This window comes from Taudactylus pleione, unplaced genomic scaffold (genome assembly GCF_031769625.1).
Source record: "Taudactylus pleione unplaced genomic scaffold, aTauple2 ptg000016l, whole genome shotgun sequence".
Classification (NCBI taxonomy): domain Eukaryota; kingdom Metazoa; phylum Chordata; class Amphibia; order Anura; family Myobatrachidae; genus Taudactylus; species Taudactylus pleione.
The window spans coordinates 33,256,658-33,400,836 of NW_028284418.1; the positions used below are offsets into that span (position 1 = coordinate 33,256,658).

At 45.2% G+C, this 144,179-nt stretch overlaps 1 protein-coding gene across 2 annotated transcripts; it reads left to right on the forward strand.

Moving 5' to 3' along the window:
- The first annotated feature begins 4,492 nt into the window (after positions 1–4,492).
- NOLC1 (nucleolar and coiled-body phosphoprotein 1) lies at positions 4,493–72,161 on the forward strand. 2 transcript variants are annotated; one of them, XM_088475612.1, is made up of 19 exons: positions 4,493–4,882; positions 7,916–7,971; positions 11,073–11,194; positions 12,134–12,252; positions 14,371–14,488; positions 14,856–14,941; positions 15,817–15,970; positions 16,482–16,619; positions 16,980–17,060; positions 25,285–25,422; positions 25,520–25,651; positions 25,956–26,090; positions 26,227–26,361; positions 26,520–26,654; positions 26,797–26,916; positions 46,285–46,770; positions 65,814–65,911; positions 70,992–71,081; positions 71,761–72,161. In XM_088475612.1, exons 1-19 carry the CDS (start codon positions 4,769–4,771, stop codon positions 71,917–71,919), a joined length of 2,616 nt encoding a protein of 871 aa, XP_088331738.1. In that variant the 5' UTR covers positions 4,493–4,768; the 3' UTR covers positions 71,920–72,161. The 2 variants fall into 2 exon arrangements, with proteins under 2 accessions (XP_088331738.1, XP_088331739.1); XM_088475613.1 differs by having other exon boundaries at positions 4,494–4,882; positions 46,285–46,758.
- Positions 72,162–144,179: the final 72,018 nt, after the last annotated feature.

Below are 144,179 nucleotides of genomic sequence, written 5' to 3' on the forward strand. Positions count from 1 at the left end.
CAGATACACAACAGTGTCATTAAGGAAGGCTTGCTCTGGTTGGGCCCTGTTCTGTTAAATTCCAGCCAGCCCTTCACTCCATGCCGGTGATAGAGTTTATCATACTTCCGGTTGTTCCAGTCTCCTGATTCCCAGTCAAGTTCCTGAGCCAGTTTACTTTGTTTGTCTCCTGCCGTTTGTATCATCCAGGCGGCACAATCTACATTCCACCTGCTCGTGTTGCTCGTGTCATCTAGGCGGCACGGTGTGCTTCTTCCTCCTGAAGCGTCAGTCTAGCCCGGTGGCTTGTGTCAATCCGGCGACATCGGCCACAATCCAACATTCCGAGTGTGCAATCTAGAGCGCCATCGCCAGTGTCATCCCGGCGGCACTGGTGCAACTTAGCGCCCCCAGTGCGCAACCCTGCGCACCGTCGCCAGTGTCATCCCTGCAGCACTGGTAGCTACTCTGCGTCCTCTGTGCGCAAGCCAGCGCACCGTCGCCAGAGTCATCCCGGCGACCCTGGTAGCAGCTCAGCATCTCCAGTGCGCATTCTGGCACACCACCGCCACTGTCAACCCGGCGACATTGGTAGCAGCGCTACGTCCATGGGCTTCCACCATCTAAGATTCAACAGCCCAAAGGCTGCATCTAACCCTGGGGCCCCAGGTCACAACTTGCAAAGGCAAATCAGCCCTTGAGGCTGCTTCACCAGCCCAAAGGCTGTATCTTGCTCTAGGCCCTCAGGCCACTACCAGCCAAGGCAAACCAACCATCAAGGATGCCTCATCAGCCCAAAGGCTGCATCTTGCTCCAGGCCCGCAGGCCACTACCAGCAAAGGCAAACCAGCCCTCAAGGCTGCTTCACCAGCCCAACGGCTGCATCTTACTCCAGGTCCTAGGACCACTGCCTGCCAAGGCAAACCAGCCCTCAAGGCTGCTTCAACAGCTCAAAGACTGTCTCTCACCCTTAGCCTCTGGGCTACAAATAATCCATGCAAATCAGCCCTCAAGGCTGTTCACAAATTAGGTCAGACCAAGACTAACCCTGTGCACTTAACAGTTTCCATGCAGACTTTGTATGCATCTCAACCGCGAAACATGGTGAGCGCAGGCGCTGCATTATATGTCCAAAGTCGGTATGTGCATCTGCATGCTGCATCTTGTGCGAACGGAGACTAGGGTGAAATGGGCGATTCTGGGCGGCAAATTTCAAAACACAGGTAGGGACTATTATGGATGAGAGAAGTGTTCGGTGTGGTGCAATATCCACTTCACCCTCCCAATGTATACTTCACAGCACTCCCCCAACACCTTCAATGTCCACCTCACATCGTACACCCCTTTAATAACCACATCACAGCACTCCCCCCTCCAATGTTTACCTCACAGCACCTATCCCCCGCCCCTCCAATGTTTACCTCACAGCACCTATCCCCCGCGCCTCCAATGTTTACCTCACAGCACCTATCCCCCGCGCCTCCAATGTTTACCTCACAGCACCTATCCCCCGCGCCTCCAATGTTTACCTCACAGCACCTATCCCCCGCCCCTCCAATGTTTACCTCACAGCACTTCTCCAGCTCCTTTAATGTTCACCTCAAAGCACACCCCCTTTAATTTCCATCTCACAGCACTCCCTACCTGTAAATGCAGAGCACAGTTGCAGGTAGTCCTAAATTACTAAAATTGTACCAGCCCAGGTGACAGATGGCAGCCTGGCTTGATACATCAACCCCACGGTAAAATTATAAGGCTTCTTTGAACACATACACTTCAATGTCATTTAGCTATTGGTTTCAGTATGTATGAAAAATACACAAACTACCATAACAGTGCACATGGGTAAACAAACATACTGGTATATTGTACTTCACTGTATTGCAGATGCTAATGTATGACTGTATGGCACGGTCTCCTATGCCGTACATAACATTGCATTGATACTGCACGCTTACATGAATAAGGCTTGCCATGAGTGCCTGTTTGCCTTTATTTGTTGTATTTTAAAAGATGAATGGGAGTCACCATTGCTTAACAGAGGACCACATTTCGTCTATTTCATGGCTTGGTGTGCAATTTAAACTGCATTTACACACTGGACTATATTTTGTTAGCACCCTTTACAGTACTACAGGAGCATTATAAGGGGGCACTACTAAAGGGGCATTATATGGGGGCACTACTACAGGGGCACTACTATTTGATTTCCTTCCTTTCAAATCAAAGGGGTAACGTCAGCGTATCTAAATATATTTTGGGGTAAAGGTAAAAAAGTTCCATGACCCCTGGTCTAGGGGAAGGTTAGGGTCAGGCACACCCAGGGGGGGAAGCTACGGTTAGGCACCCTTAAGAGAGCGTTAGGGTTGGGGGGGGGGGGGGGGAAGAGGGTTGGGGATAGTCTGCTTACCTCCCTCTTCATCTGCTGGCCTTCTGGCATCGGTGTTTCATCCGCCGGGCATAACATACTGATTTCCCCTTTACCACGTTATTTGTTGATACAACATGGATGGAACTCTGGGCCTGATTCAGAGCCAGACGCTCTGACAGAGCACTCGCTCTGAATCAGGGCCGGCCTTCTTGTTTTTTAGAGCTGCCTCCTGGCCGCTTGCATAGCTGTGTGTGACCACCCACAGCTATAGCGAGCGGCCAGGAAGATGGTCGCGATGGTCAAGACCATTGGGCTTGCGACGAGACCCTTGTGGTAGGGTTTCGTGGCCGCTAGCCCCAGAGAGATTTCGGCTCTCACAGAGCCGAAATGTCAGTGGGGCCGCCCCCAAACAGAGGCGTTCACATGGGAACGCCTCCGTTTGGGCAGCCACTCCCCCGGTCTGCCCACCAAAGGGGGCGTGCTGTCACTCAACATCGACAGCACGCCCCCCTTGGTACGAGACCCGGAGCGACGGTTTGCCCGTCGCTATGCAGGTCTCGCGCATGCGCATGACGGAGCCGGCTCCGTCATGCGCACTGGGCCACCATCGACCCGCTTGCGAGCGCATAGCGCTCACGAGCGGGTCTGAATCAGGCCCTCTTTCCCCCCCTACAAAAATAAGATTGGGACGGTGCTCTCACCTAGGTGCTTGTAAAAAAAAAAAAAGAAACTGTAAAACCACCAAAAACTTGCTCAGGGGTATGGTACTTCAGGTGCAATTGAAAAAAAAATGAAGGACCACTTTGCTCTCAACCCCCGGGACCAAAAGGTCCCTTATGGAGAAAGGATCTTCAGAACCCCCCTATGCCACAAGGTTTGGGGAGAAATCACTTTTCACTGGGATACATTATGACTTTACTTTGGGATCAAAAACTTCAGAGCATCCAAAGGAATATTTGAAGGTACAGGAGGGGAGGATGGGAAACTCAGGGTCACAACCCGTGTACTCCTAGAGATTGGGGACAGGAATACATAATTGCAACCAAACCCCTCAATCCATGAAAATACACAAAAATGGTGCCATGACAAACAGTGGAAAAAAATAAATGAGGTTGGAGGACCAAAGTGGTCTACTCACTATGGGAGGGATAGGCTATACACTCCTAGGACAAAACTACACTTAATAATAGCCAAAAGGATGACATTTTAAACTGTATTTACCATGTCATTTTTAGATACAGCAGTGATGGAACTTTTTCTCCTCATGTAATAATATAATCTTTGCAAGTGAACTTTTGACTTACCTAAAGATATCTATTATTAGGGAAATAAAAAGGGAGGAGGGGCTGTGTGTCATTTTAAAGGCACCTTAGTCACCTTTTTCAACCTGTGTGTCCCTTTTCATTTCTGGTTTAATGATCAAATATTATCACCAACCAAAACAAAACACACAATATTTATGTAAGTCAAAGGCCGCTCTTTTATCACTCTACTTTGCCAAATATGTACAAAACGCACATTTGTGCCTCTCTTTCAAACAAGGAAGTTACACTTTATGTATTGCATGGAGAGCAGACGTAATCACCAAAGAGCTATGGAAATAAAAGTATAAGATGCATATATTCGTCTTTATACTAGGCCAAATACTTGTTACAAATGGGGCAACAGCTCTAACCATTAACCACTTGCCTGGTACGGTCGTATCAGATACGACTGCACCATGCTGGGCTTTCCCTGACATGGTCGTATCTGATACGACCCGTCAGAAATGCCCACTTGGCGGCTGTGAGAAGCTAATTTTCCTGTAGCCGCCTACATCAGAGGGACCCCCTCTGCAAGCATGGCTGCCTCTCCAGCATTCCCCGATCACTGCTGGGCACCGTCGGCAACACCTCCCCCGTACACTGCCATTGAAGCACCAGCCACGGCTCATGTAGCCGCAGCTGTTGCTGTGACCCGATCACTGTGGCCAGCAGTGATCAGGCAGCCTGCCCCAGCTGCGGCTCTGGTAGCCGCAGCTGCTGCAGTGTAGGTGATCACTGTGTGGAGAATATGTATGTGTATATATTGCAGAGCCTCTGATTAGGGATGGCAACCGCACTTCCACTCTCACCTCACGTCATTTCCAGATCCTTACAATGAAGGCAAATAAACTCAATCTTAGCATAGTCCCTCCAACTAGGATCTAGCACCACCGATAGCCCCTGACAGGCAGCATGAAGATTCCATCTTGCTACACCCAGACTCCTTCCTTCCTAGTTATACAACGGTGTCAGGGCTCCAGGCCTCATTCCAGGGACGTCATAGCTATGCGACAGCCAGCAGCACCTAGTGGACTTGTCCCTTTCCCTCCACCACGTGATTGGCGCCGGAAGCAGCTGCAGCAGCGTGTCTGAGTCTGAGGCCGGAGCTGGCAGCATGGCGGAGCAGCAGCGTGTAGTACCCAGCGACCTCTTCCCGCTTGTTCTCCGCTTCCTGCGGGATAACCAGTTCACCAACGCAGCCAAGGAATTCATCAAGGCCACAGGAGGGGTGAGCGACATTGGGGCATTTGGCCGGGCAGACGGGCTGCCCCCATGTATGGGGTTCTGTGTAGTCTGCGGCTTTAGAGCTGTGGTGGAACTATAAGTCTCAGCATGCCGCGCAACGCAATTCTGGCACTTCCACAGTAGCTGAGAGCCATAGGTTTCCTGTGTTCTACACACTGATCGGGCTGTTGGGAATAATAGCGTGCTGGTAGAACATACAACTACATCACTATACTGTTTAATGATGTTCATCATTCCTTCATATTCAAACACATTTACCCTTTAACATAGACGTTCAATAAGTACTAAATATAATTGCACAGTACATTACATAGTAATTATCGTCAGCTGAATGAAAACACTGACTTTTTTTTTTTTTTTACACATTTTCTCTTAGATGATAATGGCTGTTATGATGCACATTTGTGTCCTGTGTAGTAGGAAATGTATATTTGTGTGAAGTGTTACAGGTGCTAACCTATACCCACACTTACCCCAATCCCTCTCTCCCGTGAACAATAAATTAACTAAAAGCTTAATGTGCCTACACACTTACTGATATTTTACCTGATCCGCCAGATTCCAATGCATCAGAACGACAGATCGTGTAAAATCTGCCCAAATCGTGAGTCTCCACTCACGATGCTGGTCGCAAATCGCATCGTCAGATCTGCCGTGCTTAGGGCAGGCAGATCTGGCAATCTGGGACACAATGCAGTGGAAAAAAAGTCCCAGATGCACGATGGATCGTTTGAAGATGGACCAAATCGTGTGCAGAGCTGCCGGGGAGGAGTTTCAAGGGAAATTGGACACATAGTCTGTGCGCAGATCGATAAGTGTGTAGGCACCTTAAGAGCAGAAAGCTTATTTGTGTAAAATGTCTTGTCACATATCGGTTATATACACCCTGTTATAGTGGTTCATTTTCCCACTGTTTACAAGTAGTAAAAATCTTTGAAAGCTGTTCTTGCTGCAGGGAATGGTTACATGGGAATTACCATTTGCCATTTTGCTGATATCAGTGAGTTATATCAGTAGCTGGCTAATGATGCATTTCTGGGGACACTGGGGGTTTATATACCTTTTATTCTTGGGCCCAAGTACTGCTGTATGAAGTGGTACTAGGCAAATATATTTTAGTGTAACTATATGTGCTGAAAATAACTAAAGCTGGGTACACACTAAACGTTGTGTGTACCCAGTGATCCTACGTGTGACCCCCTGCCAACGGGCCAACATATTGGGCTAGCAGTACACATTAGACGATCCAGTGCCCGACCGCCTGATATGTCGGCCCCTGCCGCATCCTGCTGCCTATGGGGTCGTCGGTTGCATGTAGGGCCGACCTGACGATACGACTGACAACCCCAGCACCGCCCGATTTGTCATTACGGTCTGTCGGGAATCGGCAAATCGGCTAAAATATCGTCTAGTGTGTACCCAGCTTAAGAAAGCAATGGAAAAGTGTATTTTGTTTGCCATTTTTTCTTAGTATTCTAATATGTTGTGCGATGAGGACCACATCTGTTGAAAATAGAACACACGGGTTGTCGTATCAAGAGGTGTAGAGTGGGGAACTTGTCCATTGAGCTTCCACCTATCATTTTAATGAATGTACTTGATAAATGTTACCTTGATGCTGAGTAGTTGCTATGTGCAACTTCTCTACTGGTTCACTTCTCTCTTCACTGCTTTATACATAACCCCATAATGTTTTAACTCTTTAAGCTAAGAGTTGTACTGTAGTTCAGAACTGGCTGCTCACCAAAAGGTAATGAGTTGTCTGTTCTTGAAGGGGCAAACACCCTTTGGTTATGAAGAGGATAATTGGCTCTTGACATTTACAATATATTTACTCTACTCTAAAGAGAATTGTTCACTTTTTTTTTTTTTTTTTAAAAACATCTCTATCACATTATAATCATCATTTGTTTACTATGATCTCAGGTGAGTTGATCCTTCCATTTTGTGTGCTGGTATATTTAATGTTGTATATAATTTATTCTTGTACACAGTAGAAGTAGCAGGTACAAATCATTATACTTCCACTATTCCCTTTGCTGTAAACATGGGGAATATTGCAAACTTCTGAGCTTTGTGTGAGTTTGGCTATGAAAGAAATCTTCCCCTTTCATGTACCCATCAACCTTTTAAGGTAGTGAGATCAGGGGGTTCTTGCACTTGGGAAATGAAGATTGACTGCCTCGGATGGTTCTTTCTTGGGTAGGTTGAACAATCACGTGACGTGGATCTAATCATTCAGTGCCTTTTATATTACAAATGTTTCAGTCACCCGTATATGTCATGCCCGAACTGCATCACTATTTGCTATTCCCTATTTTGTACCATGTACTTCCGCCCCACTGTATACTATGATGGTGTGCTATACCTCCACTGAAGTGCATCATTCATGGGCAGGATGTACCTCACGTGGATCTATTCACACAGGGTATATTATACTGCCACACACGTCAGTTTTCCCATATATGCTTTGGGTCCTTGTAGGGTTTATCACATTGCAACCTTCGTAGTGCGCCCACCATGGCTGCCTCACCTGGTACACTTGTGGATGGGACGAAAAATACATGGACCTGACTATTATGGCGGGACCGTACTTCTAGCAAATATAACGCTGCAACCACCCATTTTGTGTAATTTCTTCTAGGGGTAACCTATTCCACCCAGGGTAACCCTACGTAGTGCGCTCAAGACGGCTGCCTCATCTGGTACCATTCGTGAGTGGAATATATAACCTATGGAAGTTATTTCCCAAAATGTCTGCACCCACCCTGCAATATGCTTATTGTGCTCTCTAGGTTTCCGCTGATTTTATATATGTGTGGTTTTCTATTCTTTGCTGTACCAAATCCTTGTACAATGTACCATGCTTTCTGATGTCTGTAAAGCGACTTTGAGTCCTACGGGAGAAAAGCGCTATATAAATAAAATTATTATTGTTATGCTGTGTAGCATATTGATTTGTAACTGCTTCTAGTTGGCATTGTACAATATAACATACTGTTATCTATTCTAACAGAAAGATCAGGACTCCGGCCCAGCTTCTCTTTTGGATGTATACGGAGATTGGTTGAAGTGAGTGAGAATATTTATGCTCTCATCCTAGTGCATGCAACTTTTGTTTGCATATCATGTTTAAGCATTTAAGGGGTTGTAGCATACAATGTTGAAAATAAACTATTCTAATGTGTGGTCCAGTTGATTGAGTTTATATATGCCCTTCCAACACCCCTTCCATTTTGGGGTTTTTCAACTCTGGGTCCTCTACCTTGTCATTTTTTGAAGATTCCCTCACTCGTGGATGGGGATGTTAACCTATTTTGTGGATTATTAATTTTCCAATCTATTGCCTCAGACATAAATTCTCAAAGCATCAGCTCTTAGGGTGCGATTCAAATGTTTTCACCTGCGACTGACACTAATGGGCACCCGACAGAGCAATTCAGTTGCTTCATTCGGGCGCATAGTAGCGAGTGGACACATTTCTGCTCTCACCCTCCTGAGGTGGCGAGCAGAGATGTGAGAAGTCTGTGGTTTGTGCGCGCTAGCCCAGACTTTAGACTGGTTAAGCTGTTTTATGCTGCTAAACCTGGTCTTATTGGGCGCAACAAAACAATAGAGTTGTTCCAACTGGTATCCATTAATTTGGTGCTAAAAACAATTGAATCGCCTCCTTGGAGGTAAATGAGGGCTAGAGTTGAAACACTGGTGTAATACTGCTTACGGGAGAGATCGACAAATCCCGGTCGCCATGGCGACTAAGAATTTAGTTCTGGCGACCGGGAAGACGTCTCTTCCATAGTAACGCGCAGCGGCGGCAGCCGGAGCTCACTCGTGAGCTCCAGAGTCCGGCTCCCCCCACGGGCACTATGGGAGAGGCGTCATGACGTCTCTCCCATAGTTCCGAAGAGCGGCAGATGGCAGCGGACGCAAGATCGTGGCCTAAAGTAAGTTTTTTTTTTTTTTTTTTTTTTTTTGTGTGTGTGCGCGGCACACTTAGAGGGGGCTTAATACTGGGGGCACTATTAGAGGGGTCTTAGTACTGGGGGCACTAATACAGGGGCTTACTACTGGGGGCACTATCACAGGGGGCTTACTACAGGGGGCTCACTACGGTGGGCACTATGACAGGGGAAAATGACTCTAAAGAATATAGTATAAAGGGTGCTGTCGTGTGTCAATTTTCCAAGTAGCTGCTGGAGAGGAGGTAGTCAACCTCTTGCAAAACAGTACAAACAATAAGCAGTGCTAATGATAAACTATATACACAATATACTAATATGAAATAATGAATTATATAAATATAAAATATCAAATGAACAATAAAAACCTGCTCCTATGCAGTGAAACGCGTTGGTGGCTTCTTACCCTTTTTATTGGCACCTGTCACTTTGGACATCAGCACTTTACTTTCTATTGGTGCACCGTGCTTTGGACTTGGGACTTCTCTGTGCAATATCTCCAGTGCCGGGTATTTGTGTTGGAACATTGCTGACTGTTATACCACCACTAATTAAGGATCCTCATTAATCTCGATACAAGCCGGTAATATACTCACAATACAACTGTATTTCTTGACACTTTTGAATGACTCTCTGCCCGGTGCATACCATTCTTTTATGCTTGAAGTATCCAGTGCCTACAGGGCTTATAAGACTTGTGCCTTTCAGATTGCTTTGTTTTATCCATCTAATGATGTTTTACACCAATAATTGACATTCTTATTGTTTTTTTTTACTCTGTACTGGGTTTCTATTGTTCATTTGATATTTTATATTTCTATATTTCATTATTTCATATTATTAAATTGTGTATATTAGCGCTGCTTATTGTTCCTTTGCACTATTACAGGGGGCTTACTACTGGGGGCACTATTACAGGGGGCTTACTACTAGGTTGAGGGGCACTGAAAGGGCATGTGTGTTGTCTATACAAGCTTTCATATATTTTGGTAATGGACGATGGTCTGGCTCCTAAACTTTTAAGATGGCTTCTAGATTTTACAAAAAATTGTCGAACCCTGGCTTACGGTGTTTCTCTTTTTCATTAATACGTGCTTACTATTTTGTTCATGGTCCAGAAAAACTTTTGCTATCGGCGCTAACAATAATATACTACAAATCTATATATGTGTGCAGCAAATAAAACAAAGGGGATTTTGTCATGATTTGATCAAAGCATTTAAGCCTGCAGTATAGCAAAAGTTTTTCTGTTTTGTATACATTTATGGCATTAATATTGCCATGTTGCTGGTACCATGTATGATATGGGTAAAACCGATGGCTGTCATATTTCTTTTTTGTTTTAAAATTTTGCCTTGTGCTATCATGGCAGCTTTCAATTAAGGCTATAAGAGGCCTAGTTGGGTGTGGCTAACAGCCAGCCCCTGTATAGATGTGTCCCTCTGTATCTGGGAGGTGAGTACATTTAACTACAATGTAATGATGTGCTAGGCATATATGCTAGTGTTAGGGACCTGCAGAAAAATGGGGTCCCTTGATGCTGGGCTGCAGGCTTAGATGCTTTGATCAAATCATGACAAAATTCCCTTTGTTTTATTTGCTGCACACATATATAGATTATTATTGTATATTATTGTGTAGCGCCGATAGCAAAAGTTTTTCTGTTTCAGAAACACACTCTAATTGTAAGTCTTCAAAAATTGTTTTCCTGTATGAAAAATAACACTGTTGTATTTATACCGGCAAGTCTTTATGGGGGTGATACAATTCAGCGCAATGCTGAGTAGTCCCGGGGAAAAGCACCCGGAGCTATTCAATTGACCGCTCTATTAAGTCTGACTACAGGATTTCTGCTCACACCCACCTGAGGTGCGAGCAGAACTCAGACTCAAGTGCTGGCTGCAATGCTGTTTTCCGGCTTAGCACGGCGCTAACAGCCTCGCGATCGTCACTTTAGTCGCAGAATGCCAGTTACCGCGATCAAACAAGCAGCTAAGGCTTGGTAACCAGCATTCTCCAACTTAAGTGGTTCTAGTCGACTTAATAGGGCTATCAACTGTATAGCTCCAGGAACTCCTTCCTGGGGATATTCAACATCATGCTGAATTGAATCGCCCCAAAATGTGGTACTGAGAAATGGCTAAGTTTTTATAAATAAGAGGATAAATATTATTAAGGGTGCAAAATGTTTCCATTACGGAATATTAATTTCAGGTCACCAGATTCAAAGAAAAGGAAACATCTCATCAATGGTCTTCCTGCTAAGAAGTCTGCAGCGGTATCCAGTAGTGATGACAGTTCGAGCGAAGATGATGAGCCACCTGCTAAAAAACAAGGTAAGACAGCTACTAGGGTAAAATGCTGTCTCTCAGGAAAAGGTAATATTTTATAAATAAAAAAAAGTACATTCAAAAGATGTCGTTTGATATTGGGGATCCTAGAATGCATGATATCCGTTATGGCATGGGTTCATAGGACTGAAATTCACTGGGTGGAGCATTGATATTTGATGCTTGTTTTTATTATATGAAAAGCAAATAGGACACCAGCTCAGTAAAACTCCAGAATTTATAGTGAACTTAGACAAACACTAAACTTTAGGCTTTAAATTAAGGAAAAATGATCTACTCCTCAAATTAAAGTGAAGTATACATTTTGTACAAGTGAGTTTCGTTTGAAAACTCAACAGTATTTTAGACAAACTCAATAGTTTTGTTTTTTATTGAGAAGGGAGTAAATAAGTAGTTTCCAAATTGAACCCCTGTCGTTTTACAGTCACCTGTCCTTCAGCTAGTATGGTTGGCAATGTCCTCTGCCTCGTTATCATATTACATAGTGCTCCGCACAGGACATGCAGTCATTCACCTCAGTCTCAGTGGATCTGGCAGTTTACTTGTGCTACCACACACCTACCAGGGTGCACTTTTTTTTTTTTTCTGTCTGTAACTAACCTACCTGTATGTATTTGAACTGTGGAAGAAAACCTGGATGGCCAGAGCAGTGCACATACAGATAGTATCTTTGTCAGAATTAAACTCATGGCAGCCTCCTACTAAAAAAAAAAAAAAAAAAAAGGAAACCATGCTAATCTATATGCCATAATGCTACAAATGTAAAAGTGCCTGTCAGCCTCACACATTTTATTTTGGTCCATTCTTTGAGAATCCGTTTGACATACATACCAGTATGTTTCTGTTCCGTAGAGGTAAACTAACAAACATGGGAAGACCTGCAAACTGATTTTGTGTTGCTGTTTTTTTGTGGTCTCCTTTTAGCAATTTCAGCCATCAAAAAACCAATAGTCAAAGCTCCACCTCCGAAGAAAGCCAAAAGCAGCAGTGAGGACTCCAGTGATGATTCGGACTCTGAAGAGGAAACAAAGAAAGCACCTCCTGTAAGAGCATTTACACTCAGATTTCATAGGGCTGACATATTTAAAACAAATCTGGAATTATTTTTGCCATTGGTCCACCTAAGAAAGTATGCGGGTGGTGAGCACCACATGCATACTGCTTCCTGGTTTCACTATCCCAGCTTGTGACCAGTTGTGTCTCCATTCCGCAAGGTGGTCGAAATTTACGTAGAGGTTACTCTTCCTTGAGTAAACTAAGTGGGCTTATCTTGCCACTCCAGGGGTATAAGAATTCCCTTCTGAAAGTCAGTAATGGGATGTTACTCCTCCCACTGCGTTATGGGCGGGTAACTTGCTGCAACCACCAGGTTTCTATACCAGCACCTGGAACAGCTTGTTCCAAAAGGCTCCTACAACAGCACCTGTAACTGCTACTCCAAAGCTCCTACCAGCATCACCTGGAAGCACTTACAGGTATGTGTGGTTACTCTGCTGCAACACCACCTGGTTAGTGACTCTTAATTCCACAATACCCATTTCCTATGGACCAGTTCTGTGCTTTGTAGCAGGTAGTAGGCTTCGGCTTGGAGACACTGGGCTCAACTGCAGGACAGCTGGAGAATAGATAAGTGATTGGTGCTTATCTGTAGTCATAGCATACAAGCAGATGCAGGTGTTTATTTAGCTCTAGTAAATATCCTGAAAAGGACAGTTCTGGAAGTTAAAGGTACCAAGTACACACACAGCATACAGGTGTTACACCGGGATGTAGTCTGGAAGCCGACGGTCTAAATGCCGACCACCATCTTCCAGACTCTAATCCGGGCGTGGTACTAATGACAGGCGTCGGAAACGCGACGCCTGTCATTAACCATACGCCGAAAGACCGTCGCCCGGCATACCGAATGAAGGTGAGCCAGGTGCGGACAGCCGGGGTGGGGGGGGGCTTAGGGCTTCCGGGGGAACTTCGTGCTAGACACCCCCCTCCCCCTGGGAGGGTTAGGTTTAGGCAGCGGTAAAGGGGGGTGGTGGTTAGGTTTAGGCACACCTAAGGGAGGGTTAGGGGGTAGAATTAGGTTAATGATACTTACCTTAGGGACGATCGGGATCTTCACCCTTGCCGGCCGGCGGTAATACCTACTACACTCGTTACACCTATTCACCACCTTACGTGCATTTGGGCGCCAGAGGCAGAGTAACCACATCCCCAGACAGCAGTGTCCTTGATGCTGTAGTGAGCCTTCAGAGCTCCATTTTAGCGAATAGCTGACTGCAAGGGCTAGCTCTTCTGGCACCTCATGGGTTAAAATCTGGGGGCTGCCTGCTAAGTACCTTTGGCTGCTCAATGAATGTAGCGGCCAGTCGGGTGGTCTCGTCTAAACCTGGGGGCTTCTGCTACAGCCTCACCTCTGTATCACCAGGATGCAAGGTAAGACCTGTTTTACTTAAATACATTTACTTTAAAATATAGTACAATTTAAATATAAGTATATTTGTGGACAATATATATGATGTGACTGGTGCTTTATTGACCCTAGCACTGCAGACTGGGATCCAGCTTCCCTTTTTGTTTATGTACTCCCCACTGTACTGCAGCTACAATCTACTAACCTAAGTACAGTGCTGCACAGTCGCTCTACTTTTAAATGCTTATTATTACACATACATTGTGCTCTCTGTTGCCAAATAGAGTGCCGCAGTTGCCGGATTAAGCCCAGTGTTGCGTCATACTAAGTCTTCAAGCAAAACGCCTGCTCTTTCAGCATCGGGAGCTAACTATTATCACACTGCAAACACCGGGATTGGCCTTGGGCTGACAGTTATCCATTAAAATTACAGATTTTATTTGTACACATGTGCCGCCCCTCCCCCGCTGCACGGCATTGCGAGTTAAAGAATTTCCCGCCGCGGCCTCAACCATTAACTTGTAGGGTGCCACAGCAGCCGCGTTAGATGTTCTTGGAATAATTCTGGAAGCCATTTGGCATACCGGTTATGCAGTCTACTCCTTTTTTACACAAATTGTGTTTAGGATATGTGTTTGTATAGAATGACAAATTGGTGCGGTTTGGATAGACTTGTCATCTGATACTGTGCTGGTCAGTGACTAGTAATTATATTGGTACATTTAACTAGATTTGTTTTTCTTCTTGTAAATAGAAAAAGGCCACATCCAAACCTAAGGCAGCAAATGCCAAAGTCCCAACTTCAAAAAAAGAAGAGGATGAAGCGCCAAAGAAAAAGCAACCTCCTGCTGCCAAGCTCCCAGCACAGACGTGTAAGAGCTCTTCTGTTCGTCCTTTTATCCATTGTCAGGTCTCTTTTAGACAGTCACGGTCTGTCTGAGTGACAGCTATTATAGATGGAATACGTTCTGATAAGAATTTCCCTTCTAAACAGCAGATTTCTTGAAGGGCACCAGTCATTTGCACCCCTGGCCACCTCTCTGATCAGTCTTATGTCAATGCCTTTAAATTCCCATAGTAAAGTAAAAAGAAATACGTTATTTAACAACTGATCTAATACATTTAATAATATTTAATAATGATCTAATACCCTCTAGCTGCTAAACCTAGCATGAATGTAAAGATCACATATGATGGACTATAAAGCAACTTAATGAATGATGCATTTTCCTTTTCAAGCTGCAGCAAAGATCACACCATCTACGAAGGTAAGGAAGTCTGACAGCAGCAGCAGTGAAGAGTCTGATGACAGCACACCAGCAAAGGTAATGCTCTATATATCTATCCTGTATTACTGCTTTTCTCTTGGGTTCTCTACTGTGAAGTTCACACTTAGCAAAGTAAAGTTTCTGACTGCGATGGGATACAGAGTTAATAGATTCTACCATCCCAGAGCAGCTTTATCTTGTACTTGGAACACATTGGTTAATATGCAGTTGGCTAAAAGGTGTTCTGAAGTAAATGCACTACATATGCCTGAAGTCACCCATAGGCCAGTCACCTGTGTAAACGTATGACTTTCTTACTAGGAAACCACGGCATCATGTAGAGAAGTAGTGATCACTTAGTGTTAAGCTGGGTACACCATACAACAGTGCGACCCAGTGATGCGGTGTGCAATGTGTGCTGTTTACACATTACATGATCTGCCGTGCGACCGTGCAATGTATTGTTACATGCCACATGTAACAGCAAAGTGTCGTTCATTGCATCGTCCCATCTTAGGTGCAGCACAGTAGATGGGAAGATGTGATGGATCGGGCATACACACTATACAATGTGTACTATATATCATTCCAATCCGTGCTTCTACAATCCATTGTGTAGTGTGTACCCAGCTTCACATTGAAGTGAATGGGGTATATTGTTCCCTATTACACCATAACTATTCCTTTGCATAAGCACTGCAGTGTTCTGAAGCACTTGTGTTACCTGGCTCTAATTGTTATCCCGGATCAATAGTGAGTGATATCAGTATAAGCAACCCAGTTGGGCACATATAGAGTTTGATTATAGATAGGTTTGGCCACTAATGTTGGAACGGATGATCCTTACTGCTAGTGTCCCCTTATCACTTTGCATTGTGTAGTGTTCTCTTTGTTTGCTAAAGATGGAACCTGTTTATCCATGTATGCTGCAGGCTACTGCTACAAAAACTCCTCCGGCCAAGTCTCCTGCAGCATCTAAGCCCCCGGTGAAAAAAGCGGTTGGGGGGAAGAAAAGCTCCAGCTGCGATGACTCTTCTGACAGCTCTGAATGTGAAAAACCAGCGGCAAAGAATAAACCAAAGCCAGGTAGGAACTTCGTCCCTTTAGAATTAGTAGTTACTGACAGCCCCTTTCTAATACCACAAGTGCTCTGTGTGGGGGAAAATGTACTAGGCTGATCCTATAGGCCTTCCTTGTTACTTCAATGTTTGGGAGGTTATTGGATAACAAATTACTAAAGTTCATGTTTGTTTTTAATACCAGAAATTGGGCAGTTCCACTGCTTGTATATTATCAGTACCAGTGTAGTGATTTGTGGGAATAGCAAAGTCAATTTAAAGAACCACAGACAAGAATAAAATGGTTGTATCTGAAGGCACTCGAACCCAACCTATTGTACTTTCCTTGTGTATTTACCTCGCAGTCAGTCTTTCTGAGCTGTGATAATTGTCTAACAATACAGTAGCTTTGGTGCATGGCATTGTGGCAAGAAATAAAATCTTCTTTCACCATTTCCCCCTATGCCCAGTTGAGCTTTGTGTTTTGAATTTTTGCTGTTTTGGCAAATTGGCTATAATTTTCTCTCCATGATTGTTAGGCGCGTATAGTGCTGTACCTCCACCCTCAGTGGCAAAGAAGGAAAATGTGAATAAGTCTACTCCTAAGCCAAAAGCAAAGAAGGCGGAGAGTAGCAGTGATGAGGAGGAGGAGGAGGAGGAGCAGCCAGCAAAGAAAGGTGACGGTTTGTGTGAATACTGACGGCTCTTTCTTCGAGGCAGCCTAATTATTGTGAATTAATACATCAGGGTATAGTACAAACGTTGGTTAGATTAACCTCATACTAAGCTATGTACAGAAATGGAACCATCAGTTGCAGGTAGAAGAAAGGTTTCACCTTCCGTATATCTAAGGGTTCTTTACTGTAAGAGCAACTCTGCTGCAGAATTTCTTATAATATGAAGCGGTGACCGCAAATTGACCAGTGAGGACTTTTCATCGACTGTGAGCTTTGATATTAGAGCTGTAATAAAATACTACGTTCAAGTGACTTTAACCCATTCGTATTCACTTGTGATTGTATTGCTTTTCATTGCAGCCAAAATAACACCAGGGAAATCCCCAGCAACAGCCGCCAAGCCTGTGGCTAAGAAAAAGAAAGCGGAGTCCAGTGATTCAGGTAGCAGCAGCATATATGTATCTTGGGGGATGAGATTGGATTAAATTGACAATCCCACCTCCCTTTCCCCTTGGTATTTTCCCATACTTTCACACCCCCTTCTCTGCTGTTTTTTCATCCCCTATGCTCACATAACTAGGTTATTAAACATATGCATGTAATTATGTATGTAAATATGTATGATCACCACGTTTCCATCTGTGTTTTGTCTGTTTTCTATCGCTGCTCTCTATGGCGCTGCAGAACTTTGCTGCTAATATTAATAACCATTCAGCCAGGAGTAATGTTAAGTACGTATGGATCATACTTTGTTCATTTGTGGTTAGAGGCTCCAGATACTTCATTGACACAATTGAATAGTAATTGGTCCAGGCAGTGGTGTAATGAGTGGTACAGTAATCCTCCGTTTAGCGCTGGTAATTTGTTCATGAAAGCTGTGCTAACCAAAAATGTATTTCCCATAAGAATTAATTGAAATTAATTTGTTCCCAAGGTCCTGGAAACTTGTGTGTTCTTTCCACATCTAGTCTAATTACAGCATTTTCACCTCCACTTAACAAAACTGCCAGCATTCACTTCCACTGCTCCCATGCCAAAAATGTTCTCTGGCTATTGCATGTATCCATCCATATTATCAAATGTCTTCACATCTAAAATCTAATCCTGCTGAAGTAGTACAATGACTTCATGCGGGACATGCATACTAAAGCATTTTTAGAAGTACAAAACAGCTATATGTAGGCTTACAATACTATCACTTTTAAACTGGGTCACATGAATTACATAGATTCTGTGGCTGGGTGACTTCAAGGCTGGATTTCACCTGGTTTTGATCAACCACAGAACCTGTGTAATCCATGAGTGTCCCAGTTTAAAGGGATAATATGGTGTCTAGCTACTATATAAGGCAAGTGTTTTATATAGAAGATGTAAGCTCCTTCATATTGGGGGAGCACTGTAGTTTTTCATTTGTTTGCCAATGTTTTGACTCTACAACCCATAGAACTCTTGTGCATAGCAGATAGTGGAACGAAAGTACGATTACAACATTGTAATCGTACAGTCATTCCTCTTTCCCTGCAGTGCCTACACTGAACAATATGTGGCACCCCCCCTCATATCTGAACATGGTTAATCTCTCGTTATCGGCAGATTGACCAGCATATTCAGGCGATGATTGATGAGGAAAACGACCAGCAGGAGCGCGCAGCGCTGGTCGTTTTCGACATTTTCATGCCAGATTAATGAGCGATTGCACGATTACGATGTCGAAATTGTGCAATCGCTCATTAATATCTGCTAGTGGATACCCGGCTTAAGGCAAACAAGCTACCAATCAAACTTTTTCCTATTTTTTATCGAAGTGTACTCAGTTAATTGTCTCAATGTTCTCTGAAATGAAACCGTATAACAAACCATTGGAGACAAAACCGCAATCGTAAAATCTTGTTTTAACAGGATTTGATCAAAATTTTTGGCTCATCAAAGAAGCTAACTTTTGCTGATCTAACCACTGAAAACACTTGTTGCCTTCTTTCTACAATAGAAATCAAATATTGTTCGGGAAGCTCATCCCAATACTGCTGCAGAAGTTCCCCCTAAATGTATTGTACTTGTAGGTTGCTTTGCCTACGCTCCAGTGTCCATTTCATCTCCAACCTGGGATTTAATACTGGACTCTTGTGCTGGCCATTCCCTTATTTCAAACATACTATCTTGTTCTTTTCCTCAAGGGTAGTTCTGACATAACTTGGAGGTGTATTTTGGGTCATTCTCTTGCTGTATAATGGAGCCTTGACCAAATAGGTGTAGATCAGAGGGTATTGTGTGGCGCTGCATAGTGTACTGTGGTAGCCTTTTCTACTTCAGGGTCCATAGGGGGTCCACAGGGTTGACCTTGGGGGGTATAGGTTGGGAACCAAATCCGGGCACCACGCAGTTAAAGCTTTTAGCTCCCAGGATGCACTGGGTCCACTCTCCCTATAACCCCACCCCCAAGCCAGAGGCACCTCAGTTTAAGTTGGTGCCCGGCCGGAGTCGGGTCACCGTTAGCGCAGGGGGAGCTGATTAGCAGCCCCTAAGCTTATTTTATTTTTTTAGGGACAAAGTTTTTTCATGGACTTTGGACTCTTCAGAGCGGCAGCGTCGGACTGTCCATAGGACGTCTAAGCTGCCGCTCCGTCACCCCGCTGGCGCTGAGACGCCAGTACAGATCTGGGGATCTCAGCGGGACCCCAGAGTCTGTACTAGCCGGACTCTGCGGGCGCCCAGGACTGCTGCCGGATCCACGGGGGCAGGTAAGGTCGCGGATCACCGCTTGCGGTGATCCGCGCATTTCAAATGCAGTCCTGTGCCTCCGGTCTCAGGGGACAGACCGGAGGCGCCGGCAGTGGCGGCGGGCCCCCCATACCCCGTGTGTCCACTAGACCACCAGGGACTTAACGATCGGTGCAGGGAGCCGGCGTCCCGGGGGTTAATAGCCGGCCAGGGGAGGCAGCCTTCCCTGTTACAGCGGCTCCTCCCCTCAGCTCAGCGCGCCTTTCAGTATCCATAGTCTGGCGTCGCTGAGCTGCTTCCTCCGCGGGCCACGCTTTCTCTGAGGTCTCCAGCGGCCATTTTATCTCTGTGGTGCAGCAGAAATCTCTCAGGATGGCAGTGAGTCCAGTCCCCCTGCGTACCTCACCATCAGGTCAGTGTACACAGCGCTGTAGCCTTCCCAGACACTGAATCTGGGCAGTTGAATGCAGTGTAATAGTGCAGTATATTATATGACATGTTTATGTATATATGTATATATCTGCATTGTATGTGACTTATGCTAGTGCTGACTGTACTTTATTCTCTCACCTGTCAGTGTATATCTATCCCTTTTCTTTATCTGCCCTAATACAGCTGTACTTAGGGTGGTTCTGAGACCTCACATTTATATACTTGTTAATATTTGTGTGGTTTGTCACATACTGTTGCGTGCAGCACGTTGCCATATTTTAGATGGAACTGTGTGTTGCATACGCTGAAAATGGGTCCCTGCAGCTATTTTTGGCATCAGTCAGGACCAGTATAGTGCTGCTTAATATTTCCGCCAAGATGGGTCAGATATGTCTGACCAGGAGATAGAGCGTTATACTGCACCCATTTTTACTATCCTGCAAGTCATGTGCTGCAGGTGTTAGTGCGGAGGATTTGACTCATAAAGGGTTCTGTATGTGGCGTCATCTGGTGCCGGCCTCTTTCACGACCCCCTTGGGCGGTTTGTTTTCTCGGGATCCTCTCAATTGCGGATCGCCGGGCGGGCCCCATTGTTGTACCTCACTTGGGGTTACTTCACCATACTGCCCTTTTCATCTCAGGGTATCTCGCAGCTTCTTGCACTCTTCCCCTGTGACACAGACTACCGCTCCCTGCAGGGGTTTTTTGCAGTATATGAATTCCCCCTGGTGCCACAATAGTCTGTCATTCCCCTTGCAGGGATTACCACAACAGCCACCCTGGGTGGATGTCGTTTTCTACGAAACGCTAATTGGCGTGGTTGACGCCCTGTGGTTACTTCCCAGTTGGCTCTGCCGTGAACTGGGTACTGTTCGGGGCTCTTTCCCTCTTACACGGGGGGAAGCCTATTTCAGGTATTATTATCCCTGCTTTAGGGCTGGTAGCAGGTCCATTCTGGTTAGAGTGAATGTTGACCTGCACCTGTATCATACACCCTCAGTATTGCGTGCCTTCGGGTTACCTGTTGCTGACTAGCGGGTGGATCGCATAGCGGGACTCTGGCTGTTGCCAGATAGGAGGTGTTACAACAGTGTTTGGCCTCCTGTCCCAAATTCCCTGAGGGTCATCACGAGCCCCTCCTGGGGGGGATGGGCGTGTTACTCGTCTGATTACAGACGTTACTACGCCTCCCATTCCTGCGTGGTCGGATTCTTCGGATCCGTAGGTGGTAACTCTGCCTGAAATCAGTATACTTGCTTTCGGGAGTTGTTACCCATCCTACCATGGCTATAGCATGGTTGGTTAATACTATTGCATATTGGGTTGATGCATTTGTAACGTTTTTTCCCCTCCAACACGTCGGGGGTTCAAATGTATTTGGTCGCTCATGTAATATATGCAGTTGTCATAGGTGGACATGCCTATATTGGATACCAGTCTCCTAACTTTCAGAGTTCCGGCTGCGACTGTATCCTCCGTAATACCCTATGGCTGCGCTCTGAGAATGCAGAGGTGCAGATACCATCTTTAGGGTTGATATTGTTTGGTCCTGACCTTGACAAGATTGTAGTAACATTGGCAGTATTACTAACGACAAGTTTACCGCTTTCAGCTATGCACACTACAAGGCCTCAGACTAAGTCTGTTAAGTCTTTTTTGTCCTCTCGGTCAGCCTAAAGGTCTGTTTCTTCGTAGACTGTCGGCATCTACAAGGGCCGACATATCCAGTACCGAGCAGGCCTGGACTGCCAGCCGATCCTGCTTCTGAACCTACGGATATCTCTTCAGTCTGACGGGACAGGCCTACAACTGGGAGATACCGATTTTCTCAGTTCGCCCGGTATTAGTGTCAAGTTGCCGCGGCTACGTGGGTAGGAGGGTACGCCCTCTTTACAAGGGCCTTACAGATCCAGAAAGCTATGCAGTTGTTGCGGTAAGCGGAGCTAATTGGGCCATCCCCACTATCTCAGTGAGGGACTGGTTGTTCTGTTTTCTTTCTGGTGCGGTGGCTGAATGGTCCTCTTTGGCCTGTTCTCTGTCTCAATTCCCTGAACCAGTTCCTAAAGCTACCTGGGCTCAGGAGGAAATCCCTATGCTCCATCATACGATGTTTGGAACCTGGGGACTTTAGGGTATCACTGGATATACAGGACGCGTGCCTACGGGTACTTACAGAGACCTTTCCTCAGCATGGGCTGAGGTTTGCTGTATCACAGCAACACTTACAATTTTTCGGGCTCTGCCTGTTGGGACTGTCCTCAGCCCCACAGGGGTTTACCAGCGTTTTGGATTTTCTGACAGTTCTTCTGTTCAGTATATCCCAATGCTCCTGTACCTGGACGGCCTCCTGCTCTTAGCGGGATCACCGGGGTACTTTACGGCCAGGTCAGGATGACTGTGGCTTCTTCAGGGTGCAGACGTTTAATCAACGGGGAAAAAGTCCTCCCTGCATCCCTCTCTGGGTATTCTTCATCTAGGATCCCTGCTGGATTCTCAGAATCTGAGAATTCTTCTGGCGTAAGACGGAATCTCCTCTCTTCCATTAGGAGTACATGGTTGTCTGCGCAGTCGACAGATGTCTTTACACTCTGGGATGCATGGTGGAATGGGCTCAGTTCCATTCCAGGCCTTTCCATAATTGGCTCATCTCCAGATGGAATGAGTTTTTTCTGTCGGATAACTGTTCAAACGATGATGCTCTCTCCGGAGGCAAGTCGGTCCCTGTCCGGGTGGCTATGGCCATCTCGTCCAGGGTTTTCTTTGCTAGGGACAGTGTCTGGACCGAATCCTTTTCAGTGCAGTTGGACGTCTGTCGATTCCACCCTGTCAATTAACTTACTCTGGCATAACTCTTGTTTCCCGGTGAACCTGAAAAGGTTCAGTCCGACAGGGTCAGGACAGTGGCTTCCTTTTTAGCAACACTGTTCGTTGGGTGGCAATGACAGGTATGTCACATATTCGGACATAGTCCGAGGGTCTCCTCCCGACCATCTCGGCAGCGTTCATTTCAGGAGCTCTCCATTGGGAAGCGGGAGTCCTCAGCCGTCACGACGTGCATCCCGGGGACTAGTCTCTTCCCCAAGAGAGGTTTCATCTCCTGGTGAGCAGGGGGGGCCCCCCTGAGGTGACCCTCATGGCCTTCTGACTTTATCACACTAGGGTGTTACAGTTCAGCTCTGGGGATTCTGAAGCAAACTTCAGCAACTCTTTGTCGGTGAAGTGGTCCTTCCACTTTGTGTACCTGTGTTCTCCGGTCTCCCTTCTTCCTCGAGGTCTTTGGAAGTGTTTTCAATCGAGACGGAGATGCTTTCCTGCTGGTGGCTCCTGATTGCCCCAGATGTCAGGGGTACTTGGATCTTCGGAGTCTCTACATCGATACTCCATCCCTGATGCTTCACTGCCCGGACCTGTTGTCTCAGGGTCCTTGGTTTTGCCTTGGACCTGGGTCGTTTGTCTTTGACTGTGTCCTTACAGTGGTCTTACGGCTTCCCTGGCTTTGTCATCGTTGGAATGATTAGAGCACATGGATCAGCTTTTGCTGGGACCTACCACAAACTGTGGCAGCCATAAATCTTATGGTATTGTACCTGTCGATACAATCCTCCGGTGTCCAGGATTTCCAGATATTCTGGCATTCCTTCCGGCTGGCTTGGGTTTCACACTTGGCCTGGTCTTCCTGACAGTGCGGATCTCTACACTGTCAGTATGGTTAAGATATGGAATTGCTTCACTCTGGTATCCAGTTCATCCTTTGGAGTGTTTTCTTGATTATGCCTCCATTTGTCCTCCCTAGGGACTCCTTGGGAGTAAGTAGTGGTTCTTCGTTACCTCCGGGGACAGTCAATGGAACCGCTGGTTGTGATAGCCATTACATGGTCTATTGCTTAGGCTCTCTCTTTCTCTCAGGGTGTTTATATCAACCAGGAGAGTGTCTGAATTGGGAGCGTTCTCATGTGGCTCCCTCTTCTGGAGGGCATCATGTCAGGGTGGGAGTTGCTCTCGCCCTGTGTTTCTTCTTAGTGGTTTTCAGGTTCCATATTATTCTGGAACTTATGGTACGGCCATTCTGTCCCCAGTCCTCTCGGCTGGTGTGGCCTCATTGACTGTGGTCTGGCCTCTTTGGATTTATGTGATCCGTTCAGGTTCCTTACGGAAATCGGACTCCTTATTGGTGGTCTGAGATTTCTGGTTTTCACAGGAAAGGATGGCCGGCCTATAACCAAATGTTGACTTGGATGGCCTCGTAGGTCTTCCTCAGGGGCCTACCCATGGGTAGGCCTTCCTGTTGTTGATGCTTGTTTTTTCTCGGGCCATGTGACCCTCGTGTGCGGCTCGCTGTGGCGCCTCGGCTGTTTTGCCTTACTAGGTGGCCACGTGGTCTTCTGTCCACACCTTTTTAAGGTTCTAGGCATTGGTTTCCTTTGCCTCTCAGGATGCTTCCTTTTTGGCGACGGATTCTCCTCTCAGCACAGGAGCGTCCCCACCCTTGGTTGAACTGCTTTGGGACATCCCCAAGGTCAACCCTGTGGACCCCCTATGGACCCTGAAGTAGAAAACAAGAGATATGGTAAGAACTTACCTTTGTTATCTCTGTTTCTACGAAGTCCATAGGGTCCACAGGGCGCCCGCCCTGACGCACCTGGCTTCATATGGGCTGTGTGGCTGGTCACCGGTTTTCCGTCTCCCATTTCGGTGAGTATGGTTATTGAGTGTTCCAGTTTTCTCTCTCTTTTTCTCTCCTCCTCCGGCCTTTGGCTACTTACAAACTGAGGTGCCTCTGGCTTGGGGGTGGGGTTATAGGGAGAGTGGACCCAGTGCATCCTGGGAGCTAAAAGCTTTAACTGCGTGGTGCCCGGATTTGGTTCCCAACCTATACCCCCCAAGGTCAACCCTGTGGACCCTATGGACTTCGTAGAAACAGAGATAACAAAGGTAAGTTCTTACCATATCTCTTGTTTTTGGTGCAGGCTGCCAGTCACTCTGGGCAAAGCTGCCTACTTGAGATCCCGAAAAGAAGCCCCAGACCATCGCACTTTCTCCACCATATTTGACAGTTGCTGTCAGGGGTTTTTTTTTTTTTCTTTTTTAACTGAGCAGGGGCTCGTAAAAGCCTCCACTTCCCAGCTTGTGTCGTGCGGTATTTTGCTATTAAAAGCATTGCCCTCTATCAATTTTGAGCTTAAACACATCATAAATAAGCCCCACACTATGGGAACCATTCTTTCTCTTACTCAGCGGCGCTCAAAAACCCTCAAAATATTGAACATTTTGATTTATTGGTCCATAAGACCTTTTTCCAGTCTTCAGTAGTCTATTGGTGGTGCTTTGTAGCCCAGTCAGGCCTTTTTCATTGCTGCAGCTGTAAGTTACCAGTTCCCTGGCAGTTTACGGCTTACCTTTTGTACCATTTCAGGTTATTCACTGAATTTGAATTGCTTAAATCGCAATAAAAACTGGAAATATGGAGGTCATCTAAAACTTTTAACTGGTAGTGTACGTTCTTATTTTGTCCCAGACTCAAGTGATGAAGAGGTAAAGACGTCTAAGCCAGTAGCAAAAGTAACACCTGGGAAGAATACCTCAGCTCAGAAAACGACACCCGCAAAGAAAGCGGCACAAGCGAAAAAGGAATCCAGTTCCTCTGACAGCTCTGGTGAGTAAAATAATTTTTTTTTTTTTTTTGTAAAGTTGGAAAATTACAAGCAGTTTCGAATGCCTACAGATATAACAGTGTTACTCTATTCACACAGACTCAAGTGACAATGAAGGTAAGAAGACTCCAGCCAAGCCTGCGGCAAAATCTGCACCTGCAAAGACTGCTGTAAAACCAGCCCCTGCAAAACCAGCTGCTGCTAAGGATTCCAGCTCTTCTGACAGCTCCGGTGAGATGGGTATTTTAACTGTTTAGATGACTACTTCAGTCTATGGTGCTAGTTTTTAGAATTGGAGATGTTGCCTATTCTAGAGAACATTTCACTAGCACCTTCTAGAAGATAATAGCTAGAATCTGGTTGCTGTGGTCAACATCTCCACTTCTAAAAACTCTAACTTTAGTAAATTTACCCCTTAATGTCTCTGGACAGTCTAGCATTGTTTTACAGCTGCATTTTGATGGTCTGGAATAGGATAAATAGTTGGATAAAACAGAATATGCCTTAAGTAAAGTATGTTTTATTTCCACCCCAGACTCGAGTGACGATGAAGGTAAGAAGACTCCAGCTAAGCCAGCAGCTAAACCTACACCTGCAAAGGTGGCTGCAAAACCGACCCCTACAAAACCCGTCGCAGCTAAAAAGGCTGCCAGCTCTTCCGACGGCTCCGGTGAGATGGGAAACTAGATGCCAATTTTATGCAGTATGATAGTGTCTCTGGAGAACCTAACATTGTTATGATGCTACATTTTTTATGACAATTAGTTCATGAGTAATGTCTAGTATTTCTATTTTTTTCACCACAGACTCAAGTGAAGATGAAGGTAAGAAGACTCCGGCTAAGCCAGCAGCAAAACCTACACTTGCAAAGGCGGCTGCAAAACCGGCCCCTGCAAAACCTGCTGCAACTAAAAAGGCTGCCAGCTCTTCCGATAGCTCCGGTGAGATGGGAGTCTTAGGAAACTAGATCCAAATTTTTGCATTATGATAGTGTCTGTGGAGAGCCTAACATTGTTATGATGCTTTATTATGTTGGTTGGGACAAATAGTTGGGTTAAATATCTATGTATGCATAAAGCATTACTGTTTGTCACCACAGACTCAAGTGACGATGAAGATAAGAAGGCTCCTGCTAAGCCAGCAGCAAAACCTACACCCGCAAAGGCGGCTGCAAAACCGGCCCCTGCAAAACCCGCTGCAGCTAAAAAGGCTGCCAGCTCTTCTGACAGCTCCGGTAAGATGGGAATTTAAATGCCAAGTTCCGTATAGTCTGCAAGTGCCTGTTTAGTGCACTTTTTACTGCTACATTTTGTTTACTGGCTGTAAACTATTGAGTTATGTCTGTAGACTTATAACATTTGTTTCCTTCACCACAGACTCAAGTGACGATGATGGTAAGAAGACTCCAGCTAAACCAGTTGCAAAAACTACACCTGCAAAGACTGCTGCAAAACCCGCCGCAGCGAAGAAGGCTAACAGCTCTTCTGATGACTCCGGTAAGATGAGTATAGTGCAGTGGTTCCCAAACTTTCTTGAATCGCGACACCCTAGAGCAGTGTTGGCTAACCTTGACACTCCAGTTGTTGTGGAACTATATATCCCAGCATGCCCTGCCACAGTTTTAGCATGCCCTAATAGCAAAACTGTAGCAGTGCATGCTGGGTTATGTAGTTCCATAACAGCTGGAGTGTCAAGGTTAGCCAACACTGCCCTAGAGCATCGGCATTCTTTTCACTGCACCCCTAAGCCAAAAGTTTGTTACTGAGAAATCTAGAAGAAAAAATTAAATTGTGCTTACATGACTGACTTCGGTCCAGATATGTGGTGGGTGGACAGGGTTGCGCTTCTGTTTGTCCACATATTTTATGTTTTTGCCACTTGCACTGACCATAAATTTGATGTGTTGCTGGACTACCAACCTGAGGCACCCTTGGAAGTGTCCCAAGGCTCCCCAGGGTGACACTGCATGGTATAGTGCTGAATCCTAAATTGTGGGCTAATTGTACAGCCCTTTTCATCGAATGTACAGATGTGATAAAGGGAATAGAATACAAACCTTTTGTCTTAAAAAATTAAAAATTTTGTTTAAGTGCACGTCCAGCTTTTGCAGTTGAACGATGAAACCTGTATGGGGCAGAGTATCCATTTTTGGAATTTATGCATGATCTGTTTTACAGTAAAAAGTGTCTTCCTCTACAGATCATGAAACTTAACTTCAATTCACAATGAATGACTCCCATGTCCACTGCAAAATGTTTTTGAGAAATTTTTGTATTGACCTTGAGTATCTTCATACATATTTTTATTGGGTTACCTCTAAGGTACCTTTTTTGATAACCTCCCTGTAATGTAAAACTCCTTCCCTTTGTTAATGAGTGCACCTCACTGGACACTCAAATTCTCCTATATCCTTATATGTTCCCATCTTCAAGTTGTGTAACTACTGATTTGTTGATTATTACATCAAGTTCTTTTATCCACCTTTTCTCCTTCATCCACTAGGGGACACTGGAGTTCAAGACAGTGGGTATAGATGGTGGTAGAGTAGAGCCTGGCACTTTAAATAATTTAGAAGTGTGACTGGCTCCTCCCCCTCTATGCCCCATCAGCCCCAGTTTTTAGAATGTGCCCGAGAGAGCCGGTCACACATCAGGCTGTCTCCAGCCTTTTTCATATTTTTTAATTTTTATTTAACACTGAGGACAGGCAGGCTGCTTGCTGTGGCAGTCTGCCTGCTACGTGGGAGCCGCCGGGAAGGGCACCACACGGCTACTGCAGCCTGTGTCCGGTGACCCTGAGGAGGGGGCACACACAAAGGAGTCACCGGACCCCGAGAAGACCCGCCACTGCTGACACCGGCATGTGTCCGGGTTCCTCTCCGCCCCCTCAGCCCAGCATCCCGGCCGCAGCAGCTGTGAGTATGACCACTGCTCCTGATTAACAGGAGCAGTGGATGTATAGCTGGGCTCAGTGACACTGTCACTGTTAAGAGGGCCCGACTTTCCCCTCCCCCCGCACCACCCTATCCCCGACTTCGGATCTCCAGGTCAAGGGGGTCACCAGGTGCTGTAGTCACGAAGGCGCAAATTACAGCCCCGGTCGTCGCTGGGGCTGCTGGAGCGAAATGGCGCGTCATGCAAGCTAGCGGCGCCTATTATAGTCCGGCTCCCTCCTCACTGCCGCGCTGTGTGCACCACGCGGCTGTCAGCGCTGCTGCATAGGAAAGCTCGTTAGCAGTGCCGATGGCGCTTGCCCTCCTCACAAAGGCTGGCTGCCGTGGCTAATAAGTCCCGCTGTCTTAATCAGCGCACGGACCCGGTGTCGAGACCCACCCTAAACATACACTTATGGCGCGTCCTGCAACAGCGGCGCCATTTGTAAGGGTTCTCCCCCTTATTGCTCCGCAGCAGCACTTGGAGCATAGCCGGCAAGCACAGCGCTGAGTCATTTCACGGGAACAGTGGACATCAGCTGATGCTCTCTCCTCCTGCTTAGCAGGAGAGGTGCTCTTTTAAGATGAGGAGCCAAGTTTTTACTCGTGATCGCTCCCTGTGTCCCGGCGCCTACTCACAGTGATGTATGCAGCGCGGACCAGCGCCTGCAAGAGAGCGCGCTTCCCTCTTAAGGGCAATATAAACTCCCTCTTTATTAAGAGGGGTCCGTTGTGCAGCACAGCGCTGACTCACTCCTGCTCGGGGGAGAAAATGAAAGTATGGGTCCCGCCGCTAGGTGTAGCCGGCTGAGTCCGGGTCTCCTGCCCCTCCCCCCACAATGGGGAGATGTGTATTGAAGCTCCTTTAACTGTAGGTAAGGTAAGTGACAGACGGCTGACTCACTTACAAAAAGCGCTGGAGCTCTCACAGTAGGTACAGCGCCAGTAGCACTGAGGCAGCCTGCATATATTTAACAGGGCAGCTCAGACTGTGTAATGGTTAGCATTACTGCCTCACAGCACTGAGGTCATGGGTTCGTTTCCCACTATGACCCTGTGTGGAGTTTGTATATTCTCCCTGTGCTTGCGTGTGTTTTATAACAGCGTAGCTGTTAGTCTGCTGAGGCGGAGCTTTAATGTATAAGCTTCGGCGCCCTCCACAGCAGTATAGCTCATTGCCCTAACACCTGCTGCTCTGATGGATATGTCTAGCCTTTTGCTGCCCCTCCCTCAACCTTGCGCTTAGCAGGTGCACTATGACTCTGCTTTATGCGGTTCTGTTGAGGGGACAGCTTATGTTAGCCGGGACTCTTCCAGGCTAGCATGGACATTTTGCGCACACAGCGCGGTATAACTTTACCCTAGCGCAGTGTAAGAGTCATCTGTCACTTCTGCAACACATGTATATGTACGTGTTGTGTGTGTGTGTATGTAGATGTATATGTGTGTATGTATGTGTATACCTTTTTTTTTCTACTCTGCTAATCGGGTGGTCTATGGACAAGCCTTATTCCAGAGAGGTTAATTAGCACACTGCGCAAGGATGACAAGCGTTCCAGTGCACGCTTTGGCAGCACATATACAAAAATATTGGAACGATATCTGTGGGTGAGGAGAACTCTCCATTGGGTTGGGTCTCAATCCAGCGTTGGCTGAGGGGGCAGGCCTTGGGTCAGGTCCTCCCGAATCATCCATTCTCAGGAACGAGAATCCCATATTGGGCTTACCATCCCTGTGGCCCAGCATTAGAGGCTGGGACGGCCACTTCTTTAGCTGTGTTAATAGCAACAGCAGGCCTTTATCCCCTGTTTAGATGGGGGGATTGCGCTGTGGATTTTCCCAAGGGACAGGTCTCCCTTTTAATATGTTGGGAAGGCTCTGTTAGAATACAGCTCACTTTTTGGGGACAGTAATCCCTTAAGTTTGTGGATTGTTACTCTTCTGCACACATATATAGCTCAACTGATTAAGGCGAGCACACCAGTAACAGAAGGGTCCCAGGTTCGATACCAGTCTGGGACAGCACGCTGATAAAATATCCTGCCCATTACACCGTAGTAGGCTGATGGCTACACGCGACACTTGAGCAGTCTCCCTGCGTTGAGGTAAGCCACATGTATTTATACTAAGCCCTGCTATAGAACATATACATGCTGGAGTCCTGTGGCTCAGTTCCTTCCATGGCTCTAAATATTGCTCATGTTCTAATTTTAAATATTATCGTCACCTACTAATCTTGTATGTAGGTATGCATATGTGGAGATGTATATATCGCTTCTTATCCTTATAAGGCAGAGGTAGGATCTGTTATCAGTTTTATGTCTGGTACCTAGCATATTTAAAAGAAGGATTCTGCAATTGAAGGCTGGACTCTCCTCATGCAGTAGTTGGTACAATAACTCCGCTTTACACCATCTCTCCCTAAGGATTCGTATGTGGGCGTGTGTACATACCTATATATCCACGGATGGGAAGCCGCCTGGGATCACCAAAGCTGTCAGCTTATCCATATATATGTGTGTATGTATGTGTGTGTATATATATATATATATATATATATATATATATATATATATATATATATATATATATATATATTAATTAAATGGTGGCTCTGTAGACTAGAGTCATGTTCTGCAGCTTACATAGTGATAGACATTGATTTTATTATGAACCCTATACATGACTGGGGCCTTCTTGTATATAAAGATATGTACTTACATCCTCCTGGGGTTCTAGTTCCTTCTTGTCAGTCCCTATCTGTGGCGCCCCCCTTTAGGGTGATCTATGATTATTTCAACTTTGCACTTGGTAGCAAACTTATAAGACACTGAGAATGCAGGAGTCTGACAAGTTAACTTGCTATGTTGGCACTGCTCTTCCTTTCAAAGAGATTGCCTTCTTATGCAACTATGTTTGTCTGTATGTATGGGTGTATATATACTGATATATTCCCATTCCTTGTATGCATATTTTCTAATAATTGGAAAAACTTGTTTTTTAACCCTATTGGGGTTATCACTACAGATATATCCCTTCCTTTCTTGGGATAACTAATGCACTCTGTCTATGTACAGGTACCCTTCTCAGTATAGATTCCAGTACTCCATATTATTGTCTTGTCACATATCTCAATAACATGAGTCTCTAAAGGGCCCCTAGGTACATTCTATCTGTACATAGAGTATCCAGGTTCTATTCCGTAATCAGGGATTCATTTGTTAAATTACATGAAGGCCTAGGGCCGCCCGCCGATATAGGCAGGGTCAGGCCTGGATTGTATTAGATTGATGGGCGTAATACACACTTCTCCATTATAAGTGTTAATGTACTGATACTTAAACTAGTAGACCGTTTTGTGGTATAGGTATAATTTCTATATGGATACACATCCCTAATATAACAAGCTCAGGTATAGAGTCCTGTTGAACGACCTTCCTGCCTCCACTAACATTTTGCTAGTTTATACAGTGTTTTCTACTGCAACATCTCCAGACTGAAGTCCGTGCTGTAGAGCATTGGGTCTTAGCCCACTGAAGCTACTCCCTATACCTGACGGGGCAGGTTGCTGTGAGATGAAAAAGGTCTGACATTCTACATAGCGTCCAGAGGGCTTTTGGCCGCTCACAGGTAAGCGGTCTTACCCCACTAATGCCCAACCTGTCATTGCATAGCCGCTTTCTCCCTTATACACCCTAGCTGCGGTCCTAGCAGCCATCTGCTCTTTTAATCAGTTGGCTCTACACTTTAGAGCTTCCCTGGTGCATAGTTTCATCATTGAGATTCGTGACACTCTTCTACTAGATCTGTTGGGATTATGGACTGAAGCGCTTTGAGGGTCTAGTGCACATCTCTACATTAAAGTGTGACAGTCAATATGTCCTACGCAGGGAGCCTGGTGGATTTCCTGTTCAATCTCTGTGGATGTTTTCATCACATTGACTGATACTTGAGTGGTACCTTCAGGGTTGTCCTAGTGCTCTAGCCTTGCGGTATGGAGTGCTTCCCTATATTGGTAGCTCCCTGGGTGGCTGTTGCATCCGTGCTCTTTAACTACTAGGGTATCCTGGTTGTTTCATACTATGTTCAGGCCAGCTGTTGGTACTGACTACGCACTTCCATCATGTTGGAAGTTGTCTGTTGTTTTGGAGTTTGTGGCTGTGATTTGCTTTTCGGCTGCAGGTGTTCAGTCGCTGTTTTCTACTGTTTTCAGAATGGGTTGTTCTGCTGTCTGACCCTCTGACAGGTATTGTAATCTCAATCCTCTCGAAGCTGCCTCGGCCTCATTCCCAGTGTGATCTCTACTCGTTGGAGACTTCTATGGTCTCTCCCTTCCGCTGGTTTACAACTTTGTAGTAGTTGGACCTCCAGAATGGTTCATGGTGACTGTTCGGCCTTGACTTTTACCTCTCTGCATACTCTGTTAGGAGTCTGTGGACAGGATCAGCTCTGTTTCTGTAGATTGGTATCGTTATACTTGTATCTTTATGACTATGTCCAACAGTGCTGGTATTCTGCTATCTGCGACTGTTGCAGCTTTCTGTTTCCGAATCTGGTACGGTTTTCTCGAGTTTTGTTCTCGGGTTACTGCCCTTCTCATATGGATTCGGGTTGGAGTTCTCTGCTCCCAACAGTCCGGCTTGGCCTGTTTTCAGCTGAGCTTACAGCGTTATGATGCTTCTCATCTGAGGGTGTTTTCTCGCTAGCCGCTTATTCCATTCTATTTACGCTGTAAGTTGTGGAATTTCTGTGTCTGTTCCGCAGGGAGTTCTGATTGTCTCCTGGCTCACGACACTTGATCCTCAGCTCTTGGCGGTCCCTGTTCGGTTGACCAAAGAGTTGGCATGTTCTCTGCGCTTCCCACCCAGGAGGTTGGCTTTGGGACGTCCCCACTGTCTTGAATTCCAGTGTCCCTTAGTGGATGAAGGAGAAAACAGGATTTTGGTTCTTACCGATAAATCCCTTTCTCCGAATTCCACAGGGGACACTGGACGCCCGCCCAGCGCTGCATACCTGCCAGTTGTTTGGTTCCTTCTATGGTTGTGTGACTGCATGATTCCCTGCAGTGGTTTCCTCTGTTCTCCTTCAGTCGGTATTGTTCCGTTCTGTGTTCATCTCCTTCTCCTCGTTTTCCTGTTGTCCTCCGTCTCTTCTTGGGCTCCGTTCTTAAACTGGGGCTGATGGGGCATAGATGGGGAGGAGCCAGTCACACTTCTAAATTATTTAAAGTGCCAGGCTCTACTCTACCACCATCTATACCCACTGTCTTGAACTCCAGTGTCCCCTGTGGAATCGGAGAAAGGGATTTATCGGTAAGTACCAAAATCCTGTTTTTATACATCCCAGGATTTTATTTGCTTAAGAAACTAAACACCATTTTCTCTTAAATCAACTTTGGCAGCCAGTATAATGGGTCGCTTCCTTTCGAGGTTAGGCAGAGAAAGGCAAGATAAACTACCCTCAGATGCTATATAATGCCGCTCTTCCTGTTCCACGGTGTTTGCTGCTGTCTAGGGCATTGTGTTTCTCTTGCAGCAAGGCTAGGGAACACTGTACCACAGATTGTAGGTTAGGGCTGGAGCTGGCACTTAATGAAATGAGTAAACTTGTATTATTGAGAGTTTTAGTACTTGCCATCACCTCACATCAGCAGCCTCAGGCAGCGTTGGTAGAATGTACTACCCTCAATAATACACCAGACCTACATTTCCAGCTGTGGTGCTGGGAAATAGATGTCCTAATGTTGAAATCGAATTGAGAATGATTTATATGAATACTTTGAGGTGGACTGCCGTATACTTGTCATACCACTTGTGGCAAGTGAGGTTTTTATTTTGGATACAAAGTACAATAATTCCATTGGATACATGAGACTAATTTTTTCTTATGCATAATATGTCTTGCATCTGATGCATCAGTGCACAATTGAGCAAATAAGCTGAATTAAATTGTGATTTTGTGTTTTATTCCAGAGACCCCTGATTGGGGGATTCTTTCCTGTTTGGGAAAGTAATATATGGTTCCTATACATAGTCTGATCAACTCTCTGTATTTTTTATAATACTATCTATATTATCAGTATGAGATGGATATCTATCTTTAGGTAGTATATTTATTGGTATTTATGTCTATGTAAATTTATGTATTTTTTCTGACTAGAAGTGCGGGTAATTAAACCGGTTCATTTTTTACGTGTTTGTATTAATGTCCTGACTGGGGTATTTAAGTGCAGTATATTGCCTTTCCTTCCTCAGATAAAACGGCAACAAACCAGACTTACCCAGATTCTTCTCTCTGCACAAAATTTGAGGGACAGAGGAAGTTGGTGCACTGTAGGTCCCATAGACGTTGCAGCTAGCCCAGGTCTGAGTAGAGATGGAGGAATCGGTGTTTTGGCCACGCACTAACTTTTTCCAGTTGCCTGGCAGATGCTTTAGGAAGAACCATGGCCTCTACCTCTTCGTCTAGATGTATTGCTTACATTCTTGCAAGAAAGAGCTCTTCAATTATATATTCCAGATTTTGCAGAAACTTATCACATAGATGCAACCATTCCATACATCAATGACTTTCTGCAGGTTGCTTTTAATAAATGGGCTCAATACAATTACCTGTGATTTACTTGCAGGCGCAAGAAAGTACGCCTATATGCCGCACTTACAGTACTGCTGGATTCATGGATTATTGTTTGCAGCCCCACAGGGCTGCGCGCAAAAGTCCCCGAATGGGCAAGTTCCGATGCCGTTGCTGACGTTACCCGCCTCCCTCGAGTGCGGGGGTGACTTTATTGGATTGAGCCTGATGTCTGGCTAACAGGACTCAGTCTACTTTATGTGCTTGTGGAGTAGGCACCAAGTTCAGATTGCTGCATGAGCTGCTTTGCAAATTTATTTTTTCTGCTAAAGTACATCTGTATTTTGTTTTAGTATTGGGAGTGCTTTAGAAGAAATTATAAAGCTTATCCCAGACCCACATCTGCCTCTGCAGTACAGCCCCTTCTCTCTCTGTTATTGAGAGCGGGTATGCAGCGGTAAACCCCCCCCCCCCCCCCCCCTTCCCTTTCTTGTCCCTGCCGGTAGTTTAAATAATAGGAGCTGGAGGGGATGACACTAGGTGATCTTACACTGTCTGACCCCCACTGTCACAGTCAGTATGCTGGTAGGGGAAGGAGCCTGGTTGGCAGAACCCTCTCTGAGGGAATATACACAGAGGCTGATAGTTATACTAATTAGCCTCCCTGCTGCTTGTTTCTACAGGCAGATATTGATTGCCAAGTGCAGGGATAATAACACTTCTGCTGCTAATGTTTCTGCTGCTGGTTCTGCAGGGAACTGCTTATATCAGCTAGTCTAGTGTTCTTTATTTCATACTGAACACTTTATATACTGTCTTTGTGAAGAGGGTTCAGGGGCTGATATATTTATGCTGTGTGGGGGCTGATGTTCTCTCTCGTCTCCTCCGCCCCCCTCCCCTCCCTTCAGTGGGTTTTTGTTTTCTTAATTTCTGTTTGCCAGTCAGAATTTGGACTTTGCGGTGTCACTCTCATTGTGTTTATGTTCAGCAGAATTTTGGTGTCTGGCTTTTCTTTCTTTATGTATAAAAAAAGTTACAAGTCTAAAGCTGCTGGGGTCTCTGGTGTACTACACCTGTTCCATTTGCCATGCTACATTACCTCAACCCTGTCAGTACCTGGCTGGCTGTTACACAAGTTGCTCTGCCCGGGTCAGTGTGCCTCTGGATGGGGGGCATGCTGGTAAAGTCCATTGTGGACCTAGCTCAAAGGTCAGAATGCACTGAGCCTGCTCCTTCGTCATTTGTAGCTATGTTTTCCTGTGCCGCTTCCTTCCCCGCCCCCCTGTGCGCCCAATCTTTACAGGATCCTCTGGCAGGGGTTCAGGACCTACAAAAGAATGACTGTAATGGCTGCTTCGGTGGAAAGACTTTGAAGAAACACTAGCTAGCAGCTCCCGCAAATGTCAGATGGCTTTGCTGGTATCCTTTCAGGGGGAGTCTGATCCAGACTTGTCTCTGGGGGAGGATGGTGAGGTTCAGAGAGAGTCAGATTTGGTCGATGATGAACAGTGAGGGGAGCGTCTCCCAGTGGACACGATGTGGAAGCTTTTAATTATTTTAATCCAGCAGACCCGATTTACTAGATTGTGACGAATTAGTGGAACCTGTCGTTCCGGTAGTCCAATTCCTTAAAGCCAAAGAAGCAGATTGTCCTTTTGCATTTCTTTTCTCAAGTCAAGTATTTTCTAGAGGAGACATGGCAGAAACCTGACAAGAGGAGCTACCAGGTGCTGCGGAGATTTGTTTCAACATACCCATTTGCACAGGAGAACTTGGGTTTATGGAAAATTGCCAGGCCTGCAAAGCAATAACTATCTGTCCGGGATTCTTCAATCCTGAAGGATGCCTCAGATCGCAAGTGTGAAGTAGCAGTTAAGTCTGTTTTGTTTTGTTTTTTTACTGCTCTGGCATCTTTGCAGCCAGTGCTAGCTGTTGCTTGGGCTAACAAGGCAACAGAAAAATGTACATCACATCTGGATGACGGATTGCAGTTAAAAGCTGCACAATGGAGGTTACAGAGGGGGTAGGCCAGGGCGTGATGGACATTCATGGTCTAAGCATGAGCGAGCGACGAAATATGTGGGACCCTCCACTTAAAAAAAAAAAAAAAAAAAAAAAAAAAAGGGTCCTACCTGTCTATTTCTGGGTCCCATCATAATTTAAGGTTTAGAACTAATATGCCCCTCAGACCTCCCCACATGCCACCACACATCCCCACGTACACCTAGAATGCCCATCTGATACCCCCAATAGCATCAGTTTTGTACATAGAGGTCAGACTGCAGTCCCCATTGACAATAAGGACTGCAGTCTGCTGTGGTAGTTAGCATTCTGAAAGAGATTTCTGTGAAATCTTCTGCATCTTCTTCTGTTCTTACATAGCGGTCATGCATAAAATGATGCATAAACTGTAGTTTCTGCATAATTTCATGAAAAAATGCGAACCAATAAATTTTTTCTTTTAAATGCCAAAAATAGATTTTTCTCTTACTTTAGAACAAAAATGCTCAAGGAATTCTTCGCTTCTAGCTGTGCACTTTTCTGTCCTTTTCTGTGTGAGCTGGATGGGGGGGAGAGGGGCGGCTGTGCTCATGCTGCAGGTTCTTATGGCTCCTTGTCTTGATGGTGGGGAGCTGAGGACATGTGTAAGAAGTGCAGTGTCTGGGACAGTAGTAGGAGGTGGGTAGCCGGTGACAGGAGGATTAGGGAAATCCGACATTATAGGTGGATGGGAGCTGGGGATAGGAGAAGGAGGCTGGGTATTAGATGTGGAGGGGAGCTATGGACAGGAGAAGGGACTGGGTGCCACCGGGTATTAGAGATGGAGAGGAGCCGGAGACTGGAGGAGGCAGCTAGGTATCTGGTATTAGAGGTGGAGGGGAGACTGAGATTAGAAGCAGGATTCCGGGAACTCCTGGGGCCAGGCATGCCGCAGTACTCTCCGTCCTCATTCGCAGCATGTACCTGACTGTCTATTCAGTACTGAGGCTGACCGTGATACTGAATGGCGACTGCTGCACTGTCCTCATAGCAGGCAGGGGAGGAGAGAGGCATAGAGGAGTAGGGCCTCACATCTGCACTGTACATCTGGATTTAATGTACGGACATTGCCTTCTGCAATAGACAGCGCCGCACAGCCCATGCGGATAACAGTGGCTGGCCCAAAGTGCTAAAGTTGGGACCGGCCCAGGGGGCATCTCACCCTGTCCCCCGGCCCAGCCCACCCCTGGCTTCTGCTCCTCCCATGTGAGCCGGGTATCTCCAAACAGCTGGGTGGATGACATTTCGGCCAGCTTCTGAAGGTGTAGACACAGCATCTCAGCCTACTCAGAAGCCAGGGATTAGCCGCAGCCGGTTGTGTACCCGGGTACCCACCCATTCTAGAAAAGTGAGTTTCTGGTGCTAATGTATCAGGTAAAATATGTATAAATATGTGATCACTGTTCTAAGGCCGCTGACAAACAGCCAGTGTGACGGGGGCCTGTCTGCTCAGTTTTCAGGACCAGTGGTAGACTGTTTCCTCAGGTGGATGGGTAGGACATACTGTGGAAAGAGGCTATATTTTTTACTTTACAGGTCCTTCTCTTAGTCGTTTCTTTGCAACTTTTCTTTGGAAGTACAGTGTCAGGTGTCTGGCTCTGCAGTGGGCTATTCAGAGGTTACTGTCAGGTGTTATTGTTCCAGTACCAGAGAAACAAAAAGGCCTGGGCTTTTATTCACAAATGTTCCTCATTCAGAAGCTAAATATATATTTTCGGCCTAGTCTGAATCTAAAATATGAGTACTATGATTCCACATGGAATCCCTTTTGGTCTGTTATCGTCCCAATAGAGGGACGAGTTTCTGGCATCTATAGATGTCAAAGATGCTTACTTGCATATGCCCATTGGGAAGAAAGTAGGATTGTTGGTGCTCATAGTTAAATCTTTTTTCTTTTGATCCATATAGGAGACGCTGTGTTCCCTTCCTTTGCTGTTTATATCTACTACGCTTCTTAGCTCTTTGGCAATGCGTAGTATGCGTAACTGTTTGCTTAGTGAGCTCTCTTTTAGGGCTTTATAAAGTTTGACTTATTCCTGTTATTTCCAATGGTGCTTAAGGGATGTAGAGGGGAGGGGGTTAGTTTACAAACAAGAGTAGGTTAGGTTTAGGCTGCAGGGGGTGGGTGTTAGGTTTAGGGGTAGGGTTAGGTTACTTACTGACGTGTCTTTATCCTAACCCAGTTGGAATGCCGGCGTCAGGATTCTGACCGCCGGGATCCTGAGCGCCGGCATCACGTACCTAACCCCTACAGAGAACCAACCAACACTAGCAGTGGCACGGTCGTATGGATATTTCTACTTCAGGGTCCATAGGGGGTCCACAGGGTTGACCTTGGGGTTATAGCTGGAACAGGATCCATGGGCACCACACAGTTAAGCTTTTAGCTCCCAGGATGCACTTGGGTCCTCCTCTATACCCCGCCCCCGAGCCACAGGCACCTCAGTGTAAGCTGGTGCCCGGCCGGAGTCGGTCACCGCGCAGGGGGGCTGCAGGAGCAGCCCCCAGAAGCTTTTTATTTTAAGTTAAATTTTATTTATTTTTAATCTATTTTTACTACAGATGGCAGCGAAGGGCTGTCTGTACAGACGCCCACGCTGCCGCTCTGATCCCCGACTGGCGCCGCGACGCCAGTACTGATCTGGGGATCGCGGCGGGAGGGCATAGTCCGTACTAGCCGGACTCTGTCTACCTCCCAGGACTGCTGCCGGAGTCGCCGGGGATTCAGGTAAGCCGCGCGTCGCTGGCTAGCGGCGCGCGGAATGCCTTAAATGCAGTCCTTTAGCCTCCGGTCCTGGGGACAGACCGGAGGCTGCTGGCAGTGGCGGCGGGCCCCCCCCATAACCCGTGGGACCACTAGACCACCAGGGATAACCGGCAAGCGGGAAGCCAGCATCCCTGGGGTTATGGCCAGCCAGGGGAGGAAGCCTTCCCTGTCAGCGGCTCCTCCCCTCAGCTCAGCGCGCCTTTCAGCATGCAGTCTGGCGTCGCTGAGCTGCAGCTACTCGGCCACTCCTCCTCTGAGGTCTCCAGCGGCCATTTTCCCACAGTGGCAGCGCAGATCTCAGGGAGCACGCGGACCGGTCCCCCTGTGTACCTCTCCCCTGATTAAGGACAGCGTACACAGCACTATAGCCCTCCCAGACACTGAATCTGGGCAGGTTGATTGTAGTGTAAAGGTGCAGTGAGTATATCTTCCTGCATGGTATGTGACTTTTTGCTAGTGCTGCCTGTCTGTGCTTATTTTCCGCTTACTGTCAGCTTATACCTATCCCTTTACTTCTCCTACAAGCCCTGCAGGTGTGCGGGGGAAGGGCGTTTCTACTGACCTCACTTATATAGATCACGTATTTGTGAGGTCCGTCACATACAGTAGTGTGCTACTCAGTGCCATATTGTGGGCTGTTGTTCAGCACACCGGTGAGTGCGTTTCACTTCTACCCTGGTGCCAGATATATAATATATTCTGTCATGTCAGACGAGGAGGTTGAGCGCTCAGTGGCTCCGGTGTTGGCCTCCTGCGGACGCTGTTCTGCAGGAGTAGATAGGGAGGATTTGTCACAGGATGGCCTGTGTAGTCGATGCCAGGTGGCTCCTGGCCCATCCAGACCTTCTCTGGCGCAGGAACCACCGTGGGCGATGTTTTCTCAAGTGCTGGTGTCTATTGCGGACCGTCTGTCGGTCCCGACTGCTCTCCCTACTAGGGCGGTGCCCCAGCCGACCATCCCCCATTCCCCGGGTGTCCCGCAGTTATTGCGGAGTCCTCCTGGGTCTCAATCAGTTGGTCCCTATGCGGGGTTGCCTATGTATATACAGGCTTCCCCTGTGCCGCAGCAGCCTGTGGTACCTTTTCAGGCCCCTATGGCGACGCCTCCACCATGGGTGGATGTGCTCTCCAACTCCGTGCAAAATTTGGCGGCCGCTTCCTCGGCTTTTCAGTCAATGTTGCAGACTGACATGCCTTCTAGGATTTCTAAACGCCCACTCATGACACGGGCTGCTCAGGTATCGGACTCAGAGGGTTCCTCAGATGATGGGGAGGTCCCTGATGACACTGACTCGGACGCCTCGGTCCAGGAAATGGATACTAAGTCGTCCATTAATGTGCGAGCACTAGTTAGGGTGGTGCGAGCTATTCTTCTTATAGAGGATGAGGCACCGGTTCCTAGGTCGAAGTTTCCTAGTTTCAAAAAAACTAAGGTGGCTTCTGCGGTGTTTCCCCTGTCGGATCAGTTGACGGATCATATGGCGGTAGCTTGGCAGGCGCCCAGTAAGAGATTCCTTCCTCAGAAGCGGTTGGCTTCTAATTACCCCTTCCCTGAGGCACATTGTAAAAAATGGGAAACTCCACCGGCGGTGGATTCCCATGTCACCCGTTTAACTCGGGGCGCCACCTTACCATTACCGTCGATATCCTCGCTGAAGGATCCCACGGACAGGAAAGTTGAGACTTGCTTAAAGTCTATTTACTCCCTCTCCGGGGCGGTGGCCCGACCGTCCATGGCCATTTCCTGGTGGCCAAGGCCATTGAGGGGTGGGCCAATGCATTGGAAGATACCTTCCCGGACGACGCTCCGGATGTCCAGCGGGCGTTGTTGGGACAAATGAGGGACGCCGCTTCTTACATTGGAGAAGCTTCTTTAGATGCTAGTCTGCTGACCTCGCGGGTATCGGCTGCAGCGGTGTCTGCCCGCCGATCCTTATGGTTGCGGTCCTGGAGAGCGGACTCTGATTCAAAGAAAGGTCTGGAGGCCTTACCTTTCAATGGGGAATTACTATTTGGTCCGGACTTGGACAAAATAGTGGACACCCTGGCTAAATCCAAGTCGGCCTTCCTCCCTTCGGCGGCACTGCCTGCTAAGGTTCGGAGTTCGGCTTTTCGTTCCTTTCGGGTTCAGGGTAAGGCGAAAGGTCAGTCCTTCCCGAGACAGTCTGCGAGTAAGACGGCCTCTAAACCCAAGAAGCAAGCCTGGAGTGCTCGGCGCCCTTCTTCCAAGCAGCGGCCTGATGGGACGGGCCTCCCTCTGGGGGACCTCAGAGTGGGAGGCCGACTTCTTCTATTTGCCCAGTGCTGGCACAATACCACCACGGATGCCTGGGTTCGAGAAGTGGTCTCCCAGGGGTACGCCCTGTCTTTTCGGCACAGACCACCCCACCAGTTTTTCTGCACAAGTCCTTCTCAGAACAAGACCAAGGCGTTACAGGTTCAGGAGGCTATAGAGTCCTTGCTGAAAGCAGGGGTCATTGTTCCCGTTCCTCTATCACAACGAGGGACGGGGTATTATTCGTCTCTGTTTCTGGTGCAGAAACCCAATGGTTCTCATCGCCCTATCCTCAACTTGAAGTCTCTGAACAAATTCCTCAGAGTTCCCAAGTTCAGGATGGAAACGTTACGTTCCATCATTCTGGCGATGGAACCGGGGGATTACATGGTGTCCCTGGACATCCAGGACGCCTGCCTCCATGTTCCGATAGCATCTTCACACCAGCGGTATCTGAGGTTCGCTATCCTTCAACACCACTATCAGTTCCGGGCGCTACCCTTTGGTCTCTCCACGGCACCGAGGGTGTTCACGAAGATTATGGCGGTCATGGCCGCACATCTTCGGAACCAGAATGTACGGCTGCTGCCGTACCTGGACGACCTCCTGTTGCTGGCGAGCTCCCCGGAGGTACTGCTTCAACATCTCCACCTGACGATCGCACGGGTGGTTGATAAATTGGAAAAAGTCCTCTCTGATTCCATCACAGCGGATGGTTCATTTGGGAGCCCTGCTGGATTCGCGTCAGCAAAGGATCTTCCTGACTCCGGAGAAGGTCGCCTCACTACAGCTGCGGATACCCAGTTGCCTGAGCCGTTGCCGCCTGTCGGTCCATTCGGCTATGAGAGTTCTGGGGTCCATGGTGTCGACATTCGACATGGTGGAATTTGCCCAGTTCCATTCCCGGCCCCTGCAGGGGCTGATTCTATCAGAATGGAACGGGTTACCTCACCGGATCCGCTCTCAGGTGCTGGTGTTGTCTCCGGACGTTCGGCTATCTTTGGCTTGGTGGCTTCAGACAGCTCATCTGGTCGAGGGGCGCCCATTTTGGATCCCGGACTGGGTCCTGCTCACGACGGATGCCAGTCTCCGGGGTTGGGGGGCAGTGACCGGCTCTTTGTCGCTTCAGGGTCGTTGGTCAGCGGAAGAAGCACTTCTCCCCATCAACATCCTGGAACTGCGGGCAGTATACAAGGCCCTGCAGTCGTCCGGCCCCGCTCTTCACGGAAGGGCGGTACAGGTGCAGTCCGACAACGCCACCACGGTGGCGTATATCAATCACCAAGGCGGAACTCGCAGTCAGGCAGCGATGTCGGAGGTGTCTCGTATCCTGTCTTGGGCGGAGGGTCACATTCCAGCGATCTCGGCGGTCTTCATCCCCGGAGTCCTCAATTGGGAGGCGGACTTCCTCAGCCGTCACGACGTGCATCCCGGGGAATGGTCGCTTCACCCAGAGGTGTTTCAGCTACTCGTGGACAGGTGGGGACTGCCGGAGCTGGACTTGATGGCCTCCCGTCACAATCACAAGTTGCCCGTTTACGGGTCAAGGACAAGAGACGCAGGTGCAAGTCTGGTGGACGCGCTGTCGGTGACATGGACGTTTCACCTGGCGTATCTGTTTCCTCCGATATCCCTGCTTCCTCGGGTTCTGCGGAAATTCAAGCAGGACGGCGGCATGCTCGTGCTGGTAGCTCCGGCGTGGCCCAGACGTCCTTGGTACTCCGATCTGAGGAGTCTCTCCATCGACGCTCCGTACCTTCTTCCTCAACGTCGGGACCTGTTGTCTCAGGGGCCCTGCCTTTACCCGGGTCTGGGTCGGCTGTCTTTGACGGCGTGGCTCTTGAGACAGCCGTCTTGAGGTCTCGGGGCTTCTCCAGTTCGGTTATTGGTACGATGCTCAGGGCACGCAAGCCTGCTTCAGCACGGATTTATCAGTGTGGCACACTTACTTTCAGTGGTGTGAGTCCAGACTTTATGATCCTCAGGTGTTCCGAGTTTCTAGGATCTTGGAATTTCTTCAGTCAGGATTGGATCTCGGCTTACGCCTTGCATCTCTGAAGGTTCATGTGTCCGCCTTGTCCGTGTGGTTTCAACGACGGATTGCAATACTACCAGACGTTCACACCTTTTTCCAAGGTGTTCTCAGGATCCAGCCTCCCTTTGTGCCTCCTGTGGCTCCTTGGGACTTGGCGGTGGTGCTACGGGTCCTGCAGGGTCCTCCGTTTGAGCCTCTTGAGGCGGTGGAGCTCAAGTGGCTGACATTTAAGACGGTTTTTCTCCTGGCAATTGCTTCGGCCAGGAGGGTGTCTGAATTGGGGGCGCTTTCCTGTCGCCCTCCTTTCCTGATTTTTCACCAGGACAGAGCGGTGCTCCGCACTCGTCCTGAGTTTTTGCCCAAAGTGGTCTCGAAGTTCCATATTAATCAGGAACTTGTTGTGCCAGCTTTTCAGTCCCCTGATCATTCAGCTGGTGAGACTTCCTTAGATGTGGTCCGGGCGCTTAGAATTTATGTAGACCGGACGGCTTCGGTTAGGAAGTCTGATTCCTTGTTTATCCTCTTTGGTTTTCACAAGAGGGGTTGGCCTGCCAACAAACAAACGTTAGCCCGTTGGCTTCGTTCCGTTATTTGTGAGGCTTATGCACAGGGGGGCTTACCTGTGCCAGCCTCTGTTAAGGCTCATTCCACTCGTTCTGTGGGTCCCTCTTGGGCTGCTAGACGTGGCGCTTCTGCTGTTCAGCTGTGTAAGGCGGCCACTTGGTCTTCAATTCAAACGTTTTTGAGGTTCTATGCGTTTGACACCTTTGCCTCTCAGGATGCATCCTTTGGGCGCCGGGTACTCCTTTCAGCACAGGAGCGTCCCCGCCCTTAGTTGTACTGCTTTGGGACATCCCCAAGGTCAACCCTGTGGACCCCCTATGGACCCTGAAGTAGAAAACAAGAGATATGGAAAGAACTTACCTTTGTTATCTCTGTTTCTACGAAGTCCATAGGGTCCACAGGGCGCCCGCCCTGACGCACCTGGCTTCAAATGGGCTGTGTGGCTGGTCACCGGTTTTCCGTCTCCTATTGCTGTGAGTATGGTTTCTTGTGTGTTCCAGTCTTCCTTCTCTCTGTTCCATATTCTCCTCCGGCCTAGGCTGCTTACCAACTGAGGTGCCTGTGGCTCGGGGGCGGGGTATAGAGGAGGACCCAAGTGCATCCTGGGAGCTAAAAGCTTAACTGTGTGGTGCCCATGGATCCTGTTCCAGCTATAACCCCAAGGTCAACCCTGTGGACCCTATGGACTTCGTAGAAACAGAGATAACAAAGGTAAGTTCTTACCATATCTCTTGTTATTCTCTACAGTCTTGGCAGTTGGAGACATTAATTGCACATCACTTAAAATTAAATTAGTCACAGATAAGATACTGAACACATTTAGAATATCCAGTCACTATAGTAATGAGCATGAGGAAAATTACCAGCAGTAGGTGAATACAGGCAACAGACAGTTCTTATGTGCTTTGTGTCATCAGACACCATAAAGTTGGGATCCCGGGTATCCCACATCAAGAGTGTGTCCCCTCCGCTGCTGGATGTTTCTCCCCCTCACAGTAACCGGCAGCACACTGTCCTATTCACGCCAATGCGTCTTAACCCTCTATGGGGGTCTTTTTCAAGGCAATGGTCAGTGTGCTGATTAGTAACTCCTCACCTCTTTTGTAGCTGATGTCAACCAATCCTTTTTCTGTTGCCTAACTAATTACAGGTATTCCTCGCTATGTCTACCAATCCCCCGTTGGCATCCCTTAATTATCAAGGTGATATTATAATGGAAGAGCAAAACCTTGAATTGTATTTGCCATTCCTTTTCCTAGAAATGCCCCATGCAGCCCAGAGTTCCCACCCATGTTGAGTGAGGGACTTTTTTTCCGAAACCACATCGGAATTTACTCACTCATGGAAAGAGGAAGAGCTGCATTATATGCCACCTGGGGGTGTATTTTATAGAGCCTGCCTATACTAACCTAAAAGGGAAGTTGGCCATTGCAATGGGTAATTATAGATGACCATAATTGTCGGTTTTTTCCTTCAGCACTGGGAGGGACTGTTATATTTACCCCTACTCGGAAATGTGCTGAAAAAAAAATTACCGTCTCATTCATATAACCCTCCACTCATTATTTCTTTTTATAGTGCCCTGCATTAGAGGTGAATTATTTTTTTCTTTTATTTTTTTCTTGAAGTTCTTAATCACAGTCCAAAATAATTAACAATTAACTTTTTATTGTTGCAGACTCGGACAGTGAAAAAGATAAAAAAGCTGGAAGCAAAATTACTCCAAAACAAATGCCAATGCAAAAAGCCAAAAGTGAAACTTTGAAAAAGACCCCTTCAAAAACTACAACCCCCAAAGCTGCAGCAAAGGCCAGTAGCTCAGACTCGGACAGCTCCAGCGATGAGGATGCAAAAACTACCAAAGTGGTAAAATCTCCCGCAGCTGCTAAGAAACCTGTTCCTGTGAATAAAACAAAGGCCAGTAGTAGCTCTTCATCAGACAGCTCCAGTGATGAAGATGAGAAAGCTAAACAAACCACTGTGAAAAATGGAGGTTCAAAACAGAATAAACCAATCGCTAAAAAGGACGCTTCTGATTCCACAAAGAAAAACACCCCTTCTAATACTCCAAAGGCAGCAAATTCCAAACTGAATGCAGCAGCTAAGAAAGCGGAAGAGAGTTCAGAGGAAAGTTCCTCCAGTGAGGAAGAAGGTAAGGAAAATGGTATGCTTATGGGATCATTTCTTCTTTTTTTTTTATTTTTTATTTAAGGGGCGGGGGGGGGGGGGGGGTTTGGTTATGCTACTGCATCAACAATTAGAGCCCACATTTTCAATATACTGTTTTCATATAAAGTGGAGATCAACATCTGAGCAACCATGCTTTTCCCAGTGCATTGTCTCAATGTTTTGGTACAATGCATCAACAGCCAGACTTATTTTTGATGGTGTTTCTTTGCCAATAGGGAATAACTGAGACATTTAATCTCTGATTAGTCCAGTTTTTATCGCCATCGTAACCAGTAAAGTCAGAGCAAGCAGTGCCTCAGTTGTTTCTTTATCAGGCCACTAAAACTAAAGATTATACAGCGCTATATCCTACCAGCCACTGCGGTCTGTGTAGTTTATTGTAGTGCCAATTGCAGATATATAGTTGTTGTTTTTTTGCGTTTGTATGTGACTTGTGCTAGCTCTGATCTCTACATTCTATACTGTCAGCTTATGCCTTTCCCTTTATTCTTATTTACCCTGACCTACTAAGGTATAGGGGTTCATTGTATCTCACATCTCCTATATATTTGTGAGGGCTGTCACATACTATATAGCACAGTTGCACACTACACTTTGCCATAGTACACATACTGCAGTGTGTTCACTGTACTGTATCATACTGTGTATTCTATTATTCTTGTGGCTATGTCTGGCAGAGGAAAGAATAACAAGCAGGCTAATGCTGCTGCTCCTACTCTGGTATCTTGTAACTCCTGCTCAGCGGGCTTAGCCCCAGAGGACCTCATTCAAGATTTTGCACAGACTCTGGTTCCTCAGCCCTGGTGTCTCCTCTTCAGGACCCATCCTGGGGTTGCCTTTTCTCAGGTACTGACAAAAATTGCAGACCACTTAGCAGTCCCCGTGGTAGCCCCCTCTTTGGGATGACCACAGCGGGTACTCCCTGCAAATTCTTTTCCTCCCCAATGGGTAGACGTACTCTCTACCTCAGCACAGAGCTGTGTTATCTTCCCAGTCCACCCAGTTATCTGATTCTGATATATCATCTGGGGAGGCAGAAGACGCAGCCACTCTGACTCCATCTCAGGAGACGAGGAGCCACCCTCTAAATTAAATATACCTGCTCTTGTGGAGAAAGAGTAAGAACCTGCTCCTCAGAAAAGCAACCACATTTTAAATGACAAAACATAGTTTTACCAGTGTTCCCTCTGATCAGCTATCTGATCACATAAGTGAAGGATGGAATATGCCCGGTAAAAGGTTTCAAATTCCAAAACATTTAAGTTCCTTTTACCCTCTTCCAGCTACTGATTGCACTAAATGGGAAGTTCCCCCAGCAGTGGATTCTCATGTAACACATTTGGTTAAGAATGCCACCTTACCCATCCATATTGCAACCTCCTTGACGGAGACTACAGATGGGCGTATAGAAGCTTGTCACAAATCTATATACTCTTACAGGAGCTATTACTTGTCCTGCTAGGGCTATGGCCTGAGGGGCAAAAGCCATTGAGCGTTGGGCAGAAGCCCTAGAAGAGACATTTACCCCGATGCTTCAAGGGAACAACTATACTGCATATCTCACATTAGAGATGCATCCTCCTACTTGGGAGAAGCTGCTATGGATAAGGCTCTCCTGGCCTCCAGGATATCTGCCACTTCGAGAATGTGGCTCGCCGTATTGTTTGGCTCCTTTCCTGGAAAGCAGACTCTGGTTCAAAAAGGACTCTGGAGTCCCTTCCTTATTCTGCAGCTATCCTATTTGGTCCAGAATTAGATAAAATTGTGACTACTTTGGCAGCTTCCAAGACTGCGTTCTTGCCCTCTACATATAATACAAAGCCTCGGACATCATCCTTTCAGTCCTTTTGCCATCAAGGAAAAGCTAAGGGTCAGTCCTTTCCACGGCAGCAGGCATCAGCCAAGGCCTCCAAGCCTAGGGCCAAGCAAGCCTGGGCTACTAGATGTCCACCTGCCAAGTCTGAGGACAAGCCTACAGCCTGATGTGGGAGGCCGACTTCTTTAATTCGCCCGGTTTTGGCGTCAGACCACATCAGATGGCCTGGGTAAGAGAAGTGGTTTCCTATGGATATGCTCTAGCCTTCCTAAGTTTCTAAGGCGACCCCCAAGGCAGTTATTTTGCATAGAACCTCCATCGGACCCAAGCAAAGGCCCTACTGCTCCAAAAGGCCATTCACTCCTTACTGAATTCAGCAGTAATAATTCCGGTCCCCTCCTCACAGAGGCAAGGGCTGCTCTTCTACCCTTTTCCTGGTTCAGAAGCCCAACGGGTCTCATCGGCCTATCCAATCTCTGAACAAGTTTATCAGGGTGCCCAGGTTTCTTATGGAAACCGTCCGCTCTATTATCCTGGCTATAGAGTCTGGGGATATTATGGTGTCTCTGGGCTTTCAGGACATTTACCTACATGTACCTTTTAGCGCCATCTCATCACCTAATTCTCCGGTTTGCTATCCTACAGCAGCATTATCAATTTCAGGCTCTACCGTTTGGCCTCTCAACGGCCCCTCGGGTCTTTACCAAAATCATGGCGGCCTCCCTTCGTCGTCAAGGGATCAGACTACTCCCGTACTTAGACCACCTCTTGCTGTTGGCTAGCTCCCGAGAGATTCTTCACTGCCATCTGCAGTTGACAATTGCCTTCCTACAAACGCACGGGTGACTGTTCAACTGGAAAAAGTCTTCCCTGACGCCTTCTCAAAGAACGATACATTTAGGGAACCTCTTGGACTCTCTGGTTCAGAGAATCTTTCTAACAGACAATATCTCCTTAATACAACACCGAGTGCGCTGACTGCTCCCTAGTCGCCGAGTGTCAATTCACGAAGCAATGCAGACATTGGGATCAGTGGTGTCCACCTTTGACATGGAGTTTGCTCAGTTTCGGGTCCCTACAACACCTGATCCGCTCCAGGTGGAACGGCCTTACCCCATCTACTTCGGTCCCAGACTATGGGCCTCCCCCGGAGGTTCGTTTGTCCCTAGTCTGATGGCTACAGACATTCCATTTAGAAAAGGGTCGCCCCTTTTGGACCCCGGATTGGGCTCTCCTCACCACAGACTCAAGCCTCCGAGGGTGGGGCGCAGTGACCGGCCAGCACTCCTTCCAGGGCCACTGGACGCCAATCAAGGCAAAGTTACCAATCAGTGTCTATCTACAGAGCTCTCAGTCTGGCTCAGGATATTCTTTAGGGCAGGCCAGTACATGTATAGTCCGACAACGCAGTGGCCTATCTCAATCACCAAGGAGGCACTCTGAGTCGGGCAGTAATGGCAGAAGTGTCCCACACTCTCATATGAACCGAATGCCATCTCTGCGGTATACATCTCGGGAGTTCTCAATTGGGAAGCAGATTTCCCCAGCTATCACGACGTGCATGCAAGATAGTGGTCTCCACATCCAGAAGTCTTCTAGGTTCTAGTGGAGAAATGGGGTCTGCCGGATTTGGATCTCATGGCCTCAAAACAAAAACAAACTTCCAGTATATAGAACCAGAACAAGGGACCCCGAGGCCTTCATGGATGCATTGTCAGTGAAATGGGACCTTCCATTTGGCATACCTCTTTCTCCCAAAATCCTTGCTTCCTCGAGTTTTTCGGAAGTTCAAGGAGGAAGGGGGCACAGTCCTGTTATCTCCGGCTTGGCCCAGACACCATTGGTACTCCGATCTTCAGAATCTCTCCATAGACATTCCTCTACACCTTCCTCTACTTCCTCTACGGGTAGACCTGTTTTCTCAGGGTCTATGTCTACGTCCGGACTTGGCCCATCTGTATTTAACAGCTTGGCTCTTGAGACATGCCTCCTAACGGCTAAAGGCCCCCATACACTGGGCTATAAAGCAGGCAATCCGACTGATTGGTGCGATTTGCCTGCTATATCGCACCGTGTATAGCCCTGATGTCGGGCCGAGTGCGCTCCCGTGGGGTCATACATCGCATACCCTGATCTTTCTGCAGAACCAGAAGATCAGGGGATGCGATGTGCGATCATATGGATTGCTATGCGGGTGAGAGAGCGGGGAGCCGGCATATCAGGCGGTCGGCCACCCGATCGCACCGTGTGCGGACCGACTGATATGTCAGACGACTGATCCCCCCCAGTCACCTCGCACGGTGCCACCACACAGTGTATGGGGGCCATAAGGGATTTTCAAGCTCTGTGGTCCAAACCATGCTCAGGGCATACATATTTCCAATGGTGTGCTCCAAGAAACTGACCACCAAGTTTTTAAGGTGTCTAGAATTCTTGCCTGTCTTTAGGCTGGATTGGATCTAGGCCTCTGCCTAGCATCTCTGAAAGTGCAGGTCTCTGCTTTATTCATCTGGTTCCAGTGCAGATTGGCTCCTCTACCAGATGTTCACACCTTCCTGCACGGTGTTTTCTGTATACAGCCTCTCTGTCCCTACTGTGGCTCCATTGGATTTGGCAGTGGTGCTCCAAGCACTTCAAGAACCTCCATTCGAACCCCTGGACTCAGTTGATGTCAAGTGGCTTACTGCGAAGACTGTTTCTTCTGGCTATAGCATCTGCCCGTAGGGTATCTGATTTAGGGGCGCTTTCATGTCGCTCCCCCTTTTTAATCTTTCATCGGGACAGGGTGGTTCTTAGAACACGCTCTGGCTTCCTTCCTAAGGTGGTCTCTCATTTCCACGTAATGAGGAAATTGTGGTTCCAGCCTTTCAATCACCAGACCTCTCGGCAGGTGAGGGCTCTTTGGATGTTTTCCTTGCTCTAAAGATCTACGTGGACCATACTACTCCATCAGGAAGTCGGACTCCCTCTTCGTCCTATATGGAATCCACAAGAAGGGATGGTCAACTAACAGACTCTGGCCAGATGGATTTGCATGACCATCTCACAGGCTTACACGCAGTCTGGCCTTCCTGTGACTGCTACAGTATCTGCTCATTCTACTCGCTCTGTGGGTCCCTCATGGGCAGCCCAGCAGAACGCCTCAGCTGAACAGCTATGCAGGGCGGCCACCTAGTCGTCTGTCCACACCTTTCTTAGGTTTTATGTCTTTGATACATTTGCCTCTTGGGATGCTTCCTTCGGGTGTAGGGTTCTCCTATCAGCTTAGGAGCGTTCACGCCCTTGAACTGCTGCTTTGGGACATCCCCATTGTCTCCCTGTGGAGCCCTATGGACTCTGAAGAAGAAAAAGGAGAGTTATGGTAAAACTAACCTTTATTAACTCTTTCTTCGAAGTCCACAGGGTCCCCGCCCTGATGCTCGTAGCTTCTATGGGCTTCTTCTCTTGGTCACTTGTTTCCTTCTCTGTGTGAGCGTGTGATTCTTCAGTGTGCCAGTTTTCCTTCTCTGCTCTCCTGCTCCTGCCTTTGGCTTGTTAACAAAACTGAGTTTCCCTCAGGCTGTGGGTGAGGTATAGGGGGAAGTACCTGGGGTTGAAAAGCTTTGCTTTTGGTGTCCTGTCCTCCAAGGTCCCACCTACACCCCATTGTCTCCCTGTGGACCCTATGGACTTCGAAGAAAGAGTGTTAAAGTTAAGTTGTACCATAACTCTCCTTTTGTTAGTAGTAGAGCATGACGCTTCAGACATACAAAATGTGGATGCTTTAATCAAGGCTGGTATCCAATTTCAAGAGAGAGTGTAAGCAGACAAGTTACATTTCCTTCGTCTTATTAATTGTGGAAGACATGTTATCCACAGTGTGGGTGCATCCAGAGCCCAAATTGCAGATATTAAAACACTTAATTTCTCTTTACCTGCTGCCTTCTGCGGACATATCCAAGTGGGGAAACAACCCCTATGGTGGATATTTCAGTCTTTCTACTTCAGGGTCCATAGGGGGTCCACAGGGTTGACCTTGGGGTATAGCTGGATCTGGATCCATGGGCACCACGCAGTTAAAGCTTTAGCTGCTTCCAGGATGCACTTGGGTCCGTCCTCCTCTATACCCCGCCCCCGGCCACAGCACCTCAGTTTGAGTTGGTGCCCGGCCGGAGTCGGGTCACCTGCACAGGGGGGCTGCAGGAGCAGCCCCCAAAAGCTTTCTATTTTTATTTAAAAAAAAAAAAAAAAAAGAGCCTGTTAGATTGTTATTTTAAAACAGTGGCTCTAGTGTGGCAGCGACGGGCTGTCTATGCAGACGCCCACGCTGCCGCTCTCCTTCCCCGCTGGCGCCGCGACGCCAGTACTGCACTGGGGATCGCGGCGGGAGGCCAGAGTCCGTACTAGCCGGACTCTGGGTCCCTCCCTGGACTGCTGCCGGAGTCGCCGGGGACAAAGAAAGCCGCGAGTCGCCAATTAGCGGCGGTTCGCGGGTTTTGCCTGCAGATGCAGTCCTTTGCCCCCGGTCCTAGGGGACAGACCGGGGGCCGCTAGCGGTGGCGGCGGGCTCCCCCTCTGAGGAGGAATAACCCGTGGGACCACTAGACCACCAGGGATATATGGCAAGCGGGATGCCGGCAAGCCCTGGGGTTAATATGCTAGCCAGGGGAGGAAGCCTTCCCTGTTTAGCGGCTCCTCCCCTCAGCTCAGCGCGCCTTTCAGCACGGAGTCTGGCGTCGCTGAGCTGCAGCTACTCGGCCACTCCTCCTCTGAGGTCTCCAGCGGTCATTTTCTCACAGTGGAGCGCAGATCTTCAGGGAGCACGCGGACCGGTCCCCCTGTGTACCTCTCCCCTGATTAAGGACAGCGTACACAGCACTATAGCCCTCCCAGACACTGAATCTGGGCAGGTTGATTGTAGTGTAAAGGTGCAGTGAGTATATCTTCCTGCATGGTATGTGACTTTTTGCTAGTGCTGCCTGTCTGTGCTTATTTTCCGCTTACTGTCAGCTTATACCTATCCCTTTACTTCTCCTACAAGCCCTGCAGGTGTGCGGGGGAAGGGCGTTTCTACTGACCTCACTTATATAGATCACGTATTTGTGAGGTCCGTCACATACAGTAGTGTGCTACTCAGTGCCATATTGTGGGCTGTTGTTCAGCACACCGGTGAGTGCGTTTCACTTCTACCCTGGTGCCAGATATATAATATATTCTGTCATGTCAGACGAGGAGGTTGAGCGCTCAGTGGCTCCGGTGTTGGCCTCCTGTGGACGCTGTTCTGCAGGAGTAGATAGGGAGGATTTGTCACAGGATGGCCTGTGTAGTCGATGCCAGGTGGCTCCTGGCCCATCCAGACCTTCTCTGGCGCAGGAACCACCGTGGGCGATGTTTTCTCAAGTGCTGGTGTCTATTGCGGACCGTCTGTCGGTCCCGACTGCTCTCCCTACTAGGGCGTTGCCCCAGCCGACCATCCCCCATTCCCTGGGTGTCCCGCAGTTATTGCGGAGTCCTCCTGGGTCTCAGTCGGTGGGTCCCTATGCGGGGTTGCCTATGTATATACAGGCTTCCCCTGTGCCGCAGCAGCCTGTGGTACCTTTTCAGGCCCCTATGGTGACTCCTCCACCCTGGGTGGATGTGCTCTCCAACTCCGTGCAAAATTTGGCGGCCGCTTCCTCGGCTTTTCAGTCAATGTTGCAGACTGACATGCCTTCTAGGATTTCAAAACGCCCACTCATGACACGGGCTGCTCAGGTATCGGACTCAGAGGGTTCCTCAGATGATGGGGAGGTCCCTGATGACACTGACTCGGACGCCTCGGTCCAGGAAATGGATACCAAGTCGTCCATTAATGTGCGAGCACTAGTTAGGGCGGTGCGAGCTATTCTTCTTATAGAGGATGAGGCACCGGTTCCTAAGTCGAAGTTTCCTAGTTTAAAAAAAACTAAGGTGGCTTCTGCGGTGTTTCCCCTGTCGGATCAGTTGACGGATCATATGGCGGTAGCTTGGCAGGCGCCCAGTAAGAGATTCCTTCCTCAGAAGCGGTTGGCTTCTAATTACCCCTTCCCTGAGGCACATTGTAAAAAATGGGAAACTCCACCGGCGGTGGATTCCCATGTCACCCGTTTAACTCGGGGCGCCACCTTACCATTACCGTCGATATCCTCGCTGAAGGATCCCACGGACAGGAAAGTTGAGACTTGCTTAAAGTCTATTTACTCCCTCTCCGGGGCGGTGGCCCGACCGTCCATGGCCATCTCCTGGGTGGCCAAGGCCATTGAGGGGTGGGCCAATGCATTGGAAGATACATTCCCGGACGACGCTCCGGATGTCCAGCGGGCGTTGTTGGGACAAATGAGGGACGCTGCTTCTTACATTGGAGAAGCTTCTTTAGATGCTAGTCTGCTGACCTCGCGGGTATCGGCTGCAGCGGTGTCTGCCCGCCGATCCTTATGGTTGCGGTCCTGGAGAGCGGACTCTGATTCAAAGAAAGGTCTGGAGGCCTTACCTTTCAATGGGGAATTACTATTTGGTCCGGACTTGGACAAAATAGTGGACACCCTGGCTAAATCCAAGTCGGCCTTCCTCCCTTCGGCGGCACTGCCTGCTAAGGTTCGGAGTTCGGCTTTTCGTTCCTCTCTGGTTCAGGGTAAGGCGAAAGGTCAGTCCTTCCCGAGACTGTCTGCGAGTAAGACGGCCTCTAAACCCAAGAAGCAAGCCTGGAGTGCTCGGCGCCCTTCTTCCAAGCAGGAAGATAAACCTGCGGCCTGATGGGACGGGCCTCCCTCTGGGGGACCTCGGAGTGGGAGGCCGACTTCTTCTATTTGCCCAGTGCTGGCACAATACCACCACGGATGCCTGGGTTCGAGAAGTGGTCTCCCAGGGGTACGCCCTGTCTTTTCGGCACAGACCACCCCACCAGTTTTTCTGCACAAGTCCTTCTCAGGACAAGACCAAGGCGTTACAGGTTCAGGAGGCTATAGAGTCCTTGCTGAAAGCAGGGGTCATTGTTCCCGTTCCTCTATCACAACGAGGGACGGGGTATTATTCGTCTCTGTTTCTGGTGCAGAAACCCAATGGTTCTCATCGCCCTATCCTCAACTTGAAGTCTCTGAACAAATTCCTCAGAGTTCCCAAGTTCAGGATGGAAACGTTACGTTCCATCATTCTGGCGATGGAACCGGGGGATTACATGGTGTCCCTGGACATCCAGGACGCCTACCTCCATGTTCCGATAGCATCTTCACACCAGCGGTATCTGCGGTTCGCTATCCTTCAACACCACTATCAGTTCCGGGCGCTACCCTTTGGTCTCTCCACGGCACCGAGGGTGTTCACGAAGATTATGGCGGTCATGGCCGCACATCTTCGGAACCAGAATGTACGGCTGCTGCCGTACCTGGACGACCTCCTGTTGCTGGCGAGCTCCCTGGAGGTACTGCTTCAACATCTCCACCTGACGATCGCTTGCCTGCAAGCACACGGGTGGTTGATAAATTGGAAAAAGTCCTCCCTGATTCCATCACAGCGGATGGTTCATTTGGGAGCCCTGCTGGATTCGCGTCAGCAAAGGATCTTCCTGACTCCGGAGAAGGTCGCCTCCCTACAGCTGCGGATACGCAGTTGCCTGAGCCGTTGCCGCCTGTCGGTCCATTCGGCTATGAGAGTTCTGGGGTCCATGGTGTCGACATTCGACATGGTGGAATTTGCCCAGTTCCATTCCCGGCCCCTGCAGGGGCTGATTCTATCAGAATGGAACGGGTTACCTCACCGGATCCGCTCTCAGGTGCTGGTGTTGTCTCCGGACGTTCGGCTATCTTTGGCTTGGTGGCTTCAGACAGCTCATCTGGTCGAGGGGCGCCCATTTTGGATCCCGGACTGGGTCCTGCTCACGACGGATGCCAGTCTCCGGGGTTGGGGGGCAGTGACCGGCTCTTTGTCGCTTCAGGGTCGTTGGTCAGCGGAAGAAGCACTTCTCCCCATCAACATCCTGGAACTGCGGGCAGTATACAAGGCCCTGCAGTCGTCCGGCCCCGCTCTTCACGGAAGGGCGGTACAGGTGCAGTCCGACAACGCCACCACGGTGGCGTATATCAATCACCAAGGCGGAACTCGCAGTCAGGCAGCGATGTCGGAGGTGTCTCGTATCCTGTCTTGGGCGGAGGGTCACATTCCAGCGATCTCGGCGGTCTTCATCCCCGGAGTCCTCAATTGGGAGGCGGACTTCCTCAGCCGTCACGACGTGCATCCCGGGGAATGGTCGCTTCACCCAGAGGTGTTTCAGCTACTCGTGGACAGGTGGGGACTGCCGGAGCTGGACTTGATGGCCTCCCGTCACAATCACAAGTTGCCCGTTTACGGGTCAAGGACAAGAGACGCAGGTGCAAGTCTGGTGGACGCGCTGTCGGTGAAATGGACGTTTCCTCCGATATCCCTGCTTCCTCGGGTTCTGCGGAAATTCAAGCAGGACGGCGGCATGCTCGTGCTGGTAGCTCCGGCGTGGCCCAGACGTCCTTGGTACTCCGATCTCAGAGCCTCTCCATCGACGCTCCGTACCTTCTTCCTCAGCGTCGGGACCTGTTGTCTCAGGGGCCCTGCCTTTACCCGCATCTGGGTCGGCTGTCTTTGACGGCGTGGCTCTTGAGACAGCCGTCTTGAGGTCTCGGGGCTTCTCCAGTTCGGTTATTGGTACCATGCTCAGGGCACGCAAACCTGCTTCAGCACGGATTTATCACAGAGTGTGGCACACTTACTTTCAGTGGTGTGAGTCCAGACATTATGATCCTCAGGTGTTCCGAGTTTCTAGGATCTTGGAATTTCTTCAGTCAGGATTGGATCTCGGCTTACGCCTTGCATCTCTGAAGGTTCATGTGTCCGCCTTGTCCGTGTGGTTTCAACGACGGATTGCAATACTACCGGAGTTCACACCTTTTTTCAAGGTGTTCTCAGGATCCAGCCTCCCTTTGTGCCTCCTGTGGCTCCTTGGGACTTGGCGGTGGTGCTACGGGTCCTGCAGGGTCCTCCATTTGAGCCTCTTGAGGCGGTGGAGCTCAAGTGGCTGACATTTAAGACGGTTTTTCTCCTGGCAATTGCTTCGGCCAGGAGGGTGTCTGAATTGGGGGCGCTTTCCTGTCGCCCTCCTTTCCTGATTTTTCACCAGGACAGAGCGGTGCTCCGCACTCGTCCTGAGTTTTTGCCCAAAGTGGTCTCGAAGTTCCATATTAATCAGGAACTTGTTGTGCCAGCTTTTCAGTCCCCTGATCTTTCAGCTGGTGAGACTTCCTTAGATGTGGTCCGGGCGCTTAGAATTTATGTAGACCGGACGGCTTCGGTTAGGAAGTCTGATTCCTTGTTTATCCTCTTTGGTTTTCACAAGAGGGGTTGGCCTGCCAACAAACAAACGTTAGCCCGTTGGCTTCGTTCCGTTATTTGTGAGGCTTATGCACAGGGGGGCTTACCTGTGCCAGCCTCTGTTAAGGCTCATTCCACTCGTTCTGTGGGTCCCTCTTGGGCTGCTAGACGTGGCGCTTCTGCTGTTCAGCTGTGTAAGGCGGCCACTTGGTCTTCAATTCAAACGTTTTTGAGGTTCTATGCGTTTGACACCTTTGCCCCTCAGGATGCATCCTTTGGGCGCCGGGTACTCCTTTCAGCACAGGAGCGTCCCCGCCCTTAGTTGTACTGCTTTGGGACATCCCCAAGGTCAACCCTGTGGACCCCCTATGGACCCTGAAGTAGAAAACAAGAGATATGGTAAGAACTTACCTTTGTTATCTCTGTTTCTACGAAGTCCATAGGGTCCACAGGGGTGTAGGTGATGTATAGGAAATCCGGGCACTACACAGTTAAATTTTAACTCCCAGGATGCATCGGGTCCACTCTCCCTATACCCCGAGCTAGAGGCACCTCCGTTACCTTGGTGCCCGGCCGGAGTCGGGTCACTGTAAACGCAGGGGGCTGCATAGCAGCTCTTAAACTTTTCCTTTTTTACTAAAAGAGCTCACAGCAGCACAGTCCATAGGACGTCTGCGCTGTCGCTCCGCCACCCCTCCGGCCCACCACCTAAGGACTGATCTGGGGCTATCGGCGGGCGGCTGGGGGTGACACTAGCACGGCTCCCACGCAGACGCAACCTGCAAATCGATTCGGGAGACAAGATAAGTTGCATTGCGGCAGTCAATACCTCCCAGACTCGGAACAGACCGGAGGTCCTGGGGGTGGATGCAGGCTCCAGCCATCGCGCTCCACTGGACCACCAGGGACATAAACAGTGCGGGAACCGGAGTCCCGGCGGTTAATTACCAGGCAGGGAAGGCAGCCTTCCCTGTTTAAGCTGCTCCTCCCCTCAGCGCTACTTTCCTGCGTGGTCTGGCTTCCCTGAGCTGCTCTCCTCTGGACACTTTGGCAGCCACCTCTGCTGCCGTCCAGGCCATGATACAGGGAGAAAAACCCCCTTAAGCTTGCTAAGCGTCATATGCCGTCATCCTCAGTCCACATTCTGAGATTTCATCTGATGACTGAGAAATTGTGGATGCCTCTGAGTCTCTAACTCCTGCGGAGGAGAGTCAGTCTAAGATTAATATTCCTGCTCTGATACGAGCTGTCCATTATGCCTTAGTCATAGCATATTTAGGCAGAGGAGCTGGCCGTTCTTCTATGTTCAAGCAGATAAAGGTTACTTTTGCAGAATTCCTTTATCAGATCAGCTAGTTGATCATATGGCGTCGGCAAGGCAATCGCCTTTCAACGATACTAGCCTCAAAGACGCCTGGCTTACGGTTACCCACTTAGTACAATGTTCCTCCAGAAAAGGGTATCACCTCCTGAGGTGGATTCTCATGTTACACGCTTAATTAAGAGTGCTACATTGCCTATGCCCTCCCTTTCTTTTAGGAGCTGCTTCCCGACCTTCCATGACTATCTCATAGGTGGCCAAAGCTATGGAGCAGTGGGCTGATTCCCTTGAGGACTTTTTCCCTACCGAAGTTTCCAGAAATCAGGTGACACTGGTCGGTAACATCAGAGATGTGGCCGCATATATTGGGGAAGCTGCTCTGGATGTCAGTCTCCTGACTTCCAGAGTCTCTGCTGCTGCTGTGTCGGCTCGCCGTTCCCTGTGGCTGCGCTCTTGGAGGGCGGGTGCTTATTCTAAGAAGGGTTTAGAAAGCTTGCCTTTTAATGGTAAAATCTTGTTTACTCCTGACTTGGACAACATTGTGGACACATTGGCAGCAGCTAAGTCTGCGTTTCTGCCTTCAGCGTCTACTTCTACAAAGCCATGGGCCTCTTCCTTTCGGTCCTTTAGGCCCCAAGGAAAGCCTAAAGGACAATCCTTTCCTAGGCAGTCAGCCCCCAAGACGACTGCCAAGCCCAAGAAGCAGGCCTGGAGTACAAGATGTCCGACTTCCAAGTCAGAGGATAAGCACCCAGCCTGACTGGACGGGCCTCCCCCTGGGGGATCCCAGGGTGGGAGGCCGACTTCTTCAGTTCGCCCAGTGCTGGTGTCAGACCACGAACACTTGGGTAAGAGAAGTGGTCTCCCACGGGTACGCCCTCTTATTTCTCAGAAGGCCTCCCCACCAGTTTTCTGCACGGACTTTCCTTCAGACAGGAACAAGGCCTTGCAGATCCAGAAAGCCATACGGTCCTTGCTCCAAGCAGGGATCATAGTACCGGTCCCGTTACCTCAGAGGGGGACAGGTTATTACTCTACTTTTTCTGCTCCAGAAGCCGAACGGATCCCATGGGCCTATCCTCAATCTCAAATCCCTGAACAAATTCCTCAGGGTACCTTGGTTCAGAATGGAAACCCTACGCTCCATCATACTAGCTGTGGAACTTTGGGAATATATGGTATCGCTGGAGATTCAGGACACGTTATCTCTGGTTTTCTGTACAAAACCAGCATTTCCAGTTTCGGGCTCTGCCTTTTGACTTGTCTACTGCGCCACGGATGTTTACCAAGGTTATGGCTATCATGGCGGCCCATCTGCGGGGCCAGGGTATTCCACTGTTACCATACCTGGACGACCACCTGTTGTTGGCAGGGTCTCCAGAGGTACTCCACCACCATCTGCAGCTAATGATTAACCATCCGTGTGTCTGAAGAACTGAAATCAATTGGAAGAAGTCATCCCTAACTCCATCCCAGAGGATGCTCCATCTGGTAGCCCTGTTGGATTCCTAACAGCAGAGGATCTTTCTGACAGCAGACAAGGTCTCCAATTTTCAGATGCGAATACGCAGATGTCTCTACAGTCGCCGGGTGTCAATCCACTAAGCGATGTAGGTTCTGGGGTCTGGTGTTGACATTCGACATGGTGGAATATGCTCGGTTTCATGCAGGCCTCTGCAGAAACTGATCCTCTCCAGGTGGAACGGATTCCCCCATCAGATAAAGGCACAGGCGATGGTGCTCTCTCCAGTGGTTCATCTGTCCCTGTCTTGGTGGCTACAGACGTTTCATCTAACTAAGGGGCGCCCCTTTTGGATTCCGGACTCTGTGATCCTGTCAATGGATGCCAGTCTCGAGTTGGGACGCAGTAACCGTTCCTCCTCTTCCGGATGTCCGTACCTTCCTACAGGGTGTCCTTCGGATTCAGCCTCCCTTTGTCGCCCCCCGGTGGCTCCTTGGGATTTGGCTGTAGTTCATCGGGCCCTCCCTTTGAAACCCTGGATTCAGTGGATCTCATATGGTTGACGGCAAAGACACCAGGATAGGGCTGTGCTTCGGACTCGCGCTGGTTTCCTTCCTAAGGTTGTTTATAGTTTCCACATTAATGAGGAAATTGTAGTTCTGGCCTTTCAATCTCCAGACCTCAGGTGAGATCACTTTGGATGTGGTCCGTGCCCTCAAGATTTATGTGGACCGTACCAGTTCCCTTCGGAAATCGGACTCCTTATTTGTCCTATATGGATTTCACAAGAAGGGTTGGCCAGCCAATAAACAAACATTGCCAGCCAATAAACAAACATTGCCTAGATGGCTTCGTATGGCTATCTCAGAGGCTTACACTCAGGAGGGCCTTCCTGTTCCGGCTCATTCTACTTGGTCTGTGGGTCCCTCATGGGCAGCTCACTGTGGCTCCTCGACTGTACAGCTGTGTAAGGCGGCCACGTGGTCTTCTGTCCAGACCTTTCTAAGGTTCTATGTATTTGATAACTTTGCCTCTCAGGATGCTTCCTTTTGGGCGCAGGAGTGTCCCCACCCTTAAAAGGACTGCTTTGGGACATCCCCAAGGTCTCCCTGTGGAGAAAATGAGTTATGGTAAGAACTATTGTTAACTCTTTCGTCGAAGTCCATAGAGTCCACAGGGCACCCACCCTGACGCACCTGGCTTCAGATAGGCTTTGATCTGGTCGCCAGTTTTCCGTCTCCTTCTCTGAGAATGTGATCTTGTGTGTTCCAGACTTCCTTCTCTCTTCTCCTCCTCCGGCCTTTGTCTTGTTATGAACTGAGGTGCCTCTGGCTTGGGGGTGGGGTATAGGGAGAGTGCATCTGGTGCATCCTGGGAGTTAAAATTTAACTGCGTAGTGCTCGGATTTCCTATCCATCACCTACACCCCAAGGTCTCCCTGTGGACCCTATGGACTTCGAAGAAAGAAGGTTAACAAGGTAAGTTCTTACCATAACTGTATTTTTTTTTTACCAGTCTCCTCAGTCTTTTCCTGGACCTAGCTCCTCCTTGGGCTCTTCATTTTGCTCCTTTTGGCCATTGGGTAAGTTACAATAAAGAGGAGCTTGGGGACAAACTTCCTCTGCCAGGTGTAGAAAATTGAAGGCACAACAGTTCTGACCTTTCAGTCAGCTGGCTGCAAAACTTTCAGAGAAACTAATTTCATTATGGGTTACCTACCCACGTTCAGATGCCTGGGTCAGGAATACTTTCTCAGTTGGTTACAACATAGAATTTTGGGCCTTCCTCTCCAGAGGTTTTTTTTTTCCACAGGTGGTCTGGTCCTTGCCAAAAGAGACTAGCTTTAAACGAGGCAATAAACAATCTCCTTTTTAGCAGAAGTCATTGTTCCCGTCCTATTGGGACAGAGATCCAAAATGGAATCCCTTCAGTCAGTAATAGCCAGCATGGGAAGCAGAAGAATTCCTGGTATCCATGGACATTTGGATGCTTACTTACACATTCCCGTATGGGAACCGCATCAATCCTACCTTGAATTTGGGATCTGGGATGTCGTTTCCAATTCCAAGCTTTCTTTGGCCTCTCCTCTAGTCCACGTGTCTTTACAAAGATAATGGCAGAGAAGGTGGTTAACCTTTTGGTCATTGGGAGTTTCGATTGTTCCTTACCTCAACGATCTCCTAATAATAAAGGTGCCCTCCTCAGAGACTCTTCTCTCCTATGTACTCCTAACCCATTAGACCCTCATCTCTCACAACTGGGTTATAAAGTTCAAAAAGTACAATCTGATTCTGTCTAGGAGTCTGATATTTCTAGGAATGCTGATCAACACATTCTTATGTAGGATCTTTCTTTCACAGGACAAAATCTTCGCTCTCAGGTTGTTAATACATCTGGTTCTCAAGAAACGAACAATCTGTGCATGTGCCTCCTGGAATAATCTGTCTCTTCATTCAAGGCAGTAGCCAGGATCTGTGGAATTGCTCTCCAAGTGTAACAGGTTTTCCTTCACTCATTTTTAAGGCATTCTTCTCACTCCTCAGGCCCGCCAATTCCTCCTTTGATGGTTGGCCTTTAAATATCTCAGGGTGGGCCGTCCATTTAAGTTATGGGATTGGACGTTGGTCACCATGAATGCCTCGGAGGCTGGGTAGCCGTAGTTCTGTCGTCTCGGTTACAGGGTGTCTGGACTCAACAGGATGCAACGCTCTCCATCAATGTCCTGAAACTTAGGACAATCCTCATGGCACTGTTAGCAGCTCTACAGCTTCTTTGGGGTCATCCTTTAAAAATCCAGTCAGGCACCCATGGTGGTGGCAAATATCACCAAGTGGGCACAAAGAGTCCCTTGGCAATGCAAGAGATGACTTGAATTGTGGGCAGAAAAGCATGTTCCAGTCATAAGTGTGGTGGTTATTCCTGGGGTGCAATCCTGGTGGCTCTTGGCTGCACCAGGCATACTATTCAGACTTTTGGGGTCTTATAATAGAAACCCATGGCCTCTTTAACATAATCCAGATCTGCTACATGAAGGACAATTCGATCATCCATCCTTAACTCTGCTACTTTTGATGGTGTGGCTGTTGATGTTGCGATTTTGAGATATTCCTGAGAAGGTTATTCCAACTATACTTCAGGCTCTCAAGCCGGTCTCAGCCCGACTCTATCATTGCATGTGGAGTGCTTCTATGACTTGGTGTGAGAGAAATTAATTTCCTCCTTCCTTTTGTTTTTCCCGTCTTTTTCTTCAGGTGGGTCTAGATGTTGTCTACATCTGGGATCTCTGAAGGTGCAGGTGTCTGCGCTTTCCATCTTTTTCTACTGCACTTTGCCTTGCTACCAACAATACAGAGGTTTATGCAAGGGGTCCTTCACATGGAGCCCCCGTTCCTTCTTCCTTACGTGGGACCTATAATCTTGTCTTGGCGTTCTTACAATCGGGTTCTTTTGAACCGCTTGACTCATGCGATCTTAAGTACTTGGAGACACCAACTGCCAGAAGGAAGACTGTCTTCTAATGTTAAGTGCCTTGTTGTTCTCCATATATGATAAGTCATTTCACATAAATCAGCCTATTATGGTTCTGAACCTTCCCAGTGAAGATTCTTCTTCTGCTCATTCTGTGGATGTGGTACGAGCTCTTCAGAGTGATGTGACTTGGACTTTACGCACGACAGATAATTTGTCCTCTAAGATGCCCATAAGCGGGGTTGGCCAAGTACGAAGCAAACACTGTCTATAGGTGGCTTCTAACTGTTTTCAACAAGCTTATGTTAATGGCCAACTTGTTCCCTCCAGGACTTTGGCTCTTTCCAGAGGATCGGTGGGCACCTCTCGGGCTTTACGTCATTGGGCCTCTGCTGCTCAGCTGTGTCGGGCTACCGCCTGGACTTCCTACATACCTTTATTAAATTCTACTGGTTTCACACTTGAATCTATGGAGGCTGGTTTTGGGCGCAAGGTCCTTCATGCAGCCACAGTGCACTGCCTCCCATGAGGACTGCTTTAGAATATCCCCAGCGTAACTACAGTGTGCTCCAGTGGATGAAGGAGGAAATAGGTTCTTTGTGCTTGACACTGGACGCCCTTCCTGCGCTGCAGGTTTTCCTTTCTCTCTTTGAGTTATGGTTGTTTGCGGTTTGACTTACCACTTTGCTGTTGGCATATGCTGTCCTTTAGGGAGGGGATTTCTCCTATTCTTTTTCTGTTTCCCTCTCCTCCCTGACCTTGCGTGGGCTTTCTTAAACGTAACTGGGTCAGGTGGGGGAATAGATGGGAGAGGAGCCTGTTTCAAATCTATTCAGATCTAAAGTGCCAGGCTCCACACACCACTCACTATATCCCAGCATAACTCATGGTTATCCCACGGAAAAATCCTGTTTTTTGTTGCAGCTGGTGCCTCGTTGAGACCCATTTGAGCCTCCACTTGGTACAGCAAGGCTTTAGTAAAGTGGTCTGAGCAACTTATAAGACGCCCCTGCTTCCCACTCCTGACCTGTACTGGGCACAGTGATACATAGGAAATGTAATATATGACATAATTTCAGATTGCCTAATGCAGAAATAGAGAGACTAATTAATGAATGTGGTATTTTGCTTAAGGCTTATGGTAAATGTGACCTTTTTAGTTCACTGTATTAATGGTATACAGATGGAGTCTCGCATATATAAAATGCTTGGGACCAGGGGTATTTTGGATATCGAATATTCCGTATTTTGGAATATTTGCATACCATAATGAAATATCTTGGGAATGAGACCCAAAATCTAAACACAGAATGCATTTGTTTTATATACACCTTATATATACAGCCTGCAGGTAATTTTATACAATATTTTCAAGAATTTTGTGGCTCAAACAAAGTTTGTGTACATAAATGAAATTCATTTGTTTCATATACACATTATACACAAAGCCTGAAGGTAATTTTATACAATATTTTTAATAATGTTGTGCTTTAAACAAGGTTTGTGTCCATTGAACCATCAAAAAACAAAGGTTTTACTATCTGTCATGTTCAAAAAATTCCGTATTTCAAAATATTTGGATATGGGAGACTCAACCTGTATACTTTTTGTTTTTTTTAGGTAATTCTGCTAAGCGAAAAAGAGCAGACGGATTAACACCGGAGAATAAGAAGATACAAGTCAAAACCCCAAATACGTTCCCCAAGGCTAACAAGAAGGTGAGAAAATGAGGTTATTTGGAAAGAAGAGTGCCGACCGTCTTTAATGTGAACAGTTGGAGATGAATGTATAATTTTATATTAAAGACTTAATTTTACATTTGTGTTTAGATAAGATGAATAAAATTATTTACACAATGTCATTGTGTTTATTGTTAGACCTATCTTAGAAGAAAGAGATGGAATGACTGGAGTGTTTTTGTTTTTTTTTTTTGGGGGGGGAGGGGGAGCAATCATGGGTATTACAAACTGATCAGACACTGATTTTGTAAGGTGATGAAATTTGTTGGTTTGGTTGAAGATTACCGTTTATAACATTGTGACTGTCATGGGCAATGCATATATGTTTTAAAGCCTATTGGTCAGTGTTTCCCAGCCTCTGTCCTCAAGGCAGATTTAACTGTCCAGGTTTTAGTGATATCCATACTTAAGCACAGATGGTTAAGTCAAAATAACTGAGGTACTAAGTAAGTCACCTGTTTTCAAGTATGGCTATACTTAAAACCTGGACTGTCGGTGTGCCTTGAAGACTTTGGTTGGAAACACTGCTATAGGTAAAGAATACCAAACTGAAATAATAGTTAAGAGTCACTAGGAGCCAGTCTCATGCATATAGGTTGTGAACGGCTACAGTGGCAGCACTACAAGTATCATTGGCTGTATTCCCATAAATAAGGATTCAACACAGACTGGCTGCCTACAATGTGTCTGGTGCTTAAGAAATGCATTGAACAGCGATAGCAACCTCTAACTTTGTTTATGTTCGTAAATGCAGATTGTGCATTAGTAAATGCAGATTGTTTATTTGTTTGTGTCTGCAATTGAATTTTATTTAGAAAACCTTACAATGTAACCTATGGGTTTTAAAATAAACTGTAAATGACATTGCAGCATTATTTTCGCACCTTTACTTTATACATTGTTGCTGTACGCCTGCCAGTTCATGGTTTCAAAAAGGCATTTATTTCCAGAGAATAAATTCTGACTGCGCAAAATGACATAATTGCAAAGTGTGGTGTCTTGTTTGCGTTTTTTTTGTTTTTTTTTAAACAAAATAGCAGATCTGATATGTATATTCTTCTGTTTCATTGTGAGGAAAAAAGACAATGGGCTTACGTTTGTTCACCTTAGAGGTAGGGACTAGTATCTAGGCTGGTACCTCAAGGGTCTGCAAGGTATTCCTTACAGAATGGGCAAATGGTGGCCCCCTACTGACAAGGCTTTCAGGCTGTAGTATGTAAATAACATTCAGATCTGTCCTGCTACATCATCCCACCACGCATGGTGCTAGGCGTGTGCCCGCGAGCAGATACACGCACTGCGTTCGCACCATCGCCGCCAAAGGAATGCATGGTGCAATCGCAGTGCGCGCCGTAGCATATGCTGCTGCGGATAATCGTGCGTTGCCTGCGCACATTTGTAGCGCGTACGGCAAATATGTAGCAGGACACCTCTGTGTCCAGAATGTTGGACCGTCCTCATTCCTGTGTATGATTCTGAAAAAGAAAATGGGATTTTGTACATGGTATCAAATCAGTGTAACTTTTTTTATCTATGGTAATCGCCACAATTCATATGATTTTTGGGGTATCACTGTTAAATTAGTGAATTTGATCGCTTAACAAAGAAAGCTGGATAATGAAGCTTTGCTAGATGGTGAATATATGCATTATACAAATTGGAGAACATTGAATGCTAGAAGGCCTTATAAGTGCAAAAATCTTTCTGGAACTAGTTTGCCAGTAGATGTTCCCCACTAGGAGGCGTTATAACACACTATATGGACACGCATGTTTTGTGAAGGTGAATGAAGATGTATTTCTAACTCTATGGGGCGCATGTTTTTTTTTTTTTTTTTAATCTGGTATTTCTAAATATTAGTAATTGGAGGAAAATAGTTTATTAAATAGCAACATTTATTTATATACTGGTTGTATGGCGTGAAAACTACATTAGGCTCCTAAGGAACTTTTATTGCAACTGTATTTTTGACAGTAGACGTAATCTGTATGTTGGAAGAGCTAGCTATTCACCCACGAGACATGAGCAGTGCTGTTTCTAGTTTAAGAAGATTTAGAGGTTAGCAATTTCATATGTGTTTCTGAAGCATATCTATAGTGTAAGTTGAGGACGTCACTGCTCTAGGTTTTCAATAAATACTTCATAAAAACTAGAGAGAAAATGTATCGTTTGATTCACTTATTTGTTACATTGTGACTTCTGCAGACACTTTCAGGAAATACAGAAATAGCAATACCATGCGCAGTATGGAGTAAACAAATGAAAATGATCAAGACTTTTTCATGTCTGTTACTTGTTCCATTGCTGTGTCTTAACATTCTCCTATTCTATCCAGGCATTATAAGGGGTCTGTTTACTAAGCCTTGGATGGTGATAGTGGACAGAGAATGTACCAGCCAACCAGCTCCTAACTGTCATTTTGTAAACAGGGCCTGTGACATTGCAGTTAGGAGCTGATTGGCTGGTGCTTTATCTCCGTTCACTTTATTTCCATCCAAGGCCTAGTAAATAGACCCTTAAGTATGTCACCTAGGCTTTACAATTGTAGTATTTATCTTGTTTGTGGTATTATTATTACTGTAGTATTGTGTGTGTGTGTGTATATATATATATATATATATATATGTGTGTGTGTGTATGTGTGTGTGTATATGTGTGTGTGTATATGTGTGTGTGTATATGTGTGTGTGTATATGTGTGTGTGTGTATATGTGTGTGTGTATATATGTGTGTATATGTGTGTATATGTGTGTGTATGTGTGTGTATATATATGTGTGTGTGTGTATATATAATAATTAATTTTTTTTTTTTATTTAGTGGACATACAGTACCAGTCAAAAGTTTGGACACACCATCTCATATAATGGTTTTTGTTTAAATTATTTTCAACAGTAGATTAATACTGAAGACCTCAAAACTATGAAAGAACACATATGGATTTATGTTGTAAACAAAGTGTTAAACAGATCAAAATGTTTTATATATTAGATTCCTCAAAGTAGCCCCCTTTTTGCTTTGATGACAGCTTTGCACACTGTTGGCATTCTCTCAATCAGCTTCATGAGGCAGTCTCCTGGATTGGTTTTGAATTAACAGGTGTGCCTTGCCAAGAGTCAATCTATGGAGTTACTTGCGGCCTTAATGTGTTTGAGACCATCAGTTGTGTTGTGCAGAGGTAGGGTTAGTACACAATGGACACCACTATTTGACTACTGTTGTAATCCGTATTATGGTACCAACCACTCAACTCAGTAAAGAGAAACGACAGTCCATCATTACTTTAAGACATGAAGGTCAGTCGATAAAGAAAATTTCAAAAACTTTGAGTGTATCCTCAAGTACAGATGCAAAAACCATCAAACGCTATGATGAAACTGGCTCTCATGAGGACCGCCCCAGGAAAGGAAGACCAAGAGTTACCTCTGCTGCAGAGGAGAAGTTCATTAGTTACCAGCCTCAGAAACCACTAATTAACAGCACCTCAGATTAGAGACCACATAAAGTCTTCACAGAGTTCAAGTAGGAGACAAATCTCAACATCAACTGTTCTGAGGAGACTGCGTGAATCAGGCCTTCATGGTCGTATTGCTGCAAAGAAGCCACTACTGAGGATGAACAACAAGAAGAAGATAATTGTTTGAGCCAAGAAACACAAGGAATGGACATTAGACAAGTGGAAATCTGTTATTTGGTCTGATGAGTCCAAATTTGAGATTTTTGGTTCCAACCGCCGTATCTTTGTGAGATGCAGAGAAGGTGAGCGGATGGTTTCTGCATGTGTGGTTCCCACTATGAAGCGGAGGAGGATTGATGAGGAGGTGTGATGGTGTGGGGGTGCTTTGCTGGTGACACTGTTGGTGATTTATTAAAACGTTCCAGGCACACTTAACCAGCATGGCTACCACAGCATTCTGCAGCACCATGCCATCCCATCTGGTTTACGCTTACTGGGACCATCATTTGTTTTTCAACAAGACAATGACCCCAAACACACCTCCAGGCTATGTAAGGGCTACTTGACAAGGAAGGAAAGTGATGGAGTGCTGCGTCAGATGACCTGGCCTCCTCAATCACCAATTGAGCTGGTTTGGGATGAGTTGGATCGCAGAGTGAAGGAAAAGCAGCCAACAAGTGCTCGGCACCTCTGGGAACTCCTTCAAGACTGTTGGAAAACCATTCCAGGAGACTACCTCATGAAGCTGACTGAGAGAATGCCAAGTGTGTGCAAAGCTGTCATCCAAGCAAAAGGGGACTACTTTGAGGAATCTAAAACATACAACATATTTTGATTTGTTTAACACTTTTTCTTGTTTACAACATAATTCCATATGTGTTCTTTCATAGTTTTGATGTCTTCAGTATTAATCTACTATGTTGAAAATAATTTAAATAAACGAAAACCATTGAGAAGGTGTGTCCAAACTTTTGACTGGTACTGTATATCAAAATTATATAGTACATAGTGGATCAGGTAGGACAATTACAGTATATAAAAATGTACACTTGTAAAGTTCTTTTTTCTCTACCACAAGAACTTACCTGTTAGAGGGGCTGTGGTTTGGTACATACAGGGAGAGGGGAACAGAGTTGAGTAATGCAGAGGATGAGCCTTAAGCTGGGTACACTTCTTATGGCTGAGCGATGCAATGTAATGATACATCGCGTCGCTGTGCAGTGTAACGTTACATGCTGAATGTAACGTTACATGCTGCATGTAACATCACTATCACCCAGTAACGACGGATTGGGCATACACACTATATCATTTGGACAATATATGGTTCCAATCCATATCAGGACAATATATCGGCTAATCGATCGTATAGTGTGTACCCTGTTTTGGTATATTGTAAGTGTAATAGTGGCTCACTTTCACAGAATTTCTGTACCATTGGTGAATATCTGATTGATAATATGAACTGTATTCCTATGTACATTATTTTTCATGAATGGAGTGTTTGACTGACTAAATTCAAGAGTGTAATTGAAAATTACATACTGCTACTTTTCATACCTGTTATATTACATTTTTTGTTTTGTTTTTGGGGTGTAATGCAGGAAGTTCACAAGGCAACCCCATTCCGAAGAGTAGCTGAAGAGGAAGTTGAAATTGATCCTAGAGTTGCTAATAATTCATTTGAAGCAAAGGTACAGTACAAATAGAGCAGTGTTTGCAATAAATGTCTGCCATGGTACTTAAAATGCAGTTGCTTCCTACACAAAGTGAATATAGATTGTGGGCAGTGCAACATGTGTATTTACTAGTAATCGGTAAAGTCAATGGTCCCTAGTGTGTTCATAGGCTACATTATTATTTCTCATAAAATGACCAGATACCTGTAGGTTTGCAATTTAAATATTGTTTAAGCAGACCTTAAGGGGCATATTCAATTAGCTGGGATGCTTACCACAGGCTTGTAGCAGTGCCCGGGGCTATTAAATTGCAGGCTGCACTTATCGCGGGTTTCTGTTTGCACCCTCCTGAGGTGCGAACAGAAAGTAGGGCTTTCTGCCATTACTGCAGTGAGCGCGTTAACCCATAGCGCCATAGCTACGAACACTTAACCCAGAAGCTATGGGTTAATTCGCTTTAGCCACAGGCTTACTACAAGAGGAAATGAGCTTATAATTGAATAGCTCTGAGCGTCATCTGTCCACGGTAAGTTCTGCGGCGTATTGAATATGCCCATGAATTGAATGGAAACCATAGACCAGGAAAGTAGAAAGAAATGTTACGTTGACTATAACACAATATGGCGCTGAATTTGATATACATAGTTTTCTTAGAATTGTGTGACTGAAGCTTATTTTGTTTCCTCTATTACAGGCAGGGTCAAGAGGAGACTGGGGAGAAAAAGCCAATAATGTTTTAAAATACACAAAAGGAAAATCTTTCCGTCATGAAAAGACAAAGAAAAAGCGGGGCAGTTATTGTGGTGGAGCAATTTCCACATCTGTCAACTCCATAAAGTTTGACAGCGAATGAACTTAATACTAATTCTCTTAGTCTGCTGAACATAATTATAAATCGCCTCTAAAACCATCATGCTGGACTGGGTACTTTTACTTGTATGCGAACATTGACCTGTCCGTGCAGATTTTATTTTCATCAAATGCTCAGAAAAGTTTGATTTTGTTCAGAACATCATTTACTGTATATTTTTTTAAGACAGACAAATTTTGTAGCTTTTTTTTTTTATTGGTTAAAATAAAAAGTTACACCAATCATATTAACAATGTTTCTATTTTATGAAGATATTGTAATTTATTTTTTTTTATGATTTTGTCTGAATTGAAAATGAAACCTTTTACATTTCATAATATTGTTGGGCCAAATAGCATACCATTGTGTTTAATTGTGGATTAAAGGTTATGGTTACTCGTATACACTGTTATTTTGAGACAGCGCTTAGCAGCAGAAGCTGGACATTCAGGTTATAGTTTTGAAGTGCAGGTATGGTGGTGTAATGGGGAGAAAGGAAGTGCATTGTTTTTGGTGCAAAGAGGTAATGCTGCTCTCTGGAAGTGTGGACAGGTTTTTAAAAAGTGTGAAAACTGATCTGGAATCTCTGACCAGCAGAATTGGTGGTGTGAGAGGAGTGCAGGTTAGAAATTGGGATTTGTGTGCATAAAAAGGTGGCACATTGGTGCAATGTTCAACTGGTATGTTGGCTAAGCTTCTGTAGAGTTGGTATTTTATTGCCAAGAGTTAGGTGAATAGCTTTTTTTCTTGCTTGCACTTAAGAAATCTTGAGTCACCAAATTGCTCTTTGTTATGTTTAAGTCTTTCTGCCTGCAAGTAATGGTCAACCTTAGTAGATAATTGGATGTTATGATAAAGCAGCCTTTAGAGTGAAGTACTTTGATTTTACATGGTCAGCAAAGTGTGCTTCATAGAAAACAAAATATTATAATCTGCACTCCAAAGAGAACTGCGGCTTAGTCCGGAGACTGGGGAACACCAAACCTCTACATTATGATAACTAAACAAAGTCCCAGGCACAAACGCTGTCCTGTATTTGAAAAATTTTCAAAAATGTCAGTCTTTTGATCTTCTGCTCCTCAGCTGACCCAACGGAATTAGAAATTGTATGCTACAGAGTAATGGTGCATACACACGGGACGAACAAAATGCTCGCTATGAACGATAACTATATTGATGATATCATTCATATCGTGCATTTTTTGGTCCCTTCCAACCCACCAACGACCTGCGATGCGTGGGCACGTATGGATGAGAACGATATGGTCCATCGCCTGTGCATGCAGGCCAACCTGGTCGATATCGACCAGATTACTATATCGCATGTCATTGACCGTCGTTGGTGGAATGCTGGATGATCGATATTGATCTTCCAGCACTCCAGGAGGGTGCAGGACGATCAGTCAGCGATATCGTTATCGCTGGCTGATCGTACCGTGTGTAGACACCATAATGTATATTTGGTTAAAATGCTCATATCATCAACCTTAATGTTTTGTGAAAAAGGGCACCCCTGTGAGCATGCAGCAAATGTGAAACCTCACAGGGTCTCTGCATCGGGGGTAATAGAGGAGACACATTCAAATATATAAACTAAAAGAAAAAACAATAGCGTAATATTGCCAGACTCTTTTTTTAAATGCAATTCTAATGCAATCACTACTTTTTTGATATAGTAAAAATACCTATACACTGCAGCCTATCCTATGTGGGAATCCCAAACTTCATTAACAAATACAAAAAAAAAACATAGACTGATACTGCGCTGCTAAAGTAGAGGCAAACGCACGAAAAACTTATGTAGATACTACTACTTATTGAATGCACATGTATAGATCAGTTCTACTCACCAGAACCAGGTGAGTAAATATGCTTTGAAAGGTATCTTTATCTTTTTCTGGTTTTAAATGTTTTTCTTATATTGGATGCAATTTTAAATGTTTTTCTTATATTGGATGCAATCAGATGAAGTCTGATGCAGCTTTTCCCTTTATCAGGAAGCGCCTAAAAAGAAAGCGTGGTGGAAAGCACAAACCAGGGACCTTCATTTCCATGTACTATGCTGCGATAAGGGGGCCATCACTTCTCGATATGAACTTGCAGGTTTTCGCTGCTTTCGGCCTGCTAGCGTTACTAGAAGGCTACAATATTGTGTTGCCATTGGCACCTATGGCAGCGCTTAGTGATCTACAGTGTTTTCTCCAGCACCCTTTTAGCCGCCTCCTAGGTGCAGTTATCTTCCTTTAATTTTACTGCGAATAACCTGCACATTACCAACATTGAAGTCTATGGCGAACAGTTTATTGGCTGAGAGTGCCAGGGGCTTTGCTCTCTCAGCCAATCAACTGTCCGCCCATAGATTTATATGGAATACAGCGCGGCTGAAGCTGTATTTGCGTAGTACTATACTTCGAGTACAGTACTGAGTCCGGTGGGCTCCGGTATTTTGTTTTATTTATTTTTCCAAGATGGGATGCTACTTGAAGAGGACAGACAGCACCAGGGAGTAAAAGTAAGTATTTTGTACTGTGTGTGAGAGTATCTAATAAAATATTACAACTCTTGGTGTGTGTATTGTCTTTATTTTAATATTTCTTTTACAGGATGACCACAGGCACCAGCGGGCCCTTAATTCCCGGGCTTGCTGCTACTTGTGATTCTCAAAGTGCCAGCAAGTGGGGCAGGCTTGCTGGGACCTCTAGTCCCCCCTGTATATAACAATATTCTATTTTTAACATAATCAACTCTACACCCCCCACCAAGGAGGCTGGAGCATAGCCCTGGGCTATCAGCCTGGGCCTGCTCTTGGAGGGGGGACCCTGTTATTGAGGGGTGGGTCCTTCCCAGGGAATTCCTGGCCTGGGCTGACTAGTGAGTTGTGAATGCTTTGGCTGGGGGACCCCATCAAGTGTGTCCCCCTGCTATGGCATGATACCCCTACTAGTAGAGCCCGGTGCTGTCTTTCTCTAGTCCTTGAAAAACAAAATCTTCAACCTGGCATATTGTGAGCAACAGCCTCAAATTCACTTGGAATGTAGAGGGGCCTTTACAGATCCTGAACCTGACTAATGCTTCTGTTTAGGTTACAAAACTGGTCTTATGCTTGAACTGCTCAGTGTTGAAATTGAAACAAGATCACTTTCAAATGATGGGCACTCCTCTTGAGTGTCACCCAGTATTCATTTGTGTCGACGAAAATTTTGCCAAAGTAATTATTTATTTTTATTTTTTTTAAAGACTAAACTAATGATGAAAATATATACATTTTAATAACAAAAATTATGACTAAATCTGTGTTCATTTTTAAATAAGCAACAAATGGGGGTATCCACTAAAGTAGCACTGCTAATTGATCGTGGCAGGGCTATCTAATTAGATCCAAAATGCTGCCCGATGTTGGCACTTATAGTGGATAATTTTCGGGACCTGATGTGTCCTGAAAAATAACCCACAATAAGTGCAGTTTTTTCACCACTTCAATGGCGAAAACACACAGCTCCACAAACGTATCGCGGATTCTAGGTACTTTTGGGAGAAATATCCTATTAATTCAGCCGAAATAATAGGAAAGGGGGGGGAAACAAATCTGTGAAAAATGGGAATAATCGGCGCAAAATTAGTTATTTGCCGATAATGGCTAATTGGATAATCCCCTAAGAGTAAATTTAAAACCCTTGTCAAAATTAACTGAGCCTAGATTACTAAGAACATACTGTAGTTAAAGGTATGCTGACTTCAAGTTCTCAAGGGAATTTCAGAAAAAAGTTCTTCAGTAAATCTATTACCGTATCATTGAACTGTTTGAAAAAAAAAAAAAAAAAAGACTGAAATATTTACCTAAATTAGACTAAAATGAAATCTGAGATCCACTGACTAAATCTTGACTAAAAGCAACAAGAGAGACAAAAATGTGACTCTGCAAGTTTAAATAAGTAAGACTAAAACTAAATTTAAAATCCTTGTCAAAATTAACAGTGTTGTCACCTTGGGCCCACATGATAAACTGCTGTAGATTATGCAATTTAGTTGCAAAGATTTGGACTATGATTAGCAGATTGTTATCTCTCAATTATGATGTTGTAAAGTTTTACATTGGTGTAAAATATCCATACACGTTTGTTTCCTTCAGGGAGGGAGAGTAACCATTTAAAGTTTAAAGTCTGTTTACACTGTTTTAGGGTGACTTGTTTTTTAAAAACTTTTTTAATAGATCAATAATGAAAATCAAAGTAGAAGCAAGAAGAGAGAAGGAAAGACCATGTACATAGTGAGCAAAGGACTATGGGAAATTGAGTAAATGGCAACCTGTGAAATTTGCAGATTTTTACCCCAAGATTTTTATGACACAGCAGGTTTGGCTTTTATTAAAATCGCCTCTTTTGGATTCTTTGGTGAAAGTCAGCGTTCATGGGTTCTGTATGATTTGTTGACATTTAGATTATAGCATGTAGCCAGGTACTTGACGTTCACAGAGTACATGTCAACAGTTTCATGAAGTCGACAGGCTGAAATAATGACCACGAACATTTGTATTGATGACATTTTGAATGTCTACATCAGGGGTTCCCAACCACGGTCCTCAAGGCACACTAACAGTCCAGGTTTTAAGGATAGCCATACTTGAGCACAGGCAACTAAATTAGTACCTTAGTTATTTTGATTTAACCATCTGTGCTTAAGCATGGATATCACTAAAACCAGGACTGTTAGTGTGCCTTGAGAACTGCGGTTGGGAATCACTGGTCTACATAGTAAAATTTGACATCTTGTGTCTGTCTACATCCTGTGTTCATTACATTTCCCCCAGTCGCTCCCAGGAGCGTAGTAATTAATGCTAGTTGAGAGTGATTAATGCACCCAGGGAAACTATATGAACTACTTTATCCACAGAATGAGGAATAATAAATCAAGGTCATACAGTTATCTTTTTTGATATATCACTCTTATAAGAATAAGTCCTTAAGCTCCAGTGTTGTTGCCAAGTATCATGTAGTAATGTGAGTTTCTGAAGTCATGAAATCACTATAGTGTCTAAGTCTGGGACAGTGCCGCAAGTCTGCAACTTCAACCGCACAGTAAGTTTGTAATAGAGAGATCCCTCTTTTCAAACAGCCCGCTACTACAGTAGTTCCTAAGTCATGAAATCACTATAGTGTTTACTGTAAGTCTGGGATGCACTGTGTGTGACTCCCAACACACTGGGCATGCGCAGTACTATGATCCTCCATACACTATGGCATAGCACGACTGGCGTATGGAGTGGCTCCACTGGGCATGTGCCAGGGATCCCATTGCAACCTCCGCAGCTGACAGCCACCACATTGCCGATGTGCCGCAAGTGTGTTTTAAAACGCACAATCAGTTTGTAATACAGAGACCCCACTTTTAAACAGAGCCCACTACTAGTTTCTAAAGTCATGAGATCACTACAGTGTCTAAGTCTGGGACAGTGCCGCAAGTGTGCAACTTCAACCACACAGTCAGTTTGAAAGAGGGATCGCTGTATTACAAACAGCCCACTACTGGTTGCTAAAGTCATGAAATCACTGTAGTGTTTAAGTCTGGGATGCACTGTGTGTGACTCCCGACACACTGGCCATGCACAGTACTATGATCTGCCAAACGCCATGGCATAGCGTATGGAGCAGCTCCACTGGTCATGCGCCTGAGATCCCATTGCAACCCCCAGATCTGGCAGCCACCACAGCGCCGACAGTGCCGCAAGTGTGCGCCTTAAAACGTACAATCAGTTTGTAGTACAGAGACCTCACTTTTAAACAGAGTCCACCACTAGTTCTAAAATCATGAAATCACAATAGTGTCTGGGACAGTGCCGCAAGTGTGCGTTTTAAAACGCACAGTCAGTTTCTAATACAGAGATCCCTCTTTGCTACTAGTCCCTAAAGTCATGAAATCACTAGTCTGGGACAGCGCCGACATTGACGCAAGTGTGCAGCTTCAAACGCAGTCAGTGTGTAATACAGAGCTGTGCGTGTGAAATATTTTTATATGAATGTACAGGACTCCCTCACTTAATGAGTTAAAACTTTATTAGACGTTATTCTACAGCCCTAATTCCATGAGGAAAACGCTGTACTATATTGTACAGAACCACTGCTTCTGTCAGCCAGTCATCGAGCGGCGATACAGAAAATGCATTAGAAATCAGATGCATGCGCTGTGTAGTTAAGGAAAAGTGACACCTGGTGGACAAAAGTTTTGTTGTATTACATGTTATGACTTTTCCAGTGCTACGCTATGTTCCATTACGTAACATTCTGTGTGGCGCGACTCATGGCGTAGACTATGGCGCGCTACATGGCGTATGGAACAACAAACTAGCTGGGCACATCTGTAGTTGTAGGTTTTATTCTTTCTTACATGTTCAAATAAAAGTTTAATGTGATATGCCAGTTGTTTAAAGAAGGGGTGGTGGACTTGCAGAGAATCCGTATAACTGCTTTAGCAGCCTTCTTAAGATGTCTCAATAGAGACTTTTTGTGTTGACTGATTGGATTGTTGGAGAAGTTAAGCTCCAGAACTCTGGATCATTTGGAATCTCTTCTACAATGAATCTGGAATAGAGAATGACTTCCAAATGGGAGTTCTTTTCTGAACAATTCCACCATATGTTTAAAAAAAATAATCCTGAAAAGGATAAAAGCCATAGGGCTATATATACACGAGGCTGGTTGGAAGGAATATGATTTAGGCAATGTTTGCAGGGAATCTGTACGAAATACCGTCGGCCGCATGGCTGGCAGTTCGATTCCCGGCAGCGCCTGGCCGACAAAAGCTGAGTGCCCGACAGAGCTGAAAATCCCAATCGTCGCTAAGGTAAGTATAAACTAACCTAACCCCCTAACTCTCCTTAGGGGTGCCTAACCCTAACCTCCCCCCAAGTGCCTAACCCTAATCCCCCCTTCCCTGCTGCCTAAACCTAAATCCCCCGGGGAGGTGCCTAACCCTAAGTCCCCCCCCCCGGGTGCCCTAAAACTAACCCTCCCCCCCTGCGGCTGTCCGCTCTCGGCGCCCGGCATCCCTTCGATCGGGATACCTTCAATCGGGGCGCCGGTCTCCCGGCATCGGGGAAATGACAGGCGTCTAGATATAGACACCGGTCATTTATCCTACGCAGGGATAAAGCAGTCGGGATTCCCGATTGTATACCGTTTGCAGATGTCATCAAATATTACCCCAATCCTTTAAAATCAGAATAATTGCTTAGATTGCCAGTTCCCATAATTAGCATTTAGGCTTGATAATATTGGACCAAAAGGCATATAAAACTGTTATGCCATAACTTTAGTAATCTTAAATCCCAAATGTTCAAAATAATTAGTGCCAAGTGAAGGGAAAGCTTGTTTCTGTGGTGCAGTTGATAAATTAATTGCAATTGATTTTAAATATATTGTAAATGTATATATATGAAATTTAACTATCATGTTAGAGAGTGAGGCAACAACAAGAAAAATAAAAAATGCATAAGATATATGCAATTGGCTACTAAACAACAAAAATACGACAAAAAGGTCACACCATTAGTACAAAAATTCTAACCTAAAAACTGCTCATGCAGACTTGACCAGAACAATATAATCTGCCACACAATGAGATATAAAGATAACTGTTTGACTTTCATTTAGCGTTTATAAATAAATTAGACTAACATCTTCACTCAGGAAGTGGGCAACATACAGGAGTACGACATACCCTTACCAGGGAGTCTGGCCAGAGACCCGTCACACATGGTTAAAATGGCGGTCGCAGCATTAAAGGGTTAACCCTTGTGCCACGGTGCCACTTTTTAGAGGGGCAAAACATTGTAAGGTGCCATTTTCAAAAGTACTAATTAGCGCTGGGCGCTGATTGCAAATGCCAACACCAGCCACCCTGTATAAAACTTGTGTGTGTCAAAGCCCGGACCCCTCCGGTACCTAACTCTAGTTAATGGTAACAGGCATGGGACCGAGGTGAGTTTTTAATGTGTGATGCGCCACAAACCCGGATCACTTCTGGCGACTGTAGTGAGGCAGAAGAGATCCGATGTAGTTAACTTTGGGCGGAATTCAATTGATTCCTGCCCCCATCGCGCCCGACAGAGCTATTCAATTCTTGCTCCTGTCGGGCGCGATCAGCACGAAAATCTGAAACAATTGCATAGCGGCCCACGAACTCCTGTCACTTTAGACGGGAGATGCAGGCCACGAAAAACAATTGAATTCCGCCCTTTGCCTCACTACAGGACCACTGCAGACAGGACTGCATACTGACCACTGGCTACAGAGCGGCTACTCAGTAGTTTAACCCCCAGTGCGCTATATTGCGGAGAGTGTAAGTGAACAGGCTCTGGCACTGCAGAGCTATGTTAACTGGGCACAGTATATAAAGAAATGTACAGATGTTTAAATAAACTTTTTAAATAATTTTTCTGTGCAGCACTGAAGTGCAAAACCTGGTGTAGGGCACATAATATGGATATATGTTGCAATGTGTTTAAATCTAAAAAAGTTTAAATTCAGTTATATATAAAAACTTTTTTAAAAGTAAAATGGCACTTACTGCTTCCTTGGTGGTCCAGAAGGGATCTGTAACCCTACTTGGGCTGTTTGTTCCCCCATACCATTCCCAGTGAATTGGAACATCTTCCTCTGCAGGCTAGTGTCTCAAAGTGGTTTGAGGAGATGCAGAGATAGCTGGCAGAACAGCAAGCTAATTATTTTCTTGGAGCTACCAATAGCTCACACACGGTAGGCAGGAGACTGCTGATTGGGGATTTTGTCTCCCTGCGTCTGTAGCCAAAATTTGACCAGACAAGGTAATAAGGTCCCACAGCAGAATCCTGGAAGTAAAGTTTTGGAGGGAATTATCTCCTTCCAGACTTGTTGGCACTTGAGTGGCAGTTATCTGTCCAAATAAGCTCAGGCACAAGGGAGTGACCACTCCCCATTGTCCATTAGAGACAATGTTAATGTATGCGTGTATTGTGCATGCACAGCACATGCAGTTAGCTTGATTGGTTAAGAGACTCAGGACAAAAAAAACCCTCTGTATGCTTGTTTGTGTGTGAGTCCTCTGATTCTGATAAAATTGTACTTCTAAAGAATGTATGCTGTGGAATAATTGTCTTTTTATAGACAATTGAGCAATTGCTTTAAGATGCCGCATCTGCTTGTATCCTGATACCTCCAGAATAGCGTAATCCAGCTGTTCTGGATTGAGCCAAGTGTCTCCAAACTGATACCCTCTGCCAGCTAGCCTGCAAACTGTTCCAGAGAAAGGGACCAGGGAGACTTATACCCCTTTTACACCGGAGCTAAAACCCAGGCTTTTGAAGGGTTAACCTGGGCAGCTCCCTGGTGTAAAAGGGGAGAGAGTTGGATCGCCGGGTCGAGTGACCCGGCAATCCAACCCAGGTAACTAGCAGGGTTTAACACAGGCGTAGCCCGTGAAACCCTGCTGTGAGAACAGTGCACTCCGGGTCACGACCTGGAGTGCGCTGCTAGCCGGCCGCTTGGTCCGGCTTCAGTGGCGCTTGGAGATGACATATCCAAGCGACCACTTTCACTCCACAAAAGCCGGGTCTATGCAGACCCGACTGCGGTGTGAGCCGCGCTGACTTGGGAATATCCCGAGTCGGTGCTGGCAAAATTCCGGGTCAGATCTGGATAGGAACTTTGTTCCAACTCCAGGTCAGACCCGGAATTTAGGTGGAAAAGGGGTATTAGCTGCCACTACCCAGGAACTGTTGGAGCAACTCCCACACATACAGAGAAGTAAGTGGTTCCATGTGCCGGTGTAGGAGCCTGAGAGAAGTGGTTCCAGGTGCTGGCGTATGATCCTGGTGATGGCAGCAAGTTACCCGCTCACATCACAGTGGATGGAGGAGTCAGTAATAAGCGGTACTGATGGTGAGAGGAAATCCCTAGAAGTTGTTTAATAATCCCACTCAGGTTACTCAGGGACAAGTAACCACCATCTTTTCCATGTCAGTGGACAAAAATCTATGATCTTCTGGCGGAGTGAGGTCATCCAGTCACAGGGTCTGGGAGAAGCACCCGGAAAGTTCTGAGTCTCCCGGACATTTTTATAGAAGAGTTAAGTATTGAGTGAGCTCTGGATTGTGATATATCTTGATATTATACTTGATTGGTTCAAAGACCATCACTGCCTGTGATCTCATCATATTAGAGTAGTCCTTTCTCCAGAAAGAGGAATTGTATTGAGTGTTCAGAAGCCTATTCCTGTATTTGTTTTTTCGAGGTTATCCTGGCTGTAATGACTGTTACACACTAGACCAGGGGTGGCCAACCAGTCAGAGGCAACAAGCCCAGAAATATCTGTAGGTATGTCAAAGAGTTGAGATCATGCGCACACCGAAGGTGCATGTGCAAAAAGGGGGTGTGGCCAGCTGGTATGATGTTTGTGGGAGCATGTAAAAGTGCATGCACACAGTCACCGTGAAGGTAACTATTAAAGGGAAAGAAAAAGCCAAAACAATATAAAAACATTGAAAAAAACATCAACATAAGACAAACTGAAACAAGCCAGATCCACATAAAATACACTAAAAAAGCCACATCCACATACAATACATTTAAAAAGCCACATCCACAATAAATACATTGAAAAAAAAAATCACATAATGCATTCCAACACCCCCCTGGTGTCACTCCAGCCCTTCCACATGTCACTCCATCTCTATGTGTTACTCCAGTGCCCCTCATGTGTCACACCAGCAGCCCCTCCGTGTCACACCAGCAGCCCCCCATGTGCCACTCCAGCAACCCCCATGTGTCACTTCAGCAGCCCCTCATGTCACTCCAGCCCCCCATATGTCACTCCAGAAGACCATAATGTGTCACAACAGCAGACCATCATGTGCCACTCAAACCCCCCATCTCTCCACGGGCCACTCCAGTCCATCCACCTTCCTCCACACTCCCTCCCACACCACGGGACACTCCAGCCCCACCACATGTCACAAATAAAATGAAAAAAACAAGTTAAAAAACCCACAGCTCTTACCTTGTTGCGACTGTCCGTGTCACATAGGTAGGCTCCGGCATCTGCATCACCATGTCTTAATCAATAGTGTGTCTGCAGCGATGGGACCTAAAAAGAAGCTGTCAAAAAGAAGTGCTTAATAGCTTTGGCAGCATGTGTTAAATTCTGTTTCCTGTGACGAATGTGTGTGTGCTTCTAGGGAGCAGTCTAGCCAGCTTATGGAATTAATGAATTTACAGGGGTCTAAAAGATCTAGGTCGCAGAAGACCTTTAGTTGTAAGTATGGTGCGGGTAGCTCAGCGTATGGTATAATAGAGGGTTTTGTGGATTTCTTAAGTGAAGAATCGGGAGCATACAAGAACATTCTGGAGTTCTTCTATGCATCAGATCTAGAACAAAGAATCTCAAAGAAGTGCTGCTAAGTTTAGAAATAATGCAGAAAACCGTGGAAAATTGATGTGAGGCTTCTCTTGATATAATGACATTTTCAGCAAGATTTATGGCTGCTGGTGTAGAGGCAAGAAGAGTATTGTGGCTGCGCTCTTGGCCAGCAAATGTGCACTCCAAGAATAGACTGGCGACAATATCCTATTAAGGTTCATTGTTATTTGGTAGCAGACTTGAATCTGACAAAAACAATAATTCAGGAGGTAGGTCTAGCAGACAAGATTAGCGAATAGATATCCTGTGCCAACATCAAGACAACAGTTTAAAGAAGCCAGAAGTTACAGACCACGTTGGCAGTACAGTAGAAAATATTCCTCTGCATGGCAAGGCAATGCTTTCGTCAGACCTTTGGGAGATCTAATCCCAAGCAGTAATGACTATGCCTGGTCCCTCCTAACACCAGTAGAAAGCAGGCTTCTGAGATTCAAAAACGGAGTTGCTTTGTTCATTGGAGGTGGTATCCAGTGGGTACCAGATAGAATTGAAGAAAGTTCCCTGGATGAACATATTTGTGATGTCAGACACTCCTACTACAGAAGTGGAAGTCATGGCTCTAGAGCAGTGTTGGCTAACCTTGACACTCCAGCTGTTGTGGAACTATATATCCCAGCATGCCCTGCCACAGTTTTAGCATGCCCTAATAGCAAAACTGTAGCAGTGCATGCTGGGTTATGTAGTTCCATAACAGCTGGAGTGTCAAGGTTAGCCAACTCTGCGCTAGAGGACAGTTTAAGAAAACTGCTCAATTTACAGGCAGTAAAGTTTGTAGCTCCTGCAGAGAGAGGAAGATGATTTATTTATGTCTGTTCCTAGTAAAGAAACCTTCAGTGGATTTCAGAACAGTACTGGATCTGAAGGAACTAAACAAATTTTGAAGCAATTCCACATGGAAACACTGAAGAATCTCTTGCCTCAATAGATCTGAAAGATGCCTATTTTCACATTCCAGTCAACCGGCAACATCAGACTTACCTACAATTCTGTGTCCTAGGAAACCATATCCAATTTCATACCTCCAATTTGGCTTGCCGACCTCATTGAGATCATTCACACAGGTTCTTGTGGCTCTCATGGTTCAACTAAGAAGGCAAGAAAAATTATCTGGCCATTTCTCGATGATATATTAGTTTCGGGAAAATCAAGAGACATGGTAGAAGACAAGTTAAACCGGAATACAAAATTTCTACAATTCCATGGCTGGATTACGAATTGTTAAAAAGTCAACTAATACAAACGCAGCAAATAAAATTATAGGTTTACAGATAGATACTCAACCATACAGAATTGCTCGGTGGAAAGATGCAGAGAGATTCAGGCACTATCTGCTTTATTCCAGGTGTGCGGCAAAATCCAACTTCAGACGCATTTGGTATGATTTACTGCCGGCCGCATGGCCGGAGGTTCAAATCCCGGCAGAGGCAGCCCGACAGAGGAGGAAATCCCGATCGTCCTAAAGGTAAGTATAGCTAATCTAATTTTACCCCGTATCCCTAATCCTCCTTTAGGGTACCTAAGCTCCCGCCTGTGCCTAACCCTAACCCCCCCTTCCCCGTCGCCTAAACCTAAGTTCCCCGGGGGGGTGCCTAACCCTAACATCGACCCCGGGGGTGCCTAACCCCCCCTTCCCCTAGCCTGACCCTAACCCTAAGTCCCCCCCAGGAGCCCTAAACCTAACACTCCCCACCCCCCGTGAGGCTGTCCGCGCCCGGCATCCCTTCAATCGGGATGCCGGGTGCCGGTCTCCCGGCGTCGGTAAAATGACAGTCGTCTAGATTTAGAAGCCTGTCATGTAACCCTCGCCGGGATTAAGTAGTCTGGAAGCCAGCGGTCGGCATTGTGTCCATCGGCTTCCCTTACGTATACGCTTCACACAGGACTTCTGGGCAAGATCTCCTAAACTATAGACATTTTTCATGAGCAAGATGGTGGATGAGAAAGCTACAGTGGAATATACTAAAGTGTATCATGTATGGTTGGAGCAATCCATAAAAACATCCTGGATTGATGGAAAAGGGTAGTTAAAAAACAGGTCTACTTCGCTATCACAGTAAGTTCAGTAGGATGAGGACACATCTGCTGCAGCACATAATGCAAAGATGTTAGACCCCACAAGAGAAAGTGTTCTCCTTAAATCCAGGGGCATCGGAACGATTTTATGATGGGTGGGGCAACATAAAATCGTTCCGACGCCCCTGACTCCCTGCAATGAGGCCCTTTGCCACTCCAACTTACCTGTTGCTGGGCGCACAGGGACTGGAGGGTGGCCGTGGACAGTCAGGGGCTGTGCTTTATAGCAATAGCCTGCACAGTCCCTGCACTGCACGGAGGAGGAGGTATAATGTGCAATCTTTTAACTTAAAGACCGCACAATGCACCTCCTCCTCTGTGCAGTGCAGGGGCCGTGCAGCCTATTGCTATAAAGCACAGCCCCTAACCTTCCACTGCACCTCATCTTTCAAATGTTTGCGAGGGCGAGCCACCCTCTTACCTCCTCCCATTCTGACGCCACCTTGAATCCTCTCCTCCCTCATTCTGACACCCATAATCAAATCAGTAAAAGATTAGAGCAGTATAGAAAAGTGTTTTCAGATAATATGGCAGTAGTACCAAGAGCCAGACTCTAACACACAAAGTGTGGCTGTGACTTTTATTGTGTTGGCCTTGATGTTACTATCTGCAGCCCCATACATCTGCAATACAGTGCTCCAACCGTGGACTTTACAAAGATTGCAATTCATTTACTTCATTTAATTTGCTTGAATTTACCACTGGCTCTATGGTGGGAGTAATTTACCTGGAGACATTGGACCTGATTCAGACACGCTCGCTAAGGTGCGATTGCTCACTACCGGACGATTTGTGCTCAGTGCGCATGCGTAATTCGCAATGCGCGTGCGCAAGGTAACTTCAGTGATGGGGAATTGTGCGCTCGTAGTACACAGACTTGTCGCTACTTTGAGTGACGGTTCCGTTTGCGGGTGGTAACAGGGGAAGGTGCTTGTGAACGGGGGAGTGGTCCTGCAAACGCAGGCGTGTCTGACCGGCAAAAAGGAGTGTGTGTGCAGCCGATGGTTTCTTCTTCTACTGATGTATGCAGTCAATTAATAGAGTAGCAGGTGTTACTCATTGCATTGTATAATAGCAAAGTGGATGCGTAAATTAGCATATTTTTTTTTCTATTTTTGTTTGTAAAATGGATATTAAGAAAGATACCAATCCCAAAACACTTTTAATTCACAAACAATAGTCCCTATATTTTTAAAGTTCACAAATACATGTTTTTTTGTTTTTGTTGTTTTTAAAGTGAAAGTGGTTTTTTGGTTGTGGAACTGCACATCCCAGCATGCCATTCCAGAGTAAATACTTGCCTTTTTAGCAATACTGTTGCAGGCCAGGGCCCGATTTGTTGTACCATAGTAGTTTGTTTTTTTATTTTATCATGGAAGAAGTTACAAAAAAAATTATTTCATTGAAAATTATTATTTTTTTTAATTATTATTATTATTATTATTTTTGGATTTTTTAGAATTCAAAATCCATAATAGTTAGAGTTAACATTTTTGATAAATGCATCAATGAAATAATTTTTTTTTTTATTAAAAAATTTAACAATTTAAGTCATTAAAAATACAGGATTTTCTGGATGTATTTGGTTTAGGATTACCATCAGAAAATGAAGATGTGGACACACTTACAGATGTGGGTGAGGAAAGCATGCCTGTGCCACCACCAGATGTGCCTCCTCCACCTCCTACAAACACATCACCTCAAAATGTGACAGGCCCATCACATGGAGCGAAACAATATCAAGATATTCCTTGTTGGCCTCCAGGGGCACTAACCACATTACATTTTTGGACATACATTTGGAAAGTTCCAGGTGAAATAAATTCAAGAACATCAATCAGATTTCTTTCTCTTTGCAGCCGACTCCGGTAAGCTGAATTTACGGATCCGGGTGGACCGTCGTGGACCCTGCTGGGTGCTCGGTCCAGCCACAGCAGGGCACTGGTCCACCTCACCTTCTATTGGGTCAGTGAGATGTTCTTTGATCTCCCTCACATCTTGGCTTATGGACCTTAGAAAGGAGTTTTGCTCCAACATGCTGGCCTGGACAGCCTCCATGGCTGCTGATTGCCTTAACACTGTCACCCTAAGCCCATCCAGGACTTTGGTAAGGGTGGCAGTGGAGGATGGGGGAGGCACAATTGATGGAGATTGTGCCGTCACCCCATCCATCTGCAGGCTTTCAGCCATATCAGTTCCTAAATAATGGTACAAAAAACAATTATTATTATAAAGTAATACAAAAATAGACATATACAGAGACAGGTGTATGCAAATAATTTCCAGGCTCCGCCTGTGGGTCATCTTGTGGAGGCTCCTGATGGTCTAGTTTTGCCTCCACCACTATCCTCCAATCTAAGGCTCCCAAAAGTAGATGTTGCCTTTTGGTCAAAGCCAAGTTGCCAGGGAGGGGACCCCCTGGCCCATTAAAGTGTTTTCTCCGCAAATTCAGCTTTGTCTTGAGTCAACTGCAAAGGTCACTCCACCTTTGATAAATTTTGCTTCAATTATTTTTATGCAAAAACATTTTGTTATGAGTGATATAGATATATTCACCATTTGGCTCACATTTTTTATTTTATCTATTTTTTGGTTTTGTAAACAAGAGTAAAATAAAATATTTCATTGACAGTATCCAAAAAAAAGAACATTTTTGATAAAACTTACTTTTTATGAAGAAAAGATGCCTCAAAATGAGTGGAGTGCTTCCGATTGATGATCCATGCAAATTTCACCCAGATTTTTTCCTTACAGAAAAAGGAATCTTATGTCCAAAAGTGAATCTGGTTAGTGCCACCTGGATGAGGGTATCTGTACCCCGACAAGGTTTAATTTGACCTTGTATCGTTCCATCTGATGGGCCAGCCACATTTGCAGGTGATGTGTTTGTAGGTGCTGGAGGAGGATCATCTGGTGTTGGCTCAGGCACACTTTTCTCTGCCACATCTAGAAGTGTGTCCACAGGGGCGTGGCTTGACTCTGGTCAGAGCAGGCAGCTGGTCGCATGAGCTCCTGCTAAATATCCGTGTTTTATCCTGTTCCCCTGGTGGTATTGTGCTGAAACTTGAACCACAGGTGCATTACATGTCACTGCACCTCCGGAGGTAGTTTGGTCCGCCTGCATGCCTGCTAATTATACTTACCAGCTTCGACACTGAAGACAATATCCTGGCCTAGCTGATGTCCCGGCAGTGTCTCCCTTTATGCTGTTCCTGACACTCCTGTGCTGTCTGGTCTGCGGCAGTCCTCATTGTCTGGTGCTCGGTGTATGTGGTCCGAAGGTCATGGTTGCGGGTGGATGCTCTGGCTCCTTACTGTACCAAGCTATTAGTCTGTCCTGCGGCCATTTTAGGTGAGAAGGCTGAATACAGTCCCTGCCCTGCTTTACTAAGGTTGTTGGATCCTGGGTACATGTGGAGGGACAGTGTCTCTGTAAAATTGCCCACACTGTAATCCTTGGTCATATAATTCTTGTTTGGGCCCCACCCCAGCCTCCATTACACAGCTCCTATACCCAGTCCTTGCTGATTTCTGCTATCATCACACCTGTACAAAACAAACATGGAGGCTTCTCTACAACAGATCCTGCAAGCTATCAATGCCTCTGCTCAGAGACTTATCAGCAAAGTTGGGGATTTACAAATGAATATTCTTGCTTCCTGCTGTATCCCTTGGCAACCCCGGGAGGAGACTGAGATGTCTGAATCTCCATTCTTTGATCCTGCAGTTCACACTCCATTTGAGGAAAATCGGTTCATGTATTTCTCCTTCCATATGTCTGTGGTTCTCTCTGCATTAGCCAAGTTCAGATGTTTAACCCTGTGGGGTCTGCCGTGGTTTCCAGGACTTGCTGCTGTTATATTTTATGTACTTTCCTGTCAGTTTTCGGGCATGCTGGAACGGGACTGCCAATTATGGTGCATTTTCACAGGGGGCCGAAGCTTGGCCGGACTGATCTGCATCAATTTATTATTTTGCCTTACCAGTTGTTATATGCAAGTTGTTAGTAAGATATGACCTTCCGTAGTATATTTGAAGATTCTTCTGTAATTGCCTAGTACTTTATAGTATTCTTATATATATCCTTTTTATCACATATTTGTATGTCATTTAATATAATTTGTGATTATTATATTTTATTTGGTTATATGTTTGTTATATGAGACTCCTGCTATATCTAGATATTCTGTTTTATATATATTTTGCTGTGGCTATTTCTAAGCTTCTGTCTATTTTATGGGATTACCCTGCTTACCTGGTAAAGGTAGTTTCTCTGTTAGAGCACCTTAGATATATGTAATCTGTTTGTTTTTTAGCCTATTATATTTCAGTATTTCTGTATATATTTCTAGTCATTTTGCAGAAATGCGGGAAAGTAGTTTATGGGAGGAGCCGGCTGCCTGCTTCGTCCTGGATATGGCCATTTTTGTGTTTTTGCCCCAGTCAGTTATCCGAATATCTATCCTTTCAATCGGGGAGAGTGGGGGGGGACTGTTAGTAGTAGATTAGTTCAGTTAGGGGGGAGGGAAATGTGGGATCCAGGTATACCTGAGTTGGGGATAGGCTATACAGGGTGGGGGGTTATAGGGTAGGGTTGCTTTGGGTGTATTTTGTATTTAAGTTATTATTTTTGCGGGTGTGGTCAGTCTTATGGAGGGATATTTTTTATGCACCTCTTATGCTTATTGCTCTCGGTCTCTAGCTTCTACTTCGGGAACCCGAATGGCGCCTTCGGGTTCCCGTATGTATGTATGTATGTATGTATGTATATCCTAAATAATATGACTATACCTTATACTTTGCTTTGTCTGTATGTATATGCCACAAAATTTACTTTTCATACTTGCCGCACTTGCTTTTATTATTATTATTTTTTATTGGGTGTATTTTCAAAACTTTAAATAAAAAAATACTTAATTTAAAGAAGTGTGTCCACAATTCAATTTCTGATGCTATTCCCAAACCAAATTCGTCCAGAAAATCATGTATATCAATCATGCAGTCCTCTACACTGGCCTCCTCAGAATCCATGACTGCAAATTAAAAAAAAACTGGCGTTGCTATTTATAGCAAATGCGTACGCGCCTGCTTCTGTGCGCCACTCCCACACAGTGCACTACGCAATGCACAAGCGACCAACACACCCTTTAAAAGCGTCCATCACAATTCCAAACACTTTCACAAGGAGCTGCGTAGTGTTGAGAGTGCACTACTGGCCGCACAAGCATATCCTAGCTGTGTAATGGGGTGAGTCACATGATGTATGATTGGTGTTGTGTTCTTATAGATGTATTAAATCAACAAATGTCCTGTGTTTATCCTTCATTTTTGAATGGCCAACCAATCAGACTGCACCCTAGTTGATATAAAGTTTGCACACTACAATGTTTGTCATTGCCATCATGAGATCCTCCCGTTTTAGCAGACGGGAGCTGCGCCTCTTCACAGACGTGATGGACCGGCGCCTGTGGCCAGTGGGCCCGCATGTGCTCAATCACATTAAAATGAAGGCGTATGCGGAAGTGAGAAGGAGGCTCCGGCACATGAGATTCTGCCGGACTGTTGTGCAGCTGGAGAGGAGGTGTTGGGATCTCCGGAGGTGGACCCCGGCCCTCGTGGATCAATTGCGGGTGGATAACCACCAAATTAAGTAATGCATTGTATATGCATTGCGTGGTGTATGCTATGTGCTGTGTATGCCTTTCTGCGTGTGTGTGTGTGTGTGTTTATGTTCTATTTACTGATTTTGATGACCTGTTTGTTTGCTTCATTTTGCCTCATCACCCATCCCTGAACCTGCCTCCCCCACCCACTCCTCGGGAAGCTCAAATTGGGCTGCTTCCGCTCAAGAATTGCCGGCCCAAGGACATGAAGGTACATATGTCACAGATCCCATTATACAATGTATATCTAATTTAGGAACCAGAAAAGAATACAATGTGAAAGCAGCATTAACCTCAGTAGCCAATGTGAAACACTGTGCAGTACTATCTGGCGAAGAGATACACACATATTATTCATGGCTATGGTGGGTGGGTTTTATGTCAAGCTGTTTGGCTTTAATAACAAATACTTATTAAATAATTTTGCTTTTCCTTTACATTTCAGTTGAACAAGAGGAGCCACTTCGGGAGGTTCTGAGGAGGGAGGTGGCCACAATAGCCACAGCTGTCCACCTTATTTTGGAGGCCATTACCCGCATCCAAAATGCGCTTTAAATTTTATGTTTAAAAAAAAAATAAAAAAGTTTCATGTTTGAAAAAAAAATGTGTTATGTTTTTATTAAAAGGTCAAATATTCTATAAGTAACATCTTAATAAAGTAGAACTATCTGATTCAATGTTTGCGTATATATGTAAGTTTTAATGTGTACATATATATATATATTTTTTTTATTTTTTTTTAATCAAATATATGTATAGATATATATAGGGATATTGATATATATATCTTTACAAATCTGGGTTGATATATATATATATATATATATATATATATTTTGCAATAAAAAAAAAAAATATAGATATATATATATGTGTGGATATTAGACAGTTCAACATCTAGATATATGTATATATTTAGATTTATATATATTCGTCTGGATATCTCTCTCTCTCTCTCTTTCTCTGTGGTGATGGCTGCGTCCGTCAGACTACTATACTTCATTTATTACACCAGCTGGGCTTAAGTAGGAACTTCTTTCTCTTTGTGCCTATGAACGCAAAGACTGTATAATGGCTTTAGGAAAGAATTAGCTATGTTGCAATGAAAGTACAAAATTCATAGAGAAGTGAAAAGTCCTGTTTAGTTGCCTTTGTCAATTCATACAGGGGGTTACCATGGAGAAGGTTATGCCTTTTCCAGCAGCCCCCCTGCTTCGTGTATGAATCGCATCACCATACTTTTGTATGGTGAGTGCAATTCAAAAAGGAACGGAAAGCTCAGCTTTCCGTTCCTGTGCTGCGTACAGATTCGCCATCTCAGGATGGCAAAATCTATGCTATGAATGAACAGAATAGGGAAGATGCATACCTCCCTGCTGTCTTCCCAGCGCTGGCTCTACCCCCTGTTACCCAGCAGCCATTGCAGCAGGTCTGATCTGACCTACGGCCATCAGAAGCCGGCGCATGCGCAGTGAGAAGCAGGCAGATCAGGCTCTCGATATTTCTGTCTTCTCACTGCTTGCAGGCATCGCGGAGGGGCTGGATACCGCAGGAAGACACCAGACAGGTCAATCTACTTGAATGGCTACTCGCATCGATGTGATGTGATATATAGCTAGATTTTTCAGTAACCAGTTCATGTTCTTTATGAATAGACCCATTTGTCCACAGATCATTTGTAGCTCCATGACTTAGGCGAAACTAGAGATCTGGTAATGGGTGGTCCCAGTTTTAGCACCATGTCAGATATTGGAAAAAAACACCAGTGGCGTCCTCCCCCATGGTGTTACCATGTGTAGGGAGGTATGTTGTGCACGTGGCGTAGTCGCGCGCCGCCAAAAAAAGGGGGATTGGCCTCGTGATCAGGGGGCGTGGTCACTTGAGTAGGAATGGCCTCGCAGCCTGAACCCCAGTGGTCTGGTGTGTGAAAGAAAGATGGGTGAGCACTATGCAGTGCCGGCTTCTTCACACTGTCAGGAGCCGAGTGTTGCATTTAATGCTACAGTGCAGCATCCGGCACCTGTCACCTTGGTGTCACCCCTAGGCGGGTTTTTGGGACCCCAGTCAGTTTGAAAGTCTTTTCTTACCTATATGGTGGTTTCTCTGCAACGAGGAACCTCTGAGGAATTTGAGCCTCACTAGGCAGCGTCTTCAGCCGATGCCTGTTTAGGTAGAAATATAACCCATGTCATCATTATCACCAGATAATATATACTGTAGTAACAGAAGCTTTTGTGCAGGAAAAATGTGAATTTCCCTGATCAAACTTCTGTGTCTCTCTAGGCTCCCCTGTGTTACTCCAGACCACCCCCCCCCCAATGTCTCCATCCCCAGGCCTCTCTGTGGTTCTCCAGGCTCTCTGTGTCTCTTTATCTCCAGGCCTCCATGTCTCTCTATCTCCAGGCCCCCTTGTCTTTCTCCATCCTCAGCCCCAGTGTGCATCTCTCTGCCCCCGACCCCAGTGTGCACCTTTCAGCCTCATTCCCCCAGCCACAGTGTGCGTCAGCGTCATTCCCCAGCCCATGTCACCCCAGCCCTGTATTAACTCCAACCCCCCCAGCCCTTTGCAGTCAGCTCCAACCCCCCCCCAGCCCCCTGTGCAGTCAGCTCCAATTCCCCACAGCCCTGTGCAGTCAGCCCCAACCATAACCCCAGCCTACTATGCAGTAAGCTTCAATGCCCTCCTCCCCCCGCAGCCCTGTAGAGTCAGCTCCAATCCCCACCAGCACTGTGCAGTTAGCTCCAACCTTCCTCCCAGCCCCCTGTGCAGTCAGCTCCAAACCCCTCTCAGCACTGTGCACAGCTCCAACCCCCCCTCAGCACTGTGCACAGATCCAATCCCCCCTCAGCACTGTGCACAGCTCCAATCCCCCGTCCCCCCTCAGCACTGTGCGCAGCTCTAATCCCCCCTCCTCCCCTCAGCACTGTGCACAGCTCCAATACCCCACTCCCCTCTCAGCACTGTGCACAGCTCCAATCCCTCCCTCAGCATTGTGCACAGCTCCAATACCCCCTCCCCCCCTCAGCACTGTGCACAGCTCCAATCCCCCCTCAGCACTGTGCACAGCTCCAATCAACCCCTCCCCCCTCAGCACTGTGCACAGCTCCAATTCTCCCCAACCCACTCCCTGCAGTCGCCGCCAGCACTTACCTGCTGCTCCTTTGCTGCTTGAGGGAAGAGCTGCTGCTGGGCATGCGCAGCAGCTCCCCGGTGGCCATTTTTTTGAGCGAACTGGGCTAATGGGGGGTCTGGTGCACCCCCGGACCACCCTCCAGTTTCGCCTATGTCCATGAGATGTAAACTTAATCTTGAATGCCTTGACGTCATCTCCATTTGAGCCCATGCGAGTGAGCAAATTGCAGGCTCTGTATGCAGAAGAACCTTTTCTGAATATCATGCCAAGCAAGGTTGTGCTGAGAACAAATCCAATGTTTTTACCAAAAGTAGTATCTTCATTCTACCTGATTCAAGAGATTACGTTACCATCTTTTTTTGCCTCAACCAACGGATGAAATAGAAAAGAAATTGCATACGTTAGACCTCATAACAGCAATATCAATTTACCTATCAAGAGTAAAAAAATTTCAGAAGACAGAACATCTGCTTGTCTTTCCAGCAGGAATAAGAAAAAGTTGCAGACCAACTAAATAGTGGTGTGTCTAGATAGACACCAGATGTTAGACAGTCAACATTTTGACAGGGACAAAATGTCGACACACTAAAGGTGAACATGAACAAATTTACGACAGTGTGGAAAGGTCAACACAAAAATAGTTGACACGTGTTTTTGTTCTAATCCTAATCTTCACCCTAACCCTTCCCTTGGTGCCTAATCCTAACCCTCCCTCCTGATGCCTAATCCTATCCGTCGGGGTAGGTGCATGACCCTTACCTTCCCTTCTAGTGCCTAGCCCTCCGGTAAGTGCCCAACCCTAACCGTCAGGGTAAGTGCCTAATCCTAATCCTAAAAAAAAAAATGTATCAACCACTTTTGTGTCGACCTTTTGACCATGTCGACCATTTTTACATGTAGGCCTTCATGACCATGTAGACATTTAGTGTGTCGACATGTTGTCCCTGTCGACCTATTGACTGTCTAACATCTGGTGTCTATCTAGACATTGTCGACCTTTTTACTGTAGATCTATAGGCCGGATCCCCTAAATAGACCATTTCAAGATGGACGTGAGAGTTAATTATCTTCATCTATAAGAAGGAAGGATGAAAGATTCCTGAAATTCCTAAGGCACACTCGACAAGTGCAGTGTCGACATTATGGTCTAAGAAGGCTCCGGTGTCAGTGAAGGACATCGGCGGAGGAGCAGTTTAGTCCTCCATGCACACGTTCACCATGCTTTAGATGTTTTGGATGCCCACTTTGGAAATCAAGTTCTTTAAGAGACAATTACATAAATAAATTGCACTTGTGTAAGCACATGCTTTGAAGCCTTGCCTGATTATTAGCCTTCCCTGTATTCTGCTTGGGTATATCCCCTAGTAATGGTTGCCTTGGAAGCGTGAAGAAGGAAATAGCTGAATATACTCACCGATATTTCCCTTTCTTCTAGATACTCCATGGAAACCTATAGATTACCCCCCCCCCCATCCCCTCCCCCAATTGTGTTTTTCCAGGATGCAAGTAAGGAGAGACACTAAAAAAGACAAACGGGGAGGAGCCAGGATATATACAGCAGGTGGGTGGTCTGAAAACTTCCTGTCTATACGAGAAATGGGTTACTAAGCTAAGGTAATGGCTGCCATGGAACATCTAGAAGAAATGGAGTTATCGGTTAGTATAATCTGCTATTTTCCCAGCATTCTATCCCACGCAGAACGGGAATTCTATTTAGGTAAAATATTACACTTTGGATCTAGTGACAAATATGCTTTGAATAAGTGTAACATGACTAATGTGCTAATACTGTATATTTATAGTCAGGACAATTGTTAGCAAATACCAGTATCATTGACCTGCATTCACTTAAACCCAGCACACTACATTATTATAAAGCACATGAGCCACAGGCAACAACTTTCAGTAGCAATATACTACTGTTGAACCACAACAGCATTGGGCAGGATGGTCAGCTAATAGCTAATTATTCTTAATGAGCTGCCGGTAGCTATTGTAATACTTATTCATCCACCAGGCCTAAAAAAAGTGCTTCCTACAATTAACTCACTGTCAGATCATTGTTGTAAGTTCCTGACTCATTGAATGAGATTGCCTGCTGATCCTGATTTCCTAGATCCTATCTTGGTTTACCTGTCGCTATTCCTGTTTATTCTGGTTTCTAACTTGGCTTACCTGTACCTTTTAATTCAACAGGGCCGACTTTGTATTGGAAGCCACAGGCTAAATCTACAACTTTCAGCAGAATTGTTTCACCAGAGCAGCAGTGGATTGGATAGGTGGGTTAAAAAATCAATTACTCTTAATGACCAGCCAGCACATAATATTCATTAAATATTCTCCCGGCTTATAAAAACAGATTCCTGCAGTTAAATCACTGCCAACGTCATTGTTGCTGTGGTGATCGCACTTGTGCATAAAAAGGTCCCAAAGGGTTAATAGTCTTGGCAAGAGTCTCACCCAAATAGGTATTATTATTGTTTATTATTATTATTATTATTATTATGGTCATTAATTTTTAAGGTGCAACAGAGCTCTGAAACAGCGAACAGTAGGAAAAACAGGGCACATATACAACATCAAAATACCTCCTATACAAAATAAATGCAGTCATAAAAACAAAAAGAGAGCTTACAGTGTTATGAGAAGAGACAAAAGTAGTGAGTGTGGCTTAGAGTGGAGACTGGGACAGTTATCACAGTGCATCAGTTTGAATAGCATACCTCCCAACATGACCCTCTCCAGGAGGGACACAATGCTCTGGTCCTGGACTTCCCTGGTAAGAGGCGGGGCTGCAGTGCACTTCAAAAGACAAATAGGGGAGTCACACCAACTGTCATTTCACATGCTGCCAAACATCACTGGCTGGGACTCACTGGCAGTTGGTGTGACTCAACTATTTGAATTTTGGACTGTACTGCAGCCCCACCCCTGGAGCCACCACCAATCATAAATGACCAGGGAAGTCCAGCACCAGAGCATTGTGTCCCTCCTGGAGAGGATCATGTTGGGAGGTATGGAGTAGTACAGTTGGGAGTAAGGCACCCCCTAAAAGAGTAGAGATAATAATGCAATTTGTGATTCATGTCATTTTAACTCCGCCTCCTCTCCACGAACCCGTGATTCGCAGCATTTTGTGTGCCGGGCGGGGCCTAATGACGTGATAGTCTGGCCCCGCTCCTTGAAATGGCTGACAGGATCTCCTCTCTGAGCTTCTCCCAGAGAGGTAACATTAAAAGTAGGCAAGTGTAATTCATTATGCAGTGTCAAAATCAGTTTTTATAGCAGTGGTATTAATCTTTATATTGTTGCAATCACAGATTTGTAGTAGTGACTGATAAATAAACCTGTATATGCCCCATTAGTGTGCAGCACTATTTAGCAAAAGCCTATAGCAAGTGAGTCTGCAAGTTTGTAATGCCAGGGAAGATGGATTTGGACAGCATACACCCCCCCCGTCTCACACACACACACACACACACACACACACACGCACACGCACACGCACACGCACACGCACACGCACACACACACACCCATACAGTGCCCAGCATACACCCCATACCCACACACTCTCACAGTGTCCAGCATGCACACACAATGCCCAGCATATACTCCCCATACCCACACAGTGCCCAGCATACACTATTCCCATACCCACACACCCAGACAGTGCCCAGCATACACCCCCTCATACCCACTCTCACACAGTGCCCAGCATACACCCCACATACTTAGTGCCCAGGATACACCCCCATACCACTCTCACACAGTGCCCAGCATACATCCCCATACTTAGTGACCAGCATATACCCCCATACCTACTCTCACACAGTGACCAGCAAAAAAAACATATCCAAACAAAACCCAGCAATCACCCGCCCAACTCACAAACTCAACGTACATCTCCCATGCCCACACAGTGCCCAGCATACACCCCCACATACCCACACACTCACACAGTGCCCAGCATACATCCCCCACATACTCATACACTCTTCGCATAAACCCACACACTCAGACAGTGCCCAGCATACACCCCCTCATACCCACACACTCACACAGTGCCCAGTATACATCCCCCATACATTCCCATACCCACTCTCACACAGTGCCCAGCATAAACCGCCCATATCCACACAATGCCCAGCATTCACCCCCCCAACTCATACACTCAACATACACCTCCCATACCCACACAGTGCCCAGCATACACCCCCACATAACCACACACTCACACAGTGCCCAGCATACATCCCCCACATACTCATACACTCTTCGCATACCCACACACTCAGTGTCCAGCATACACCTCCTCATACCCACACACTCACACTGTGGCCATCATACATCCCCCATACTTACAGTGACAAGCATACATTCCCATACCCACTCTCACACAGTGCCCAGCATAAACCGCCCATATCCACACAATGCCCAGCATTCACCCCCCCCAACAACATACACCTCCCATACCCACACAGTGTCCAACATACACCCCCCCCCCAAACCCATACACTCACACAAATATCCATACAGTGACAAGCATTCACCCCCCATACCCATAGTGTCGGGCATACGCACATAACAGTGCAGTTATACTCAAATATACCTGTAGTGTTTAAGTGTCTGCAAGGTGAGCTTGATAGGATGACTGTCAGTATTTTTTTTCTCTAAATTTAATGGAACCCATCTGAAGACATATGAAGGATGGAGCAGTGATATCAATGGTTTTACTGCACTCTGTGGGGTCTATTTACTAAGCAGTGTTAGGAGACAGAGGGCCTGATTCAGAGCCGGACGCTCTGACAGAGCGCTCGCTCTGAATCAGGGCCGTCCCTCCTACCTTTTGGAGCGGCCTCCTGGCCGCTCGCATAGCTCTGGGTGACCATCGGGCTTGCGACGAGACCCTGCGGTAGGGTCTCGCTGCAGCAAGCCCAGGAGTGCTTTTGGCTCTATCAGAGCCAAAAGCACTCCCACTGACATCACTAGTGATGTCAGTGGGGCCGGACCCAGACGGTAGGAGTTCCCATGGGAACGCCTCTGTCTGGGCAGCCACGCCCCCGGCACGCCCACCAAAGGGGGCGTGCTGTCAATTACATCGACAGCACGCCCCCTTTGGTGCGAAACCCTTAACGACGGCTTGGCCGTCGTTATTCGGGTCTCACGCATTCGCATGATGGAGCCGCCTCCGTCGTGCGCATGTGCACTTGGGCACCATCGACCCGCTTGCGAGTGCTCAACGCTCGCGTGCGGGTCTGAATCAGGCCCCCAAGTCACTGAATTACATAGACAGTAATTGGACAGAAATGGGTGTTACTGTAAAGGTGTCCCTGCCTGATTCATACAACACTATCTATCCGCAGAGCCACTAAGGATCCGGAGTGTCTGGTATACACCTTAATACTTATGTATCCATAATCATCTGTATATATGATACAAACTACTAGCAATCGTACTCAATGAGGTATGATCTTTACTGAGTTAATCAGGGGTGTAAGAGTATTAATATATAAATATACCGCTGACATAGTTTTATTCATCCACTCTTGTAGAGACACCCTAATGTTACACATTAAGGGGCATATTCAATTACCCGAGGGACCTCTCCCGTGAGTAATTGATGGAATAGATGGGAGAGCTTTTTCCCCGTGTCCAAAAAACAGGACTTCCACGCGAGAACACACTGATTCCGCGAGAACTGCGGAAACAGTGTGTTAATATTGCTCGCGCGAGGCCGAATAGGGCGGCCTCACACTGATTTTACCTCGCACCTACATGAGGTGCGAGGTAAAATCAAACAGCGGGGACTCGCGTGCGGGGTCTCAGGGACACCCGCGCGTGGAATCCCCGCTAATTGAATCCCGTCAAGCGCATCAAGTAGCCGCGGGGTAAACCCCGCGGCTAATTGAATATGCCCCTAAGTATTCCAGATATATAGCTGTAGGTTTCATATATTTTAACCATATGCAGTGGATTCCTGAGGATAGAGTTCACTTAGATAAATCACAGTCACATGCTGTCCCTATCATATGGATCAGTGCTTTTAAGATATTGAGCGGCTGCATATATTGAGTACTTAGTAACACCACTTTGATGAATCACAGTCACACACTGTCCCCAAACACATGGGTCAGCGCTGTTGAGACACCAAACGGCTGCATATATTAGATACCTAGTAACACCACGCTGTCCCTATCACATGGGTCAGTGCTGTTGAGATATTGAGTGGCTGCATATTTAGGTACTTAGTAACACCATGCTGTCTTCATATCTTTAATGCTCTCAAAATGTATTCAGCAAACAGCAAGACGTATGCTAAATATGCACCATAAAGTGAATAGTGTCGGTATATAATTCAGTAGTAAGTATGCTGCTGGCGTTGTCTCACAGAACACTCCTCTAAGTATATTCTGACACTGTGCAATTATTGCATGAGGTGTGTAATTCTGAAATTCATATGTTGGTTATATGCTGCAGTAAATTAGCTCAGGATTATTAACATAGAAGTGAATCTTATTGAGACACTGTCCCTGTCTCAATTATCAGCCTCGTAAGTACACTGCATGGCTACATATATCAGTTATTCACAACACCTTTCTGTGTCATACATAAATTTTTACAGAAGTTTAACAGATAGGCATCACATATTTAGTTAATCATCTTTTACAATCGACAAACATTAGGTCACACAGCGGGACCTGCCACCAATGCGCGTTTCGCTGGGAATAGCTTTTTCAAGGCTAACCAGATTGGCCTGTTTGGTATTCTGATATACGTTAGTATATCCAATCCAAATTCATCATTTCAGTCACATGTTGATCTCCGTCAGGTTCATTTTACTCCTGCTTGTCAATTCAAGTTACCATTCGTGAGAATACTATAGGTGCAAAGAATTTAAATGCACCAATCAAAGGTGTTCTTCACAAAATGTATCATATTTAGGTACTGTCTGAAAGCTAAACTATTAATAACTTTAGACTGCATTTACAGAAACTAACTTTATAGCACAGTTTCTCAATTTAAAACAACCCGGGCAACGGAAGGTGCACACGTTAGCGGAGTAAGCGCTGAACTTTATTGAGGACAATAATTTACATGTATACAGTAATTATATTCAGATAAATAAGGGAACTGAGCAAAGGATTTGCTTAAAGTGTTGTTTGAGAGTTCTTGGTGAGAGAACTGGCTAGGTATTAGGGATCCCGCTAGACTGTTGTGAAACAAGGGACAAAAGACCACATCATAGAAGATTGTCAAGCAGCTTTTTCAATCCACCAAATGCTGTAGGTCTTTGTGTCTACACACTATCATAGACCACCATTGATGGAAGTTAAAAGGAGAAAAAACGAATGACAGTCAGAACATGTCCTAAGGCGGAGGTTCCCAAATGGTCCAGGTTTTAAGGATAAACATGCTTGGGCACAGGTGACTTAATTAGTACATCAGTCAATTTGATTTAACCATCTGTGCTCAAAAATGGATATCTCTAAAACATGAACTGTTGGGGTGTCTTGAGGGCCGCGTTTGGGAATCTCTGCACCAAGGATTAGCTCTTGATGTATTTATTTGTGTGATTTCCTCTTTTATCATCATTATGTAATTTTGTTGTACTGTGTATGGATACCTATTTAAAACCTCTATGCAATCCTGCCTATACCTTCTAATATCCTGCCTATAGCTTCTAATAATTATTGCTATTTAGCGTAATGAATCGCACAAGAATTAAATGCTTTCAGACTTTGAGTGTGGTTCCAAAGCACAAAAAGTTATTATTCAACATAAAAACAGATGGTTACACGCTGTGATCTAAAGACAATTAGCACAAATAAATCATACAGACCCAAGGTACAGTTGTTACATACGCACGCGCTCTGGACCCAGATACCGGCATCAGTATAGAAACCTCCATCAACTGCACAGCAAGAAGACTGGCATCTAAGTTTAGAGAGCCCACATATATACTCTTACAGGGATAGGCAATACAATAGAACAGTTTGGCATGATTCCATTGGTTCATCTTCCTGGTTCCTCTGTTACAGTGTAGTTCATAGGTCAATTCGAATGGACACAAACAGCCTCCAACAGCCTTTTCTGTCCCTTTTTCCTGCTGCATGCTAATCTAAGCTGATAACATTACAGAGTACATTTTAATGTTTTAACTCTCTATAGTCCATAGTTTGCAGATGCATGTTGCGATCTTCTCACTGATGATACCGGAAATCTGTTGAGACACAGTGGATCAGTACAACACCAAACACGGTCTGCTTACCATGTACTAAACCTTAGATATCAAATAACCTTTATTTCACAACATTAATAATTACTGAATAAACCTTGAATATTACACTTTAATGCTAGGGAACCTTTTATTTAAGTGTGCAGTGTGTAAGTACTGGGGAATTAAGAAAAGACACTAGTTAGCGCTGTGTGACTACGTGTTTGTGGAGTACACCATGGTACATGTTTTGCAGGGTTAATCATTTTATATATTTTAGTGACTGTCTGTATTTATATGATGAGGACTTTTAACCTCTTTCTATTGCGTGGGAATGGCACGACGCTAAATAATAGCATCGCCGATTCACTAAAATGGCGCTGGGCGGCCAGTCGCAAAATGGCGTCTCATTGCCATTCGTAAAATGGCATCGCGCAGATTTAATTTTAAACCGATCCTGTCTCAGCCAATTATCCGGCTTCGACATGTGAGACTTTAGTTATTCTTAAAAGTTATAGCTCTGCCTGTCAACAGTATCGGGGGGTTGAGAATGGGCTCAAGTGAAGTCCGGGTTTTGTCATCCTGGTGCATGAGTCGTTAGAGTCTTCTGTAAGTATCGCAATATTTATGATACAAAACTATTTTTTCTATTATATTTCTGTGAAATTCTATTCAGCATCTACAATCATTGTCTTTGATCAACCTACCCTCCAACATGACCCATTCCATTAGCTACTCCTGGACTTCTTTCTTAATTTATGAATTGAAGACACCTGTGTTTAACTAGGTAGTTGATGAGACAGGTGTTTCAACACAGGTGGCTGCAATCATAAATTAAGAAGGAAGTCCAGGAGTAGAGCATTCTGTACCTAATGAAATGGGTCATGTTGTAGGGTCTACAATTCTGCTGTTGTTTTGTAGCCCATATAGTACAATTTTGACACACACAGTATCTGTGGTGGATACAAGTCCAACTTCTTAGAGCAAAATGTGTTTTTAATTAGTACACTTAAACAGTGCATGTATGCAGACTTGTACGTATCTGACATTTGCATCAATGCTTAGAGGGAATGGGCGGGCAGACATTTGATGCCTACCCTCCAACATGACCCATTCCATTAGGTACAAAATGCCCTGCTCCTGGACTTCCCACCTAATGTATAATTGCAGTCACCTGTGTTGAACTAGGTAATTGATGAGACAGGTGTTTTTAGCACAGGTGTCTGCAATCATAAATTAAGAGGGAAGTCTAGGAGTAGAGCATTTTGTACCTAATGGAACGGGTCATGTTTGAGGGTCTGGATCAATAGTTTGACAATAAAAAAATACACAAAGCAGTTTATCATTTTGTCATTTTCATATATGCTCTGGACTGCAACATCTATATTGAGAGACATCAAATCAGCAAAACCACAGAACAAAGAGGCCCTGCTCACAAAATTAAAGTCTATAGGGAAATAAGTATTTGATACATGAAGATAAGTGCTACATATTGCATATTGGTCCAGACAGAAAACATATGTAAAGTTTTATGCATCAGGCTTGGCTCACAACACTTAAGTCCTGGGTTTGATTCCCACCAAGGTCTTTTCTCTGTGGAGTTTGTATGTCCTCCCTGTGTTTGTGTGGGTTTCTTCCACATGCTCCCGTTTGCTACCTCAATCTAAATACATAATAGTAGGTGAACTGAATTCTAAAAAAAAATGAATCCTAGAATATATGTTTGTGTATAGGTGGTAGGGAATATAGATTGCAAGCTCCACTGGGACAGGGACTGATGTGAATGACCAAATATGTAACACACTGTGAAAGATTTGCGTGGTATACAAATAACTTAAGAAATAAAATAGTAAACTGTATAGTCAGACCCTCCAACATGACCCCTTCCATCAGGTACAAAATGCTCTGCTCCTGGACTTCCTTCTTCATTTATGATTATAGTCACCTGTGCTGAAACACATTTCATTAATTAACTAGCTTGACACAGGTGATGGCAAACTTAAATTAAGAGGGAAGTCCAGGAGCAGATAATTTTGTACCTAATGGAAGGGGTCATGTTGGAGAGTCTGTACAGAGTAGAGCAGGGGTAGCCAACAGTGCATATTTTTCAGTTCTCCTCTCCGAATCACAAGTGAAATAATTAGTTTCACCTGTGAATCTTTTCAAATGTGTTAGTGAGTAATGAATACACCTGTGCACCAGCTAGGTGATCTGGAAAACGTGAACTGTTGGTATCTCTCGAGGACCGAGGTTGGCTACCCCTGGAGTAGAGTTTCCCAATCTCATTGCTCATGGGACACTAACAGTGCATGGTTTCCATTTTTCCAGTTGTATTCATTACTGGCTGACACATTTTAAGAGATTCATAGGTGGAGCTAATTATTTCACTTGTGATTCTTTGAAGATACCTGGAAAACATGCACTGTTAGTGCTTCCTGAGGAATGAACTTGGGAAACACTGGTATAGAGGGACAGATTGACCCATTTATTTCATTTCTATGAACAAAAGCTTCCTACACTCAGTTTATAAGTTGTTATATTTTATTTTAAACTTAGTGCATTTTTTCATGTTATGGTTAGATTTGTGGTCTAATAGAATGTACAATTCAATACATCTACATACACATCATTATTCAGTAAGGGACTGTATTTTTGATGCACTAAAATATACCACATCATTCTTAGAAAGGCTAAGTAACTTGTATGGTTGTTGTGTAATCATTTTCTGTACTGTTGTGTAACAGAATGACAACATCACTGGGTCTGAAGTTGAACCCTGGCATAGTTGCTTATTATCAGTAATTGCCACTGACAGGTGATTTATCAGGCCAAGGTGTAGATAAACTGCTATAGAGTCCACTACTCATTGCATAACACAACAATGAATAATTAGATTATGTGACAAGATTGGTTCATAATTTATAAATACAAATTCCAGATAACCCCTCTTCCCCAAGATGGTCAAGACCATCGCGACCATCGGGGCTTACGACGAGACCCTAGGATAGGGTCTCCCTTGTCGCAAGCCCCGGAGAGCTTTCGGCTCTGTCTGAGCCGGAAGCTCTCCACTGACATCACAAGTGTCAATCAACATCGACAGCTCACCCCCTTTGGAAAGAGACCCGCTATCACCGGCACTGTTGGTCGTAGCGGGTCTCACGCATGCGTACGACGGCGCCGTCGTGCGCATGCTCTGTGAGGGACCATCGACCCGGTCCAAGTGCGTCGGCACTAATGACCGGGTCTGAATGACCCCCTTAATGCTCCTGATTGCAGTGTATCACGCTTTTAGCATTATATGCATAGATTGTTCATTACACTATCCCATGCATTACACAGTGCCTGGCTGAAAATGCCTTCATAATGTAATTAAAAACACATATAAAATACTGTAGTCACAGCGTATTGTTAAACATGTCTTAGCAACCGTAGTTTAACCACTTAACTGGCTAATTTTCTCTCTCCCCCCCCCCCCCCCCAAAAAAAAAAAACTGCTATCAAATTGTAATTTTGTTATTTAATAAATATATATTTTTTTGCCTCCCATGTCTCCATAGACTCCCATTGTAAAAGTAGCGGCACTATGGGCCTGATTCAGAGCCGGACGCTATTTGCGGACGGTCGTTCTAAAAAAGGGGCCGGATATTTAAATTGAGTGCTCACTCCTTGCGGTGTATTGACGCCTCTATGTCTGAGCGAGAGTTCGAAAAATGCGCTCGCTATTTTGTAAAGACGCCCCTTTGCCGTTTGCATCACACGTCATCTCCGGTATTTATTAGATTCATCGGGAACATCGAAAGAGATCTGAACTGCTCGCAGTGGTTGTGGTAGGATTTTCTTACCGCTATCACTGCGAGCAGTTCAGGCTAAAAGACAAACAAGTGACATGGTCGATGACGCTCCTTTACTAATTATGCACTCCCATTAAAAGCCCTTTTGACCGCTAGGCACGCCTGCGTTTGGGTCTCCACCCCCCCTTTTTCAAGCACCTTCCCCTGTTACCACCCACAAACGGTACATTCTGTCAATCAAATTAGCAGCCCCTCGCTGTTTTACGAGCGCACGATTTCCGAACGCAATGACTGGTTTGCGCATGCGCATTACGACACATATGCATGCGCAGTTGTGCGAACATCGCTCAGAGCGAACGAGCGGCTGCTTACGAGCAGCTCTGAATCAGGCCCTATATCCCCAGTGACATTACCCCTTAGATGTAATAGATCCCCAGTGGCATTATTCCCCACTCACCAGTGTCCATAGAGCCCTACTGTGGCACTACAGCCACCCACCTCCACCACCACTATGTGTTATTATAATTATATGTATAATCCATACAAGTCAAAGTCCACACATGGGGACTGAAACTTAAGTGTCAATTTATTATGAGCCTGCTGTCCTGTGACCCCTGTCAGCTGCTCTGTGCAGATGAACACTGGACTCTCATAATCAATATTCTTAGGTTTATCCTACTCCAGCCAGAATTTCATTTAGTTTGCCCTTACCATACACAACACACAGTATTCTTCACTATAGTTTGTCAAAGCAGGATAATTGGCTGAGACAAGATCAGCTTAAAATTGAAGCATGCGCAACGCCATTTTGCGAATGGCAGCTAGATTCCATTTTAGAAACAAGAATCTGCAAGATGCCATATTGCGACCAGCGTCATTTTAAGTTACAACTCACAAGCTAAGAACAGATGGCAATGTTTTTCATAATCTACCAAGGGCAACTAGAAGAACAGCCTCATGTGAAAAAGTAAATAGAATAGACAATGCACCAGAAACTGTGAGTGTTTTACATACAAAATGGGAATCCCTGTATGCAGACAAGTATAGTTGTGGCAATTGTAATATAATCCAGGCATTGATCTACACAATTGGATTTGTCTGAATCCTAAACAGGTTTTAGCCCTACACCCAGACAGGATGGCCCCAGCTTCACAGCTGGAGGTAACACATTTACATTGCAGTCTGAAACTGTGAGTGAGGAATGATATGTGTGTGTGTATGTATGTACATGTGTGTGTATATATATATATATATATATGTTAAGTCCATCATAGATGGAATCTCATGCATAAACACCGCACATTACGCACAATTGAGCTGCTAACATGACGCCCAATAGCGAATGCACAATATCCTGCATGCGAATGCTGTTTATTAGCATCATGCGATTGAATCTTTCACCATTTCACATACATTATGCTTAAGATCCTGTATGAAAACGCTGGTTGTTAGCTAAATGCGCACGCATTTGCACCAAGTTAACTAACATCTTCATATCAAACCCCGTACACTCACACATTGCATATTCACTTACAAGGATCCATTAGCCTTAAGGTATAAGATTTAAGTTGGTTTAGTTAATATTAACGCTGTGAAATAAGAATATTTGATAACTAAGGTTTTATACATGCTAAGAAAGCCGTGTTTGGTTTTGTACTGATGCATACTCTTTCCACAGTATTCCGGCGATATCGGTGGGGAGATTGCATCATGCATTCTCGAGTTATGGACCGCAGAGACTTCAAGCAACAAAATGTATTAACTGTTATGATGTTGCAGGGGGCAGAAGGGCAGAGACCCCCAGTTGTTAGAGGCTGGGTGAGTCTATTTGAACCAGCCTGTTAAATGCTCCGTAACAGATGGATTCCCCGTGGGAACCAATAGCATCAGCAACAAACATCTCTATTGTTTTGTCTATTCCTGGGGGGTATAAATATGTGTGCTCCAATACTGGGTCTTTAGTCTTCTTGCTGAATGCTGACTGAGAGGTTTCTTGCTGATGCCTAACATCTGGTACCGGAAGCGCTGCGTATGTATACTGTACTTGGGTCTGTATAATTCCTTTGCGCCTAAATTGTGTCTGGATCAATTGCGTGTAACTGACTGTACTTTTACTTGAATAATACTTGTGCTTTGGAACCACAGATTCCAGGTCTAAGTCTTTATTTACTGTACGACTGCGTACGCAAATTAGCGTCATCCTTAGAAGGTATAGGCAGGATATTAGAAGGTATAGGCAGGATATTAGAAGGTACAGGCAGGGGTATATAGAGGTTCATTTCAATATCATCAAGTTATATACAAGATGAGCTCAGGGATACAATTTAAATTGTATTTATCAACCTGTCAAGGGTGTGGTATATAAAGATAGACAGTTAATAGGTCGACATGTAATAGATTGACATGGACAAAAGGTCGAGTGTTTGGAAGGGTCGACAGGGTTAACAGGTTCAAATGGTCGACACATGTGGTCAATCTTTTGTCCCTGTCGCCCCAATGCATGGCAACCATCTGGTGTCGATCTTTTGAATGTTGACCTTTACATTGTTGATCTTCTATTGGGAATATCCCTGTCAGAGGGTAGTTCCCTCTAAGATCCTGGCTGCTCCTGACAACTTACACACCTATAGATATATCTGTCCAATCTTTCTGGTGGGAAGGAAAATCTGGTCCATTTTCCAGTGCTTGGGAGCAAATTGCTATTGTTATTTTCTCCCATACATTACCAGATTTTCCTTCCCACCAGACAGATTGGATAGATATATCTATAGCCTAAGGTTCTTTGCAGCGCACCGGCACAACCCCCCATTATACAGTATGATTTTTTTCTGGTAATATAAATTAGTTTGGTGGAAACATGAGCGTTGCTGAACTGAACTTATACCAGTTTGCGACACATAAATTATGCAAATTCACACTGCCATCGTTCACATATACAATGGATACATATGCGCCAGTGCAGACTTGTGCCTATTTGACACTTGCGCCTCTTTAAAAATGGAGAGACGGAATGGGGGAGGGAAGCATGCATGTTAGGAGGTGTATATGTTTCATTTGATAAAGGGCAGGTGCAAGTACAGGTGAATCTGCTGGACACTGTTTTTGTGTGTGCTTATTTGCCTACGTCTCGCTAGCTACCCCCTGTTACCTCCCAGGAGGCCGCACTGAATGTGCCTCTCTATGCATCCAATTAGTTCTGCAGCTTTCGGCAGTAACCAGCAGGACACATGCGCAGTGCGACTCGGATGCATGCGCAGACTGAAAACATCGGACGTTTGTGTCCACCTCTGAGTCATGCCACATATGTACTAAGAAACTAAGCTCTACTAAACTATAAATACTCATTAATACATCAAGATTACATTTGGAGTAAAGTTTTAGTAAATTTCAAAATGAGAGAAAAGGGCTAATTGGCTCGGAATGCATACGAGTAAAGATCCTGAATAGTCCCTGGCAGCGGCTCTGTGCACCTTTTAGTGTTTTCATGCCTATTACAGAATGACGGAAAGTAATACAATCTACAGTACTGTAGGTTCCGATATCTACAGCAGTGAAATGATAGATTTTGGGCTCTTCTGAAAACTACTTTTGGTTTATTCAGATTATCCAATAGATTTTGTATGTCATAGCCCCTTTGTTGAAATGTCTCCTTTATTTCTCTTGTCTGTTAGTATAATGTCATCATCAGTGCACTTCTTATTTGGTCTTCTAAACTGTCCACATGGAATAGTATGTATCCAAATTGGTTCATGGCAACTTGATTGTATTAGGTAATTCTTTGTGCCTACTTTCTGAAAGTGTGGGGGTTTTTTAATATTACATTCCTTGATGTAGACTTCTAGATCTAAGAAGACCACCTTTTCTTCACCAACATTAGAGATAAATGTAAAGGTTGTTTTCAATCATATTTATATAGTTTAAAAATGATTGTAATGATGTGGTATCTCCTCTCCAAATAAAAAATAATTCACAGCTATATCACCCCAAGACCACGTTTGCACTAAAGGGTTATTATGGACAAAACGACGTTTCCAAAGATCCATAAATAGGTTAGCGCAACTTGGTGCAAAACTGGATTGGGCACCTGTCAGTTGATCCAGGGGCAAATCTATAATGGGTGCAGGGTGTGCGGTACACACGGGTACAGGGTAACGATACTGGATCAGAACCTCTATATACCCCTGCATGTACCTTCTAAAACCCTTCCTATAAACCTCTAAGGATGACGCTAGTTTGCGTATGCAGTCATACCATAAATAAAGACTTAGACGTGGAATCTGTGGTTCCAAAGCACAAGTGTTATTCAGGTAAAAGTTCAGACAGTTACACGCAATTGATCAAGACACAATTTAGGCGCAAAAGGAAAATTATACAGACCCAAGTACAGTATACATACACAGGCGCTTCCGGACCCGGAGATAGGCATCAACAAGAGACCCCTCGTCATACAGTGTTCAGCACGAAGACTGAGAACCAGCGTTCTTGCACACATATTTATACCCCCCCAGAATAAACAGGACAATAGGGAAGTTTGTTGATGGTGTCATTGGTTCCCAGGGGAGAAGCATCTGTTACAGCACATTTAACAGGCTAGTTCAAATAGACTCTCCCTGCCTCTAACAGCTGGGGATCTTCCTCTTCACGCACCCTGCAACATTCTAACAGTTGTTCCTAAAATATACATTTTGTTGCTTGTAGGCTCTGCGATCCATAACTCGAGAATGCATGATGCGATCTCCCCACCGATCACACTGGAATACTGTAAAAAGAGTATGCATCAGTACAACTCCAAACACGACTTGTTTAGCATGTATAATACCTTAGTTATCAAATATCTTTATTTCTCAGCATTTAAACTAACTGAACCAACTTAAATCATACACTTTAAAGCGTATTGCACCTTATGTGTGAATATGTAATGTGTGGGTATTCAGGGTTTGATATAAGGTCGCTAGTTAACTTGGGGCAGATGCGTGCGCATAAAGCTAATAAAACAGCGGTTTCATACAAAGTCCTATGCATTCGCTAATATGCGACTAGTTAACAGCGCAATTGTGTGTATTAATGTGTGTATGAGAAATGGTAAAAGATGCAAACGAATGGTGCTATTAGTATTATCGCCACATGTACTAAAATGTGAGTTTATCTAAAATGGCGCTTAGGCGGCCATTCGCAAAATGGCATCTTGCGATCTCATTTTCAAGATGGCGTCTTGCGGCCAATCGCAAGATGGCGTCGCCGTGATTCAATTTTAAACTGAACTTGTCTCAGCCAATTATTCAGCTTTTACAGTCCACCCTTTGATAGCAAACAACATGCTATCACAATCTGCTATTAGAATTTAATTTAGGCTTACATTTACATATTATTTGGTGTTATTATGGGATGGCACAAGGTGGTTCTTAATCCATCAATAATGTGTCTCTGAGTGGGGACATAAAACTACTATTATACGCACACCGCGGATCTTGGAAGATCATGTGAAAGGTGTGGGAATGCACCAGTCTTATAATAGCAGTCTTGAAGGGGAGTTGAGACTTTACATTATCTGAGGTGTTCTTATAAATAACATTTCAATAATACATTCTATGCATGTCTAAATATAATACATTAAATAATGGTGTTTCCTAGCTCAGGGTTATAATGCAGTTCTGTATTTACCTCGGTATTCATACTAGCCACCATCATGATTTTATTCTTTCATTTTACTCTATTTTTACATTTTCCACATTTCAACACAATAGGAACACACCGGACACATATGCCAATTATTATGATGACAATTAGTATAAGGATTAAGAATTTGCCTATGCTGGCGACCACTTCCTGGACCCATTCCCCTAGACCTGAGAACCATGTACCTGGGTTCAGCCATGACACCCATCCTTCTATATTTTCCCCTACTTCAGCCACTGAAGCATTATGGTTCTTATGAAATTCCCATTTTAGCTGCAGAATTTCATCCATCTTCTGGTCTATCACCTCCTTAGGGTCGCTGGTATCATTGGTGACATAGGTGCAACATTTTACTCCAAATTGGGTGGCCAATGTTATGCAATACCCTCCAGTAACAGCAGTTAAATAATTTAACACTAGCCTGTGTTGCACCAGTTCTTTCTTGTACGCTTGCAATTCTCTCCCTGTATACCTGAATGTGTCATCGTACATCTTGGTGATATTATCTATCAATTTGGCAAGTTCCTGGATATATCTAAAATTTAATTTACCCTGAGCGATCCTGGTGGGGTCCAATGCGACCAGAACTTGAAAGCCAGTTGTCTCACTGATTAACTGAGTGGCTTTATATATATCACCAGGTACCATATTTATTTTGCCTCTGTGTTCATATTGTGTGTGAAGATATGGTGACGGTGTGTTTTTATGTATACCCAGCATTTCAACATGTGTGATGGTCATAACTTCTGGGACTACTCTTCCCAGGTAACACAAACCTTCAGAACTCGGGGAGAGCCATTTATACGCTTTTCTTCCACAGATGAAATATACATTATCAGGGTGAACATAAGGAATGGTATGCACCATTATCATTCAGCACATTTCCCTTGCAAACAATCCTATTTCTGATTCTTCCATCTGGTACATGCAAGTTTCTGGCTGTATTATTTTAGCACAATAACCATTTGGCACCTTACCAATAATTTCTTTGGTGGAACTCAATGTATCCCGATACCTAAAATGTTTCCCACCAGACTTAATGGAGCGCAGCAGATCATGGTTTATGGACTCATTATCAGCTCTTTGTGAGAAGGTCATCGTCTGATTATTCCCCGTCACTTCCCAACTCCCGGGTTTATTGGGGTTGGTTATGTTTAAACACAAAAGTGATCTATCTACTTGGAATTGATAGAGTTTGAAATGAGGTGGTTTGGATGAGAGGAATTTTCCATCCAATGTTTTCCCTTTTTGCAATTCTAAAATTTCCGTGATATTCAGCAGAAATGGCACCAACCCTACGTTATGCTGTCCCTGTGGCACATGTGAACACACCCAGCAATCAGTTTGATTTAACACTTTGCCGACCATGCTAGTATAATCCAATAGAGGATACCCTCCCCAGTACGGATTATATTTAGGTTGGCACCGTTGGATACAGTTCTCATCAACTAGGGACCCACAAAGCTCACAAATACAGGAATCTTCAGACGATAAACCTCCACACCTTCCCCGAGTATCCGGAATGACAGCTCTCTTAACAATAACAGTACTAAGATTGGTCAGACACTCCCCTGATTGGCATTGCACTCCTCCTGATTCCACTCCATCAGCACTGCCATCAGCTCCCGTTTCCTCAATCGGTCCCCCATCACAGACACTGGATATCCCCAGGATGGTGAACACTCTAAAAGAGAATATGAAAATGAACACAGCAGGCCCGTCCATTGTCACAACAAGACCTGCAAATTTCTCTCAGTTCAGGTATCTTACTATGACCTTTTCAATCCTCCCGGAACAAGCTCGCGAGCGACAGGTCCACGCTATCAGCTTTGTCTCCAACTTGTTTCTCCACCGGTTGATTGACCTTTTTGCAGTGAGTGGAATGGACCCAGGTATCTCTCTCGGCGACCTTCAAAGATGTAGTATTCATCAGCAGCAGCTGGTACGGACCTTCCCACCGATCATTCAAACAACCTGAACGCAACAAATTTCTGATAATTACATATTCTCCTGGTTCAACATCATGACAGTTCGTTTCAGGCATATCATAAGACACCAATTTCAGTTTCTGCTGCTGTTGCTTTAACTGCTTACTCATTGATATAAGATACTTCACAGTTACCTCATTGTTACCCTTTAGATCTTCCTGTGGACTTATAATCAAATGAGGTTGTCTACCAAACAATATTTCAAATGGGGACAGATTCAGAAGAGGTCTAGGAGTGGTCCTTATGCTATGTAGGACCAAAGGTAACGCTTCTGGCCATCCTAGTCCAGTCTCAGTCATGTTTTTAGGTAGGTAGGGGGTGTGAAGTCGGCTATTAATACCCATCAGCTTACACATATTTTGAAAAACATCACCCGTGAAACGGGTACCCCTATCACTCTCGGTTGATTTTAGGGATACCGTACCTGCATACAACTATTTTCTTGGCAGTAAATGCAGCAGTATTAGTGGCCACTGGGTAGGCCTCAACCCAGTTAGAAAATACGTCTGTGCACACTAATACATACTTAAGGTTCCTGCAGGGTGGTAATTGGATGAAATCAATTTGTATCACCTGGAAAGGTCCATCAGTCGGTGGAATGTGGGATGGTTCGGTAGGGATCGCTTTCCCTATGTTCTTTCTCAAGCAGGTCAGACAGGACATAGCTATCTTCTCTGCTTGTGAAGAAAAACCTGGTGCACACCAGTATGCCCTCACCAACTTGCACATACCCTGTTTACCCAGATGAGTCAGACCGTGTGCTGCCTCAGCCAGGCTGGGGTAATATGCCTTGGGGGCTACTGGCTTACCATGTCCGTCCCTCCAGAGACAAGAGGATTCTTGCCCACATCCCTTGGACTTCCAAATGGATTTTTCCTGAATTGAACACAAATTTTGCATCTCAATTAATTTCAGCATATCAATAGTTTGAAATGACATAATTGTTTCAGTTGGAGGAAACATTTTTAACCCTGCTGCCCATTTTGCAGCTTCATCAGCTCTGTTGTTGCCCAGTGACACCGGCTCATCTTCACATGTGTGGGCCTTGCATTTAATTACTGCCACTGCCTTGGGCAGTTGGATTGCTTCTAAGAGATGTTTTATGTGTCGGGAATGTGCGACTGGTGTGCCTGCTGCTGTCATAAAATTTCTCAGACACCATAGAGCCCCAAAATCGTGCACCACCCCGAACGCGTACCTCGAGTCAGTGTAAATGTTAGCAGATTTGCCTGCTGCTAGTTCACATGCTCTAGTCAGTGCTACTAACTCTGCCACCTGGGCTGAGTGAGGAGGACCGAGAGGTTTAGCTTCTATGATGTCTGTGTCATTTACAACAGCATACCCTGTACATAATTCACCTGTGTCTGTTTGTCTATGACAATTCCCATCCGTATAAAAAGTTACATCCACATTCTCTAAAGGTGTGTCATGTATGTCAGGTCTAGCAGTAAAGGTCTGATTCAGATATGTCATACAATCGTGCGTATCATTATGTCTGCCAAACTCACCTCCCGCCAGCAACTCCTCTCCTTCCACCCTTTGTACATCATGTTGTACATATGGTAGGTATGTTGCTGGATTCAGCGTACTGCAATGTTTAGCAGTAATATTTGCAGGAGCAATTAGAGCTAGTTCCCATTTGGTGAACCTAGCCGAGGAGACGTGTTTGGTTTGAGCTGAGTTCAACAGAGCAGATACAGCATGGGGAGTGTAGACAATCATATCATGGCCCAATACTACATCCTCACTTTTACTCACCAATAGAGCGGTAGCTGCTACACTTCTCAAACAGGTGAGGAGTGATCTTACTACCGTGTCCAATTGGGCACTGTAGTATGCTACGGGCCTACTGGCATCACCATGTTTTTGTGTAAGGACACCTGCAGCACAACCATCGGCTTCCATACAATTCAAATCAAAAGGTTTTTCATAATCAGGTATTCCCAATGCAGGAGCTCTTGTCAGACTATCCTTAAGATTAAGGAAAGCCTGTTCTGATTCCTCTGTGTGTATGACACGATCGGGCTTTGAGGAAGAGACTAATTCCTGTAAAGGTAAGGCCAAAATAGAAAAACCTGGTATCCACATTCTACAGTATCCACACATTCTCAAGAAGGTATGAATTTGCTGTTGATTCTGCGGCAGTGTCATGTTTTGTATGGGCAGGATTCTATCTGTTGTAAGGTGTCGTAACCCATGGGTTAGGCAGTGTCTCAAATATTTTACTCTGGATTGGCACGGCTGTAGTTTGTCCTTAGCCACCTTGTGTCCTGTTTGTGAGAGATGAAGTAACAAAAGTTTAGTATCATTCAAACATGACATAAACGAGTCAGAACATAGCAATAAATCGTCCACATATTGAATTAGAACAGATCTATTGGCAGGTTGAAAAGATTGTAAATGGTCGTGCAATGTCTGGGAGAAGATACTGTGGCTGTCTATGAAACCTTGGGGTAATCATGTCCATGTGTATTGTAAACCTCTGTATGTAAAGGCGAATAGATACTGACAGTCAGGGTGGAGAGGCACAGAGAAGAAAGCTGAACAGAGGTCAATGACAGTGAAATGGGTTGCATTTGGTGGGATTTGCCTCGAAATGACAGCTGGATTCGGCACTACGGGGAATTGGCTCTCTACTACCTTATTAACACCTCTAAGGTCTTGTACCAGCCTATAACCCCTCCCACCACTCTTCTTCACTGGAAAGATGGGACTGTTGGCTACACTAGCTGTATGAACTAAAATTCCCTGTTGCAATAATCGCTCAATTATTGGAAAAACCCCTAATTCTACCTCCTGTTTTAGTGGGTACTGGGGAATTTTTTGGAGCTTGCCTTCCGCTTTTTAAATTTACCATTACTGGGCTTACGTTTGCCATTAATCCAGTGTCCTGTCCATCTTTAGTCCAAAGGACATCTGGAATTCGGGATAACATTTCGTCTACCTGTGATGGAGTTTCATTTAAAATGGTAGAGTGATACATTATCCTTTGAGGAGTGTCTAACATATCCCACACCTCGTATACCATTCTCTCTGGGATATCTAAAAATACACCATCAGGGGTGCAATATATAACACATCCCATCTTACATAACAAGTCTCTGCCCAATAGGTTAGTAGGAGCTGCAGCAGCCAGGAGAAAAGAATGCCTGGTATGCAACGGCCCAATAGTAACCTCTGTGGACTTTGTTAAAGGATAATGTTCCACTTTACCTGTTACACCCATTGTTGGTACTGTCTCGTTGGTCACCTGCAAATTAACGGGAGATTTTATCACCGACCTGGTCGCCCCTGTGTCTACAAGAAAAGGATATTCAGTACCAGCTACATCAACCATCATGACTGGTTCTTCCCTAGTACTTCCCGTTAACCTGACCATCTGTATACTACAGGTATGACCTGACCCCTAGCGTTGGCTACCATTCTCCAATAAAGCATTTACGGCTACAATTGGAGCTGGTGCCTGCTGAACATTTGCTGGAATCTGTGCATATCCCTTATGGGGATATCTAGGTCTTCCCTGATGTGGGATCCCTACTCCTTTTACAGTACAGTTTCTACTTAAGTGTCCTGTTTGTTTACAGTTAAAACAGGTCCGTGTTTCGGGTGAAGACATGTGGTGTTGTGAGGTTTGCACAGAGGGTAAAGGTGGTGGATATTGGTAAGGATAGGGAGGGTAAGGGTATTGTGGGGGATAAGAAGTTGGTGGATAGCCTGGGACCTGTGGTTGCATCGGGTTAGTGGGATAGAGTTGTATTTGTTGTTGAGTGGGGTTAGTGAGAGCACATACTTGTTCAGACGTGAGTGTGTGTGCAAGTGCCAGTGTGTCTGTTGGCTGTGATGTTACCGTCATTCCCTCCAGAGCTTGTATACTGACAGCCATTCGTTTTTCGCTCTGGGCTTCTCTCTTTTTGGAGATGTTTTTATCATGTTCAATGGCGGTTTCTATGAGGGTATCTATTGTGAGTCCCCGCCAGCCAGGCTGTGAGGTCTGAACCCGAGTTTTTAAACTCTCTTTCAGACCGTCCACAAGTACTGTGACTATCATCCCCCGGTGGTGAGTGCTATCTTTAATATCCTCTATCCCAGTGTACTGGGTGATAGCCTGCAGAGCCCGATCGCAATAATCTTCTGCAGCTTCACTCTCTTTCTGCTTAATGGTGAAAATTTTGTTCCAGTTAACTACTACTGGAAAATATATACCCAATTGAGTTACAATGCGGGAAATGTTACCTTGGTTTACTTGGTCTGCTAAGGGAACGTCACCATCCAATACACAATCCGTGATAAATGTTTTGATAATATTGTGTGGCAGACAGGCCCTTAACACCACACGCCAATCTTTATTAGTGGGCTCATGTGAACTACCCAAATTTCTCAAAAATCTTTGACATTTGGCTAATTCCTTTTTGGGATCGGGGAAATCATTTATGATGGAATTTAGTTCTGCTCTTGTCCAAGGACAATGCATTACTACTTCCCTCGTGGGCACTATACCGTTCGCGTCTGCATTTCCATTTGGAACAGTTATTGTCCGAATGGGATGCAGACCGGTAGCGCTGCTACCTTTGACCTGATTACCTGGCTGGGGGTTTAGTCTGCTGCTGCTGCTACGTATGGTATGAACAACTTCCTCTACGGGTGCAGAGGGCATTAACACTTCCCTTGCTGTTACCGATGGAGATGGCGGCACCACTCGTGATTGTGATGATGCAGCATCTATCATCTGCAAAGCATGGGAAATGGCAGACATTACAATAAGCTCATAATCCGCATCATGAACATTTTCTTTATAGTTGCTTAAGAGAGGGTACAAGTTGCTTGTTACATTTTTATGGGTATTTTTGGTAACTGTACTTGCACCTCCATCCACATAAGGTGGGGGAGGTGAGCGTGAACTGCTGGCAATACTCTCCACGATGCTACCTTGCCACACGTGCTCGCCATTTTGCGGCTCGCCCGTTTTGCAATTCAGCGTCGTGGATGTATTTTCTGGCAATGTGGTCACGACGCTAGTTTGCATTGTTTGCGCATTGTTAAGCCACGCATCCCCTTCATGCTGCCACAGTTTTAAACATTCAAAATATTTAACCTTTTTCTCTCGGGAGCGCATCAAACTGATGTGATCCCGGACATTGTCCAACACATTTTTATCAAAACTACCAATTCTGGGAAACGGTCTAACACTCTTCCTCATCATATTAAACCATAAATCACAATACCTTATTGCATAAGTACCGTACTTGGTATGCATGATACGACAGGCCGATCCGATCGGCGCCTCCATTGGCAGCACATCATTGCCTAACATCTCTACTGTTTGCGTGGCTCCCATTCTGAGACAACTCCTACGCTTTTCAATAAAGATTTAAACCGGTGAAAGACAATCAAGACACTTTCACTTACCTGTGGACGATTTAAGTCGGCGGTGCCCACACACCTGGATAAGATTTAGTAAGGCAACTTCCACACCTATGAGAGTTTATATGTCGGCTACTCTCACGCACCTCTCTACAACAAAGACAACATGTACACCTGCTACTGTGTATAGAACGGTAAAGCTGCTTATCGAGCAGCTAGACTAACCCTTGCACCGAGCCCTTAAGGATCATACGATACCCTTAACTTTGTTCAACAAATATTCACTGTTACACACTTTTTTCCTGCGCAGAAAAATACACGTTAACCCAGATATTGGTAATAGAAAAAAATGTAAACCTCAATGGCTTTGTTCAAACACGTGGCAGCACAACCGGAAGTACGTAAACGCTATTGTGCGACCAGTCGCATACACAATAATGTGACTACCACACAACCGTATAATGGCTTTTTAACTGCGTATGCAAAAGTGCGTCTTTGCTATGCGCAAACCTGCGACTTAGCCGCGTACTCAGTACTGTGACACCCCTTTAAACGTAAGGTTCTATCAACAGAGGAAAACAAACTTTTTCCTCTCTTGTCCCTGGATTCTAGTCAGCTTCCTTGATTCACATGGAGATGGATAGCGATCTTTCAGCACAAAGCGGTTGCAGGCAAACCCTGCATGTGGCCACTCCACCCTTTGCTGAAATATCGATAGATGTATGTACCATGTGAGCAGGTAAGTGACTTCACTACAAGCCCTCAACTAACGATACTGGATCAGAACCTCTATATACCCCTGCATGTACCTTCTAAAACCCTTCCTATAAACCTCTAAGGATGACGCTAATTTGCGTACGCAGTCATACCATAAATAAAGACTTAGACGTGGAATCTGTGGTTCCAAAGCACAAGTGTTATTCACGTAAAAGTTCAGACAGTTACACGCAATTGATCAAGACACAATTTAGGCACAAAAGGAAAATTATACAGACCCAAGTACAGTATACATATGCAGGCGCTTCCAGACCCGGAGATAGGCATCAGCAAGAGACCCCTAGTCATACAGCGTTCAGCACGAAGACTGAGAACCAGCATTCGTGCACACATATTTATACCCCCCCAGAATAAACAGGACAATAGGGAAGTTTGTTGATGGTGTCATTGGTTCCCAGGGGAGAAGCATCTGTTACAGCACATTTAACAGGCTAGTTCAAATAGACTCTCCCTGCCTCTAACAGCTGGGAATCTTCCTCTTCACGCACCCTGCAACATTCTAACAGTTGTTCCTAAAATATACATTTTGTTGCTTGTAGGCTCTGCGATCCATAACTCGAGAATGCATGATGCGATCTCCCCACCGATAACACCGGAATACTGTAAAAAGAGTATGCATCAGTACAACTCCAAACACGACTTGTTTAGCATGTATAATACCTTAGTTATCAAATGTCTTTATTTCTCAGCATTTAAACTAACTGAACCAACTTAAATCATACACTTTAAAGCGTAATTGTACCTTATGTGTGAATATGTAATGTGTGGGTATTCAGGGTTTGATATAAGGTCGCTAGTTAACTTGGGGCAGATGCGTGCGCATAAAGCTAATAAAACAGCGGTTTCATACAAAGTCCTATGCATTCGCTAATATGCGACTAGTTAACAGTGCAATTGTGTGTATTAATGTGTGTATGAGAAATGGTGAAAGATGCAAACGCATGGTGCTATTAATATTATCGCCACATGTACTAAAATGTGAGTTTATCTAAAATGGCGCTTAGGCGGCCATTCGCAAAATGGCGTCTTGCGATCTCATCTTCAAGATGGCGTCTTGCGGCCATTCGCAAGATGGTGTCACCGCGATTCAATTTTAAACTGAACTTGTCTCAGCCAATTATTCAGCTTCGACAAGGTGGGCCCACACCGTACACCCTGCACCCATATTATCTAATACTTACCTCTCCGAGGTCCCGCATCGGGTGTCTCAGCCTTGCACAAAACATCGGAAAATGTGCACCGTGGCCATTTTCCCAGTGTTTTTTGCATGCGCAGTGAGGAAATTGCCAGGAAAATGGTGGCCGCACCATTTTCCAGACGACCTGCGCATGCGCAGTAGACTCTGGGCACAGACTAGTGCCCAGAGTCTACTGATACTGTGGCCCCCAGCGGTCAGCCTTCAGACTGCTGCCAGTCGCCGGGGAGAGAGGAGGGGGCTCCAGACGGGGAGTGCACCCGAGTCCCCCTCCTCTCTTAATTCGCCCCTGAGTTGATCACAGATCAGACAGTAGTTTCTGAAGGTTATAATGAACTGATTGCTGTAACATATCCATTTCAAATGTATATACAAAATGTTTATTGATGTCATTCAAACTTTTATTGTACTACAATGTTACCATAGATGTGACACCAACTTGTTTGGTGTAGTTGGTGTTAATATAACGAATGATATTATAAAAGAACATCTTGCAACACTGCTATCAATTAATCACATAAACTTCTCCTCATACACACCCATAAACCACCTCTCTGATGAAGTGAGCAGAGGCTCACGAAGTGCGTTACAAGTGTATTTTTACATTGGGACTTCTTCACTCTATACTTATAGCTTTTGCCCTTCTGCTCCACAAGGGTTTCTGTCCTCCCTGAGCTCGCCTTTGGACACCTGTGTTACGGTTTCACAGGTGTACCGCCACAGTCAAACTCCTCACCTGCCACTGTCCCCATAGCGGGTCGCTCTAGGGACAGTGACAGTTTGTACAATGCTGTACAGTAGATCGCAGCCTAGAAACAAAGCCACAATCTTTGTCTATGTTAATCAACCAAATGTGTGTGGTTCCATTATATATTTAATACTAACTGATACTCTAAAAGTTTTTTACACTATTGTGAGTCCTTTTACTTTCTAGATCTGTGACTTTGGACTAAACTATGGATTTATTGTGGTAGATGACTTATAATTACAAGGCACAAGATTGCAGTTTGAAAGGTCCAGTAGAAGGGTAACTTCTGCAACGCTTTAAATTCACCTTTTTAAGGTGAGCTGAACTATAATGGATTTATACATGCTGTATACTTGGAGGATCCTTTTTTTCTCTTACTCAAGCTGCACTTAAGCTAGTAGAATCCAGGTTTCAAAACTTAAAGACGCTTCTCTGTTTATGCATATTGTAATAAATAACGTTTTACATTATAATATATAATATTACATTTATACTTTGATTTGTAATGCAGGAGTAAGAAGGATCAGTGATTCATTTAATGCCCTGACAAGCATGCTAGTAAACTCAATGACTCTTGTACAGACAGGTGAAATGGCCTTTGGTCAGTAAATGCGATAACAGGGGATGAACCCATATCTCCTCCTTCTGCCAAAGCTCTCCTGCACTTTTACAGAACTCGTGTATGAAGCATGATGTGAAGGGAAAATCTAACCGAATATCACGTGCTGTTCACCAAAACCAGGCTTTAGTACAAAAACTCACTATTACAGTAATTACTTTGGGTGAATATTGAGTCTCTTTTTTTTATATGTGGTTGTCTAAAGGTTGACTAGAGGAGATACAATGAATAAATAGCAGGACATTACCCTGAACCATTCTTTCTGTTTGGCAACTTGAAAACATTGAGAGACTTATGTAGAGCTGGGCATATGCAAGGCTTTTGCGTATAATACGCATTTCCGTACATGCATACAAAACACTTGTGGTCATATGCACGTTACACCCTATGCTTATATAGGCGGAACGTGGTGGGAAGGGGCAAGTAAGCGCAGGCAACATACAGTGTGGGGATAAGTACAGCTAAGGGTCAAGAATCGTCGTCCCATTTGATTTTTAAAAGGGAACACAAGATTTTTGTATTTAATTTAATAAATGTATACTTTTATTTTACTTTTTTGCATTTATTAATAACACTGTCCAGAGTCTATGTTATATTGTACATATGACGGTTCATTACATAATTGTATTGTATACTGTTTTGCCTGGTGTAAACCAAGAGCATATGCTGATGTTGCAGTCCTGGATGGCTCAGCGTGCACTCATAATTGCATCTACAGTATATTACAACGCAATCTTCTTAGTCTATTGATGTAATATGTGTCCAATTCTATGTGAGGCCCCCAGAGATTGTGTTGAAAATACACGTCATTTCATGATGGACCAGGTGGACTCCCTTGTGCCTAGCCGTATTCTATTCTCCTTCACCCTTCTAATATACTATATATATATATATATATATATATAGTTATATATATATATATATTTTATATAAATATATGAGAAAAACTCCGGGGTGCACTCACCAGACTTCATAAAAGTAATCTTTAATTAATCCATAGAAACGATTTATAGAAACAGCATAATGTCCGACGTTTCGGTCCTACAGTATGGACCTTTGTCAAGAATCGATATATAAGAATATATATATATTTGTAACACGGGGTATGGAAATGAGGACCCCAGGCAGGCAGGTACTTGGTAAACCAGTGTCTTTTAATGGCAGCAAACACTGTACCTTAGCATACGTGAGGTTAGGCCTGGACACACACAGGCACATAACAGAAAATAAGCAAACAACATAAAAGTAAACCTCTCAGCACTCTTTGTACTTAACAGTCAGCAGCTACAATATCTGTAGATCTTCCAGGACCTGGCACCCTAATGCTAATCACCACTCATGTCCTATCGGCTGGCCAGTTTGTCCAGCATCAGGAGCAAGGAGCAACAGGTGTGTGAGAGGTTTAAACCCTTCCTGTGCTGCTGACTTCCTGCTGGCTCTGGGTGACCTGGAAAACCCAGAATTCTATATTTCCAGTTTGAGCTGTGGAGCCGAGAAAACCCAGAATTCCAAACTTCCATTGCAGGTGCAGAATGTGCCGATCTTGTTTTCCTCTCCCTTGGAGGGAGCTGATCCCACCAGAATGTGGGCAATTTAGGTGAGAGATCACCCCTCTCACCACAATATATATATATATATATATATATATATTATATAGTACAATGTAGGGGTGCACTCAACAGTCTTCCAAAACTCTTTTAAATAATCATGATCTTTATGTAAAAAACTTCTGCCGTTTTGGTCCTCTTTGGACCTTCATCAAAGTGCCTTGATAAAGGTCCAAAGAGGACCGAAACGTCGGAAATTTTTTACTATGACAGAATAAAGATTGTGATTTTTTTTTTAAAAGAGTTTTGGAGGACTACTGAGTGCACCCCTACATTGTACTATATTTTTTGGTCTATGGATTGTCTCCATACCGAATATTGATGTAGCACCCCAGCATATTGGCTATACTCAAGTGAGTGCGGACGCTCTATGACTGTGTATATATATATATATATATATATATATATAATATATATATATAAGTGCGTGTGTGTGTATGAGTATAGATATATGTGTGTGTGTGTATACATATATATATATATATATATATATATATATATGTGTGTGTGTGTGTGTGTGTGTGAATATATATATATATGTGTGTGTATATATATATATATATATATATATATATGTATGTATATACAGTATGCACACACGCACACATTTTCCATTTATTTATCTACCATTTGGTTCTGTATGAAGAATTGAGAAATAAAAGCTAATGGCTGGAACATTAGTCTATGGTCCATTTTGCAAATCGGCACACATGAACAGCGTGTTTAATCTAGCATGCAGATACATAATCCTTATCTTTACCTCACCTGGGCCAAATATATCCACGTGAAACCCCAGCTTTTATTACAAGTGTCAGTTTCATTAAGTTTGTTTTTTAAATGATATTATGCAATTCCAATTATACCATTTACACTTATGTGCTCATGCAAATGCTTCCTGTCATAAAAGCAGATATGATAAGCAAATGTATTTGTGCAAGTCTGCAACTAATCTAAAGATAAGATGTGCTGCAACCCATTGCTCCAATTCCCTGATAAAAATGAGATGGCACATGACACCTAATGTGTCCTACGGTAAAGAAATAATGATGTTTCTTTACAGTGACATTTTTTTTACCATCTGGGATGGTTCATTTGTTAATGATTTACTTTCACCTTTCATCTTTTAAATTTTCAGAAGCTTTTTATATATATTCTCACAATTCTATAAAAATATGTCGACAGACAATGGACCATCTACATAGAAGTCCTAAAGTGGGGGATTCCAGGCTAGCTGGCCAACAGGTATTGCTTACTACAACACAGAACACTGCTCCTAACAAAGTTTGGAGGAGACTCAAATGAAATGTGTAGGGATGGAAATCTTCAGCCTATGGGCCATATTCAATTTGAAGCAAAATGTAAGTTATCGCCGATGACGTCATTTTCGCCTGTTTTAAATATCCCTGTATTCAATTTCAAAGACTTTTCGCCGGTGAAAAAAACGGGGATAATTTTTTACCACACAATAGGTGGCGAAAAAAGTGCAGAATTGGGTTTTAGGGGTGCAGATTTAAAAAAATAGCCTGCACCCCTGGGAATAGCCACTAAAAATGAACTGTGTCAAAAAAAAGTTTAAATAAAAAAAAAAAAGGAACAACCCAAAAAAAAAATTTCAATTTTGGAGTTAAAAATAAATAAATATAGGGAACAAGTTTTTAACTAACAAAATTAATTCAGGGTGGGTTCCCAAGTATGCGGCAGGTGTTTAAAAGAATGCGGGTGGTAGCGGCAGGTGCATTTTTGAAGAAGTTTCAAAATGCATTTTAGGGTCTTAAAAATATGCTTGCACCCATTTTGATGTACCCCAAATTTGATGGGAAATGTTATTTTTCCCCCCCAAAAAATGCAAAGTGCTATTCTTCACCACTTCCTCATAGCCGCTTTTATGCATCTACCACGGCTATTTAAAAAACCCGACAATATGCAGAAGGCCAAATCAGAGGTACCGATAGTGATTCCCCATGTCAGGACATATTTTGGGGTGTGCCAGGATCAATTCCTGAAAATTCAGAGGACTTTTCGCCAGTGAGTTTTTCGCCGGGTCTCGATTCCGCACCTTTTAAATTGAATACAGGGATAAGTGGGCACGCGCCCGATACTTTATCCCCACTCAAACCTCCGATGTGGAGCGAAAAGTTCAGCATGGACTTTTCGCTCCCATATTGAACATGCCCCAATGTGTGTGTAGATACTCACTCACACACACACACACACACACACACACACACACACACACACACACACACACACACACACACACACACACATACACACACACACAATCTCTTGCCGACAAGAGCTCAGCAGGCTTCAGTCCTTCACCAAAGATAGTGCCTAATAATATCTCAGCAGACCCCAGGAAACACACACTACTTGACCAGGAACCATGTGGACACAGCACAGATGAAAAGGTAAGCACTGCACGTAGGTGCTTTAAAAGACAATGGGGGGAATTCAATCATCCCCGATAACTTAACAGCAGTAAAAAAGGGAGGTATCAGCCAAGGCTATTCAATTAGGCTCCCTATTTCACCCGATACCTTTGTTAATGCCCATTAAATTGACTTTTTAATGGGCGTTAACACGGGTTAACCGGCATTAACACACAGACTCTGTGAAAGTGCACTGATCTGTGCATTAACTGGGTTGCAGCACCCATTAACCACTTCATTATCAGGGATATTTTTTCACTGTCAGTGCAGTTATGAAAAAAATCCCTGATAAGTGCTGCCAGTGGCCTCACTTAGGGGCTAATTTAATAGCCCTGGGGGATTAATTAGCCCATGGTAAATTACTGCACCTAATTGAATTCCCCCCAATATGTTCATCTTTGAAAAAAACTCTACTGTGAAACCCAGGGGTGGATTGGGATGGAAAACAAGCCTGGGAAATTTATGGAAGCAGCCCTAATGGGGGCAGGTCTGTTGAGGGGACGGGGTCTGTTGAGGGGGATGGGATAGTCAGTCTTTATGGGGCCTAACTCTAAGGCAGTCAATACCTTCCTTGCGCCATTTGCTGCAGTTGCTACAAAACTGACATATCAGGATCAAGCCTGTTAGTAGAAAGCTCTGTGGGTCCGTTTTCATATCAGGAATCAGCTTCCGATATCCTCTGGACGCGCTTTCTACTAACAGGCTTATTTGCCTCTGATATGCCAGTTTTTAATTTTTGTGATGTGATTTATCCTAAGTAACCCATTGTGCTTTTAACATACTACACTATCCAGATCCGGCCCTAGCCAATTTGGTGCCCTAGGCAAAATTTTGAGTGGTGCCCCTTAGCAGATAATCCCACGACCAATCTAAGACCCCATTTATCAACGAAGTATAACCCCTTTAGCGATCGTTAAAGAAATTATGCCTTCTTTTCTGGATTTAACAAACAGCGGTAATCAAAGATTAGCGCTGTTAGAATCAAACCAATACATATATCAGATCATGCTCTGTGTTGGATGCAGATCTCAGGCACTACCTATTCGTCAGTGGCGTTTTCCATCCTACTTGTCTAGTTCCACAAGGTTCCGTAATATGCTGGAGTCAGCGTTTAATGATTTTAAACTTAATAACTCAGATTGTGAACATACTGATCCACTGCTAGTTTGGCAGACTTCTAAATCTGTGTTAAGGGGTGTTATTTTATCATATTGCAAACATAGAGAAAAACAAATGGGATCGGATTACTTGGAGTCTCAGGCGAAATTTACATCCGCATATCATGAATTCAAAGGTAATCCTAATCCGATATCAAAGCAGTCATACTACCTTCAAAAAACCCTGTTTGACAATGTTTTATCCTCAATGGAATCAAAATATTCATTCAACAAGGAATCAAGATACTATAGCCATGGAAATAAATCCAGTAGATTATTGTCTAATTTATTAAAGGGACATCACCCTCCCACAGTTATTAAAGCTTTAAAAAGTAATGATGGTAATTTAGGCAGATCTAATGCAGATATCACAGAAATTCTTAAGTCATTTTATTCACAATTATATTCTAATCCGGTCGTGGATGAGTCCAAGAAAAAGGCTTTTTGGTCCAACATACATGTACCTGTTTTGTCCACAGATCAGGCTTCATCATTGATGAAACCAGTGACCACGGATGAAATCACGGCAGTACTTGCATCCTTAAAACGCGATAAAGCCCCAGGCCCTGAAGGCCTCTCTAATGATTATTACAAATTTCTCTCCTCAAAAATATCCGAGACTCTCACAAAGGTTTATAATTCTATTCTATTGGGCAATAGTCCTCCACGGTATTTTAACTTTGCCACTATCAGAGTTTTGCCAAAGCCGGCCCGTGATCCAGAACTCCCTAGTTCATACCGTCCGATCTTATTACTAAATACGGACTATAAGATTCTCACAAAATTACTAGCAAATAGATTTAAATTGATCTTGCCGTCCATTATTCACGCCGATCAAACTGGATTCATCCACGGCCGCCAGTCTGTTGCAAATATTAGGAAGATAATTTCGATTATGCAGTGGGTGGAGTCTGCCGGTTTCCGCGATACCAATGTAATTTTATCATTAGACTTACTCACTTGGGACCACTTATTTGAGTCATTGCGGAGGTTTGGGGCACCGGCGGAGTTCACTCAATTAATCACAAACACAATGTATTCAGCGCACTATCCCTCTATGTAAAATGAATGAGAATCAAGTGTATAATGTAGTCAAAAAAAATGTCATTTATTATATTTGACACTAATAAATAGCATGCATGAATAAAAATGGAGCTAGGCTGTTAATTCTCCCTGGGTGGGTGAGAAATATATGGCCTGTGGCTGGGCTTGCTGTCCACAAGATAAATGGGAGGTTGGTGTGGATTGGACTGTCTTAGGTAGACAATGCGGCATCCCGCTGTTGTCTGAGTCAAAATAGTCACTGGGTGGCTGAATGGGTCGGTGCCCGGGTGGTCTTCAGTGCAGGTGGGAGACCACTGGGGCTGTGGAGCTAGGCGTCTGGACCAGTAGGTCAGAGGTAGATCCGGACCCAGGCGTCCTCTGGTGAGAGAGGAGACACCGGGGTCACAGTGTATAGCCTGTTGCTGCCTTCTGTGGGGAGGGGAGAGCCGGTCTCAACCAGGCTGACCCTTCCACTTCAGATGCCTCACCTCTCACTTGCCGCCTGACGTGGCTGGATCCCTCCCAGACCTGTCCTCTTTGTCCACGCTTCCTGCTGGGTGTTCTCCGGCTGTGTGGCTGGCGTGTCTGATCTCCGTCCTCGTGCTGCTACTTCCACATCAGGTGATGCTGTCACGTGACTGGTTCCGTCTATGGCAGGCTAGTGGAAAATTAGCACTGCGATGTGTCAACTCTGGGGTGGAACAGCAAGTCCAATTGGTAAAGGGATGAATGGGGTCTGGAATAAGGATGTGTGCTCCAACGCGTTTCTACCCCTTGGGGTCTTCCTCTGGGAGATAGGTATGTGTGTATATCTCTCCTGCAGAGTTAAATAGGCTAGTATGTCCCCGCCTCTGTTTGTGATAGGTGGGTACTGGTTAGCCTGTATGGCAGGTGTGCCTGTCAATCTGTAGTTGGAAGGAAGTTGTCATAATCAAGGCCAGGCCTATTTGTAAACATAAAATAAATCAATGTATCTGGAATGAACTCTGTTGTAACAGATTATAAAACATGTTGCCGCTTGGTGTATATATATATTAGGGGTGAGCGGGTTCGGATTTCTGAAATCCGAACCCCCCCGAGCCCCCCCGATCCGAGTCCGATCCGAGTCAGGCTCGACTTTTCCCGCCTGACTCGGATTCTGAAATCGAGGCAAAACGTCATCTTCCCGCCTTCCGAGTCTCGCGGGTTTTGGATCCTATATAAGGTACCCACGTCGGCGCCATTTTCTCACTCGGCTGTGGACAGTGAAGAGGGAGGGTGGGAGTTAGGGCTGTGTAGTGTAGTGTAGTGTAGTGCTGCTGTTGTCCACTACTTCAAAGTCCATAGGGGCTGGCTGTGTTGTGCTGTGCTGCTGTTGTTAATAGGGGCTGTGTCCACTACTTCAAAGTCCATAGGGGCTGGCTGGACTGTGTTGTGCAGTCAGTTCTCCATAGGGGCTGTGTCCACTCCAAAGTCCTGTGCAGTGTCCCAGTCCTAAAGAGGTGCTGTAGTGTTGTCCAGGGGGTGCTCTGTCCATCAGGGGTGCTCCCCCCAAGTGCTAAAAATATAATATATTTTCTGTGTTTGTGAATTGTGTGCGCAGTAGCCGCACGTGCATCAACAAAGTAGTGCCAAGCGTGCGCCTGTGTCATAAGTAAAGGGCCGGCTGGCTTGACCGTTAAAGGGTGCTGTAACCCCCGAAAGTACACTCCAGTCCAAACCAAAAAAAAATTATTTTCTGTGTTTGTGAATTGTGTGCGCAGTAGCCGCACGTGCATCAACAAAGTAGTGCCAAGCGTGCGCCTGTGTCATAAGTAAAGGGCCGGCTGGCTTGACCGTTAAGGGTGTTGTAACCCCCGAAAGTACACTCCAGTCCAAACCAAAGAAAAAATTATTTTCTGTGTTTGTGAATTGTGTGCGCAGTAGCCGCACGTGCATCAACAAAGTAGTGCCAAGCGTGCGCCTGTGTCATAAGTAAAGGGCCGGCTGGCTTGACCGTTAAGGGTGCTGTAACCCCCGAAAGTACACTCCAGTCCAAACCAAAAAAAAAATAATTTTCTGTGTTTGTGAATTGTGTGCGCAGTAGCCGCACGTGCATCAACACAGTAGTGCCAAGCGTGCGCCTGTGTCATAAGTAAAGGGCTGGCTGGCTTGACCGTTAAGGGTGCTGTAACCCCCGAAAGTACACTCCAGTCCAAACCAAAAAAAAAAATATTTTCTGTGTTTGTGAATTGTGTGCGCAGTAGCCGCACGTGCATCAACAAAGTAGTGCCAAGCGTGCGCCTGTGTCATAAGTAAAGGGCCGGCTGGCTTGACCGTTAAAGGGTGCTGTAACCCCCGAAAGTACACTCCAGTCCAAACCAAAAAAAAATTATTTTCTGTGTTTGTGAATTGTGTGCGCAGTAGCCGCACGTGCATCAACAAAGTAGTGCCAAGCGTGCGCCTGTGTCATAAGTAAAGGGCCGGCTGGCTTGACCGTTAAGGGTGCTGTAACCCCCGAAAGTACACTCCAGTCCAAACCCCAAAAAAAAATATTTTCTGTGTTTAGCCGCACGTATATATCAAATCGATATAACATAAATGGAGGACCAAACTTTCTCCGATAAAAATAAAATAGAGAAAGATCAAGAACCACTTCCTCCTAGTGCTGAAGCTGCTGCCACTAGTCATGACATAGACGATAACATGCCATCAACGTCGTCTGCCAAGGCCGATGCCCAATGTCATAGTAGAGGGCACATACAATCCCAAATGGCAAAGTTCAGGAAAATGACCTTGAAAAAGACATTTAAATCAGCTGAAGAGAAACGTAAACTTGCCAATATGCCATTTACGACACGGAACGGCTAAGGTCGATCCCTAGTATGTTCATGACTAGTGGTTCAGCTTCACATGACGATGGAAGCCCTCCTCCCACTAAAAAAATCAAAAGAGTTAAGCTGGCAAAAGCACAGCGAAGAACTGTGCTTTCTAAGAAGATATCACAAATCCCCAAGGAGAGTCCAAGTGTGGTGGTGGTTGCGATGCCTGACCTTCCCAGCACTGGACGGGAAGAGGTGGCTCTTTCCACCATTTGCACGCCCCCTGCAAGTGCTGAAAGGAGCACCCACAGTCCACTTGCTGATATGCAAATTGAAGATGTCACTGTTGAAGTACAACAGGATGAGGATACTGGTGTAGCTGGCGCTGAGGAGGAAGTTGGCGAGGAGGATTCTGATGGTGATGTGGTTTGTTTAAATCAGGCTCCGGGGGAGACAGTTGTTGTCCGTGGGATGAAAAAGCCCATCACGGTCATGCCTGGGCAGAAGACCAAACATTCCACCTCTTTGGTCTGGCAATATTTCTATCCAAATCCGGACAACAACTGTCTTGCCATATGTACCATATGTAATGGTGAAATAAGTAGGGGTAGGGACGTCAACCACCTAGGAACATCCTCCCTTATACGGCACCTGCAGCGCGTTCATAAAAAGTTACTGTCAAGTTCAGAAACTTTGGCTAAGACCGTAAGCAGTCCAGGGACACCTAAATCCCGTTGTCCTGTTGTATCCAAGCGCCTGCAAACCACACCGTCAACTCCCTCCTCGTCAATTTCCTCCTTAGTTAGGATCGGAAGTAGTCCTGCAGGCCATGTCACTGGCATGACTGACTCTCCTATCCGGGATTCCTCCGGAGGATCCTGCATTGCTACGCCTACTGCTGCCGTTGCTGCTGTTGCTGCTGCTGGGAGTCGTTCATCATCCCAGAGAGGAAGTAGGAACACCACTACTTTTACTAAACAATTGACCCTCCAACAGTCCTTAGCGAGGAGGATGAAGTACGACAGCAGTCATCCTGAAGCAAAACGTATAACTGAGGCCTTGACTGCTATGTTGGTGTTAGACGTGCGTCCGGTATCTGCCATTAGTGCAGTGGGATTTAGACAATTGATGGAGGTAGTGTGTCCCCGGTTCCAAATCCCGTCTAGATTCCACTTCACTAGGCAGGCGATACCGAGACTGTACAGAAACGTCAGAAAAAGTGTCCTCAGTGTCCTGAAAAATGCCGTTGTACACAATGTCCACTTAACCACGGACATGTGGACAAGTGGAACAGGGCAGACTAAGGACTATATGACTGTGACAGCCCACTGGGTAGATGTATCACCTTACGCAGCAACAGCAGCAGCGTCACCAGTAGCAGCATCTCAGAAATGCCAGCTCGTTACAAGGCAGGCTACGCTGTGTATCACCGGTTTCAGTAAGAGGCACACCGCCGACAACCTCTTAGAGAAACTGAGGGAAATCATCGCCCAGTGGCTTACCCCACTTAGACTCTCCTGGGGATTTGTGATATCTGACAACGCCACCAATATTGTGCGGGCATTACATCTGGGCAAATTCCAGCACGTCCCATGTTTTGCTCACACAATAAACTTGGTGGTGCAGAATTTTCTGAAAAGCGACAGGGGCGTGCAGGAGACGCTTTGGGTGGCCCGAAAAATTTCTGGCCACTTTCGCCATTCAGCGACTGCGTGCCGAAGACTGGAGCGCCAGCAAACACTCTTGAACCTGCCCCGCCATCACCTGAAGCAAGAGGTTGTGACGCGGTGGAACTCAACCCTCTATATGCTTCAGAGGATGGAGGAGCAGCAAAAGGCCATACAAGCCTATACATCCACCTATGACATAGGCAAAGGAGGGGGTATGCACCTGACTCAAGCGCAGTGGAGAATGATTTCCGTGTTGTGCAAGGTTCTCCAGCCCTTCGAACTTGCCACACGTGAAGTCAGTTCAGACACTGCCAGCTTGAGTCAGGTCATTCCCCTCATCAGGCTTTTGCAGAAGCAGCTGGAGAAAGTGAAGGAGGAGCTAAGACGGAGCGATTCCGCTCGGCATGTGGGACTTGTGGATGAAGCCCTTCATTCGCTTTGCCAGGATTCCAGGGTGGTCAATCTGTTGAAATCAGACCACTACGTTTTGGCCACCGTGCTCGATCCTAGGTTTAAAGCCTATGTGGTGTCTCTCTTTCCGGCCGACACAAGCCTGCAGAGGTGCAAAGACCTGCTGGTGAACACACTGTCAGCTGAAGCGGAACGTGACACGTCAACGGCTCCTTCTTCATTTTCTCCTGCAACTGGGGCTGCCAGGAAAAAACTTAGGTATCCTAAGCAACCCGCTGGCGGTGATGCAGGGCAGGCAGGACCAAGTTTGGACATCTGGTCCGGACTGAAGGACCTGGCAACAATTTCTGACATGTCTACTGTCACTGCATATGATACTGTCACCATTGACAGAATGGTGGAGGATTACATCGGTGACAGCATCCAAGTAGGCATGGCAGACAGTCCATACCTGTACTGGCAGGAAAAAGAGGCAATTTGGAGGCCCCTGTACAAACTGGCTCTATTTTACCTGAGTTGCCCCCCCTCCAGTGTGTACTCCGAAAGAGTGTTTAGTGCAGCCGGGAACCTTGTCAGCGAAAGGCGTAGGAGGTTGCTTCCACAGAATGTGGAGAAGATGATGTTCATCAAAATGAATTATCAGCTCTTCCAGGGAGACCAGCCTACAGAAGGTACAGAGGGACCTGTGGTGGTGGATTCAAGTGGGGACGAGTTAATACTTTGTGAGGATGAGGATGTACACACTGAAGAGGGTGAGGAATCGGTGGATGAGGAGGATGAGGATGACATCTTGCCTCCATAGAGCCAGTTTGTGCAGGGACACATTAATTGCCAGCTTGTTTTGTGGGGGCCCAAACGAACCAATCATTTCAGTCACAGTTGTGTGGCAGACCCTGGCGCTGAAATGATTGGTTTGTTAAAGTGTGCATGTCCTGTTTATACAACATAAGGGTGGGTGGGAGGGCCCAAGGACAATTCCATCTTGCACCTCTTTTTTTTCTTTGCATTATGTACAGTTTGGGGCCTAGTTTTTCAAACTGCCATCCTGTCTGCCACTGCAGTTTCACGCCTAGATGGGTCACGTGTTTGTGCCGCCCACTCGTGTCGCTTAGCATAGTCATCCAGCTACCTCGGTGCAACGTTTTGGACATAAAAACACTATTGTGAGGTGTGAGGTGTTCAGAATAGACTGGAAATGAGTGGAAATTAAGGTTATTGAGGTTAATAATAGCATAGGAGCAGAAAAACCTACAAATTCTGTTAAATACAGATCCAAAACACAAAACCCAGAACCCAAAACACGGAAGGGTGGTTTTGGCAAAACCAATCCAGATCCAAAACACGAAGAAAGATCCAGATCCAAAACCAAAACACAAAACACGAAAAGTGGCCGGTGCACACCCCTAATATATATACATGTAGGGATAATAAGTAGTACACTTATTTTCATGTTTCTGTGTCTGTATGTAATTTGGATCTAGTCCAAATCGGGTGTGTTACTTGGCAGGGTTCATGTTAGAATTATGTGCTAGGGAATATAAGTATCTGTTACTAACAGATGGGTATCTATGTCATTCTAGTCACAAATAATGGACTTGACTTCATTGTCAATATTTAATCCCTGCGGAGTCAGGGTATCCAAAGTTATTACTAGTTTCAATTCTTCTTTATTTATCTGTGCGGTGTAGTTCCTCCCTCTCCAATTGGGTTTGACCAATTTGATGGCACAGAATATTATTTTGGCAGGGTCAGACTGGTGGAATTGTTTGTAGTGTATGGAAATGGGATGATCTTCATTCCCTTTCCTTATGTTACGGATATGCTCCCCTACTCTCTGTTTGAACGGGCGAATGGTCCTGTCTATATATTGTTTCCTGCAAGGACACTGCAATATATATACCACTCCCTTTGTGTGGCAAGTAATGTGGTCTGTGATCTTCCATTCTAATTGATTGGAGGTGGATGTTATAGACATTGTGGGTTGGGTGGTTCTTACCCCAGTGGTGGTGCAAGCTGTGCATTGGCCACAATGGTAGAACCCCCCTTTATGTCTGTTTGCTGTGGTAGTTCATATGTTGGTAGTAGTTTGTTTGTGATCCATGGGGGCTAGGTGGTTTTTGACTAGCTTGGTTCTGATGTCAGGTGCTTTTCAGAATACAACCTTGGGAGCATCTGGTAACGAGGCTGCTAAAGCATCGTCCTGTAGTAGTATAGGCCAGTGTTTAATGATTATGTTTTTGATTTGTCTGGGTTGACTATTGTAATTAGTGACAAAGTAGATGTCCTTGGACTCCTTTGTTGTACTGGTCTTATCTCTATACTGTAATAGAGGTTCCCTATCTGTAGCAGTGAATTTGTGATATGCTGCTTCAATTTCTTGATTTAAACACCTTCATATCAGATAACCAAATCCATACCAATACATACCACAAGACGGTTGATGTCAATAGTTTTATTCTGGCCTCCAGTGGACATCACCAATACTGGTTGGACAGTATTCCGACAAGCCAATTTCAGAGAATCCGACGTAATTGTACCAGACATAGCGACTATATCACACAAGGCAACCTCTTGAAGAATCAACTTCTTGAGAAACAATATCCACCACAGAAAATTGAAGCAGCATATCACAAATTCACTGCTACAGATAGGGAACCTCTATTACAGTATAGAGATAAGACCAGTACAACAAAGGAGTCCAAGGACATCTACTTTGTCACTAATTACAATAGTCAACCCAGACAAATCAAAAACATAATCATTAAACACTGGCCTATGCTACTACAGGACGATGCTTTAGCAACCTCGTTACCAGATGCTCCCAAGGTTGTATTCTGAAAAGCACCTGACATAAGCACCAAGCTAGTCAAAAACCACCTAGCCCTATGGATCACAAACAAACTACTTTCACCAACATATGGACTACCACAGCAAACAGACATAAAGGGGGGTTCTACCATTGTGGCCAATGCACAGCTTGCACCACCACTGGAGTAAGAACCACCCAACCCACAATGTCTATAACATCCACCTCCAATCAATTAGAATGGAAGATCACAGACCACATTACTTGCCTCGCAAAGGGAGTGGTATATATATTGCAGTGTCCTTGCAGGAAACAATATATAGGCAGGACCATTCGCCCATTCAAACGGAGAGTAGGGGAGCATATCCGTAACATAAGGAAAGGGAACGAAGATCATCCCATTTCCATACACTACAAACAATTCCACCAGTCTGACCCTGCCAAAATAATATTCTGTGCCCTCAAATTGGTCAAACCCAATTGGAGAGGGGGGAACTACACCGCACAGATAAATAAAGAAGAATTGAAACTAATAATAACTTTGGATACCCTGACTCCGCAGGGATTAAATATTGACAATGAAGTCAAGTCCATTATTTGTGACTAGAATGACATAGATACCCATCTGTTAGTAACAGATACTTATATTCCTTAGCACATAATTCTAACATGAACCCTGCCAAGTAACACACCCGATTTGGACTAGATCCAAATTACATACAGACACACAAACATGAAAATAAGTGTACTACTTATTATCCCTATATGTGTATATATATATATATATATATATATATATATATATATACATATATACACCAAGCGGCAACATGTTTTATAATCTATTACAACTGAGTTCATTCAAGATACATTGATTTACTTTATGTTTACAAATAGGCCTGGCCTTGATTATGACAACCTCCTTCCAACTACAGATTTACAGGCACACCTGCCATACAGGCTAACCAGTACCCACCTATCACAAACAGAGGCGGGGACATACTAGCCTATTTAACTCCGCAGGAGAGATATACACATATGCCTATCTCCCAGAGGAAGACCCCAAGGGGTAGAAACGCGTTGGAGCACACATCCTTATTCCAGACCCCATTCATCCCTTTACCAATTGGACTTGCTGTTCCACCCCAGAGTTGACTCATCGCAGTGCTAATTTTCCACTAGCCTGCCATAGACGGAACCAGTCACGTGACAGCATCACCTGATGCGGAAGTAGCAGCACGAGGACGGAGATCAGACACGCCAGCCATACAGCCGGAGAACACCCAGCAGGAAGCGCGGACAAAGAGGACAGGTCTGGGAGGGAACCAGCCATGTCAGGCGGCAAGTGAGAGGTGAGGCATCTGAAGTGGAGGGGTCAGCCTGGTTGAGACCGGCTCTCCCCTCCGCACAGATGGCAGCGACAGGCTATACACTGTGACCCCGTTGTCTCCTCTCTCACCAGAGGATGCCTGGGTCCGGATCTAGCACTTACCTACTGGTCCAGGCACCTAGCTCCACTGCCCCAGTGGTCTCCCACCTGCACTGAAGACCACCTGGGCACCGACCCATCCAGCCACCCAGTGACTATATTGACTCAGACAACAGCGGGATGCCGCATTGTCTACCTAAGACAGTCCCATCCACATCAACCTCCCATTTATCTTGTGGACAGCAAGCCCAGCCACAGGCCATATATTTCTCACCCACCCAGGGAGAATTAACAGCCTAGCTCCATTTTTATTCATGCATGCTATTTATTAGTGTCAAATATAATAAATGACATTTTTATTTTACTACATTATACACTTGATTCTCATTCATTTTACATAGAGGGATAGTGCGCTGAATACATTGTGTTTGTGTTTACCTGCTATCGAGGGAGGGCAGACACCCCCCTCATTCAGCAGCACATCCCACCTCACAGTTGTAACTCCAGTGTGCAGTGTTTTACTTGTTGTATACTTCACTCAATTAATACCTAACTTATATTCAGACCCTATGACGCAGGTAATGGGGAACAGATTGTATTCTTCCCATTATATATAGAGAGGGGTACTCGCCAGGGTTGTCCATTGTCACCCTTATTTTTTGCGTTGACTTTGGAGCCCCTGGCAATCGCCCTTCGAGACCCCTCGCTCTTTACTGGTATTGTGGTGGGTAGGATGGAGGCTAAATTGGCATTGTTCGCAGACGGCATTCATATCTAATCCTAATGTATCTATTCTGGCAATTGTCTCTTTAATTGAGAATTTTGGGACATTTGCTGGATATAAAGTAAACTATTCTAAGTCTGATTTGCTACCTTTATCAGGAGATGTAACGGGGTTTGATCCCCCTGTTCCCAGTGGTCACGACTACTCTGACATACCTAGGAATTCAGATTCCTCGGTTGTTAATTGATTTATACACTATTAACTTTAAACCCGTTTTGACAACTGTCTGGATGGATAAACTTGCCTTTGTCTTTGTTGGGCAGAACCACTGTAAATAAAAGCATAGCCTTTCCTAAGATAGCTTATTTACTGCAAATGCTTCCCTTGAGTCTCACAAAAAACGACACCTCTCATGTGGACTCAATATTTTCAAAATTTCTATGCAGTGAAAGAAAACCGAGAATAGTTTACTCTAAGCTGCAGCTGCCTCGTTTTGAGTGAGGAGTAAGTCTACCTGACTTGCAATCATTTCAGATATATTTTAGATTGGTTTTGGTGTAGATCTATCTATGTGAATTTTGACTTAGAAGTAGAATTATTTTCCCCTTTCTCCCCCGGGGCAGTGCTTCACTCACCCAAGAAAGACATCCCAGCTCAGTTATTCTCTAGTAGTTTATTTTTTGATACATATCAATCCTGGAGGTATACCAATATCAAATTACAAAGAAACCCTTGTTCTTCCATATTTACGACTTTTTGAGAAACCCAGCCTTCAGACCGAGTCTGCAAAATGATATTTATAAGAGGTGGAAGGAGGCTGGAATTGCATAAATCCGAGATGTTTTTGACCCAGGGGGGGTCCTGATGTCTTTTTCTGAAATAAAAAACAAATTTAAGTTATTGGACAGACACTTCTTCATGTACTTACAGATTAGACATTTCATTAACTCTTTGCCCAAACCTATGTCTGATGCCGAGACACCTGACCCTATGCAGACTATTTTCTCTTTCTCTTGTACCAGTCTTTACAGACTTAAACATTATAACATGTATCTTAGATCTTCTCAGTATGAAAAAACTTGGGAAAATACACTTAAAAGATGGTCAGAGGATATTGCTGATATCTCAGACTTAGATGTTCTATTAGATCATAATTCAATGGTATTTAAATATTTACACGCTGCTTCATTGCAGGAAGCACACTTTAAAACAATGCACAGAGGCCCTGATTCAGAGCCGGACGCTCAGAGCTCCGTTTGTGAAGCCACCCCCCCGCCACTCCTACAAAACGGGGCGAGCTGTCGATCAAAACATCGACAGAAGCCCCTTTTGTAGTGAACCACGGAGTGCACTGGGCCACCATCGACCCGCTTGCGAGCGCTATGTGCTTGCGAGCGGGTCTGAATCAGGCCCAGAGCATTTATTTCACAGGCTCAGAGAGCACATACAGTATAGTTCCAGAAGAAACTGGTAAATGCCCAAAATGTAGAATGCAGGGAGCTAAATTTTTTCATAACTTTTGGCAATGTGGGAAGATAGCCAGAAGCTCACTGGTGCTTGCAATGGACGAGATCCTACCACAAGGGTCTCATCGCAAGCCCGATGGTCGCGACCATCGCGGCCGTCACCTGGCCACTCGCAAAAGGCCGGCTCTCAAACAAAAGGCCAGGAGGCCGGCTCTCAAAAAAAATAAAAAGCCGCCCTGATTCAGAGCAAGCGCTCTGAAAGAGCCTCCGGCTCTGAATCAGGCCCAGTGTTCATTTAAAAAGTAACAAACTTCTACAGCACATATATGAACAGTGCAGCATGCCCTCCCACGGCCATCTTGTCTCCTACTGTAGCTAATAGCCAGAATGAGCTTCTGTGCAGTAGCTCATTCTGATCTGGCTCACAGGAAGTCAGCGCGTCACCTGACTGGCTGACTGCCCGATCGGAGCTGAGCTGAGCTCCGATCGCGGCAGTAATGGGAGGGGAGGGGGAGACAGCAGCACGAAGGAGGGCAGCATCGCAGAGGGGGTGGGGGCAGTGTCAGAGCCCTGGAATTCCCCAAGGCATTCCAGTCGCCCATAGGCATTTGCTTAGAATGCCTATGCCTAGGGCCGGCTCTGACACTATCTGCACCCCCTATATCATCACTATATTATGTAAGTCTTAGTGACTGTGTCACTGTTAACTGTGTGATGCAGTGCCAGCCACCCCTTATCTCCTGTGTTGCTGCTGGAGCCATGAGGAGTGACTCACGCAGCAGCTCCCCATCGGCTATTTCACCGATACTATACAATGAGCTTCCTGCTCCCCGTGTCCTTGGCAAGTACAGGTAGGATTTCCTAATCATCCCTTTAATAAGCCAGCCCTCCCGCGGACATTTTGGAAAGAGAAAGCCAGGTTTCTGACAGCTATCTGATCGGAGCTGAGCTCCAATCACGGTAGCTGCGGTGCAGTCTGGCCGGGCAGGAGCATGGGACCGGCCCAGCGGGAACTTTACCCCTGTCCCGGTAGCCCAATCCACCCCTGGAGAAACCTATGACCAGACTCTTCATTTATAACAAAGCAAAGTGGGCCATACAGATTTTAGTACTTTGGGAACTTATGATATTGCTATCATATTGGACTATTTGATATGTTTTTATAAGCATGGTTTTTGGGTAAGTTTTATTATATTTATAAAGTATCAATGTTTATTAAAGAACATTGACACAAATACTATTTAAAATAGTTTAATTCATTCATTTTAGAACATATAATAGTGAGTATATTGGGGATGGAGGCTGAGCAGGGACAGAGGACAGAAGGGAGGATGGATGCAGGAACGGACCCAGTGTAGGGTCGGTCCAAAACTACTATTGTAGTTTGGGCTATAAAAGGGAGGTGATATCTGGTGGATCTTTTTCTGAGATTGACAGTTACTTGCTATTCCCAAATTAGAATCAGGCCCTGTGACTCCACTTTCTCTCCTCATTGCAGTCATTATACACCACAAGTATGTGATGTACTGACTGGTGCACCACTAGCACCGGGTTCAGGTGTGTTAGAAATGCTTAGGTGGCCGAGTTCATCGTAGCTTATATAGAACACACCGTGACAAAGAGGCAAGTTTGCTAATGTTCCCTTTTGTTTTTGCAGATGCAGTGACCAGACCGAAAGGAAGGTACAACATAATTTTATTGTAACCAATCAAAGATTAACACTTGACACATTCACAGATTAAAATAAATAAATTACACTTTTTAATATCAAGATCTTTGCTTAGTACCTCCCTGTCCTCTACCGGTGACCCCAGCTGGCAAGCGAGTGTAAACAACACGAACCACAGTATCTGCAGACTTTACTTTAACTCCAAGCAAAAGAAAGAACAGTACTTGAAACCTGCAGGTCGAGTTTGGGTCAGTAATGCACCAGCAGGCTATAGCTTTGATATACAGTCCGTGCTAATGCTTCAACTTTTGCTAAAAAAACGTGGGAAAACACATGCAGGCCAAGCTTGAACTTGTAGTTCTCCAGCTGAAAATGGCTAACAGTTTATGCAGATACCAGTAATTCACCGGCAACTTTGCAATAATTTAACACACTCTTTGAGCCTTGAGAAAATAGGGACTACACTGAGGCTATGTTGGTAACAATAGTTCACCGGCAACTTGCAACAATGTAACACAGTCCTTGAGCCTTGAGAAAATAGGGATCACACTGAGGCTATGCTGGTAGCAGTAGTTCAGCGGCAACTTACAATATTTAACACACTCTTTGAGCCTTGAGAAAATAGGGACAACTGAGGCTATGCTGGTAGCAGTAGTTCACCGGCAACTTGCAATAATTTAACACACTCTTTGAGCCTTGAGAAAATAGGGACTACACTGAGGCTATGCTGGTAGCAGTAGTTCACTGGCAACTTGCAATAATGTAACACAGTCCTTGAGCCTTGAGAAAATAGGGACAATGCTCTTCCTAAATGCCTATGCCACAAATTACTATCACCAGAATTGCCAGCCAGGGTTACACAGGGCTAAATAAGCAATTAATGTACATTACACCACATAATTTTTCAAGGTTGGAACATCACAGTAAACATACACCTTTTGCTAATGAGATGACAGCACAAGTAATATACATTACATCAGCATGAATGGACTTTGAAATGGATACCAGGCCAAACAGTGTATAAGAGACAATTTGCATTAACACCAGTATCAGTAAATATTCAAACATTTCATGCAAGCAAAATATTAATCAGCATTGGCAATAATAACACAGCGAGCAGTGAACAGCTTTACAGAGTGCTATAACAGATAAAGGGCCACGGAGGACCACTATCAACCACTTTAGCTAACATACGAGTCAAACAGTAAACAGAGCCAAATACATATCACATGGCGTTACATTTAGTTTTAAGCTAGACATAAAATCCTTTATACATCACCCACAGTTGCATTGGACATGAGCCAACACCCATAAGTCACGTCCCCTCCTGGACATGAGCCAGAGGGCCACAGGAAAGAAAATGACCACCAATACAATTCTTGGGAAAAAGAGGGGGTGACCTATCTTTTACTTCCCCCCTATTTCATCACTACACACTCACTTTACCTAATTTAAGACACTATGACCCCTTTCTACACCCAGTTGTGTGGGAGACTAACCCCCAGTCCCAGCTTTTACACAAAAGCTAGTCTCCCAGTCTAATCATGGATAGCCACAATTTAAAAGATAATGCAATAGACCCAGGGGACCCAGATAGGATAGGTGTACAGAGGGGCAGGGCCTTAATGGAGGGAAGATAGGAGCTGTGGAGAGACAGAGTATAGGGAGGTTCTGGTATGATCTCACCCCTGGCTGTGGCTGTTCAGCCTCCTCCGATGTCCAGGGCAACTCTGCGATGCACAGCACCGCACCAGAGCTTCCAGCTGCAGACCTCCGGCAGGTATTTTACAAGGGGCAACAGGTGCAAAATCCCTTTCCACAGAGGCTCTGTCCAGCAAACAAACACAGCAGCGGGAGGGATCCTGAAGCACTCTTCCTCTGGGGCTGTCTTTTTTTCTGCCCGTGCGGGTACCAGCAGGGTTTTCATCACTGGCGGGACCTTTTCCTCAGCTGGGGCTTCATCCGCGAGGATGGAGCGATGAGACCTCCTTCCTAGGCAGCGCCTCTTCTCTCCCAGCATGCGCAAACTTCCACATGCGGCGCCTCCTGATAACAGGCACTTAGGAAGGCTGTCCTTTATTCAGAGGGGGCTTCTTCCAAAGCAGGGTGCTCTATGCAAATCCCCAGGCAAGCTTCCTCCAGGGACTCACATCCAGCATCAGAGCACCTCTCCTGGCAGATTGGATAGGTAGCTTTCCAGGCTAATGTGAAGTCTGGTAATTGTAATCCAGGGCAAACATAAAAGTTATAACATCCTTATGTTTACAGCTCCAAGGGCACTCACCTGAAACTCCTTACAGATAGCACACCAGGTGCAGTATTTGTAATTCAGGGTAAATGAGAGGGGTTACTGCACCCCTATTTGTACAGATCCAGG

Bases quoted from the DNA above. Each gene is read 5' to 3' on its own strand.
- NOLC1 (XM_088475612.1), top strand. From the start codon at position 4,769: ATGGCGGAGCAGCAGCGTGTAGTACCCAGCGACCTCTTCCCGCTTGTT. The intron at 7,972-11,072 runs GTGAGTGAGAAT...TATTAATTTCAG, and splicing joins GTATACGGAGATTGGTTGAA to GTCACCAGATTCAAAGAAAA. The intron at 11,195-12,133 runs GTAAGACAGCTA...GTCTCCTTTTAG, and splicing joins GCCACCTGCTAAAAAACAAG to CAATTTCAGCCATCAAAAAA.